A 139,237-nucleotide genomic window follows, 5' to 3' on the forward strand; every position below is an offset into this window, starting at 1 on the left:
ACAAGGTGGGAGGACCCCAGTGAGGTCCCTGGGCTGGGCTCTGAAGGTTCTGTGGCAAAGAAAATCCAAGGAACCCAACCAAGGGAGGGCTGGGGGTTATTTCCATTGCAAGATGTGTTTGGGTTCATTCTACAGAGCAGCACAGAGAGCCTGCTGAGAGCTGAGAGCATCGCCTGGATATGGGGACAAACCACAGCAGAAGGAGCAGTGTGGACATCACAGAGCAGGGGTTATTCCATAGGAATTCCACACAGGCATTTCTGCACAGGGGGGAAGGTGCCCAAGTGAAAAACTTCATGTCTGGGACACTTGGATGTCCAACACTGTCACCTTCCCACCCCTCCCTGGGCACTGCTCCTTGGGGCACAGGGACCCAGCACTGCCCTAGCAGGACATTCCACATGAAAACACAGCTGGAATCGTCTCTGGGCTCCAACCAGCTCCCTGGGAAATCAGGTCTTAGGGGCTACTTCTGTATCTCCCACCTCCTGCTGCCAGGAGAGGGGCACCACACTGTGATGTCACCGTGATGGAACACAGGCTGGAGAACTTCCCAGGCAGCTGGAACCACAGAACTTCATCAGGCTGGTTGGAGGCAGCCAAGCTGAGGAAAAAGAAGTTAAACTGGAGATGTCTTCACCAGAGACATCCTGTGCTCCCAGCCCAGAGGAGCCAGCCTGGTGGGTGGCTCGAGCTTCTCATCCAGGAGATGACACGGGACTGTCCTGGGATGCTCCCACAGGCAAAACTGCCCTTCAGGATTGGCAAGATGAACCCTGGGACCCCAAGGTGAAATTCTGTTCCTTGAAGATCTCTGTCAACACCAAACCTTCGGATGACTCCTTCCTGGAGAGGCTCTGGGAGATCCTCAGCAGCCAGAGCTTCGAGTCCATCTGGTGGGGCAACGACGGGAACTGCATCGTGATCGGAGAGAAGCTCTTCAGGAAGGAAGTGCTGGGGAGGAGGGGGCCAAGGAAGATCTTTGAGACAGAGTCCATGAGAGGCTTCCTTCTCCAACTCATGTTCCATGGATTCCGCAGGATGGAAGGGGACTCTCCCCTGCTGACCTCCATGGAGGAGCTGAGAGCAGTAGCAGCAGCTGGGTCTGAGCTGGGCAAGGTGGGTCAGCTCCTCCCCACACAAAGACATTTTGGGGGAGGTTCATGTTCAGATAAAATCAGCCTTGACAAGGCCAGAGGTGGGGACGGGAGCAAACAGTTCTGTCTCCACATCAGTGTTATTCCCAACATGTCCATTCCATGCTGCGGCGCCTGAAAACTTGTGGGGTTTGGGTTTCTCCAGGGTTTTTTTGGCCTTTGAAGACCCTACACTTCTCTGCTGCCAAATGCCCAAAACACAAGGGTGGGTGTGACCTAACAAAACTCTGTCCCAACACTTTACTCAGATGAAACGTGATGTTTAAAATGCCCCAGGGAATCCTTTAAACACCCTTTTGTCCTTGGGATCTCCCTCGGATCTCTTCCTCCCTCCTTGCAACGATGGCAACCAACTCCTCTCCTTTGCCTTTTGCAGCTCCTGTTCTACTCCAACCCCCATTTCACAAGGGATGACCCCTCCTGCCATCGGAGGGGCGTGGAGAGTGCTGGGGAAAGCCTGATCCCCCCAGCCGTGTCCCCGCCAGCCACCGGCAAGAAGGCAGAGCTCCCATGGAAAAGATGGTGGGATGCTCAGCTGGCAGCAGGGGCAGAGGAGGAAGAAGAGGATGATGACACTCAGACACCCACGAGCACCAGCCCTGAGCCAGGGGCAGACACCCCCACCCAGCTGGGCAGTGCCAGACCCTCCCCACCAAAACGGCCCCGCAGGCGCAGCCCCGCCGGCACCCAGGAGGCAGCTCCTGCTCCAGCCATGGCTTCACCGCCCAGGCTCACCCCTCCTGCCCCAAACAGGCCCCTGGCAGCACCCACACTCCTGTCTGGGCAGCCAAATCCGGGTGCCACGCGGGTGCCTGGGGCTGGGCTGGCTCCGCTCTGTGCTCCGGGGTTTGGGATGGACACTGTGGGGTCACCACCCAGCCACGCTCCAGCCCACAGCCACTGCCCCACCTGCTCCTGTGGGGGGAACAGTGGGGCCAGACCTCACCAGGGGCAGGACTGGGAAGAGCAGAGGCCATAGGGAGCTGTGGGGCCATAGGGGTAGAAATGCAGCAGGACAGGAGGAAGCAGGAACACGTTGTTGGTTGTTTTCGGTAATAAATCGTTTCATTTTGCTGTGGCCATCCTCTGCAGTGTCACAGTCACTGTCCCACACCCGGGCAGGGGGGCCTTCAGGGATGCCAAGGGTCTGGCTCCAGCTGGGATGGGCCAAAGGCTCCAGCACTCACAGTGCCCTTGACAAAATCCAGCAGATCTCAGGGCTCCTCCAGGAGCTGCAGCAGCACCGGGGTCACTCCAACCACAGCAACACCTCAGTGCTTTGGGGAGTCTGTGCCCCTTCCCCAGCTTGGGGGCAGGGGGGCTGAAAGGAGGTAACTTGGGCTTTTCCTGCCCATCCCACCTGGGATAACTACAGCAGTGCAGGAGGCAGCAGTGCAGCTCCCTCAGCTCCAAAAATATACATAAGGGGGAACTGCTGCTCTTTTGACACCCTGAGCTGATTGAGCCACTGTTTGGGCTCCCAAACTCACCCCAGCTAAGGTGAGATGCAGCCTCCCTCCAGCAGCACTTCCACACAAAGCTGCAGAGGCTTTGAGAGCTTTCAGTGGCCACCCACAAGTTAAAAAGCAAAGGAAAAAAGAAAATCCATGGATCTGGAGGTTTTTCCCCCCCCAAGTCTGTGGAGAAGAAGTGGGGCTGTGCTGGAGCACGACAGGGCTCCAGGAGCTGCGGGTCAGAGGAGGAGGATCTGCTTGGAGGACACAAAGGGCTTCATGGAGGCCTCCAGGGCTGCCCTGTAGTGCTGGAGCGGGACCTCGGTGCTGGCGGGCGCGGTGAGCTGTCCCCTCTGGATCAGCTGGCACAGGGTGTCCATCATCCCAGCCACGCTCTCCTGGTCTGCACGGGAAGGGAAGGAGGGAGCTGGTCACTGTGCTGTGCCAGCACCATCCTGGGAAACACCCCCTCAAAGCCATACAGGGGCCTGGGTGTGATGTGCCCCCAGCTCGGGCACGTGGGATGAGGGAAGAGGCCCTGGGGTGGTGACAGGGCACAGTCCCTGCCCGAGCCAGGTGTTTCAGTGCCCTGGGGATGAGCAGCACTCGTGACACGAGTGAGAGTGAGGAACACGGTGCCAGTGGGGTGGTTTGGGAGCCGCTCCCGTGCCCACCCTCAGCCCCCCACCCTGGCTCACCCTGCGCGTGGTCCTTCCGCCACTGGGTCATCCAGAACCCGCGGAGCCGCACGTCCCGGAAGATGAAGGCACTCTGTGGAGAGGGAACGTGCACCCAGTGACACCCCTGGGTCCTCTCACACACCCAGGGACACCCCTGGGTCCTCTCACACACCCAGGGACACCCCTGGGTCCTCTCACACACCCAGGGACACCCCTGGGTCCTCTCACACACCCAGGGACACCTGTGGGTCCCCACACACACCCAGTGACACCCCTGGGTCCTCTCACACACCCAGTGACAGCCCCGTGTCCCCTCACACACCCAGGGAGACCCCTGTGTTGCCTCCCATCCTGACAGCAGTGGGAGGTGGCAGTGAGGCCCCTCATCATTAGTGCTCCCATTTGTGACTCAGGGCACAGTGGGATGTGGAGATGGGACTCCAGTGTGGGGTCAGGGTGGGTTTGATCCTTGGCATCCGTGGGGCCGTTTCCCCACTGGGATTTCACAGCAGCCCAAACACACCCTGAATAAAGCCATGAGACCAGCAGTGGGATTCAAGGCAGTTTGGCCTTTCAGGAGCCCATCAGTTAAATAAAAAGAAGGCTGGAGGCTCTCAGTCTCGATCAGGGTGAGCTGAGCTCCCACAGCATCGAGTGGGAACCAAGGGAACAAGGGAACATCACAGTGGATGTGCCCCCAGGGAAATGAAGAGCATCTCCAGTACTCACCACAGGCACCATCACAGGCTGCTTTGCCATCCCCCCGTAGGTGACCATGGTCCCTTTGGGCCTGCAGCAGGAACAGACTGGGTTATGTGGCCCCCAAAGTGCAGCTCTGCCATCCCCACCTCCCCCTCTGCCATCCCCAACCCCACTGCTGCACCCCAGGGCTGTCCTCGCACCAAGGGCTCCCCCAGTTACCCCTCAGACCCCACTTTCCAGGCTCTCCTCTTGCTTCCACGCACCAACAGCTGAATTTGAAGCTCAGTGCACCAGTTGTACCCAGCCAGGACGTGGGGGACATTCATAACTGGACCTCAGCTGCTCCCAGCTACCGGCAGCGTGAGACACGCAGCGATGATGGGTTAACTTTACATCACTGTTGTCATGCAAAACCACTTTTCCACTCATCTTCCCTCTATGAAAGTTCTACAGACTCTGGAGCAGGACCCTCTGGTGCAGGTTTCTGTCCCCAGGCCAAACTTACTGCAGGTGCCGCAGCATCTCCGTGGTGCTTTTGCCTCCGACGCAGTTCAGGGCGAGCCGGGGCTTGGGGGTGCTCTGCAAGAGTTCAGGAAAAAAGATCCCAAATTTTAGGGCTCCTTTTTTAGGGTGGGACCGTGGTTCTTGAGGGAGCAACTGCCCTAACCTCAACAGTTACTTAGGGGCAGTTGAGAGTCGTGGAGTTAAAATCTATCACAGAATCAAGGAATGGTTTGGGTCTGAAGGGACTCTAAAGCCCCTCCAGTTCAATCCCCCTGCCGTGGGCAGGGACACCTTCCACTTGGTTGCTCCAAGCCCTGTCCAATCAGACCTAAAATCTATGAACCTGCCCTTGTGGAAGCAGCAAAATTCCTCAACTTCTGGGGCTAAATCCTGATCTAGAGGGAAATTTGTCCTTCCCACCATCCCTGCAGCTTTCCCTGCAGTGCTGAACACGGTGATGGCCCTGGACCATCTCTCTCCATTGGGATCAGCATTGAGGTACCTTAAATATCTCTTTCATCTCTGGCTTTCTCAGCATCTCCTCTGTGACAACGTGGTCTGCACCCAGGGCCATCAGCCTCTCCACCAGCTGTGGGAGATCAGGTCTGGGGGAGGGAAAAAGGAAGGGAAAAAAAGAGGACCTGATGAACCAGGAGGCAGAGTGTCACCTTCTCCTTCCTCCTGCTCATTCCTCTGTCACTTGGGGACAACAGGGCAGAGGTTGGAGGACACCTTGGAGGAGCAAAGAGGAGATGGGCAGAATGGGTGGAAGGGGCAGGATGACCAGCTCCAGCTTCGAAAACCTCCAGCCGAGGGTTAACTTTCTCCGCTCATCTTCCCTCTCCAGAAGTTCAAAGGACTCTGGAGCAGGACCCTCCAGCGCTGGTTTCTGTCCCCAAGCCTGTGCCCAAACCATCACCCAGCCCAACTTTTCCTGCCCAGGGGACCCACCTGTCCCTCACCACGTTGATGGTCTTGATGCCGGAGGCTCTGGCGATCTGGATGACAGCCTGGCCCACCCCGCTGTTGGCGGCGTTCTGGATGACAGAGTCACCTGGATGGGAACAAATCCCAATTTTCATCACAGAAGAGGCTGGAGAATCCCCCCAGAATTCCTTCTGCTTGGCAGAAGGCTTACCAGGTGCCAGGGTCTCAAAGTCAGTCAACATCCGTAGCGCTGTGCAGGGGTTGACACTCAGAGTGGCCGCGCAGAGCACGGGGATGTCACTGGGCACCTTCAGCAGCTTCTCCTCAGGGAACACCCCTCGTGTCCTCCACGTCCCTGGGTTCCAGCAGCAGAGCCACAGGAAGGTGGGAAAGGAAAGGAAAAGGAAAAGGAAAGGTCATGAGACCTTAATTCACACCGTTGGCTTAATGCCAGTCGTGGCAGCATCGCCACGCCGGGCACCTGCTAAACCCTGGAGAGGGAATTAGGGAATAATTTCCCACATGGGTACAGCCAAAACAGTGGATGGATCCCCAGATTTATCACCCAGCAAAGCCTATTCATTTCCCAGGGGGATAATGGGACTGGGGCTCCCCAGGCACAAGGAGTGTGCAGAGATAATGGAAATACTCTCCATCCTAGGGATGAGCCCATATATTCAAAGCCAATTTAGGCAGCTTTACTCCCTCTACACTTAAATCCAATTTAACCCTCTATCATCTATTTACAGGTTTTTTATGTTTAAAAATATCCCATTTGGCTCTTAACTTGATCTCTTTCCTTCTTCCATTAAGCAAAAAAAGCCTTTTAAGAAGAAACAGGCAAAGAACAAGCTGTTACACTAAACCAGAAACAACACATTTCAGGCCATTGGCATTTTGGAGGAGCATGGGAGGCATTTGTTGGGAAATGAATTCCCACACTTTCCCAGCAGAGCACTATTAAGGAGCAAACTGCAGTGAGGTGTCCCCACGACCTTGCCCAGGTGAGATGTTTTATCCCAGGCCTTTGGGGAAGCTCTCAGTGGATGGGACGAAAAGCGGCTGTTTCCAGGAAAACACAGGTTGCTGCAATGCTTTATAATGGCACAGAAGCCTCATAAAGGGTCTATGCTACAGAAGATTATTTCTAAATTTAAATTTAGTATAAGCAATGGCATTGCCACTGTTCCTATTCCAGGTGCTCCAGGTTTTTGCATTGTAAGGGGCTCCTGTGAATAGCAGCCCCTTCCCTGGAGCTGCCCTGGAGGATGAGCAGCATCACTTGCTGGGGCTGTGGAGCAGGAACTGAGCTTGTTTTATAAAAAAAAACCCTATTAAAATAAAATAGGTAGTGAAAATATAATTTAAATCAAGATATAAACAGGTAAGAGACAACTCCAGCAGTTATCTGACTGCCTGAAACAATCCAGCTCAATATAATTATGATTTAGCTCATACGGCACTAAATGGGTTCCAGCTGCTGCTCCCCTCACCCAAGAGTCCCCAAAAGGGCTTTTTTTCCCCTTTTTGAGTCCTGCCCCATTAGATGTGATGGCTGTAAGTGGAGGGACACGGGGCTCTCCTCACCCCCAGCATAGACAGTGCTTTGGAGGGCTGTGATTTTGCTGCAGGACCCCCAAAATCCCCCCACCAGCTCACACAGCAGCACGACCGTGGCTTGGCTCTCTGGGAAAGCTTGGGCAGCTCCCAGCAGGCTCCAGCATCCCAAAAATCCTTGGAGAAGATGCTTTGCAGGTGAGGGATGAGTGAGCAGTCGGGGGCACGCTCACCAAGGCCGGTGTCCGCCGGGATGACCCAGTCCCCGGGTTTCAGAGCCGACACCCGACTCCCAACCTCCAGCACCTCCCCGACTCCTTCGTTCCCTCCCACGGCCGGCAGAGGGGACAGGATGGCGTAGGTCCCTGTTGGGAAGCAGGAGGTGAGCTGGAGACCCCATCACACTCGATATTCCCATGCCATGAGCCACCTCCAAAACCTCTGAGACATCAGAGCTGGACTTTGGCACCCCAAACATTCCCATCCCAGGGGCCATTTCCAAACCCTCCAAGACATTGGAGTTGGATTTTGATATCCCAACATTCCCATCCCAAGGGCCATTTCCAAACCCTCCAAGACAGGAGCTGGACTTGGATACCCAAGACATCCCCATGCCAGGAGCCATTTCCAAACCCTCCAAGACATCCAGTGTTTGACACCCCAAACATTCCCATCCCAAGGGCCATCTCCAAACCTTCCAAGACACTGGAGTTGGACTTCGACACCCCAGACATTCCCATCCCAGGGGCCATTTCCAAACCCTCCAAGACACTGGAGTTGGACTTTGACACCCCAGACATTCCCATCCCAAGGGCCATCTCCAAACCTTCCAAGACAGGAGCTGCACTTTGCTGGTCTTTGTGGGTCCCTTCCAGCTCAGAATATTCTGTGATTCTGAGCACCCCACAAGACTCAATATGCAAAGTATTGATCCAACACATACCTTGGATCATGTTGATGTCGGCGGGATTGATGGGAGCCGCCAACATCTTGACGTGGACATCGGAGTCTCCCAGGTTGGGCACCTCCAGATCCTTCAGTCTGAACAGGGAGACACAAAGGAAAAGGGCATTAAGACCAGCCTGGTGATGTGTTTTGTGCTGTGGTTGAAGATGGAAGGTGATTATATCACCTCCACACATTTAAATTAGCAGCACTGCCTTCCCCATCCCATTAAAAAACTGGATTTATATCAGACAAACGGACAGATTTTTGGTGGAGGCTACTAAAAGCCAACCACCCAACACAACCCTGTGTCACCAGGCCAAGTGATGCTCACTAATTGTAACAAATTCAGCAGATTGTGTAAAAAACCACAGTTTCAACCAACGGGGGATTTTATGGCTTGTCCTGCCCAGTTTGAGCCTTACAGGAACTGGGATGTTTTCAGAAATCTGTGAGAAAAGGAGAAGTCAGGAAGCACGAGACTGGCCTTGCAGAAGAAATGGGGTGATGGCAGCAAATATCAGTGGTGAAAAGCACTGTTGCACAATTTTGGAAAAGCAAAAGTCCTTCCCCAAAAAATCAGGGGGTTCGGTATCTGGATGTACCCAGATAATGCACTGGCATTTCTGGGGGTGACCCGAGCTGGTGCAAGCAGGGCAGCAAGGCCTCAAGGTCTCCCCCTCTGAGAAAAAGGCCTAAAATCCACCAAAATGTGACTTTCTCCTTCCAAGGTTCTTTGGCTCATGATGACACCAAGCACCAGCTGCTGAACCCAAAAAACACTCATGACCAGCTTGGTCCCTAAACTGGGACCTCAAAGAGAATCCCCATGGATGGGATGCAACCCAGGATGAATTTGGGGTGCAGCACTACTGAGGGCTCGGACCTCTCCATCATACCCCAAATTAGGCAGGAATGGGGAAGGAGCGGCAGCAGGTCGGTGGGGGATGAGGGGACCCCCTCAGCATCTGCCTGTGAGACCATGGGGGCACCCCAGGGTCCCCCTGTGTGCTCAGGAGCCTCTGGGCACCCTTGGCACTGCCATGGGGGTTCCCCAGGGAGCTGCAACCCCTCCCCTGGGGTGAGTGACCCCCAACCCTGTGCACTGCACCCCCAAAGCAGCCCTCCAGCAACCCCAGACCTCACCTGCAACCCCACCCCACCCTGCACCCCTCTGCCAGCCCCCACCCCAGCCTTGGCCCTACACCCGCCCCCCCCTCAATACAATGGTCCCCAAATTCACCCCCACCCCACTCCTGCACTCACCCTGCAATGCACCCCAACAGGGCCCTTCCTTCACCTCCAGGGACGCCCCCATTCCTGTACCTCATCACGATCCACCCCAATACAGCTCCCCCTGCACCCTCACTGTCCCCCCGCTCCTGCACTGCACTACAATCCACCCCAATACATCCCCCCTGCACCCCCACCCCATTCCCGCACCCCATTACAGTGCACTCCAGTACAGCCCCCTCTGCACTTCAATACCCCCCACCCTATTCCTGCACCCCCCTGCAATGCACCCCAATACAGCCCCTACACCCCCGCTGTCCCCCCTATTCCTGCACCCCAATACAGCCCCCTACACCCCCAACGTGCCCCCTCTTACTGCACCACGCTCGGGGGCTCCCCGTGCCGCTCATAGACCAGCCCGCGGGGGGCGGACCCCGCCGAGGCCGATCGAGCCCGAACTGGGGGGGTCCGAACTGGGGGGGTCCGAACTGGGGGGCTCCGCGCCCCCCGCAGCACCCGCGCTGCCGCCCGCTGCATTCGGCTCGGCTCGGCTGGGCTCGGCTCCGTTCGGCCCCGCTCGGCTCCGCTCGGCTCCGTTCGGCCCCGCTCGGCTCTTCCCGGTGACACCGCCAGGGCAGTCCCGCCCCCCCGGGTCGGCCCCGCCCACTCCCGCCTTAAGGCGGCCCGGCCACCCCTGCGATGAGTGCGTGGGGGCTCAGCGGGGTCGTCCCGGCTGAGTGGTTGTTTCCCGGCTGGTTGGTTGTTTGTTTCCCGGCTGGTTGGTTGTTTGTTTCCCGGCTGGTTGGTTGTTTGTTTCCCGGCTGGTTGGTTGTTTCCCGGCTGGTTGGTTGTTTCCCGGCTTAGAACGCTTCCATCAGCGCTGCCTCCGAACAATCCTAAACATCCACTGGTCAGATGATGTGACCAACACATCTGTTCTAGAACAAGCAGCAGTCACAAGCATTGAGGCCATGTTGCTGAGAACACAGCTGTGCTGGGCAGGGCATGTCTCAAGGGTGAAGGACCAACCACCGCCTCCCTAAGATCTTGCTTTATGGGGAACTTGCCACCGGCTGCCACATGAGAGGAGCCCCAAAGAGAAGATACGAGGACTCCCTGAAACAACAGCTCAGCCTTGGCCATATTGATCACCATAACTGGTCTACTCTGGCCTCCAATCGGGAGGCCTGGAGACACCCCATCTATAACGCTGCTGATGCCTTTGAGAACGCAGCAGGATCACCCTGGAGGAGAAAGGACAACGCAGAAAGAATCGTGCCTTGCAGAATATACCACCTAAGGAGTCTTTCTGCTGTGCCTTTTGCAATCAGACATGTCTATCTCGTATTGGCCTCACAAGCCACCAGCGTGTTTGTAACAAATGTGGGTAGAGCCTTCCCAAATCTTCGTTCCCGAAGCCCGGCCATGATGATGATGATGTTTCCCAGCTGGTTGTCCCAACGCTCCTCCTAAAATCATTAACTGTGCCAATGTCAGCACAGCCAAGCTCCTTGTGCCAGCCCAGAAGCCTCGGTGGGTGGGCACAGGAGCATCCTGCTACATCTGTGTGATCGCAGGACCCTGGAATTATTTAGGTTGGAAAAGACCTCTGAGATCATCGTTTCGAGCTCTCTTGCCTGAGTGGCACCACAGTGACACTCGCTGTGATTTGCTGTGATTTTTATCCCTAAAAACCTGTTGATGGCAGAGATTTTTATCCCTTGGTTTAGGGGAGTTGTTGAGCCCAGCAGGTTAAGCCCGACCCCAGGAGTTAAGCCTGGAACCTCGTGTGGGCAGTGCTCAACTGCAGCTCTCCCAGCACTTCATCAACATCCCATCCCTGGAAGCTGGAGCAATCAAGGCCAGGTTGGAGCAACCTGGGCTAGTGGAAGGTGTCCCTGCCCGTGGCAGGGGGTGGAAGTGGATGAGCTTTCAGGCCTTTCCAAGCCAAACCATTCTGTGTTTTAGGGAGAAAAACCCCTTTTCTTCGATTTATTTCCAGCCACCCTATCTGGGACGAATGCACCCACCACAAGCAGGGAGAGCTCCAGGGAAATGTTCATCAGATGATTATTTAAAACAACAGATGCCTGACACAAGTGGAGAGGAAAAAAAAAAATCTCTGAGAGTAATTTAATTCAATGTTTTGTATAATTATCTTGAAGGAAAGGTCTCATTTATTCTTCCAATTAAAGCTGATGAGATTGGAGGGGGAAAAGGGAAGCGGAGCCTCCTGCCTTCCCCATCGACCTGTCACAGCAGAACAAACAGCAGGGCTTAAAAATGATTCCTCACGTGAGACTGGACTTCTCTGGGTGCTGGGAGCAGCCCGTATGTGAATCTGGGTTTGCTCAGCACAGTCTGTGGAATTAGCAGATTCCTTCCTTAACACCATCCCTCCCTATGCCAGCCCTGGAGCTCCACTAGTCCCCACGGCCCAGAGCATTCCAGGGGGTTGAGAACCCCTTGGTGGGACCAGGGGGGGTCCCTGGTGGGTTGGGAGCTTCAAAGGGAAGTGGTCACATCCTGCACCTCCCAGACTTTGGCACCTGCAGTTTGGGGGATCGATTCTGTCCCCACTCTGCAGCACTAAAAATAGACTTCTCCCACAGTTTAGTGGGATCCTGAGCACATCCATGTCCTCTCACCATCCGAGGACATGAGGCTGCCTGGGCAATTAAACTGCTGGACTGATTTGAGCTCTGATGGGCCAATGGTGATATGGGGATGATGGAAGACTTCCTGAGGTGCAGGTTGATAGAGAACTTCTGTCTTCTCTAAGCTGACTTCCAGCCCAAAGAGCTCAGCAGTGTGTGGCAAAGGGTTAATCACTAATTAAAGCAGCCAAATGAGAGGCCTCTCCATCCCCTTACAAACGTGTGCCCCCACAAACGGGGGCTGGCAGACAATTTATGATTATTTTGTTGATGTTTCTCCTGTAACAAGCACAATTTCCAGGTGATTAATGACTACTTCATATCCTGGAATTGCACTTTTTTGTAGGAGAGATGCATGAAAATCCCCTTTGCAGTTGAGGGTTTGGGAGTGGGTGGGGAGAGGGGGAAGAGGAGATGGTTCCTCAGCACTTGGATCTGGCCAGGGGAAGGAGTGATGCTCTGTGCTCCTCCTGCTATTGTTAATGAGCTATAATTTATCATATTATGATTTATGCAGCCACTGATTAATTGGAGTTGCTCATACTCAGTCATGGCCTGAAAGCAGAAGTGCTGCCAATAAGTTTGTGCAGAGCAGGGTGGGAACAAGCACCTGGGTGACACCAGGGTGACACTTGCTGTGATTTTATCCCTGAAACCTGTTGAGGGCAGAGATTTTAACCCCTGGTTTAGGGGGGATAACCCCAGCAGGTTGAGCCCCACCCCAGGAGCACAGTGCTCTCCCAGCACTCAATCAAGTTAATGTGGAATTATTAATTAACTGCTTATAAAATTGACACACTTTTTAATTAAAGGGAATAATAATCTATTGCCTTTTAGGTGGAGAAATTGAAAGTGTGCCTGCTTAGCTTAGGAATAATTAGGGAAGCTGAGTCTGGAGAGATCACTGGGAAGGGGTTTTTTGGGGGGGATTTTGGTGTTACATCTCAGTGGCTGTCCCACGACAGCCAGAGGTGGTCCAAGCCCTGCTGGATCTTCTGGACATTGGGTCAGGATACTGGGCTGGGATCCCAGGGCTGGGATGCACCAACAGGTAAAACAATCTGCAAAATAATTCCCTTTTCCCGGCAGAGAAAGGGGTGCTCAGGATCACCCTGTGGAGGGGCTGCACCCACCCCTTCTCCCTTTTCTTCCTGGTCACTGCAGCCACCATCCTCCTCCTTCTGTGAACAGTGGAGAGTCTTGGGGCCGGGTCCATCCCCACCTCCTGGTTTTTACAAGGCTTAGGGCTGTTATTTTCCCATTTGGAGCCCCGCTCTCCCCAGACCCAGCCCTGCTGGCAGAGCCCCCTGGCTCTGACGTAGATCCCCTTTTATTAGACATGCCTGAACCTTTGAGTGAAAAACACATTGTCCTTAAAGACCTGCTTTACATAATCCTTGGCTTATCCCTGAATCCCTCGTTTAACACCTCTGATGGGGGCTGGACAATCCCATAAACTCTTGAATCCTTCACCTTAAAGCTTGTGCTCGATGCTCCCTGCTCTGTGTGGTGGCGAAGGCAGTGGGATGGGATGTCCAAGGAGATTTTATTTCATTTTCTAAGCACACTGACAGCTGTTTCTGGCCTCTCTGTGTTGTTTTTGGTTGTTTTTTTTTTTTTTAATCCTCCTTTAAATTGTTTCATTGTCAGATAATTAAAAAAAAAAATGTATGGAAAGAAACAGGACGCTCGGCGGCGAATGGAGAATTGATGAGTTCTGATCCTCTGCCAAGGAGATGAACGAGGAGGATTCAGCTCCAGCCGTAAATAAGGAAGGAGAGGGAGATGCTGAGAGGATCCAGCTGTGCTGGGACATTGTCCTTGCTTGCTCCTTGCTTTTCCCATCGCTGCTTTTTCCTTTGCCTCCAGTGCTCGGGTTGTGCGGTGGAGTTTGTCCATCTCTGGATTCTCAGGGGATTTAATGCAAAAATCATCCTGTTCAGGCATCTTTCCAGCTTGGGACAGTGCAGGAGCTGGGCCTGGGGTCATTGTTTGGGGGTTGATGCAGAACTGAGGTGTGTATCCAAAGGGAATCATCCAAGTGTGTGTGGGGGGGAGCACAGGTGGAGGGGGGAGATGCTGCTTTTGGGGAGATGCTGCTTTTGAGCCCCATGTTGCCCTGATGACACCCAAAAGTGTCATCATCCCATCACCCCTGTGTGACTTTGCAGGGACATCTCTTGAAACAGCTTGAAAAGTTGCCCAGGTGAAGAAAAGCACCAACTCACTGTCTTTTCTCCTTTTTAAACCGTGTTTTAACTTTTCTTTTTTTTCCTCCTGTTGGCTGCAGACCCGAAATGCTCCTACTGGAAACTGTGTGAGCCTGAACCATCTTAATTTGGGAAGAGAACTGATGGATCAGAGGGTTCTGCTGGTTCCAAAGCCAGTTGGTTTTGTTTGTTCCCGTTAAATGCCCGATGAGCCCTTTTTGTCTCCAACTGCCGAGCGCATCCTTTCTCCAGAGGGGTTTGGAAAACCACCAAACCAGAGCTACTGATGCTCAGAGGAGGCCAAACAAGAGGGAGGAGAGCTGACACTTGGATGATTTTCCTCCCCCCTCAAAAAACAAAACCCCTTCTCTGAGGCAATACCAAAGGACGTGGCACAGAGAGTTTTGGTGGAAATTTGCTTGGGTTTAATGCCTTTATTCTGGGTTTTTGTTTTGGTTTTTTTGTTTGTTTGTTTGTGGTTTTTTGTTTTGGTTTGGTTTTTGGTTCGGTGGGTTTCTTTGTTTGTTTGTTTTTAAATTACATTAGTTTTATTTCAAAGTTTAGGGACAGGGGAAATCCACTCAGTTGGAATGGCTGCTGGGCTGAATAAGTGCTGAGTGGCTGGATGGACAGACATTCCATGGTACTCTGGAATATTTTTTGGGTGAAAAAGCTGTTTGTAAAAATTCCAGGAGCAAATATGGCTCTCCCAGACACTTCCAGATGTGGGGTAGGGACTAAAACAGAATCCTGTGTCCCCAGTAATGTGATTTTTAACTGTTTTATGTGAAAAAGCTGTCAGATGCCAGGTTAGGAACCACAAGGAAGTGCAGAACTACTCCTCTATTTCAACCCCACCATCATGGAGGTCTTTCCAGGAGTTAAAAAAGAGACAAAAATGACCCAAAGTGAGATAAATAGGCCCCAAAAAAGGGTGGCTGGAGGAAACATTTGGGCTAAACCTACCGGAGTGGCAGCAAAGCAGCTGGTGGGTGCAGTGGGTGCAACCCCAGGTGGGCCTGGAGGTGACACCAATGGTACCAGTGTCCCCACATCTGTCACACTCCATGGAGGACTGAAATGGGACATTTCAGTGGGGTGGCAGAGGGGGGGACAAGCAGAGCCCTGATAAGTGTTGGGATTTTAGATTTTGAAGTGGAGCTGCTGCCTCTGGAGGGAGGACCTGGGCATTTGCATCACTCTGAGGAAATCCCTGTAAAATCCCACTGGGGGAATTGGTGGCACTGGGGATCAGCTGGAGCCCTGCAGGGCCAGCCCAGGGGCTCCCGCTGCCTCGCTGGCTCCAGAGCATCTCCCACAGGGACTGGGATGCTGCCATGGCATGTGCTGGATGTTTCACCTGCAGTGCAGCTCATGGGAAATGCAGGGGCAGCTTGAGAAAGCTCCTTTGGCGATGAAAAGCAAACCCTTCTCCTCGGAATTAGTGCCTGGGGTGAAAAAAGAGCAGTTTGCTGGATGTGTGTGGACCCCAGACTCAGCCACACGTGGGGCATCCCTGAGGCTGTGCCACTGAGCCCTCAACAACACACTGTTGGAGCAGCACCCGGGGGAGGATTTAGCTCTGGGTGTTGGCACTGATCCTTGGGCTTCCCAATTCCCCGTGGAGAAACCCCAGTGCCCTTTGAGCCCAAACCAAGAGGTGGGTCGGGTCGGGTCTTAAATAACATCTTCTAACATTTTCCTGGCTATTTCCTCTGGAAGCTCTTGTTCATCCCTTGCACTGAACAGGAATAGGGAGTTTTCTTTGGATGAAGGCACAGGAGTTATTTCATCCCTTTCAGGCTGTGATAACTCATCTAATAGCCCCATTACATCCGGCCACGGCACCGCGCCGGGCGTCTGACCGCTCAGGGCTGGGCAGACGGGGAGGGGAACAGCAGGATGAGATAATCTATTTTGTCTGTTAAGAAAAGAAAAAGGGCTTTTGGCATTAGCGAAATGCAGGTGATTTGAGAAAATAGCAGAGGCTCGTTGGAGGGAAGGAACTGGATGGGGGTGTAATAGGTGGAAGCAGAGAAAAAGCAAAAGGGGGGTGTGAGGGGAAGAGGGAGAGAGGCTGGAGGAAAGGGAAAAGGAGGGAAAAAGGCAGAAGGGGAAAATTTGTGGGTGAAATGACTTAAAATTCAGTGCAGGGGGTTGTGTCCCCAGGCTGTTTGCTGCAGGGAAGGCACCGCCAGGAGCGAGCCAGGGAGGGGCTGAGGGCTCTGTGTCCTGTGGGTTTAATGGGGAAAAATGGGGAATTATTGTGCTGGCAGTAAAGGTGGTATTCTGAAAGAAATTAAAATTTAATGAGTTTTGGCATGGAAAGCCCTGCTCAGTGTGGACATGGTCCAGCTGCTTTGGGGGAGGCCGGTGGGTGCCGCAGCTCTATCCTGCAGCTACTGGGATAAGGGCTCAGGGCAGCCCCTCTCCCTCAATCAGAGGGGTTTACAGAGATATTTGAGAGAAAAAAAAAATCCTCCCCAAAGTACCATGGACTCCTAAGAGATTAAAAGCCCCAAATCCCAGCTTTTTACCCCCAGCCTGGGAGAAGCCACGAGATGTGACGGGGCCGGGCTGCGCTGGCGGCTGCTGTCACCGAGCACCCCGGGGCTGAAAACATTTCTCCCTCGAGTGGGAGGGACAGTTCCAGTGGAGACCATTTGCAATCACAGCAGGGCCTATATTTTTCCTGCAAATGACTATACTTGAAGAGCGATTACTTCATTTTAACTCGATTGCTCCTGCAAGACGCTCGGGGCTGATGGCAGCGGGGAGACAGGGCAGGGGAAGGGCTGGGACTCGGGTGGAACTCATCCTTCCAGTGCTCAGGGTGGAAGGAGATGCTTGGCAAGGGATCAGAGATAGGATTTGCACTCCAGGAATGGGGTAGAGCTTGGTCCTGAGGGGTTGTCAGAAGTGCTGTCTGTCCATCTGTACTTCCATCCTCCCTGCTCCCCTTTGTCCCCTCCATGCAGGATTAGTCCCAGGCCATGTGTGATGGGTGCTGTGCCATCCCTGTGCTCCTGTCTGTACCCCTGGCCCTGCCCTGGCCCCGCCTGGGGAGGTGGTGACGGGCCCTTGGCCAAACTTCCCTGCTTTTCAGACCTGTTGGGCAGATGGGATTTGAGCTGGATGTGCTGGAGGGGGAATTGTCCTCATCCAGAGCCCCAGGGACAATTCCTGCTTGTCCCCAAACCTGGTGGCACTATGAATGAATCCCTTCTATGCATGCACCACCCCCTCCATGCATCCCAGCCATGCATCCCCTCTGTGCATCCCTCCACACATCCAGCAGCTCCATCACCCCAGGAGGCTCCTCCAAGCCCCTTCCCCAGGGAAGGAACCCCCCGGGAGGTGACGGCTTCCCGTGCCCTGGGCCAGTGCCAGCCCTTCCCTGGAACAAGGAGCCTTTGTGGAGCCCAATCCTGCAAAATCCAGGCTGTGTCCTGGGTGCATTAATGATCCTGGTTGAGCAGCACGATGTGTCACCAAGAGAATCCCAGAGCTCACCTGAGGAGGTGGTGGTTGGGACTGGGGCTGTGAGGTAATGGAGCAGGATAGTGACTCACAGGGAATTGAGGGCAGTTCTGTTGTGACAGGCTGGCTGCAAAAAAAAACCCTTTTTATTTCAGTTTGCAAAGCAATTGGTTTGGAAACACAGTTTTGGAGTTTAAAAGGCAGTGGGAAGCACAGTGCAGGGCTCCAAGAGACTTGTGTGGCTTAAAAATTCCATGTTTCCAGGTTGGTTCCCCCAGAATCCTGGGAATATCCTGCTGCTGCTTGGCCTCAGATGCCTTTCCCTGCTGAAATGAGATGTTTCTGTTCAGCTGCTGGGACAACCCCCCCCATATTCCTCCCCAGTCTGGGCAGAGAGTGTGCCCAGCTCATCCACTGGGTGCTGCATGACCCAGGTCCTCTTCCCAGCAGGATTTTGGGGGTTTTTCCCTTCTTTGGGGTCTGGGGGACCCAGCAATGCCAGCACTGTGCCAGCCCTTCCCTGCCTTTGCTGCCACATATCTAAGCAGCTTAATTCCCTTATCAGGCATTATTTTAACAGGCTTTTAGCCCCACTGGGAGGGGATTTGTCAGGATCTCTCTGTGCTTGGCACGGGGCACATCCACACCTGGCTCGGGGCTGGTGTGCTCTGGAGAGGGGTGTCCATCACCCTCTGCCCTCACCCCAAATCGTGCTGGTCTGGCTGGGTGGGTGCTGGTCTGGTTTGTCCCTGGATTCCCCGTGGGAACAGAAGCATCACTGCAGGTGTCCCCCTGGAGCTTACCTGGCTGGAGGGCTGCTGGGAGCAACTGGGGAGACTGGGAATGGAGGGTAAATGTTGTGCAGTGACACAGGGAGGGGTGACACTGCCAGGGGGATGTTTGGGGTGGGGGTTTTGGGGTGACCCCAGATCTGCTGAGCCCCTGTCCCAGGGAGGAGGGGGCAGGGACGGGCTGTGCAGTGTCCCCAGGGCTGTGAAGTGTCCCTGGGTCAGTAGGTTAGTGCAGTGGGTCAGTGCAGTGTCCCCAGAGCTGTGAAGTGTCCCTGGGTCAGTAGGTTAGTGCAGTGGGTCAGTGCAGTGTCCCCAGGGCTGTGCAGTGTCCCCAGAGCTGTGCAGTGTCCCCAGGGCTGTGAAGTGTCCCTGGGTCAGTAGGTTAGTGCAGTGGGTCAGTGCAGTGTCCCCAGAGCTGTGCAGTGTCCCCAGGGCTGTGAAGTGTCCCTGGGTCAGTAGGTTAGTGCAGTGGGTCAGTGCAGTGTCCCCAGGGCTGTGCAGTGTCCACGGGTCAGTGCAGTGACCCCAAATAACAAAGCCATCCCAACACAGAGAAGTAGCACGACAGCATCCCTGGGGATGAGCTGAACTTGGATGAAGATTTTGGTGCTAGTGGGCGGTGTTGTCCCACTTCCAGGACTGGGAGCTTCCCGGTGGATTCACCAGGCTCAGAGACACCCAGGTACCATCCCCTGTCCCCGCCTCACCCTGCTGGGGGCTGGCACTGTGTGCTGCCTGGGCAACATCATGGCAGGGTGATGCCAACACCAGGGCTTCTCCCTGTGTGACTTGGGGTGAAAACTCCCAATATTTCCAGCGTTGTTTCCCTCTGCCTTCCAAGTTTCCCTCTGCCCAAGCAGTCTCCCACCCTGTAGCCACAGCCAGGGCTGGGTGACCCGAGCATGGATCACGCCGGAAAGCTGATGCAAAGCCCCCCTCCTCCTCACCCCAAACCTTTGGGAAAAACATTTTCCTCCAGAAACAGGGCTGGAGAGGATGTCGGTGAACAAGGGGCCTTTCATCCCCGCTGGCAGCGCCGACAGGGACACCGGGGGTGCCAGTGCTCCGTGCCCGTTCCTGCGCCTGCGCCCGGGAAAGGGACGGAGATTTTCCTTCCCTTTGAAAACCCTTTTGGGGTTTTCTCCTTCCTGCTTGCTCTGTGTCCTGCACCTCTCTCCCTCCACCCTGGGGCACAGTGGCTTTGCTGGGTGTCACTGGGGTCCCCTGTGGCACTGCCACTCCCCATCCAGCCTTGTCCCGGTTTCCATGTCACCGTCCTGCAGGGCAAAGTGTCATGTCCCTGTCCCTCGAGGACACTGTGGTGGAGGATCAGGGGGTTTCAGGGACTGAGGACCCCTGTGTGGGGGTGGAGAGGGCAGCAGGCTCTGCCCCCAAAGAGCAGCAGGGCCTCTGTCCCCAGTGCCCAGCCTGGGGGTCCTGGCTCTGCCCCACAGCCTTGGGCACAGCCCGTGGGTGATGGGGGGCACCTGAGGGACTGGCAGCACCCACCCCAGGGTGGGTGTCACCCCTTCCCCAGCCTCCTCCCTGCACCTGCCCTGCAGCTGGAAACCCCCCGGGATCCACTCCAGCTGTACCCATGAGGACACCCCTTGTGTTTGGGGGGATCCTGGGAATCCTTCTGCAGGCGGGACCCCCCCACCTGCGACTGTCCCTGCATCCCTGCACACCCCTAAAACCGGGGACCCCCGGTACCAGAGAAGCCCCCTCCTTTAGCCCTGCACCACCCCCTCCCCACAGGTCCCGGGATCCCCAGCTTCCCTCTGACCCGATCCCTCTCCCCTTCTCCCCCGGTACTGGAAACCCCCTGCCCTTCCATATTCACCACCCCCCACGTACCTCTCGGAACCTCCCTCCTCCTCTTTCCCCCCGGTACTTCCCCCCATCCCCTCGGTACGACGGCCCCATCCCATTCACCACCTCCCCCTCCTGTAACTCCCGGGACCCGCACCTTTCCTCTCCCCCGGTTCTCTTCCCCCTCTCCCTCCCGCATCCACCACACCCCCTCCCGTAACTCCCGGAACCCCCCTCCCTTCCCCTCTCCCCCCGGCACTTCTTCTCATCCCCTCCGTACCTCCGAACCCCCAACCCTCTCCCATCCACCGCCCCCTCCGTAACCCCCAGGACCTTCCCCTCCCCTCTCCTCCGCTACCACAGCTCCTTTCCCTTCCCTCCCAACAACTCTCGGGACCACCCCCTCCTCCCCTCTCCTCCTGGTACTTCCCCCTCCTTCCCTCCGTAACTCCGAACCCCCTCCCTCCTCTATCCCGTAACCTTCCCCTCCCCTCTCCCCCGCTACCGTAGCCCCCTTCCCTCCCCCCCCCCCAATAACTCCCGGGACCCCCCTCTTCCCGCTGTAATTACCCACATCCCCTCCGTACCTCCGAACTCCCCTCCCTCTCCCATCCACCGCCCCCCCGTAACTCCTGCGACCTTCCCCTCCCCTCTCCCGCGCTACCGTAGCCCCCTTCCCTTCCCCCCCTCCCCAAAATCACTCCCGGTGCCCCCCCCTTCCCCCTCCCCTCCCCTCCCCAAAATCACTCCCGGTACCCCCCCTTCCCTTCCCCCCCTCCCCAAAATCACTCCCGGTCCCCCCCCTTTCCCCTCCCCTCCCCCCCGTCACCACCTCCATCCACCACCAGGGGGCGCCGCCTCCCCGCCCGTTCCCGTTCCCATTCCCGGTTTTCCCCCCCCCCATCCCCATCCCAAATTCCCCCTCCCCTCCCGGCGCTGACGTCACGGCCGCCGCCGCCGGTATATTTGAGGCTCGGGGCGGGCGCGGGGGCCCCGCTGCGCCCCCGCCGCGCCGGATCCGCGGGCGCGCAGCGGCGGCGGCCACGGCCCCGCCGCCCCCCCCTTCCCCCCGCCCCGCGACCCCCCCCCCGGGGTCACCGGGCACCGGCCGCACCATGCGGAGCGCCCGGGCGCTGCTGCTCGCCCTCGCCCTGCGGGTCTACGCGCTGGACACCGAGACGCCCGCCGGTAGGAGCGGGGCAACGGCGGGGGGGTGTTGGGAAGAGGGGGGGGTGTCTTGTTCCGCCACACCCCCCCCCCGGAACCGGGATGGGGGTTCCGCCGCCGCCGCGACCGCCACTTGCAGCTGGAGATCCTTTTCTACCGGAGGGTCCCCGGGACTTTCCCCTTCGATGGAACCACCGGGATCCTGCCGCCCCCCCCCCCCCTCCCCGGGATCCGGGATGGGGGTTCCGCCGCCCCCCCCGTCCCGCCGCCTGCAACCGGAGATCCCCTGGAGACTCTGTGCTGCCGGAGGGACCCGCCCCCTCCCCGTGGAACTACCGGGATCCTGCCCCGGGAACCGGGGTCTCCTGTGGCGCTGCCACCCCTGGGAAGCGGGATGGGGGTTCCGCCACCCCCGTCCCGCCGCGGCGGCCGCCACCTGTTCTACCGGAGGGTCCCCGGGATCCCCCCCCGATGGAACCACCGGGATCCTGCCGCCCCCCTGCCCGGGCTCCGCGCTCCCATGTGGCACTGCCATCCCCGGGAAGCGGGATGGGGGTTCCTCTCTCCTCCCCGCTGCCGCCGCCGGGGGAACTTTTCCCTCCCGCTGCGGGGGGGGGGGATCTCGGCTGCGCCCCCCGCGCCGTGGATGCTCCGCCGAGCGCGACCCGCTCGGTCCCGGTACCGTCCGAGTCCCCTCCCGCCGCACCCCCGGCAGGGAAAACTTCCCCCGGTGGCAGCGCTGGGGGGGGTCAGGTGAAAGGAACCCCCATCCCGGTTGCCGGGGGGGCGGCGGGATCCCGGTGCTTTCATCGTGGGGTCCCTGCGGGGCTTTGGGGACCCTCCGGTAGGAACAGGTGGCGGCCGCGGCGGCTCCGCTCGCAGCCTCCCGGCTCTCGTTGTGCCGCGGGGATGCACAGTCGGAGTTGTACCGAGACGGCGGTCGATGGATTTGATTTTATTCATTTATATATTTTTAGCGTTTCCCTCCTTTCCCCTGAGCGCCCCAGCGGTCCCCGGGACCCCCCAAAGCGCGGGCTGGGGAAGGGCTGATGCGGGGACCGGGATGGGGGGCGATCAGCTCCCGATCCTTTCGGGAGGCAGGAGCGGGGCTCGATGCTGCGGAGTGCGGGATTTTTGGGGCTACAGGGGGCTTTGTGGGGGGAAACTAAGGCACGGGGAGCTGGTGCCTCATTCCAACGGGTCCCCGGCGCTGCCACCCCCAGCTTTTAGCTAATGCTCGGCATATCAAAGTGTATTTTTGCCTAGTTCTGTAGTTTTTCACCTTTAAATCCAAGCAGGCTCACCTGCCCGCAGTCCCCATGTTGGTGCATTGATTTTGGGGTTTTTTTGGGTAGTGGCTTTTCTCCAAAAATTATAAATAGTGACACCCGTCAGCAGAAAACAAGAGACGGCGGCTGACCCGTGTGGTGGGGGGATGGAGACAGGGATGGATGGGGGGATGGATACACGGGTGGATGGAGGGGATACGAAGCTGCTGTGGCTCTCCCGGCTTTGTGGGGTGGAGGGAACGGGTTTATATTTGAGGAGGGGGCAGTTGTGTGCTGGCTGGGGGGAGGATCAGCTGCTTTGTGCTTCAAGGCAGAGCAAGGAGGTGATGAGGACACTGAGGCAGCTGGTGAGGGGCTCTGTTCTGCCAGAGGAAGGGGCTTCTGCACCTCCCGGTGTCAGAGGGGGGTCTCGAGCTGTGCTGCCCCAGCCCTGGTGTGTGCGTTTCTCTGATGGCTCTCAGGGCTGAGCTGCCGCAGCCTGTGAGAGGTTGGAGGGGCTGTGGTGGGGACACCTCGGGGCTTGGGGGGGCTCTGTGGGGTGGTTTTCCCTCCCAAACAAACCCTTTTCCCTCTGTGGGCTCCCTTCCCTGCGAGATGGCATTAGCGAGGGGCAGGATCGAGCCGGCTCCTGGTGTAAATCAGGAGCGTGTTTATTCCAGCATTTCCCTGGAAGATGCAGAGCAAGCTCAGCTCCGCAGTGGAGCCAAAGGAGTGGATCCAGCTGGAGGTGAGGGGTCTGCTTGCAGCCCCCCGGCTCCATTGCAGGCTGCTTTTTAGCTGGATCTGATGTTTGCTCCTGCCGATGTGGTTTGGCCGCCTGCAGGGATATCACTCCCTGGGGCTGGGGCTGCACGGCGGGCAAGGCTGGGAAAAAAAATATTTAAGCCCTTTGCACCTGCTCTGGGATCACCGGAGACCCCGGAGCCGGTCACGGGAAGGACCAGCTGCTTGTCTCGGTGGGGATTTTCAGGAGGGGGAGAGGTTTTCTTGCTGCGCCTTTGCAAAGAAGGGGCACAGTGTGGTCCCTTCTGCAGGTGGGGAACTGAGGCACGGCGTGTCCGTGTCCAGCTGAGCTGGGAGGAATCGAGGTACCCCAGTCACAGTCCTTCCACTGCCTTGGGGTGCTCTCGTCTCCTTCCTGCAGCCTTCAAACTTTTGCAGCTCGTTAGGATTTCGCAACGACCGAGCTGTCGGTGCCGGCCCGTTGTGCTTGTCATGGAAGGGACCAGGGTGGTGTTGGGAGGCACTTGCTGACCCTCCAAACCGAGTGATCCGGAGGGTCTTGCGGTGCCAGCGGGCTGTGACAGGGACCTGTGATTGTCCCCGGTGGGATTTGCCAGCCCCATCTCGCCTCTCCGGGCTGTTTGCGGTAAAACACGGAGCCTTTCCCTGCTGGAAGCCTGTGGCCACGAGCAGGCTGGGCCCCGGGGCAGCGGGTTGTGCAGGCTCAGCTATTTCCCTCCTCCTCTTGCTTTCCCTGATAAGAAAGGTGGATGTGGCACTCGGGGACATGGTGGCCTTGGAAGCGCTGGGGAAGCAGCTGAACTCGATCTTTTCCAACCTAAATAATTCCACAAAGCGCAGCTCTGCTCCTCTGCACTGAACCCCAAAACTTCAGCAACGAGCTGCCCTCCGGGGGTCCCCAAGGCTGTGTCCCCCCAGCCTGTGTCCCCCTCCATTCCCAGGCTGTTTTCCAGCGGTGGGGACACGCGGCCGAGGTGCTGCCTGGCACTCCTGCCGGAATTATGCGGAAGCTGTTTGCACTCGGCTTCGACTTCGTTAGCGGCAATTAAAGCAAATAAAACATTTGGGTTTGCAGCTTCCATTCGGGAGGCTGGGATTGCCGGGGAGCGTTGGACTGCGGCTGGTGGCGGCTCTGGTGGCACCAGGACCAGTTTTGGGGGGGATTAGGGGGATGGTTGCCGGTCGTGGTGATGAACCCCTTGCTGGGGGTCAGCCTTGGGGCCCCCCAAGCGTCCTGTCCCCCCCGGACAGCGCTGGCAGGAGGTGGCAGGGCTGACCCTGACCCCGGCGCGGCGGTGCCGTCTCGGTTGAGTGAATGGGAACAGCCAAGCAGACGCCGTTTCCAGGGCTGGGATTGGGGTCGGGAGCAGAGCAGCCCCTCGGCGTCCCTCTGTCCCTCCCTGGCCGTTAACTGTCACGGGGGTCTCTCGGGGGTGCTGGGAGAGGGGGATGAGCGGGATGCTCTGCCTGTGCCTCGGGGTGGGGGTCAGGAGCGGGGCGGCCCCTCCTGCTGCTGGGGGACAGGGTCAGTGTTCTGAGCTCTCCGGTGCCTCATCCTGCTCTTCCAGCGCTTTTCCCGGTGGTTATTTCCCCTCCACCTGGCTGCCCAGGGCTCTCCCATGCCAAGGCATTTTTCCTTCCCAGCCCTTCTTCACCGAGCGCATAAAATGTGCGAGAACGAGAATGTTACATTTTCCTTGTCAGGCTTGTTTTGTTTTTTTTTTTTTTCTCCTTCCTGCCTGTTCTGCCGTGCCAGGGAAGAGGCTCTTTCTCTTGTTTGCTCCTTCGTGTGTGTTTTTAATGCCCTGGGAGCGCCATGCCCTTTCTCAGAGCACCCAGACAGTGCAAACACCCCTCGGGCTCCTGCGTCGCGATGCTCCGGAAAATCCTGTTGACGTGCCCAAGTGTGCCCAGGGCAGAGGTTTCTGGCTCCCAAGCCCTTGGCTTCCCAGTGTCCCCTCTCCACACACCGGACCGTGGTGGATTTTCACCATCTCTGAGGGTGAAGCTGAATTTAGGGATGTTCCAAGTGATGCTGATGCTCCTGGATGGACCTGTCCCTCTGGCTCCATATCTGCAGCTCCGTGGTGGAGCCTGGCAATGCCTGTTGTTTTTTTTTACCCCCATCAAGACTTACAGTTGTATTTGTTTCATTTTTACCCTTTTCTTCTTGTTCCAAAACTCCTGTTTCATGTTTTTTCCCCTGGGTGCCTGGACCTGCCCTGGCCTTGGGAGCAGGGATGCTGGTGAGTCACCTCCTGGCCCTCACTGCACATTTTTCCCTTTGTTATCCAAACTAAGACAAACCAGCTCTATTCCAGCTTCCCTGGGAGCTTTCCCAGAGCAGAGCCCAGCAGGATCAGCACCCTGGGGGAGCAGGGACACCTCCTGGAAGACCAAGGCAGGTGCTTTTTGGTGGCTTTAACCCCTGTCCTGGCTGTGACAACCTCCCTGTTGATGTTGGTTTTTCCCCTGATTGCACCCGGGATGGAGCTTTTCCATCATTTCATCACCCCATCCTTGCTCTGCAGAGGGGCTGAGAGCCCTGACCACCCCAAAACACCCCATAAAAATCCTCTCCTGGCTGCAGCCCCTCTCCAGGGATTTGCTGCTTTGCTTTTGGCAGCTGTGTGAGGGTTAAGCATGAGGGGCTGGAGGCAGAGGAAGGCAAATCCCTGCTGCATCCCTGGGAGCTGGGAGGTAGCACAGGCTCTGGAGAGCCTTATCAACGTGGCCCTGCCATCTGCCTGCCTAAACCTCCATAAATAAGCTTTTTAATAATCTATTATTAACATGCACTATAATTGTCTTATTAGACATGTCTGGGAACCTTTAGTTACTGCGTGATTAAATGTCAGGATTCCCAAACCTCCTCTCTCCCGTGGCAGCTTGGGATTTGCTTTGCAGTGTTCCATGGATCCTGCTCTCCCATTCCAGCCTGGAGACCCCCTCCCTTCCCCCAGCCTGCAGTTGGTGAAACTGAGGCTTTCCCCTCCGGACAAGGAGGATTCCCAACAATTAATCCCCTGGAGCTAATTGCCTCCTCGTTGGCAGCCTTAAAATAAATAAGTCCTGGAGATGGAGCTTTTCCTTTCCGCTGCAGGTGGCCTGGCAGAAGCTGCTGCTGCTGCTTTTCCCTGTGCTGGGATGGCTGTGGGTGGGTGATGGGGTGGCAGAGAAGGGGGTGCCAGCCTGGCTGGAGGGGACCTGGGGACACAGGACCTGCTTTTCCTTGCTGGGTGAAGGGCACCTCTGGGGAGGCAGGAGGAGGGATGTGGAGCTGGCAGGTGCTGGAGGGACTTTCCTGGGTGTTCCCTGAGCTGTTTGCTTTCCTGGCCCTGGAAGCAGGAGCTTCTACACCCTGTGCCCACATCAAAAGCCGAAGTGCAGCTGCTGGAAGGCAGAGGCAGAAGAGCCTGTGGGGCAGCCCCATGCCCCTCACCACTGCCAGCACTGGGGGTGGCTGTCACACACCAGCTGCCCTTTGGGCTGTTATTTTATTTGGTTTTCTTAACTCAGGAGTGTTTTTCCTGCTTGCTGGGTGGTTGTGGGCTGCAGTTTATTCCCTGGCTGCTCCAGGTCCTGCCTGGGTGTCAAAGCCCTGTTTTGCAGCACCTGCCTGGGCACTGGTGTGGGGGGGACACATGCCCATGGGTTTAACCAGAGGTTTAGGGGGCTCAGGCTCTGTACCCTCATTTTTCTCACCTGCAGAGTGAATCCAAGCATGGATTGTGGTGAGCCAGATGGGGCTGTCCCTGTTTCCTGCCCCTGGGTACCTTTGCCTGGGTGCTGGTGCTCTGCTCACTGCAGGAGCAGGATGGGAAAGCTCCCCCTTCCTCCTGCCCTCCTTGCTGTGGGGTGCAGAGGGGTGTGGGGGCTGTTCCTGTGGGATTCCCAGCCTTTGGAGTGCTTCTTGTTCCAAAGTGGAGCCTGGGCTGCAGTGGGAATGCAGGGAGAGTGATGCTGCTGCAGTTTTGGGGTTCAGTGGGGCTGTGGGGTCCTGCTGTGTGACCCCACACTGTGTGTGACAGAGTCACAGCTGGCAGGAGCCTCCTGACTGTGTTTGCCCATAAATTTGTCGTTTTCTGACCTTCCTGCCTCCCAAAGTGCTCCAGTTGAGGAGACAGGAGCTGGGGTGAGGGCTGGGGTTGCTGGGCACCCCTTTGGCCCCTGGCTTCCCCCCCCAGTGTCCTGCAGTGGGTCTGGTGGCCCCAACTCAGTGGGTGGGCTCTGGGCAGCCCCACTGCTGATGGGGGAGCAGGGACACGCCTGCCATGCAGCCCCTGCCCAGGGACCCCTCTGCCCACCCAGAGGAGACCCCTGGAAGCTGGGGAAAGCCCCCATCCTCACCAGGGGTGCAGTGGGGAAGCAGAGCATTGGGGTGGAAGGGGGATGGAAGTGTATTGCAGCTGGAGCAACTGCCTGAATATTTTTGTCATACACTATTTTTTGATGCCTTTTTTTTTTTTTTAATTTGGCTTGAAAAATACTGGCAAACTACCTGTGACAGGGTGGCAGTGCTGGAGCTCTCCCTGGCTCCACAGGGCTGCCAGAGGGTCCATCCTTCCCTGAGGGTCCATCCTTTCCTGCTCTGGGGCTGTGCTGGTGCTGGGCTCTGCCCCAGTGCCCACCCACCATGGGCTGGGGAATCCTAAATCCTGCATAAGCCACTGCTTTGGTTTCCTGGACTCCCATGTGGATCTGACCTTTCTTGGCATTGTGAAGTTAATCAGGGTGGTGGCTGGGATGTGGTGGCTGGAGGTGCTCTGAGCTCTCCCAGACAGGATGAGGGGACAGGGTCATCGATGACCTGATGAGTCTTAACGAGGCCACTGTCCCCAAGGCTTTGGTTGGTGCCTGTAGGTGAAGAGATGAGCCTGGTGTGCTGCTCCCTGCTGGAGATCCTCAGCCTAATTAGCCCAATTAGCCCATCTGAGGAGCAGAGGGGGGGCTCAGGTCCAATGTGCTTCACCCCACAACTGGACCATCAGCTGCTGGATGGGTCCCCCGGAGCAGGATGTCCCTCAGAGCAGGATGGCATCCAGAGGCCAACCTGGAAGAGCAGCTGAATCAGTTGCTGTGGCCCAGCTGCTCCCCCAGTGTGGGGGCTCATCCTCGGGGTGCTGCCTGAGGGCTCTTCCTGCTGTCTGCAGGATGTCTGATGGTGGGAATGGCCCTTTGTCCCAGGAGCTGAAGGGGCTGGAGCATCGCAGGGATGGATTGTGGCAGGCTGCATTTCCGTGCTCAGATGGGTTTGGAGGTGTCCATGGAGCTGCTGGAGTCTTGGGAATACTCTGCAGGGCTCTTGGGGGTGCAGCCCCCTCTCTGGGCTGTGCTGTGTGGCCCTGGTGCTTTAGTTCCCCCCAGATCCTGAGCCGTGCTGGTGGGGGGTTCAACAGCAGCAATTCCCAAGCCTGGTCAGGAATCCCAGGCAGATCCACCCAAGGATGGTGTCTGCTCCAACATCCCTGCTGCTGGAAGCAGTGTAGTTAACAGCATAAATACTCCTCACTTAATTACTGGGTGCTGCAGCTCGGTTAATTGAATTAGCTGAGGTGGGTGGTCGCCCCCCCAGCATGGTGAAGTCTCTGCTGGGACATCTGGTTTTGGTGGAGGTGGGTTCCAGAGCTTTCCAGGGTGGTTTTGGGGAAGGAGCATCTTGGGGGTGACTCTTGAAGCCCCCCCCAGTGCCATGGATGTGGTGCAGGTTCAGCCACTGCCCTTCTGGGTCCCCTCCCAAGGACTCTCCTATTTCTGTTATTATTTCTACTTATTTTTACTGTATTTCCATCTGTCTGCTGAGTGATAATATCCCATTGATTTTCTGCAGCCAGCAACCAGCTTGCTTTCCCTGGATTATGACAATATTAGGCTAAAGCAGCACATCCCCACATTGGGCTATTTCTCTTTATATTAACTGAACTTTTTATTTAGTCTCTGGCCCAGGCTCCTGCCTGGGGAGCTGCTGCTCACCGTGCCTGCCTCTCAATGCCATTTCTCCATGCAAGGGACCATCTCCTGCCTTCCTTCCCATGGGGTGGCTGGGTCTGCTGGCTGCAGGTGGTCAGGGAGGGGAGCTGGAATCTGTCCAGGGCAGGATGTGTGCAGGGAGGGGGGGTGAAAGGTGCTGTTCATTGGGGTTACAGGGTGTTGTGTGCACTTCTGGCACTGCAGGGCCTCTTCTCTTCAGTTATTCCTGCAGAATTAGTGTAATCCCAGAGTTTTTGCTGGAATGGGTTAAAGATACTGCAGGGGGTGGGCACCTGCCTGTGTCTCAGCTGGGTTTTTATAGGGCCTATGAAAATAAAGAGGGCAGGGATGGACTTTGAGCAGCTTTGCAGAGAAAAGAGAAATTTGATTTTTTTTTTTTTCTTAACCATTTGTGCAGCCAGTGCTGGAGGGGAGGTAATAAAGGCAATAAATGAAATAAATAAGAGCTGTTGAGGGAAAGGCACCATCCACAGGCTGCTGTGACTCTGGATGTACAACGTGCTGTCCCTGAGTGGGGTGGCTTTTATACCTGCTGTCTGTGTGGGTGCCTTCACCCAGGACCTGAGGACATGATCTTAAAGAGATTTTAACCTCTGGGAGCACTGGGTGGCACTGGGATGATGGTGGAGACCATGAGGTGAGTTTGCTGGAGCTGCTGGTTTTTGCCTCAGCCTCAGGGATGGATGGATGGATGGATAGGTGGATGGATGGATGGATGGATGGATGGATGGATGGATGGATGGATGGATGGATGGATAAGTGGATGCCCAAGCTGTCACTGGCTGGGGGTGGCTCAGCCAAATTCATGGACTGGTAAAAACAAACCTGGTTTGTTTTTTTTTTGGGCTCAAGTAGCCATATCCCCAAATTTGCCTGCCCTAAGGGTGCCTGGCATGGTCCAACACACAGACCCATTGAGCACAGGAATCATTTTGGATTCCCCCATGGAGGCTTCTGCTGGTGCCTTTAAGCTCCCAGCAGATCCAGGCCCCCCATTCCATAGCCAAGGGTCCAGCTGAGCCCCCAGCACTGGCACCCAGACACAGAAGGGATTGATGTGCCCACGTCAGCCCCGTTGTCACCTTCCCCCCTTGGTGCCCACAGTGCTTTTCCTGGCCCTTCTGGTGACACAGAAGGAGGAGGAGGACGTTGACCTGGATTTTGGATGTGCTCCTCTTCCTCCCCTCTGTATTCCTCCCCAGGGCTGGGAGCAGGGCTGGGCATGGTGGGGATCGGGTGGCTGGGTGGTTTTCCTGGGCAAGGGCTTTTTGACAGCACAAGTGGCCCCTTTCTCTGCCCTGAAAGGCCATAAATAACCCTCAGAGCTGCCTCCTGAGGCTCTCCCAGCACTGGCATGTGATCCATCAAGGGCAGGATTAGCCCACCAGTGCTGAGCTCCCACATCCATCACTGTGGACCCCGAGGGCAGGACCGAGGGTTCCCCCCATCTTTGTCCCTGGAAAAGTGGGGTTGGTTTGGAAAACTTGCTCTTTCCCGTGATTTCTGCAGCTGGAGCTGGTGTTGGAGCCCCTCAGGGGTTGTGGTGATGCCGTTGCTGCATCCTGGGGCAGCTGCTTTCCCTCGTGCCAAGGGAATATCTGTGTCTTCAGGCATTCCCTGGAGGCAGCTCAGGGCTGTGTCACTACTGGGGCTCACAGCCCTGGTCTCTCTGGGTCCATGGGAATGTGGGGTGGACAGTTCTCAGCAGGGATGTGGGGACCTGATGGTAATAAAGGACCCCGGGGGGAGCTTTTTTTCCCTTTTATTTTTCAGTTTATTTTAATTTCCCCCCCCAAGGTGCCCCCCAGCTCCACAGCCCGGGAGCTGGAATTGCACATGAGCCATCCATAGAGGCAGGACAGAGGTTTCCAAAGGCCTGCCTTGTTTTTTCTTCCCATGGAGTGGAAGAGGCTGATGTTAATTAAGTGATGGTTCATTATGAAAGCACCTGTGCTGTGGGTTTAGTGGCCTCCTGGCTGTGGAGCTCGAGGGTGTTTTTGTGCTGCAGGGGGGGCACAAGGGATGCTGGTCCTTTCTCAGATGGATCCAGATGCTTGTCTGGGTTTTCTCTCCAAGCTGGATTCCTCAGTGCCAAAGGGTTCCCAGCCCCTTGTAGCACCAATCCCCTGGGAAGGGCAGGAACAGCCCTTGGGTGGGGTGTTGAATTCACACATCCAGCTCTGGGGTTAAAACCTCCTGGCTTGTGCCCCCCAGCATTGCTCCAGAACAGCCAGGGAGGTGCATTCCGGGGAGGCATTCCTGGTGGAATCCCTGGTCCCAGTGATGCTCATCCCCCTGGAGCTGCTTTGGCTGTGGGATGGAAGAGGAGCTGCATTTGGCAGCTGGATGTGCCCCAAGGAAGGGCTCTGGCAAGATTAGTTCCTGCCCCTTTGCTTTTTAAATGCATCTTCACCATGAAGTGACAGAGTGTGGCCCACCTGGTCCTTGCCCAAGCACAAGCCATCCCTGTGGCATTCCAAACCCTTGGAGTTGTATTTTCCCAGCTGTATTTGCTTCGGGATGCCTGTAATGAATCCAGATTTCCCAAATCTCCCCCATCCCCGGGGTCCTTTGGAGGCTGCTGGGACTGGGAGCTTTGACACCTCCACGGGGACCTGCAGGTAAAAACCATGAAGAGTCTTCAGCAGCCAGAAAAAAAATTAAAAAAAGGAAAAAAAAAAAGGAGATTTATGTCTTCTGTAGTTGGTGGCAGATGGATATTGTTCTCCTAGTCCTGAGCTTTCCAAACACTGAGGTTATCAGGCATAAGTGACTTATTATGCAAATCCTTCTGTCTTAATATCTGGCTGCTCTCTCCCTGGAATTGCATTGGCCAAACCCCACGCGTTCCTGGAGCTGCTAATGTTTACACATTAGCTCCTTTGGCTAATAGACAAGGCTTCAAGTTGCAAATTGATGTTTCTTACAGCTGAGCAAATTATTTTTCTATTAAATACAATATTTAAAATGATTTGGAGCACCAAAACAAACTACTGGTGAGAATTTTAATGGTGCTGCTTTCCATGTTGTTCTAATCAGCTTTTATCGGGGCTGAGAAGCCAGTTAATTGTTTTATGGGTTTTTTTAAAACGTTTCTGTTTGGCAGAATTGGGGAACAAGTTGCAGAGGGAGGGGGTTTATTGTCCTTTCAGGGGTGTGTAATGCACAAAACAACTTTCAGACCCCTGTGAGTGAGCAAAGGGCAGCTAAGGAGGGATTCAGCTCCTCTTTGCCTGGACTAGAAGAGGTTTTCCCACTTGTGAGACAGAAATCCTGGGAGGTTTGGGCCTGGCCATGGAGCTGTTGGGGTCCCTGTGTGGCTCTCACTGGGAATGCTGCGGCACAGGACCCGCTCCCTGCCTGGGTTTTCTCTCCAAGCTGGATTCCTCAGTGCCAAAGGATTCCCAGATTTTGTGGCATCATCCCCCTGGGAAGTCTGAGCCCTTCCCAGATGTAAGTGGGGTTTGTGCTCCCGGATCCCCGAACCTCAGCCTGCGGAATGCTGTGTGTGGGATGTCTCATTTGAGGTGGATTGCAGGACGTGTTCCCTGCCAGCACCCAGGAAAAGCGGCTCCCAGCGTTTCCTTCCCAGGGCACGTTCCCGTGGGAGTGTGCCAAGGAAATCACCTTTAAATAGCAGCTGGGATGTGAGAGGTGGGAGGCTGGCTCTGCTCCACGGGGGTGCTGGGGAAGGGATGGCACCTCGCGGGGATCCACGGCAGCTGAGGTGCTGTATCCCAGAAAACCCCGGCTCCCCGGGCTCCCTGCCATCCCTGGGGAGTGGTGCCAAGGCTGCTGGTGTTATGGCACTTCACCAAATCACCCCCGTGCCTCAGTTTCCCCATTTGCAGCAGCACTTGAGCCATTTTTGCCTGTGTAAAGGGCTTCGTCCTTTGGTGCAGGAAAAGCATCTTCCTCACGTGCATTTAAGAGGAGAGGTCATGGGTGGGATATTCTGGGGCTGTGTGCCTCCAGCTCCATCCCTGCTCCTGGGAAGCAGGGAAAGCTGTGGAGCTGTGAGCTCTGCTCACCCCCTGCCACGTTGGTGAGATTGGATGATGGTGGGTCAGTGGTCACAGCCCTTGAATGTTTGCATGGAACCACTTGGCTGCTGGGGAGATGTGTGGTGGGTCCTGTGGAAATCCCACTGATTTCCTGCTGATAATTACCTGGGATGGGGGGGCAGGAGCTGCTGGAAAAGGCCAGGGCTAAAAAATTTACCTTGACTCCGAAAGGTGTTTGCTCCCCTGGCTGGCACCTGTGCCATGGGGTGGAGTCTTGTGCCACTCAGGCTTATGCCCCAGGATGCTGCACCCCAGAGGGGACCGTGGGGCTAATCCAATCCTGGCTGAGCCAAGATGGGAGCAAAATGGGCTTTTTTCCATCAGTAAATCTTGGGCACCCAAGGAGGGCAACACCACCCCCCAGACCCCTCAGGGCATCATCTGATGGGGATGTTACACTGATAACGCACCAGAAAGGGGACAGGCTTTATAAAAAATGGGTTTATACTCAGAATTTTAGCAAGTGCAGCATCCCCAGAGCTATGAAAGAGGGGCAGGTGCCCAAGATCCCATCGTGGATGGTGCTGGGCTGGGATCCCGTCATGGGTGGTGCTGGGCTGTGATCCCATCGTGGATGGTGGTGGGTTGGATCCCATCACAGATGGTGCTGGGCTGTGATCCCATCGTGGATGGTGCTGGGCTGATCCCATCATGGATGGTGCTGGGCTGATCCCATCATGGATGGTGCTGGGTTGGATCCCATCCTGGATGGTGCTGGGCTGTGATCCCATCATGGATGGTGCTGGGCTGGGATCCCATCGTGGATGGTGCTGGGCTGTGATCCCATCCTGGATGGTGCTGGGCTGTGATCCCATCGTGGATGGTGCTGGGCTGTGACCCCATCATGAATGGTGCTGGGCTGGGATCCCATCGTGGATGGTGCTGGGTTGGATCCCATTTTGGATGGTGCTGGGCTGTGACCCCATCGTGGATGGTGGATGGTGCTGGGCTGTGATCCCATCGTGGATGGTGCTGGGTTGGATCCCATCGTGGATGGTGCTGGGCTGTGACCCCATCGTGGATGGTGCTGGGCTGCCCTTTGGCACAGGAGCCTTTTCAAGGCTGCTCCGTGGAAGAAAAGAGAAGCCCGTGGAGCAAGTCCCAGGGTGCAGGAGGTTAAACAGAAAAGGTTTAAGTGTGTAATTAACTCTGAAGCGAGAGGAGCGGGGCCCCGGCGGATGAAAGAGCTCGGGCTGGGCTGTGGGCAGGCGGCCACGTTCCTCGGTGGCCACGGAGAATTAATTAGATGCTGTCCTTTGTACTTGGCTCTTTGGTCTTTCTTTTCCTCCCTCTCCTTTGTGAATCCCTGTGCTTTCCTCCCTGCCTTTCCTCCTCTCCATCCCTGTGGAGGGGGATGATGGGTGGCAGCGGTTCCCAAGGGGTGCTGAGTGGCAGCAGGGCCCTTCTCCCTGCTAAATCCAGTAAGCTGCCTCTTTTTCTCCCTTTTTAAGAAAATTTAGCTCATCTGGCGTTTAACCTTCGTGTTCTGCTCCCCTCTGCCCACTGTGGTGGTAGCCAGGGGGATGCTGAGCAGCACTGGTACCAGGCTCCCTGGCAAACCCCTCAAGCCATCTTTTTTTGATTGTCTCTTTAAATAATTTTGCTTCATCTGGTGTTTAACCCCTGTGTTAGTGCTTGTCCCTCTGCTGCCTTCTGCTTGGGCACGTGATGGTGCCGTGGAGGTGGCAGTGGTGCCTGGAGTGGGGTGGCAGCAGTACCAGGGGAGGAGGCTGAGCAGCACTGGTGCCCATCTCCATGGCAAATCCCTCAAACCACCTCCTTTTTCCTTTCCTTTTTAAAAATTTTGGTCTGTCTGGTGTTTAACCCCCACGTTGGAACTCATCCCTCTTCTCCCCACTGCCTGGACACACCACAGGGGTTTTGTTTATTTAGGGTGTTTAATGGGTACATCTCATCCTTGGCATGGGATGCCTGTCATGCATGGGGCAGGCTCTGGATTTGGGGTGATTTAGAGGTGTTCAGGCTTTGTCTTGGACACACAACACACCCCCAGGAGCAGACCAGCAGCTCCCTGCAGTATTTTTAGCTGCTCTGGTGTTCAGCTCACACCTCCCTCACTCCTTCACCTCCCCGCCCCGAGCTGCTGTCACCCTGGCCTTGAGCCAGCACAGGGAACTGGGGGCTCCTTGTTTCCTCCTGGTGATTTTTAGGGCATATCCACACCCAGAGTAGTCTCATCCTGCTCTCACAGCCCCTGCCCTCAGCCCTTAGGATGGATAAAACCCTTCTGTTGCTGCAGACGGGTATCTCAGATTCCAGTCTCCCTGCCCTCCTTGCAAACATGTCAGTGAAACCTTAATTCTTTACACTCTGCTCTGGGTTTCTCCCCTTTGCCTTCACCCCCAGCCACCCTTGGAGCTGGGCTGTCGGCATTTAATTGCTCAGGTGTTAATTTTTATGCCCTTAATCTTATTGATGGGGAAGGAGAACCTGCTTCTGCCCAGCCCTGTCCTTGGATGGGGAGAGAGACAGCGCCAGGAGCATCCCATAGCTCATGGAAACCAAGGCTCTGCCAAACCCTTTGGATTTTTTCCCCATGTATACAAATCAAAGACAAATTAGTCAGGGAGATGGAGTGGCCAGTGGAGCTGCCCTGGTTTTGTGCCGTGGATGGGAGGGAAGGCTCGTGCTGGGAAAAGCAGGAGCAATAAACCTGTCCGGGGAGGGAGACGGATGGGCTTGGCCAGCTGTGCCTTTGCCAGCAAAATATCTACTCCATAATTGCATTTTAAACTTCTGGAGTCTTGTGGGTGGCCCAGGGTCCTGCTGGGGGGGGGAAGGAGCAGTGGGGAAACTGAGGCACGGGGTGGGTTGGTGGCAGCGGGATTCGGGTGGGGAGATGTCCCTTCCTCCTCCTCCTCCTGGGCTGCATCTCCCTGGATGTTTTCAGCAGCTGAGGATAGTTTATTGGGGGTGAAGGAACCACTTTTCCCTGTGTCTCTGCCAGCCTGGAGTGCTGTTTGTCTCCTCTCTGCCTCCAAGAATATCCCGCTCCAGCAGATCTTGGAAAGAAACACTCAGGCTTTTTTTTTTTCTTTTTCTTTTCTCTTTTAAATCACTTGGCACTTAAGTCTCTGACACTGTTTTATTTTGAAATTTATTTTATTTTCTTCCCTTCCCGGGAAAGTTTGACAGATTTGTGCTTTTTTTTTTATTATTTTTTCCTCCTCCCGTTGGAAAGTGCAGCCAAGTTTCAGACTCTCTCTCGGATCCGACGCGTCTCGTGGCGAGAGCTGAGGACCCGGGGGCTGCAGTGCGGGGGCACATCCCGCACGTGGGATGGGCAGACGCTCCATTTCGGGAAGGGTTGGAAGAAAGCTGTGATGTCTCGGTGCCTCCAGGCGTACGAACAGGAGAGGATTCGCTTTCGGTTTTCTTAAAAGAGAGGTTTCTTACGGTTCCGAGAGGAAAAAAAGCAGCTGGTGTGTGACAGAGCTGGAGCGTGCCCTCGGTGCTTTAAAAACTTAGCGCAAAGAGGAGGGAGAGCTCCGAAGATATGTAAAAGAGTTGGGAATTGTCACTTTCTGGGCATTTTACGGGCTTTTTTCCCTCGGTGTTTGGACTCTGTTTGTCTAAGTGATGCATCCAAGCATCCCCCGAGCACAGGGAAGCACAACCCTTGTCGGCAGCAGCGAGGCCATTAACTGGCAAATCCCCGGGTGGTGCTGGGGGAATTACTGATGTAATTTGGGATAAAACGGGGAAAAAAACCCAGCAGAAATAATCCCCTGGCCCGGCTCCGCTTTCCTGCCCTCCCATCAGGGGATGTTTGCCCTTTGTTCGTTCCGCTTGCTCAGGGCTTTCTGAACACGCCTGCCCTGGTCAGCCCGGGGGCCCCTCGTCAGCCCCAGCCCCCCAGTCAGCCCAGGGGCCCCCCTGTCAGCCCCAGCCCCCCAGTCAGCCCAGGGGCCCCCCTGTCAGCCCCAGCCCCCCAGTCAGCCCAGGGGCCCCCCTGTCAGCCCCAGGATCCCCCCCAGTCAGCCCCAGGATCCCCCCTGTCAGCCCAGGACCCCCCTGTCAGCCCAGGACCCCCCCCTGTCACCCCAGGATCCCCCCTGTCAGCCCCAGGATCCCCCCAGTCAGCCCCAGGATCCCCCCAGTCAGCCCCAGGATCCCCCCAGTCAGCCCCAGCCCCCCAGTCAGCCCCAGGACCCCCTGTCAGCCCAGGACCCCCCCTGTCAGCCCAGGACCCCCCCAGTCAGCCCCAGCCCCCCTGTCAGCCCAGGACCCCCCCAGTCAGCCCCAGCCCCCCTGTCAGCCCCAGGATCCCCCCTGTCAGCCCAGGGCCCCCCCAGTCAGCCCCAGGACCCCCCCAGTCAGCCCCAGCCCCCCTGTCAGCCCAGGACCCCCCCTGTCAGCCCAGGGCCCCCCCAGTCAGCCCCAGGACCCCCCCAGTCAGCCCCAGGACCCCCCCAGTCAGCCCCAGGACCCCCCCAGTCAGCCCCAGCCCCCCAGTCAGCCCCAGCCCCCCAGTCAGCCCCAGGACCCCCCTTGTCAGCCCAGGGCCCCCCCAGTCAGCCCCAGGACCCCCCCTGTCAGCCCCAGGGGCCCCGTTAATTAGCGCTGGTTCCCTGGTCCGGTGTAATGGTGGGTTTAATAGGACAAAGGGTCTGTGTTAATGACCCAGTGGGTTTAATGGGACAAAGGGTCTGTGTTAATGACCCAGCCCCATAATCGTGGGTTTAATGGGACAAAGGGTCTGTGTTAATGACCCAGCCCCCTGCGGCCCCATGGACAAAAGCTGGAGCTCCAGGGCTGGATGGATGTGGGATGATGGGCAAGGCTGGATGTGGGATGGAGAGGCCGGTTGTGGGATGTGGGGGGGGATGGATGAGGGATGATGGGGGTATCTGGGTGCAGGATGAGGGGGGTGGTTGGATGTGGGAAGATGGGGGAGCTGGAATGTGGGATGATGGATGTGTCTGGATGCAGGATGGGGGACTGGAATGTGGGATGCTGCACCTTGCTGGATGTGGGATGATGAGGGCAGCTGGATGCAGGAAGATGGAGGGCTGGATTTGGATGTTGCAGGTGGCTGGATGTGAGATGATGAGGGCAGCTGGATGAAGGACAGAGGCTGGATGCAGGATGAGGGGGCTGGAACGTGGGATGATGGGAGGGCTGGATGTGGGAAGGTGGGGGGGCTGGAATATGGGATGATGGGAGTGTCTGGATGCAGGCTGGAGGGCTGGATTCACAGTGACAGGGGGGTCTGGATGCAGGATGGGGGTTCTGGAATGTGGGATGTTGCAGGTGGCTGGATAAAGGATGGAGAGGCTGGAATGTGGGATGATGGGGGGGACTGGATGTGGGATGATGAGGGGCATGGATGCAGGAATATGGGAAGGCTGGATGCAGCATGGGGAGCTCTCTCCATGTCACCTATCGTGGGGACAAGTGACCTTTTAGATTTACTCCCAGTGCTCCATGCTCAGCCAAGCACCTTGTGGGCCGGGGAGGTGGTGCCTGGCTTTTGCCTTTGCAAAGGGTAAAAAACAACCCCAACCCCCAGCAGATAAATATCTAATAAAATATAACTTATAAAAGGACTCAGCAGCACTGTCCCACAGCTGGGGGGGCTCAGTGGGGCATTTGTAGGGTGTTGGAGGTCCCTGCTCACACCTGCCACCCTCGTGTCGGGCCATGGACAGACCCCAAGAGTCCAAGGTCAGTCCACAGGCAGAGGGCTGGGGCCAAAGCAGGAATTCAGTGTGGCCACCACAGCTGAGTGCCTTTTTTTGGGGGGAGAAACCCCTGGTACAGTGACCACCCCCTGGGAAGCAAAGCTGGGAGCTGCATCCTGCTCCCAGGGCTGAGGCCTCCCTGGGAGCTGAGACCTGCCAGCTCATTGCACTGGTGGGACACTGACTGGGAGCAGTGGGGCAGTGGCAGCACTCAGCACCATCCCCTGCTCACGGGGGGGATGTCTGAGTCCTCCTGCATTCTGGGGGGCAGGACATCGCCCTGGGGGAGCTTTTGGGGAGGGAGCAGTGGCTCAGTGGGGTCTCAGCAGGCACTGACAGGACTCTCCCCACAGCTGGCTGCACCTTTGAGGAGGACAGTGACCCGAACCAGTGTGAGTACAGCCAGGGCGAGGAGGATGACTTCGAGTGGGAGCTGATCCGGAGCTATTTGATGCCTCACCTGACGCCTGACCTGCCTCATGGTGAGTCCCTGGGGACCTCTGCCCCCAACCCACCTCTCTGTCCTGCACACCAGGGCTGGGCTGTGTCCTCTCCTGCTTTAATTCCTGCTTGGAATTTAAATTTCGGCTTGGCTTGTGTGGGCAGGGTGGGCGTGGTGTGATGAGCTGTGTCGGTCCTCAGCACAGCAAGGCAGGATGTGTGTGGCCCTGGGGGAGGGTGACACTTGGGGACAGGGAAGGTGGGACCCTGTTGCTGCTGGGGGAGGAGGGATCTAACAGCCCAGCAGGGACAGGGACATTGTGTGGCTCCAGGTGCCTCCATGTCCCTGCTGTACCACCCCCAATCTGGGCCTGTCATCTGTCTGGATGTGTTTTTGGGGTGGAAAGCAAAGATTCCCAGCTTTTCTCCCTCTCCATGTGACCTCTGCCATGGCTGGGTTGGCTGCCCTGGTCCCTGGGCTGGCTGAGGGCTGTGTGGGGGATGTTCCCTCTGCCTGAGATGTCCCCTGTCTCCCAGCCTGCAGCAGCTCAAGTGGCTTTCCACGCTTCCCATGGGTCTTGGCAGCATCTCCAGTGATGCCAAATTCCTCCTCTGCAGCTGCTGGCAGCCAGGATGCACCCAGATCCCCTCCTAAAGGGGCACCCTTGGAGCTGCTCTCCGTGCCTGCTCTTCCCTCACTGTTGTCTCCTGCAGGCTCATGAGAAGTTCCCACCTCTGGGAGATGTGGAAAAGGGGAATACAACATGTTTCTTGCTCTTTCAAGTGCAAGGAAGGGCTTGGAGTTGGAGGCATCTCCGAAGTCTTGGGAACTGTAAAGGAAGAAAATGCAAATGGACTTTTTTTTTTATAAATCTCATTGCTTTTAAGCTGGTTTTTTGTTATTTTCCGAGTCCTTCTCCTCTCTAATGGCCAGGCTGGGGGAGCAGAGCCAGCCAGGCAGCCATGGGGAGCTCCCCTCTCCCATGAGGATGATGTGGTCACTATGCCTGGGTGGCATCTGGGGGCTTTACTTGCTCCCTGCTCCCAGCTCTGTCCCACCGTGACCCCCTTGAGTTGTCCCTGAACCCATTTGCTCTGTGAGATGCACTGGGCTTGGGATGCTCCTTGTTTTTGGGACTGCTGGCTCCTGCCTGGTCCTGAGGCTCCATCTCCTGCCCAGCCTGGAGGGCTGGTCCTGTGCTGAGGATGGGCAGAAAGAGGAGAGCTGGTTTAGGGCTCGACACTAAAACCAACCTTTTTTTATTTATTAAAATATTACCTGCTTTATAGAAAACTCTTTTCTGCTCCACTAATCTGCCTCCAGCTGTTTATCCTGTGCCTTGTTCATGCCAGGGCTTAATTTGGCTTTTCCCCTCCGCTAACTCTCCTCTTCCTTTACCTTTTCCCATCACCTTTTCCTTCCATCCCGTCCCCACTGGCATGTCCTGGGTGCTGGGTGAGGGCAAACGACCCTCAGCCTGCCTGTGGGACTGCTTTGATGATTTTCTAAATAATTGCTTTAAACTGCACTGTCCTAATTGGTGTGTGTCCAGGGGGGGTTTGTCCCTGGGCAGAGAGGGGGGAAGCAGAGTCTGAAATGTGTCATTAGTTGAGTTTTCTGCTCGATTTTCAGCTGTCATTTAAATCTGCAGTGAACTGTTTAAAGCCTGGGGGCCTGCAGGGCGTTGAGAGTGGAAGGGGGCTGCTCTCCTTGCTTGAGGAAATAACTGAGGGTCAGCAAGAGATGGGGGATCAGAGGAATGCAGAGGATTTAGGAAATGAACTCCAGGCTCGAGGGGGAAGCCGATGTGACTGTCCCAGGTTGGATGGTGCCCTGGGAAGAGCACCCAAACCTCCTGGTGAGGGACAGTGACACCCAAAGGGATGCTCATCCCCTAATACCAGGTAGATCCTGTTTTCCCATGGTCCTGGGGCACCCAGTGGGTGCAGGGCCCCTGGTTTTGTGTGGTTTTACCCACGAGGCTCCTGCAGCCCGATGGCCCCTCTCGGTCCTGCAGTGGCTGAGGGGGATTTCGCAGCACTGGGGCCTCTCCAGGGAGCACTTTCGAAAGGAGCCTCGTGGTCTTAGATTAAAATGAGTTTTTATTGGAGATCAGCCAGTTTCAAGGAGCAGAGGATTTATTGGAGCGGGTGCTGGCTGCTGGCCACCTGCCTCTACCTTTCCAACCTGCTTTCCTTTTGCTTTCTTGTTTGGTTTGGGGTTTTTTTTTCCTCCCCCATCTCTCAACTTGTCTCTCTTTCACCTAAAGATGATGGATGGGTCTCTCCCACGTTGCAATAGTGATTTTTATTTTTTTTATCTCTTTATTGTTGTTTGTTTGTTGTTTTTTTTTTTAAAGGAGCAGTGGGGAGCCAGGGAGGGCAGGTGTGAGGCTGCAACCCCAGAATGGTTTGGGTTGGATGAAAGGGACCTTAAAGATCATCTCATTCCACCCCCTGCCACGGGCAGAGACACCTTCCACTAGCCCAGGTTGCTCCAAGCCCCCTCCAACCTGGCCTTGGACACTTCCAGGGATCCAGGGGCAGCCACAGCTTCTCTGGGCAACCTGGGCCAGGGCCTCCCCACCCTCATAGGGAACAATTCCTTCCCAATATCCCATCTAGCCCTGCCCTCTGGCAGTGGGAAGCCATTCCCTGTGTCCTGTCCCTCCATCCCTTGTCCCCAGTCCCTCTCCAGCTCTCCTGGAGCCCCTTCAGGCACTGGAAGGGCTAAAATAACATCTTGATGGGTGAGTTTTTTCCCCTCAAATGGCAGTTTTTCCTAGATTTTCCTTCCAAACTCAGTGGCATTAGGAAACCCTCTGTGACTCAGAGTTTCTGTGCCCTGCTTGGCTTTTCACTCCCTGCACAGAGCTGTCATGTCCCTGTCCAGCCCTGTCACTGAGCTGGGGGGTGACCGAGCTGTTGTCCCCACCCTGGTGAGCTCTGCTGTCCCTCCATCCCCTCCAAGGAGTCACTCCTTCAGCTGGCAGCTCCAGCTCTGCTTCCCAACCAGCTCCTGCTCCGCATCCATAAAACCCTTGCAAAATGAAGCCTGATTTCTTTGGCTCCTGGGGGAATTGCTGCGGGTTGTCCAAGGCCATGGGAGATCAGCTCTTGGTGCTGGAGCTTCCCTGGGAGACGCTCAGGGCAGAAGCAGGGATTGAATCCCTGATTCCTGTGCCTGCCCTGAGATGGAGAAGGCTCTGACACACGTGGAGGCACTGACAGCTTCATTTTCCAGCGGGATTTCCTGGAGACAGATGCTGCAGTGCTCAGACCTGGTCCCTTGGCACCTCTTGTCTGCCGGAGCCGCCCTCTCCCTGTCATCCTGCCTTGCTTTCCACTGCCTTCCAAGAGCTCTTGGAATTATTTTTTTTTTAATTTATTTTTATCTCTCAGTGGTTTTGTAGGAGGAAAAACTCATTGAGACAGGGAAGCAGGGGGGAGTGGGTTCTTCTCTCCTCTTCTTGCAGGGCTGTTTGGGTTTCTCCTGGAAGGATCAGTGGCAGGCAGGACCCTTGGGATGGGCAGTGTGATGGGGAGAGCTGCCCCTTTCCTGCAGGTGAGCAGGACTTCACCTGGAGCTGGGGGAAAATCCTGTGGGAGATCTTTGCTCCCCAGCTCTTGGCTGAGGTTATTGGAGGGTTTGATTTATCCTCGAAGACCTGCTTTGAATTCCAAGGAAGATCTGATCCCACAAGTGGGAAAATTTACCTGGAGACCCCCTATGAGGATTTGCTGGGAGGGTCCAAGGCTCTCTGTGCTGGTTTTGCAGCTCAACCCTCATCATTGACTTCTGCAGAGCAAGTTGCTGGGTCTTCCTTAGGGAACAATGCTGGAACCTTGTTTCTCTCTTCATTTATTTGATTGAATTATTATTATTTAGTGCTTTTTGAGTCTTTTCTTTTTTTCCACAGAGCACCTGGGCTCTTTTCTAAAAGCAAACCTGAAAATGAAAATACAATACATTGCTGCAGCTGAGGTGGGGGGGGCACAGAGGGGCTGATGTGTTATTTGTGGTGACAAAAGGGGGGTGACAGCTCACCTGGACCTTTCTGGTGTCAAACCAACCTTAGGCTGAGGATCAGAGGAAGGATTTAAGGAGCGATGCACGATATTGATGTGCACCCAAATCCTGTTTTGGATTGAAGTCTCAACCAGGAGATGCCTCGGGGCTGCTTCTGCAGCTCACATTTCACGGGAGGTTTGGAAATGGTTTTTCTCATCATGATTTTTGGAGCAGATTTTGGCTGTGTGATGCCAACATCTGGATACAGCTCCAAAATAACCCTTGGCTGGGATAGTGCATCAACCCTCTGGCTGCTGGGAATGGTCCTGCCTGTCCCCCCCTGCCTTTGGACACCCCTCCTCTCCATCCCTGCCTCCAGCTTTGCTGGCAGGAGTTAAGCTAAGCTTTAAAAGCTGGAATTTGGCAGTTTGCACAGGTTTTGCTGCAGCTCTGCTTTTGCCCTGGCTGGGAAAGCTGCTGGACCCTGGTGTGTGCTGAGCACCCAGTGGGGTGGGGGCTTGGAGGGGATCCCTGGAAGTGCTGGTGGATTAACAGGGAACAAGTGGAAGGTGTTTGGGGAATGCCCAAGTCCTTGCTGCATCTCTCTCTGAGGGGCTGTGCAGCCCCCCTTGTCCTTGGGTACCTGGGAGCATCCCCTGGAGCTGCCTGGCAGCATCCCAGATGGATCAAGAGCCCAGGGAGGAGCAGGTTGGTGACCTGCTGTGGGACTGTGTCTGCAGGCTGTCACCCCTTGTCACCCTTTTGTCCCCTTGTCTGTCCTCCTGCCTTTAGAGCTCCCTGTGCACTGGTGCTGCTGGGGGAGCACCCACGTGGGGCTGTGCTGCTGTTTTATTGGGGTGCATTAAAAAAGCAGCCCAAAAATCTCACTGACAACCACAAACATCCTCTTTTAAAAAAAAAGAGAGGGGCTACTGAGGGTGTTCGTAACCCCCAGCCACCTCTGCTTGGAGCTCCCTGCTCCAGGATATTCCCAGTGCCGGGAGATGCCCCTCGTGGGATGCAGGGACAAGTGTAATCATAGAATCATGGAATGGTTTAGGTTGGAAAGGACCTTAAAGCCCATCTTGTCATCTTGTTCCACCCCCTCTATAGGCAGGGACACCTTCCACCATCCCAGGTCGCTCCAAGCCCTGTCCAGCCTGGCTTTGAACACTTCCAGGGATTCAGGGGCAGCCACAGCTTCTCTGGGCAACCTGTGCCAGGGCCTCCCCACCCTCCCAGGGAAAGATTCCTTCCCACTATCCCATCTATCCCTGCCCTCTGGCTGTTTCAAGTACCTCTGCTTCTCCTGTGTTTAAAAAAACAAACCCAACCCACACCCTGGGCTTGAAGCAAAGTCCAGATATTTACAGCAGAGGAGGATATAATTAGCACAAAAGCAAGCAGTTGGAACCTGCTTTTTCCGATGCCGCAACACCGGGAAGAAAATTAATGGGGGAAAATTGTGTGTGTGGGAAGCCCTGTCTGATGAGGGAGGCTCAGGTGGATCCCTGCTCCCAGATGGCCTTAATGGGCATTCTGTGTCTTTTAAAATAACCCCTCAGTGGTTTAATTTTAGTCTTGGCCTCTTTATTTTGGTCCTGTGGCTCTTTGTTTGTGAAGGGAGGGCGGGAGGAAGGGCCTGCGTTTGTTAACGAGGGCCAGTTCGTTAATGAGGTGGCCTTTGGGACATGTCCCCTGGCACGAGGGGGGGTCAGCAGTCACCCCCCACATGCCACAGCCTGGACCAAATGGAGCTGATCTCGTTAGAGCAGAAGTAATTTTGCTGGGGGGAAAGGAGAGGAGAAAAAAGGGAAGTCTGGCCACGGTGCCTTCCCCTCTGTCGGTGAAATGAGCTGTGCTGGGCTCCAAGGACGTGAATTGTCATCCTTTTAGTTCACCCTGAGTGGCCACCCCAAGGGGCCAGGTGGCCACGTGGGTCAGGGACACGGGGAAAATTGGCCTTTTTGGTGGTTTCTTTGCCTTGGCCCAGCTCCCATCCCTGAGGGAGGCACTGGGAGATGTGTGTGGTACCTGGCACTGTGTCACCCCAGCTGAGGCTGGGACCCCCTGGGTGTGTTGGGGTCCCCTCAGGTGCAGGTCCCAAATGCTGTGGGAGATGGATGGGTGTCCTCTGCAATCCCAAATACTGTGTGGGATGAATGGGTGCCTTCTGTGATCCCAGATGATGGGGAGGGGATGGATGAGTGCCTCCTACAATCCCAAATGCTATGGGGATGGATGAGTGGCCCCTGTGATCCCAAATGCTGCAGGGAATGGATGGGTACCCTCTGCAATCCCAAAGGCTGGGGGGGATGAATTAATGCCCCCTGCAATCCCAAATGCTGTGGGGGATGAATGAGTGCCCCCTGCAATCCCAAATGCTGTGGGGGATGGATGGGTTCCCCCTCCAACTCCCCTTTGCCTTTATTAGGCTTTTCTTGGAGCTCCTCAATGGGAGCTGATGGGAGGAAGTGCCTGGATTTGGAATTAGCCAGTGGTGAGAGCCATTAATAATGGAGCACAGTCTGTCAAGAAAACAATGGTGGGCTTGGATAAACGGCCCAGCTTTGCTACTTACAGCTCCTGCTGTTATTAAAATGGAGATTAATAATCCCCTCGCCTTTGGTGAGGGGGAGGATTTGGTGGGGCAGCTTCTTATCTTCCCTGTGTCCCACCCACCTTGTATCCCAGCCCCTGGACAGCTGGGACTCCTGCATCCCCCTCCTGCCTCCAGACTGCCTGACTGGAGCGTGCAGGGCAGGGAATGATGCCGCCTTTGGGATCCCCTTTGGGATTTTCAACCTGCCTGCCCCAATAATTAAGGCTTCAGGGTTGCACTGGGGGCTCCTGGCTTTGCTGCTGGGGATGTGGGGGGACGGGAGGTGGGGTACCAGTGGCTGCCAGTGGTGGGGCAGGCCTGGGAATGACATTCCTGGCATCCCGGAGAGCAGCGCTGGTTGCACTCGTTAAGCAAACGAGCTTTCTCCCCCTGCTGTGCACAGTTCAAACTCGGCAACAACTGCGTGGTAAATGATGGGAGGAGCTGGGAATGGGAACGACACAGCTGGGGCCCGGCTGGGGAGGGGGACTGATGCAGCTGAAGCTGTGAGAATTAAAGGGCAGCAGGTGGAGGGTCTCTGGTGCCATCGAAGCCATTCCTGACCCCCGTGCCCTGGGAAGAGGGGGCAGGTTATCCTGGAGGCAGCTGGTCCAATCCTTTCCTCCTCGTCCAGTAGCCAGGTTCCATCTCAGTGTCCTGCTGCTGCCCACATCCAACAGACTCCATCCTGTCCTGCACATCCCCCAGGGCATGGGCCACTGTCCTGGGGAACATGAGCATCTTTGTGATCCCACATCCTCCACCTCCTCCATCCCTGCTGGCAAAGCTCAGGAGATGTGGAACAGGGGGATTAAAATCATAGAATCCTCTGACCTGGACAGGACCCCCAAGGATCATCCAGTCCAACCCCCGGCCCTGCACAGACACCCCAACAATCCCACCCTGGCCTTCAGAGCGTTGTCCAAACCCTCCTGGAGCTCTGGCAGCCTTGGGGCTGTGCCCACTGCCCTTGGGGAGCCTGGGCAGTGCCCAACCAGCCTCTGGGGGAAGAACCTTTGCCTGAGATCCAACCTGAGCCTGCCCTGACACAGCTCCAGCCGTTCCCTGGCTGCTGTCCCTGCTCCCCCAGAGCAGAGATCGGAGCTGCCCCTTGGGAGGAGCTGCAGCTTTTCCTGAGCTCTGTCCTCAGCCTGCTCTGCTCCAGCTGGACACACCAAGTGCCCTCAGCTGCTCCTCCTATGGCTTCATCTCCAGGCCCTTCACCATTTCCTAGTTACTCCACTCTCTCCCTCTTCTCCCTCCCTCCGCAGGCTCCTACCTGATGGTGAACTCCTCCCAGCACGCCCCAGGCCAGAAAGCTCACCTGCTTTTCCAGGCCCTGAGCGAGAACGACACCCACTGCCTGCAGTTCAGCTACTTCATGTACAGCCGGGACGGGCACAGCCCTGGCACCCTCAGTGCCTACGTGCGGGTCACGGGGGGCCCGGTGGGCAGCGCCGTCTGGAACGCCTCGGGCTCCCACGGCCGCCAGTGGCACCAGGCAGAGCTGGCTGTCAGCTTGTTCTGGCCCAGTGAGTACCAGGTGAGCCCCAGCAGACCTCCAGCCCCCCCCTCAGCCCCCCGGGCACAGGTGACCGCAGTGTTTGGTGCCGCAGGTCCTGTTCGAGGCGGTGGTGTCCGGTGAGCGCAGGGGGTACCTCGGCTTGGATGACATTCTGCTCCTGAATTACCCGTGCTGTGAGTGCCAGGGGGTGGGGCTCGAGGCGGGTGGCACTGGGGAGGTGGGTGCTGGTGTCCTGGTGCCTGTTGGGATGATCCTGAAGAGAGCGGGTGGACTAACGCCGGGTGCAGCCTGGGTGTCCTGCTGTCACCTGGGCTGGTGGAGCTCCATCCCCTGGGCACCCCTGAGGCTCCTTTCTCCATCTCCATCCCCATCCCTGCCAGCTCCAACGTTGCTTTGGTTTTTATAAAACCTTGGAAGAGCACAGACTGAACATGGGGCTTGAGTGTTCCCGTCAAGAGGGTCCACCCAGACCGGCTGGAACCCAAAATCCCAGGCTGTCCCAACACATTGGCTCTTGGGGTTCACCACCTACTTCTTCCAGAGACCTGCCCCTCTCTATCAACCCCAGAGCCTGCCTCTGGCAGGGATGCCAGAGGGTGCATCTCTCCCTGGGACACTGGCTGTATGGAGACAGGAACAAATTCTTGACTCTGAGCTGGAGTTGGTGTTTGCTGGGTGCTTTAGTGTAATGCTTCTCCTTGGTTGGTTGGTACTCCTGTAAAACCTTTTGCCAAAATGCTTGTTTTTTTTCACTAAATTAAAAGAAGTCTCCTGGGAAAAAGTCTGTGGCTTTTTCTCTTTACCTGAATTCAAGGTATCAAAGAGCTAAAGGCTCTGGAAAAGTTCACATGGATGAACTCTTGGAGTCTAAATATCTGTAAAACCCCCGGTAAAGCTCGAGGCTTCGGGACTGGGGTTTTGGAGCTCTGCCCCAGCCATGACATCCTGGGTGGGTTTTTTGGGCATGGTGGGATTTTTTTTGAAGATCCCCTCGGAGCTCGGCCACTTTGTCACCTCTCCCTTGTGCCCTCTGGCAGCCAAAGCCCCTCATTTCTCCCGCCTGGGCGACGTGGAGGTGAACGCGGGGCAAAACGCCACCTTCCAGTGCGTGGCCGCCGGGAAGGCGTCCGAGGCCGAGCGCTTCCTCATGCAGGTGAGGGGTGGCCGTGGTAAAACCCCCCGTGCACTGACCTGGGGACACGTCTGGTGGCCCTGGGTGTGCCTGCAGTGACGCCTGGTCTCTCCCGTGGCGCAGAGGCAGAGTGGCCAGGCGGTCCCCGCCGCCTCGGTGAAGCACATCAGCCACCGGCGCTTCCTGGCCACCTTCCAGCTGGACGAGGTGTCCAAGGCTCAGCAGGATCTGTACCGCTGTGTCACCCAGTCCAGCCGAGGCTCGGGGGTCTCCAACTTTGCCGAGCTCATCGTCAAAGGTGGGTATGTGCCCTTGGGTCTCTGGGTCACGGATGGGCCGTCTCTGCTCTGCTGTTGGCAGAGGAGGAGGAAGGTGGGACGCCCGGGGCAGTGGGATCGCAGTTTCTTCTTGCTACACACAGACTTTGCATCATAAAACCAGGAAACTGCCTTTGCTGGTGGCCTGAGATGATTTATTTTTGATTGCAGGAGGTGGGAATTAATTAATTATGGTGAAACTGTGCGGCATCACGCTGGGCTGTGTATCTCATAAAGATAATTAAGGTTTGATCAGATGAAACCCTATTGCAGCTGTTAAAGCCTCACTGAGGGCACATGCACAGGCTGAAGTCTGAGGACTAGCTGGTGCCCTCCTGTACTTTGGTGTCGATCCCCACATCCTCTGGGTGGGGAATCCGAGTTTGTCCCGTGCTTTTCAGCATGAATCATGGAACGGTTTGGGTTGGAAGGGACCTTAAAGCTCTAATTGTTCCACCTCCCTGCCGTGGCAGGGACACCTTCCACTAGACCAGGTTGCTCACAGCTCCATCCAGGGCCTTGAACACTTCCAGGGATGGGGCATCCACAGCTTCTCTGGGCAACCTGTGCCAGGGCCTCACCACTCCCAGAGTAAAGAATTTTTTCCTAATATCCAATCTAAACCTACTCTCTGTCAGTGTGAAGCCATTCTCCCTTGTCCTGTCACTCCAGGCTCTTGTAAAAGGTCCCTCTCCATCTTTTTTGTAGGCCCTTCAGGTACTGGAGGACCACAATTAGGTCATGCCTAAGCCTTCTTTTTTGCAGACTGAATGTGGTCGGTTGGTGTGGGAAGAGATGTTTGGGATGTGTCAGCTGTAACGAGTCAACAATAAAATTGTGGCGGCCGTGGTTGTGCCAGCGTTGGCCTGGCTCTGGGAGCTGCTTCTGGAGGGGGATGCTCCACCTGCCCCTTCTCTGTTCTCTTCCAGAGCCCCCCACACCCATTGCACCCCCCCAGCTGCTCCGGGCCGGCTCCACCTACCTCATCATCCAGCTCAACACCAACTCCATCATCGGCGACGGCCCCATCGTGCGCAAGGAGATCGAGTACCGCATGACCTCGGGGCCCTGGTCGGAGGTGCACGCTGTCAACATGCAGACCTACAAGCTCTGGCACCTGGACCCGGACACAGAGTATGAGATCAGCGTCCTGCTCACCCGGCCCGGCGAGGGGGGCACCGGCAAACCGGGGCCGCCCCTCATCAGCCGCACCAAGTGCGCAGGTGGGTCCCACGGGGCCACCCAGGGCGGCTTTGGGAGAGGTCCCCTGCCACCCCAGCCCTTCCCACCACCCGTGGGCGTGGAAGGATGTTCACTGCCATTAATCCAAACCACCCACGTGCATGTGTTGGCAGAGGAACTTGTCTCCTCGTTAGCACTGACTTCTCCCTTCACGCCAATTAGAGCTAATTAAGCTTCCCAGGGATGGCACTCTCCTCCTTTCAAGAGCCTGAAACAGGCTTGGTGACAACACGAGGGCTCCCATGGCCTCTCTGTCTGGTTATCTGGGGCTGCTCATAGGGTGGGTGCTCCCGGTGCCCACCGGAATAGTGGAACTGGTGCCCGACTTCACCTCCTCAGGGAAAGGATGAGCCCATGGGGGCTGCTGTCCCTGCAGTGTTGGTGGCTGTGAGACCCAGTGATGTCCCCAGCCCTGTCTGCAGGGCAGCAGCATCCTGTGCTGGGGCTGCTCCCAGTTTTGGGGCCAGGGTTGCTCTCTGCACTCACCCCTGTAAAAGGGTTTTCCCTGACAATACACATAAATCCATGAGATGTTTTTCTTCCTCGCTCGTCTCTCCCCGTCTCTTCCCACACAGAGCCCATGAGGGCCCCCAAAGGCCTGGCTTTCTCCGAGATCCAGTCCAGGCAGCTGACACTGCAGTGGGAGCCACTGGGCTACAACCTGACCCGCTGCCACACCTACACCGTCTCGCTCTGCTACCGCTACTTCGTGGGCAGCGGCCACAACCAGACCTTCCAGGAGTGTGTGAAGATGGAGCGGAACGCCAACCGCTACACCATCAAAAACCTGCTGCCCTACAAGAACATCCACGTCAAGCTCATCCTCTCCAACCCCGAGGGGCGCAAGGAGGGCAAGGAGGTGGTTTTTCAGACCGATGAGGATGGTGAGTCCGCCCGGGGAGGTACACCACCCCCAAAAATGGGACTCTGCGGCTGTTGAACTGTCGGTGTGTTTCTTGTGGTGGGCTCTCAGCCCAGGGTGGGAATATCTCCTGTGGCATCGCTCTTACAGGGAAGTGAAAAGGGTGTTGCAGCCTCAGGGCTGCGCAGGGGGAGGTGAGAGAAAGGGGCAGTGATGGTGGTTGGGGAAGGGAAGTGCTTGGGGGCTGGCTGGGGGTGTCACTGCAGACACACTGCCCTCGTCCTCAGAGTGGAGTTTGACCCATGCCCGGTCTGGTGGAGGGTGTGAGAGTTGGCTGATGCCCAGCTCCTCCCAGCACAAGCCTCCTCACTCATCCCTTATTGGGAACCAAAGCCTGGTAGTGATAATAACAGCAATTAAAACAATTAATGCTTTGTACTTAGGTAACGTCTTTTATCTGCTTGGTCTCCGATGGATCCAGCACTGCTGAATTCCTGGGAGAGAGCTGTTAACCAGGGCAGGAGCGGCTTTGCTTAGCTCCTCCAGTGCTCTTCCCCAGTTCAGTTTGCCCTGGAGCAAGTTCAGGTTGTGCAGATGAGCTCTGTGGTGATCAAGGCCCTTGTTTTTTGGCACAGCATTGCTCCTGAAAGGCTGAGCTGTTGTTTTCCCCCTGTTCTGGCTGTGCCCCGGGGTTGGGTCCCTGCTGCCAGCACCTGAGTAGGGTGATGTCCTCGCTGGAGGCTCCATTGCTCCATGGTTTTGGAATCTTCTCCAAGGCTGTCCTGGAGCTGGGGCCACTGTACAGGTCTCCCAGGTCTGGCCTTACCTGCACTGCGTCTCTCCATCAGCAGTGTTTGGGTCACTTGGGCTCTGGAGAGCAGTGGACATGGCAGGAGGTACAGGACAGGGCTGGCTCCGTGTGTCTGGTGCCACCCATCAGTGACAGGCCACATCCAGGGCTGGCCTCTCCCACTGGTGACTCCTGCTTGTCACATCCTCTTTGCTGCCCCACAGGGATCTCCCCCGTGTGCTGTGATGCCTCTTCAAGGGCAGCCTCCACAGGGTCAGAGCTGCCCCTCTCATGGCTGGTGGGGCCAGGGGGCCTCATCCTGCTCCGTGGGGGCTTGTGTGGGTGCAAGGAGCTGCTGCAGCCCTGGGTGGATGCTGGGTGCTGAGCACCAGGAGCATCCCTGGCTCTCCCAGAGTCACATGTTAAACAAAATCAGAATTAATCTCCAAAGCACTTTTTTAGCATGAAGAATCAGCAGTTAAGGTGGAAGAACTGATAACTGCAAAAGACTGGCTCCAGACCCCCTGAGGAGAAGCCTGCTGTGGAATTCCCCTGCATGGGACTCTCCGTGATTTGGGACCCACCGATGTGTGTGTGATGCTCGTCCCTCCTGTTTCCCAGGCTGGAAAGCAAAACCTCCAGAGCTGGAGCGGGACTGAAGTGTCTGAAGAAACCTGAAGTGTCTCCAAGTCCCGTTTTCATCTCCAAATCCTAAATCCAGCACCCTCCTCTGCACAGCAGCACTTTCCATATCCCCAGCTACCAGCCTGCCCCTCGACGGTTCCTTTTCCAGCTCTGATTGCTCCAGCTGTTCTCTCTGGGCTGTGACTGCTCCAGCTGTTTTCTGATGGAATATTAATACAGGAGCTCCAGATGTCTTTTTGCTGTACTGTAATCACTCCAGCTGCTTTTCCCTGTGCCTCGATTAACTGGGGCTGGTGGCTTCCCCCTTGGATTGAACTTGGGGCCGTGGGCACGTGTGGCCTCCTTGAGATGGATCCATGGATATCCACCTATGGATATATGGCCCTTATTCCACATGGGCTTGGCACAGCATCTCCTCTGCCTGCCTGGGAGGAGGATAAGGAGTTTTGCTCCTAGAAGTGAGTGATGAGCAGCCACCCGTGCAATTAAGCCAAGGTGCTGAAGGCTCATTAATCACAGGACCCTTAATTGTGGTTTATTTTGGCACGAGGCCAGTTTTGGTGGCAGCATCTGCTGGTGCAGAGCTGGGGCTGGTCTTGGTGGGCTGCAAGGATGCACATCCCAGGTGGTAACCCCTGATTTTGGGCTGGAACCCCCATCTCTGGGGCGTTAACAGCTGAGCCAAACCAAGGGGGTTGTTCGCAGCATCCTCTTGGACCCGGGGCAAAGTCGTGCTGGTGTGTGGGCAGGACACAGGGAGGGATCTGCTGGATCCATAGGTTTTCCAGCTGGTGTTTCAGTGCTCCATATGGATGCAGGTGACCCACAGCTGGAGATTTTGTTCTGTGTACACGAAATGATGAAACTCAACCCCGGGTGCCTGTGGAAATGCCATTGCAGTGTGTTGGTGCTGTGAGGAGCCAGTTGTCTCCCTTGCAGTGCATGCAAGCCCAAATAAATAGATATAAATCCATAAATAAATATATATATGTGTATATATGGATGGCAGAGGGGTATATGCACATCTGGAAGCTGTTGTGTGCATCCTCTGCTGGTCTCAACCTGGTGTATCATGCCTATACCTACCTATAAATATATAAGCTATATATGTTATAATATTAAGATAATATATAAATTGTACTCTAGACAATAATTTAATGATGATACAATATATAATAATAATATAAAATAAGATGTAACTGTCTATATACTACAGGTCATATATAATACATAATGATAGAAAATAATACATAATTATATATATAGCATAGGTTATAAGATATAAAAAAAAATATATAGGTACACACATTCCTGCCCTGAAGGTTTCCTTAATTTTCCCAGGGTTTAATAAGAGCCTGTGTACACGTGTAGGACACAGTGCCTCTCATTAAATTAAGTTGTAAATCAAGTGGAAATGCCGTGTTTGCACGGTGGGGGAGGAGATCCCTCCCTTCCCTCTCTCCTGGCCCCTAATTAGATCCGAACAAAAGCTGTGGGGGGAAAAAAATAAAAAGCAAAGCAGAGGGGCAGAGCTGCTGTCCCTCTGCAAGGAGATGGGGGGGGTGTTTTGGGAGCAGGACTTTCCCAAGCCGTTGCCTCTCCGTGGAGAAATCCACGATAAAGGAGCGGATATCGATCCCGGTGCTGCTGATCGCCACTGGTGATTACAGTTATTACTGTGCTGGTGCTAATTAGAGGGGAGGGCTGGGACATGTCTGTCTGCAGGTGAGGATGTTGCTGCTTGCTGGCAGTGTCTCCCCAGGGTGCTGGTGGCTCCTGGGGGGATTTAAGTTGTGGGGGAAAAGGGGATTGATTTATTTTGAGCTGGGGCAGGTTGTGCCGGTGCCGGTGGGTGGGAATTGCTGCTGGAAATGGTACCTGTGGGATTTGTGCCGTGGGAGGGGGGACATCCTCCTCCAGTGGCAGTCACCAGTGGGCCCAGGAGCATCACTGCCTTGGGGAGCATCTCCCTGGGGAGCCACCAGCCCTGTCTGGTGGCACATGTTGGAGCTGGGTGACATGGCAAAGGGGATGTGGTGGCTCGGTCACGGGGTTTCCTGGAGGATTTCTCCTTCCAAACTGGTTTTGTGCTGCATCCAAGCATGTCCCCTTTCCTTCCCCAGTGCCTGGGGGCATCGCCTCGGAGTCCCTCACCTTCACCCCGCTGGAGGACATGATATTCCTGAAGTGGGAGGAACCGGTGGAGCCCAACGGCCTCATCACACAGTACGAGGTACGTCCCGGAGGGCTGCACTCCCAGGGTGGGGACACAGGGACACGGGAGAGTCCTGCTGGGGGGACACAGTGGAGGGAATGTGGGACAACTGCTGCTGTTGCTCATGGGGATTAAGGCAACTGCAGCACTGCTGCTGCCCCCAAGCCCTTCGTTTGGCTTTTCCAGTGAACCTCTGCTTTTGATTTACCCCAAAAAACATCTGCCTCCAGGCTGCCCCCATGGCCCTCCTTGGAATTCATCCCTTTCCCCCGAATCCGGGCTCTCCCCCCTCTCCCACGGCCGCGGGTGACGCTCTGCCCTGTCCCTGCAGATCAGCTACCAGAGCATCGAGTCGTCCGACCCGGCCGTCAACGTGCCCGGCCCGCGCCGCACCGTGTCCAAGCTGCGCAACGAGACCTACCACGTCTTCTCCAACCTCCACCCCGGCACCACCTACCTCTTCTCGGTCCGGGCCCGCACCGGGAAGGGCTTTGGCCAGACGGCACTCACCGAGATCACCACCAACATCTCCGGTAGGTTCCTGTGGCTCCACGGCTTCGCCTCCGCTCAGATATCCCGGGGTGGTGTCGACCCTCTGCATCGCTCCCGTGAGTTTGGTGGCTGGGAGGTTTGTGGGGACCGGAGGCTGCTATGGAAGGATGCTCTTGGGGGTGGCAGCTGTGCCGTGAGCCCCCCAGGCAGCCCCCCAACTTGATGGGTCCCTGGCTGGGGAGTCCAGCCAGCCCAGTGCTGGTGACTGGTGCTGTGTGAGCTCTCAGTGTAATTGGGCTTCATTAACGAGCCACGCAGTACTCGAGGCTCTTTGCTGTGGTGTCACCATTAACTGCAGCAAACAGGCTGAGATGAGCCCAGATGGGGGCACTGAAACTGCAAAGCAGCTCAAGCTGGACCACAGCGGCTGCCAGTGATGGTTTGGGGGCCACAGGGCTGTGCCAGGCATGAGGGGGGTCCCTCATCTTGGTCTAGGGGTGTTGCTGGGCTGGCTTGGGTGTGTTTCTGCCCCGGGGGTAAAGGTCACACTTTGATTCTAGTGATTCCAAGTGCCAGTGATTCTGACTGGTGCCATCCCTGGGCACATCTTTAAGCCCTGGAGCATTTGGGTCCTGCCAAGGTTGGATCCCGCTCCTGTCTCCTCCCCTCTGCCAGACCAGCATTGTTAACCCCCCTCAGTGCACACCCAGGGGTCCTCTCCCAACCCTGACACTTGTTCAAGACCTGGAGGGTCACACCGTTGGGTCACACTGCTCATGGCTCAGTGTCCCCCCTGAGCTGGGGGCAGCTCTGAGCACATCCCTGGGGGCCAGGACTCATCCCTGAGGGCCAGAACTCATCCCTGCTCCCTTTGCAGCTCCCACCTTCGACTATGGGGACATGCCATCGCCGCTGAGCGAGTCAGAGAGCACCATCACGGTGCTGCTGCGGCCGGCGCAGGGCAGGGGGGCTCCCATCAGGTAGGTCGGGGCTGTAGGAGGGTGAGACCCCACAAATGGGGTGGGACAGCACGGTGGAGCTCCAAAGGAAGGGCAGGACCGTGATTTTCCCAAAGCTATTTATTTTTGGGTATCGGTCTCTTCTCCCAGCAGTGAGGGCACAGGCTTAAGCTGTGCCAAGGGAGGTTGGAAATTGGGAAGTTCTTCACAGAGAGAGGGATCAAGCATTGTCAGGGGCTGCCCAGGGAGGGGGTGGAGTCACTGTCCCTGGAGGTGTTTAAGAAGAGACTGGATGTGTCACTCAGTACCACACGGGGTGACAAGGTGGGGTTGGGTCACAGGTTGGACACAAAGATCTCTGAGGTCTTTTCCAACCTGGCTGATTGTGTGACTGTGTGACTCTAACCCGTGCGTGGCCCTTGCCAGCACTTACCAGGTGATAGTGGAGGAGGACCGCCCCAAGAAGCTCAAGCGGGAGCTGGGGGGGCCGGAATGCTTCCCGGTGCCCCTCACCTTCGACGACGCCGTGTCCCGGGGCTCCGTGCACTACTTTGGGGCAGAGCTGCCCGCCAGCAGCCTCACCGAGGCCAAACCCTTCACTGTGGGGGACAACCAGACCTACAGCGGCTACTGGAACCCCCCCCTGGAGCCCAAGAAGGCCTATCTCATCTACTTCCAAGCCATGAGCAACCTCAAAGGGGTGAGTGCCCATGGGACCCCCAGGCAGAAGGCAGGCTGGGGTTTGGGGGGGTCACAGGAAAAACGGGGCTTCATTGAGGTCCCCCTTGGGCTACCCTCTGGGCTCACCCCCAGTGTCCTGCTCAGGGGGAGCTGGTGCTCTGGGCTGCCCTTATGGCACACTGGGACCATGGAGGGGTGTCCCATTCCTCCCAGCACCCCTGGGCTGTGCCTGTCCCCATCCCAGTGCTGACACTGGAGAGGGAGGAGTCCAACCTCCCCCACCCACCAGCCATGACTCCAACCAGCAGCAGTGCATGGGACACCCCATTCCTGGGCTCATCCTGGCGTGGAGAAGGACCATTTGGACAGCAGGAGCTGTGTGTGCATTGCTGGGACCCACTGCTGACAGGACAGCAAGTCCCAGCTCCAGAGAACTCCTGGGAGCTCCTAGGCTGCCTTTCCCTGCCTTCTGCTGCCTGTTCCCTCTGTGAAGGTGCAACAGCCCTGCTCTGACAGCACCCCCACATCCCTGGGCTGATTCCTCCAAGTCACTGATGGGACCACCGGGACCCTTCTCGGCATCACCTGCTCCAGCACGTCCCATCCCACCCAGGGGAGGGTGAAGGCAAAGCAGCAGGACCACGGCTCCATCCTCATCCTGCACAGCTCCATCTTGCTGGAAAGGTGCTGGTTATTGAATCCTTTCCTGGGCTCCAGGGTCGTTCACACCTCGCTGGGTTGTAATTAGAGCCGAGATGGACAGGGAGGATCTCGGCTCTGGCTCGCTTGGGCACTGCTGGATAATAACTGGTAGCTGATGCTGGTTTATAGCCTTCCTGCTGGGAGGCAATGGATTTGTCCTGGCTGCTGTCAGACATTGCAAAAAGGCTGGATCCTGGCTGGAGTTGTTCAAGGGTTTTGTGCCAGATGAAGCAAGAAACAGGAGAAGGAAAAGCTGGTAACCCCAGGGAGAGCAGGGCTGGAGCCGCCCCTGCCCTGGGCCTGTGGCATGGGCAGGTCTCAGTCCAAGGGTGGATGGAGCAGCAGTGCCAGCAACGGTGTCCTGAGGATGCTTGGAGAAGAAGGCAATCCTGCCAAGATGGTGCTTTTTTGTTTTGCAGCAGAAGTTGGATGCATGGAAAGATGGAATATTTTAGCTGAACCCGTCCCTACATGGCAAATGTTAAAACTGTTGGCTGGCAAACTTGTCAGCACATACAGGGCACTGGGACTGGGGCTGAAAACTTTAGCTGATGGAAAGAAAACCCCCATGAAGCTCTGGATGACGACCTGGGAATGTTTTAGCTGTAGCTGGTGACCCGCAGCTTACCTGGATCTGCTGGGTCCCTCTGATGGTCTTGAGCTTTGCCGTCCCCTCTGTGCCAGGAGCAGTGGACTTGGCTAACCCTGGGAATGCTGGGGGCAGCTCATTCAGCAGCATCTCTTGGGATGTGGGTCCCCAGGAGCTCTTTGGGTGCTGCAGCACAAATCACCAGCGAACTCCCTCGATTTTGGGGGGTCAAAGCACCAACGGACCGACCGTGCGTCCACCCAGCCTCGCTCGGAGCGGGAGCGGGGAGCGGAGCTCTGGGATCATCCAGCACTGATCCTCCTTTTTTACCTCCGTAGGAAACCCGGCTGAACTGTGTCCGGATCGCCCGCAAAGGTGAGCCCACCCTTCCCCAGCCAGGGGGGTCCCACCGAGGCTGTGGCTCCAACCCTGCGGCTCCTCCGGTGGTTGGGGCCGTGCCGGTGGGTGTGGGGACTGGTGCTGCTGGTTGGGCTGGGTGTGATGGTTTTATTCTTTCCCACTTCCTCTGGTGCCTGGGGTTTTCCCCTTGGCTGAGTTTTCCCTCTCGGTGCCGTTGTCGTGGTGGGGGTGGCAGGCTGGGGTCAGTAGTGCTGGATGCTGAATCCAGGGATGGCTGATCTGACGTGGGGCGTGACAAAAGGTGGCACAAAGGGACTTGTCTCACCCCACTGGAACTGAGAGAGGGCCTTGCCCGTGGTCATAGTGTGGCACTGCAGAGCCCTGTAATGTCTTGGTGGAATAATGTGTTCATGGAGCAATGAGCACCCCATGGGACAAATCCCGGTGTTTCCATATATGATGTTGCCAACGCCCCTGGAGCTGAGTGATGACCCCTCCTGCCTGTCCTTGTCCCCTGGCAGCTGCCTGCAAAGAGAGCAAGCGTCCCCTGGAGGTGTCACAGCACTCGGAGGAGATGGGCTTGATCCTGGGGATCTGTGCTGGGGGGCTCATCGTCCTGATTATCCTGCTGGGAGCCATCATCGTGGCCATCCGGAAAGGGTAAGGACACCTGGTGTCATGGCTGATCCTTCATCTGTCCCCTCCCCTGGGCTCAGCCCTTCTCCACTAACTGGGAGCTACTGGTGGTGATTGTGCTGCGCTGGGCAGACCCCAGACCTTCCCTCGAGCTGAGTGTCCGTGTGCTTGTGCATCCCACCAGGCACTGTGGGATCTCAGGTGGCACTGGGGACCAAGGGGCAAAGTCCTGGGGATGTCCCTTCCCCCTCAGGGCTCTGGAGCTTTGTCCCTCTCCCGTGTATTTTTCAGTCTTTTGCCTCTTTTTGCTGCTGCTTCTTGGCTTTGTGCTGCCCTGGTGATTCTGCAGAGATGGAAATGCTTCTGGCCCGTGTCCAGGCCCTGGGACAGTGCTGAGCCAGGCTGTCCCCATCCCACCAGCTCTCCCCCTGCTAACAGCAGCCAGGGCACCCCAGGGTGTGCAGCCCTGCACCCCCCAGCCCAAAATGACAAAAATCAGCTTCATCTGCACTGAGATGTCTCTGGGCTTCCCTGTTGCCTTGGCCAGCCCAGGGCTGGATCCATCCATGGGAGTGCTGTTGGCTGAGGTCTGGAGGGTCTGGCTGTGCAGGTCTCCCCCTCAGGGGTTGGGCTGGGGCCAATCCAATGCTGGACCCCTCTGGGGTCGGGCAGGGGGCTGCCCACCCTGGTCACCCCTGGGTGTGGGTGCTCAGAGCAGTCCAGCGCCTCCTTGGCTTGTTTTAATGGGGAAGCACTGAGCTTCCAGTGGAATGTGGACAATCCCTTACTGAGATCTCCAGCTGGCTCTAAACGAGTCATTAAAATTCGGGCGTGCACCGGAGGGGAGGTTTTCCCCGGGCTGATGATCCTTGGGGACCCCCAAACTGCTCTGCCACCCCCAGGGGAATCCCCACACTCCCCGGCTCTCTGGAAAGCTGAGCACATCCAGCGTGGGTGGGGGAACCTCAGTGGGGTGGGAGGGAGGAGGGCGAGGGCTTTCCAGGACACTCATCCCTGGGAGCGCTGGGGACGCGGCCGCTGCTTTTTGCTTGGGTGCAACGCCCTGGAAAGTGGCCCTGGAAAGCGGCTCCTTCTGTGCGGGGCCGGAGCCGGGGGGGCTCTCAAAGCCAGGGAGAAAGGACAGCAATTAAACACAGGGCTGGGGATGATGGAGCAAAGTACGTGAACAGCCAGGGGGGAGAGAAAACCAGCGGGGCACAACCTCGGCCCGTGGAAACGTGCAAAGCTCTTTGTGTCTCCGTGCGCCCCGGAGGGATCCTTGCGGATTTAGAGCGGGGATGTGGCACCTGGGCATGGTTGGCTTGTGACTCCGTTAGGTCTGTCTCTGATGGAGCAAATGCCAGTGGTGCTGATGGTGTTTTGGGGAGTGCTGTTGTGGGTGGGAAGCCACGAGTGTGGCTGCATTCCCAGGGAGGAGGAGGAGGAGGAGCAGCTCTGCTTCAGCATCCCGGGGTGAACCTGTTGAAGGACAAACCAGAGCCACAAATCAGACCTGATGCCAACAGCCCTGAGTTTGGGGCTGTGGGCAAGCTGGGATGAGCTCATAAATCTCCTCCAGAGTGTTTTGCCGTTGGAAAAACACTGATGTGGTGGAATGGGAAGGCAGCTCTGGAACAGACTCATTCCTAGGAAAAAGTGCACTGGAAATGTGATGTCCTAACCCCATCTATCCCACTGGGCCCCTGACCAGCTCCCTGAGGGAAATCCCTACATTTTGGACATTTGCTGTTCATTCTTAAAAATTATGGAACAGCCCCTTGGACAAGGGCACTGTGGGCACACCCCACCTCTAGTGTGGTCACCCTGAGAGCCGGTGCTTGTGCTCTGCTGCGGGATGTTGGCTCCTGCCTGGAATAAATAACCTGTGGATGCCAAAGGGGACCTTTATGGTGCATTAAATTTTCTGGCAGCACTGTAACCCTCCCTTCTCTGTGCTGGAGAAAAGCTGCTTATGCAATTTCTGCTGCTCTCTTTGTTTGCACGCTTGCCAGGAGGAACTACTATTCTTATTCCTATTACCCGTGAGTAATTGTTGTTCTCTTTCTCCTTTCTCCTCCTTGGGGCCACCCCGCTCACCCTACTGCTCCAACAAGTCCTTAGCTCTGCCCAGTACATTTTAAGGGTCTCTTTGGCTTGGGAAGATAATGCTGCTGAGCTTGTTAGAGGGAGAAAGCAACATGAAGGGGAAGGGTCAGTGACTCCGGGTTGAATTTTGGATTTTGGCAGCGTCTTGCAGTGTCCCAGCCCCACTGAGACATGGGCTCAGATCTCCTGTTCATCCCTCCCCTGGTTTAAGCCCTGCTCTGGCTTCTTCAGAGCTTGATGCTGCCTCTCAAAAATATTCATTCAGGGTCTTGAATTTGGGGTGTGAGGTTCTGTTCCTCAGCTTTCCCAGAATCTTTGTTAGATGCCTAACGGGACCTTGCCCTGGGGGAAAAGCCTCTCTGGTGGGTGCTGAGCACTTGTGTAGTCAGGGGGTCCAGCCTGTCCCTTGGGGTGGATTTGGCCCCCAGCATGGTTTTAGGATCACAGAATGGTTTGAGTTGGAAGGGAACTTAAAGATCATCTAATTCTACCCCCGCTGCCATGGGCAGGGACACCTTCCACCAGCCCAGGCTGCTCCAAGCCCCATCCAACCTGCCCTTGGACACTTCCAGGGATGGAGCAACCACAGCTTCTCTGGGCAACCTGTGCCAGGGCCTCCCCACCCTCACAGGGAAGAATTTACCCCTAACCACTGATCTAAATCTCTCCTCTTTTACTTTAAAACTGTTCCCCTTGTCCTGTCACTATTTGATCGTGTAAAAAGTCGCTCTCCCCCTGTTTTTTCTAAGCCCCCTTTAGGAGCTGGAAGGGGCTCTCAGGTCTCCCTGGAGCCTTCTCTTCTCCAGGCCAAACACCCCCAGCTCTCCCAGCCTGGCTCCAGAGCAGAAGGGCTCCAGCCCTTGGAGCATTTTTGGGATCCGTGTCCTCCTTGCGCTTGCCCTGTGCAGCAGTGATGCCCGTGGTGTGCTGGATGGGCTGTGTTGCAGCTTGGGGGGCAATGGGTGGGGCAAGCCTGGAGAAACTGGGCTGGGGAGAGCTGGGGCAGACCCATGTGATGCCAGATGGCTGGAGAGAGCCTTTGCTTACACATGGAGCACTCCTGGCTATCCCAGGGGAGGGGACAGGATGGGACATCAAGCGTGAGCAGCCGGCAAGGGATGATCCAGCTGGAGACAGCACAAAACCAAAGCATGGTGACCCTGGGATCTTACAGCACCTTTGGGTGAGCCCTGCTGATTTCTGCTTCCTCCCTACTGCAGGAAACCTGTGAACATGACCAAGGCAACCATTAACTACCGGCACGAGAAGACCCACATGATGAGTGCCATCGACAGGAGCTTCACCGACCAGAGCACCCTGCAGGAGGACGAGCGCCTGGGGCTGTCCTTCATGGACACCCACAACTACGGAAACAGAGGTAAGGATGGGAGTCCTGGCATCCCACTGCTCCCATCCCACAGCTACAGCAACCACAGTAAGGATGGGAACCCCGGTATTCCCCTGCTCCCACCCTACAACTGTGGCAACCAAGGCAACCCCTGGCATCCCACTGCTCCCATCCAGCCACAGCAAGGGTGCCCAATAATCCCTGAATATCCCAGAAACAACCTGCCAGAGCTCAAGGAGTGTTTGGACAATGCTCTCAGGCACGTGGTGGGATTGTTGGGGTGTCCTGTGTGGGGGCAGGAGTTGGACTCGATGATCCTCGTGGGTCCCATCCAGCTCAGGAGATTCTGTGGTTCTCTGAATATTTATCCAAGGCTCAGTAAGAAGGTGTTACATCTACTTTAGCCTGATGTGTGTGGCATGTTGCAGGCTTTTCCCTGCCCTGTGTAACTCTCCAAGGGCATTGATCTCATCGGTGCCTGTGGTAACTTTTATCATCATTCAGGCTGTGCTGAAGGGAAAATGCTCGTGGGCTGCTCGAGCTGGGTCTCTGCATCTTCTTCACGTGGAGATCTGAGCTTGTGGCTGGGCAGCTTGAGGCCGTCTGTGGGCTCAGAACCTGTCTGCACCCCCCCTGGAGCTGTGAACCCCAGCTCAGGGCTTGGAAGCTTTACACCAGCCTTCCCCAGCACACCCAGCCCTGGCCTTCCAAGGGTTACCGAGCCCCCGTGTTCACATCTGAGGGAGACTGATTCCTTCCCACCCACTGGAGGATGCGTCTCCACGCTGATTTAGTTGTAAAATAACTCCTTGGATGCCCCAGTTCCAACCATATGCTAATAACATCTGTTACAGTAACTTCAAGATGCCGCTTCCACGCGGCTCTTCCGCACCGGCTGTGGGATTAATGTGATTCCCGGCATTGTCTCACGGATAACAGAAGCCCAGAGGGCAAACTTTTCTTCTTAGTACATAGAACTAGGTGTATTTATGTTGGTTTTTTTTTTGGTTGCTGTCCTTGAAATGCTCAGAGGCTGGTGGGGCTCTGTGTGGGCTGAGCTGGGGAGGTTGGGCTGGCTGCCATGGCTGGGGACAGCCCCCAGTGGCTGTGAACGTCCTTAATTAACGAGGGTAAATGAATGGGCTGCTCTCTTGGTGGCTGTTCCCCACCAGGCCTCAGTTTCCGTGCATTTAAAAGGAAATCACTAATCCTCAGGGAAACCTGGGTGGTTCCTCAGTGTGTGGCTGCCTGGAGCCGTCAGCACCTTGCAAGTGCCAGCAATTAATTTCTCATTAATCCCAGGCCGGGTCATGGGGCACTCCTGGGTTGTCCTGTTGGTTCAGCCTGGGAGTGAGATCAAATCTCTGGTGCATCCAGCTCCGGGGGTGCTCAGCACAGGAAGGATGTGGAGCTGCTGGAGCAAGTCCAGAGGAGGCCACAGAGATATTCCAAGGGCTGGAGCCCCTCTGCTCTGGAGCCAGGCTGGGAGAGCTGGGGGGGTTCACCTGGAGAAGAGAAGGCTCCAGGGAGACCTGAGAGCCCCTTGCAGGGCCTAAAGGGGGCTTAGAAAAAACAGGAAGAGTGATTTTTTATATGGGCAGATAGTGATAGGACAAGGAGAAATGGTTTTAAACTAAAAGAGGAGAGATTTAGATTTAGGAAGGAATTGTTCCCTGTGAGGGTGGGGAGGCCCTGGCACAGGCTGCTCAGAGAAGCTGTGGCTGCCCCATCCCTGGAAGTGTCCAAGGCCAGGTTGGACGGGGCTTGGAGCAACCTGGGCTAGTGGGAGGTGTCCCTGCCCATGGCAGGGGGTGGGACTGGATGAGTTTTAAGGTCCTTTCCAACCCAAACCTTTCCATGAGTCCCTGCTTGCCCAACCCCTGACAGCAACGCAGAGCATCAGGTTTTGTGCAAACCCTGATTTTAGGATCTGGTGTGGGACCTTCCCTTAACAAATGCAGGTGAGATCTTAGTCTGGCTCTGCGGGTAATTACACAGAAAAGGCACAAACCAGGTAAATACTGCATAAACTCCCCCATTAAACAGCAGCCAGCTCCATTTGTGGCAGCGGGAGGAACACGGTGCCGCTCTCTAGCAGCGAGGAAAATTAACTGTTAAGCTGAGCTGGCGACTTTGGCAAGGTGATATTTCAACTCAGGACTTTGTGTGAATATTTGGGCACAGAGCTCTTGCCTGTCTGCATTGGAGTTAATTGGAAATAAGGTTATTAACCCCCCCTAATCTTGCCTACTGATTTCTAATAGATCTGCTGGGGTCCTAAAAAGGCCGTGATGGGTATTTTTAGCTTTGTGGGGTAGGAAGAGCTGTAGAGAGCACGAGGAATTAATTCTTTGGTTTACTTTGCTTTTCCCATTAAACTCCCTTTATCTCAACCCACGGGTTTTGTCACTTTTACCCTTCCAATTCTCTCCCCCATCCCAGGAATGGAGAGGGAGGGAGTGGCTGGCAGGGCTTGGCTGCCCCTTGGGGTTAAGCCCCAACAGTTTGGTTCACTCCAGCCTGGAAGTCAGTACTTTTACATAATTCAAACCAACTAAACTTCAGAGGCTGCTTGCAAGTCACATTGAGCAAAACTGTTCCGAAGAGAGGCTTTTACGTGACATGTAAATCCATTTTCCATGTACAGCACAGAGCCAGATAAGGTGTGATATGGTTTGAAGCTGGCTCCCTGCCAAGTCTCCAAACCTTACCACAAGAAGTCGTGTGTCCCCCCCCCAAAACCTCAGGGAGAAGAGGGGAAAAAAAACAACCAAGAAAACCGAAACTAGAGAGAGACAACTAAAGTGATACATATAAATATATTTACACATATTACAGTTATATGCAATTGAAATATATATACAATTTCACAAGGGAAAGGGAAGGGGGAAGGAAAAAGGAACAAAACCAAAATAAAATATATATATATCCCGATTAGTAGCCCAATATCTGGCAACTAAAAGAGTTAGCAAAGAAATCTCTCACTACTCTCCTTGGGACAACCGAGAGTTGCTCTGGAACAATCGCCGGCAACCTCCGCCTCCCAAGGTCGACAAGGCCCAACCAGGCCTCGCTCCCCAACACGGCAGACTCAACAGCAGGGAACCTGCACCTCCAAGCTGCCAGAAGGAAGGAGAGTGAAGGCCTCTCCTCCTTTCTTCTTATAGCCTGGCTTATGTAAAAATCGTAGGGAATACTGGGTGAATCTGGGCCCTTCCTTGGTTACAAACTGGTCACCGAGGAAGGCCTAGGCCAAACTACCACAGGTGCTATCCACGGAGACCAAAACGCTCCCGGGGGTGTTTCCCTCCTCCCTCTGCGAGCGCCAGGAGGTGACGGGGACGCTGCCCCAGGTTTTGCCCCCCTGATGGGCTGTGGTTGCCCCTCTCTTTTTGCAGGTGACCAGCGCAGCAGCGTGGTCAACGAGTCCAGCAGCCTCCTGGGGGGCTCCCCGCGGCGCCAGTGCGGCCGTAAGGGCTCCCCGTACCACACGGGGCAGCTGCACCCGGCCGTGCGCGTGGCCGACCTCCTGCAGCACATCAACCAGATGAAAACGGCCGAGGGCTACGGCTTCAAGCAGGAGTACGAGGTGAGAACACCTCCTGCAGCCCTCCCAGCTGTCCCTGCCCGCCCAGCCCCTGGCAGCAGGGCGGGGGATCAGGTTTTGTGGGATCCGCTGTGGGACCTTCCCCTGACAGAGGTGAGGTCTCGGTGGGGCTCTGCTGGGGGTTCCACAGCAAGGGCATAAAGCAGGTCAGTGCTGCATAAACTCCCCTGTTACACAGCAGCAGGGGGATGGACAAGGGGGCACAGGCAGGATCCACGTGCAGGGAGAAGATGCTCCAGAGCTGGAGCTCACAGCTCTCTGGGCTGGCACTGTCAGCATGGGGGGTGTCCCTGGGTCTGGATCAAACCTCTGGTCCTGGCAGCTCTGGATTTCATTGTCAGCTTGAACAGGTCCCTGAGAGGAGCCAAACCAGCCCTGCCAGCATTGTCTGCAGTGCGTCATCCCACCTCTCCTGCAAGGGCTGGGGATGCTTCCTTCCTCCTCCTCCTTCCTCCTCTCTTTTCTCCTCCTTCCTCTTCTCTTTTCTCTTCCTTCCTTCCTTCCTCCTTCCTTCCTCCCCCTCCTTCCTTCCCCCTCCCTTCTTCCCCCTCCCTTCCTCCTCTTTCTCCTCTTTCCTCCTCCTCTTTTCTCCTTCCTCTTTTCTTCTTTCTCTTCCTTTCTTCTTCTTCTTCTTCCTCCCTCTGGGCACCACAATGTCATGTTCTTCTGCTCCCAGACACACCTGTGATAAGTGAAGCTGTAGCCCAAGGACAAGCAATCTGGCAGCTCCCAAGACCACGAAAACCCTGGGGGGAGGATGCTGGAAAAGGGGATCCCTGGAAGAGGAGGGATTTCCCTCTCAAGGGTCGTTGGCTGCATCATGCCCATCCCACCTGTTCAGGCCAGAGCACTTGTAACAGAGCACATTATTTCACGTGCCTCTGCCTCAGCACACCCTGCAGGGGTGATTTCCTGACTCCTCGGTGTCCCACAGGTCTTGGGGATCAAAATTCCCAGTGAAATTGCTGTTTAATGCTCAGCTGTGCCAGGAACAGGAGCTTCCCCCCCCCTTTCATGTATTGGACAAACCAGGGCTTGTGATAATCATTAGTGCTCCTTGAAAAGCTGCTGTATGTTCTTGGAACTAGTCATTTGAAAGCACTCAGATATTATGGAAGGGGAGAAAACATGTAATTTCCTTCCACTTTCCTCCTCTTACACCAATCTATGAATGTTACTGTTATTACACACAAACCTGTTCTGTGCTGGGGAGAGAAAGGGGGCTGGGGAGGTTTAGGGAAAAAAAGAAACCCACAACCAACCCTGGGAAAAAAACCAGGCAGTCTGTAATTTGCTGGAAAATGGAGCATTTTGTGGATGCAACAGATGTGTGGAGCTGGGAGAGCGTGCTATGGAGATGGAGCCAAGTGTTGGGGTAAAGGGACCACCCTGTCTGTCCTGCTCCCCAGGAAATTTGTGGGGCTGGAGGGGACCCCACAGTCCTGCCCCTGGCTCAGGATATTCATCCTTTCCTTCCAGAGTTTCTTTGAAGGCTGGGATGCTTCAAAGAAGAAAGACAAGACCAAAGGGAGACAGGATCATGTGTCGACATGTGAGTGCCTTTAGACACCCCAAACGGCTTCAGAAACCTTCTAAAGGGCTTTGGGAGCTTTTCTGGGGGAAGGTTGGACTCGAGTCCATGGCAAGGAATAAACTGGTGGGGTTTGGTTGGTCAAGGGCAGCAGGAAGGTCCTTGCTCAGTGCAGGGTCCCAGCCTGAGAGCTCCTGTTGGGCATCAGGCTGGAGCAGAGGAGGGCCTGGCTGGAGCTGGATAACTCCTGAAGATGGGATATCTTGGGGTGATGACACCATCACCAGGATATTCTGGGTGGTGCTGGAAGGCGCCACGTAGCCTGAAGTATGTTTTCCTGTATGGACTTGTGAGAAGCTGCAGCCCTGCCCTAGGGAGCTTCTGGTGCGGATGTGCAGGATGCTGTGGACAAAAAGGGGTTAACTGATGAGATTTTAGGACAGAAGATTAGGGAAGGGCTTGACCCCACCTGAGAGAGGATGCTCTTCACCACCTCCCTTCAGTCCTTGTGGCACAGCCACCCCTTGCTCCCTGCCACATCTCTAGAGACATTCCTGCAGGGATGGAGACACCAAGCCTGCTGCTCCAGGAGCTCTGGTGCTCTCCACCTGCTTTGTCCTCAGCTTCCTGCCTTCCATCCAGCATTGTTCAGGACCCCAGAGGACACCAGAGGCTGGGCAGAGCTTTCTGGGCTCTGGCCATCCTGGTGCCTGGCTAGGCTGGAGGATGAGTGCCCTCTTTTTGGCAGGACTGGGCAGAATTCAGGGAGATATGACTCTGGTCTAAATCACCATCTTGTGTTTATCGCTCCTGAATATGCACCAGCCACCTGAGTTTTGCAGGTTCCTGGTGCAGAATGATTGCACAGGGTGCCTGGGGGGACCTGGGGGGTGACCAGCCCCAGGCACTGATGGTCCCTTCTCCCCTTGTCCCCAGACGACCGTCACCGTGTGAAGCTGCACCCGCTGCTGGGTGACCCCAACTCTGACTACATCAACGCCAACTACATCGATGTGAGTGGGGACAGGGCCTGTCTCGGGGGGGCTGGGCTGCAACAGGAGCTTCCTGGGGCCTGTCAGGGTCTGTCCAGCAGCATTTTGAGGAGTTTGGACAGCCCAGGGTGGGCTGGTCTGTGCATCCCTGAGACACACCATGAAGGACCTGCCTGATTTGTTTCTGTTCATCACCAGTTTCTGCTTGTTGCTCTGTCCCTCCTTTCTCATTTCCTCTCTCCTCCCTTTTTCTATCCTTTCTTTCCCTCCTTTTGTGACTGTGGATCTCTGTCCTCCCTGGGTGAGGGATGCAGAGGTTGAGGGGGCCAAGGGACTACCTGAGGCTCACACTGGGGTACCCCTGATCCTGCTGGTGCCTGTGAGTCTGGGCAGAGCTCAGCCCCAGTGAGAGTGATGTCCCCAAGAACAATGTCCCCCGTCACCTCCATGCTGAGACCAGGGGAGGTGCAGGAAAGCTCCATCAGGCTCCAGCATCTCCTAGAAGCAGCAGCAAATCCAACTCTTCCCTCCTGTCCAGAGGATGTTGTCCGTCAGTGGTGGCCTGATGCTGAGATCCCAGTGCCTGAGCAGCCTCCCTGTGTCCCTTCTCCCCTGTGTCTCTCTGTGACCTGCTCTGGGTCGTGTGCTCTAACCTCTCTCTCTGATCTGTGCCTCACTAATGTCTCTGTCTCTGATCTTTTTCTCTCAAACCTGTGTCCCAACGGGATCGTTAAGATTCGGATTAACCGAGAAGTAAGTAGATGGTTCCTCCTCTCCTCTGCTCCCATCTCCTGCCAGGCCTTGCCCTGGGCAGTGTGCTGTTGAATAACATCAGGGAAAGGCAGGCTGGGAAAATGTGTGGATAAACCTGGATATGGTGCAGGGAAGGGGAAAGCGAGGTCTGTGTGGCACAGGGAAAGCAGGGCCCGTGTGCTCAGAGGAGGGGTTGAATTCATCCCACAAAATCCCCTGTGAAAGGAGCCATGGGAGATGGAGAAGCCACTGTCACCTCCCTATGTGTGCTGTGGTTTAACTCTGCTGGGCCCATGGCCAAGGAGTGGGACACTGGGTCCGTGGTCCCTTTGGCAGCAGCCTGGCTGGAATGTGCTCCTTGGGCTGGCATGTCCCTGTTAAGAGTTGGGAATGGTGCCTGTAAGCAGCTGGGATGAAGAAGGGGAGCAGGGATGTCACTCAGCACCACGTGGCTGCTGTGGGATGGGGTGTCATTAGTGGGGCTCTTGTGGCAGCAGTGCCAGTGGCAGCAGGAGCTGGTGGATCCTGGGATGCCCTCTGGGTGCTGCTAAAGATTTTAGTGCAGACCAGGGATGAGTTAGGAGTCTTCCATGGAATGCAGGAGGTGCACCCTCCCAGGACAGGGTGTTCCAGGTGCTGGGTGACTGCTCCACCTCCTCCTCCCGTGGTGGTGGGCAGCACTGTGCTGGTGGGCAGGACCAGTTGGGTGACTGGGAAATGTCTTACGGGGCTGTGCCCCGACTCTTGGGTGTCCCAGTGTCCCCCCCAGCTCAGGACTGATGTCTCTGCTTCCCTTGCAGGGCTACCACAGGTCCAACCACTTCATAGCCACCCAAGGTGAGTGTGGCATCCCCCTCCCTGCTCCCCCAACCCTCTCAGCCAGGGGTTCTGCAGCCCCTCATTTAGCAGCTGGCTTTTGTCCCTGGTGGGATCTGACCTTGCTGGGGCAGGAAAGGGTGACAGGGGGCCACTGTGGAGCAGCTCCCACCCCTTGGCACCACAACCCCCCCCACGACCCTGCAGGACAAGGGCTCTAAAATGCCGTGGGGGTGTTTGTGCCACAGAGGCAGGAGGGAGGGCGTGGTGGCATCGTGGTGCTGCCGGGGCTGGGTTCTGCTGGTGGTGCCCATCCATCCCTGGGGTCCTTTCCTCTCTCCCCCAGGGCCCAAGCAGGAGATGGTGTACGATTTCTGGCGCATGGTGTGGCAGGAGCACTGTTCCAGCATTGTGATGATCACCAAGCTGGTGGAGGTGGGCCGGGTAAGCACCTCACCCCATCCCTTCCCTTCAGGCTCCAGCTCTGCAAGAAGCCACCTCCACAGAGCCAAACCCCCATCCCATCCTCTCCTTGCAGGTGAAGTGCTCCAAATACTGGCCAGATGACTCGGAGATGTACGGGGACATCAAGATCACCCTGGTGGAGTCAGAGACTTTGGCTGAGTACGCTGTGCGCACCTTCGCCCTCGAGAGGGTACGGCCCCGCTGCTGCCCACCCTGCCCTCAGGGACAGCTCCCACCACCAGCCACGGCCTGGCATTGACCAATACCCTAGTTATTAACCCAAAATGGGGCTTTCACCCCTGGTTGAGGTGCAGCTTCCAAACCCCAGGGACACCGGGTGTAGCTCCTTCCTTTGCCTTTCCCCTGGCTCTGCACCCTGTGCTGGGCGAGCGGCTCAGCCCCACGTAGGGTTGGGCAGGGAGTGAGTGGTTGGTTGGTTTGGGCAGGGAGGGAGTGTTTGGTTGGTTTGGGCTGTGAGTGAGTGTTTGGTTGTTCTGGGCACTGAGTGAGTGGTTGTTCTGGGCAGTGAGTGAGTGTCTGCCTTATTCAGGCAGTGAGTGAGTGTTTAGTTGTTCTGGGCAGTGAGTGTCTGGTTGGTCTGGGCAGTGAGTGAGTGTTTAATTTCCTGTCAGCACTGTGTGAGTGCTGTGGGGGAGAAGGATGCTTTCCTCTCCCCTGGGCTGGAGGTGATGTAGGTAACTGGAGATGGAGCCGGTGCAATTTACCCCTCAATCTACAGGAATATCAAATTGCTGCCTGGTTATAGGGCAGGGAGCAAAGATGTTCGTGGAATGAGACCTGAGGCTGCTGCTGCCTCCTCCTCTTTCTCCTTGGTTGCTTTTTAACCCTCTTGCAGTCAAGGAGAAGGGAGCTGTTGTATGGTCCACCTGAGCGGATGCTGAGCCGGCAAAATCATGGATTCCTGAGAAAACTGGAGTGACTTTGCCCTCTCACCCTTCCCTTACAGAGGGGTTACTCAGCCCGGCACGAGGTGAAGCAGTTCCACTTCATGTCGTGGCCCGAGCACGGTGTCCCCTACCACGCCACGGGGCTGCTGGCCTTCATCCGCAGGGTGAAGGCGTCCACCCCGCCTGATGCCGGCCCCATTGTCATCCACTGCAGGTACAGACATGGCCATGGGGCAGAACCAGCTCTGGGGGGAACCATCCACCTCCAGGATGGGGTCTGGGGGGTGTGGGTGGGGGGTAGGAAGCACGCTGTGTCCTGGGTGCTCGGCACCGGGCTCTGAACAACGCTGGAATCTCAGAGTGATGCTGAAATATTCAACAGGGAGGTATGAAAGGCGTAAATTGGGTTTCTAGTGAGGAGAGGCTGGGGCAGGGAGGGTGCTAGGGCTGATGGTTTGGGCGAAGGGACCTTAAAGATCATCTAGTCCAACCCCTGCCATGGGCAGGGACACCTTTCACTAGCCCAGGTTGCTCCAAGCCCTGTCCAGCCTGGCCTTGATGTCCTTCTATGATGTCACCCCTGCAAAATGTCACCCCTGGGCTGGTGGCAGCAAGGATGGGAGGCTGGGGCTGGTCCAGGGGGAACAGCCCTGTTTTGGGGCTGCCACAGCACCTGCCACTGGTGACACAACTCTGTCCTTATGGGAGGGGTGGCACAGGGGAACGGGCAGCTTGATCCCTGCTGATGGTCAGATATTGGGTCTGGCTGAAGGGAGAGGGAAGGGGGACAGAGGACAGCCCCTTTCCCAGGGTTACCCACAGGGACAGGCTCAGCCACTGGGACACTGGAGCTGGGAGGACACCAGTGGCACGTCTGAGCAGCAGTGTTGGCTTTCTGGCATTCCCATGGGATGGGTTAATGGCTCTCCCTCCTGGGCAAACGAGCAGCTGATGAGTGGGAGGGATTTTTTTATTTGATTTGATTTCTCCCTGTCAACTGCCTCATCAGCCTTCATTGAACAGCCAGGGTGATTAGTGCCCGCAGCCTGTAATCACTGCTAATCACCACGAGTGATTCACCAGCCCCAGAAATTAGTATTTCACTGGAAAAGACTGTAGGAAAGGAGCAGGGGGGTGGTTCTGTTGCTGACATGTCATGGGGGGGGGGTCACAGCAACAGTAGGACTGTGAGTCCAGGGTTTGGGATATCAGCACTGCTGGGCTGGCTCTGGGCATCCTGCTGGCTCTCCCTTGGGGGAATTCAGACCTGCTCATGCCAGGGGAACCTCCCTGCTCTCCCAGGGCTCGGTGCTGAGCCCTCCTTGGCCCTTTTGGGATGGGATCCTGGAGGACTGTTAGCACTCAGGTGGTTTAGCTCTCAGTTTTGTTGCAAAAAGCATGTGTTGTGTTGTCTTACAGTAAAAATGAACCTTAAACACGGGTGCCCCCCACAGCCTGACCATCACACACCCCTGGGGCTGCTGCAGTGGTGTTTGGGGGGGGTGTAAGGCAAAGCCAGGCTGTGGTTATGGAGGTGTGTAAGGTCCTGGCAGCCCTGCCTGGACCCCATCTGCCCCCACATTCATGGGCAGGGTCCATACACCGACCTTGCTCGGTGCCCAGCAGCACTTTGGGCTGTGTGTGGGTGCCAGCAGAGACTGGGAATGTGTTTGCTGTGTTTCCCACTCCCTCCCCAGTGCTGGCACGGGGAGAACCGGCTGCTACATCGTGCTGGACGTTATGCTGGACATGGCTGAGTGTGAGGGTGTGGTGGACATCTACAACTGCGTGAAGACCCTCTGCTCACGGAGGATCAACATGATCCAGACAGAGGTGAGCTGGCACTGGGCACAGCCGGGGCCGGGCGGGGCTGCTGTCACCACGGAGGAGGGGGAGGCTCAGCCCTGTCCCCTCTCCCCACAAAAGGAGCAGTACATCTTCATCCACGATGCCATCCTGGAGGCCTGTCTGTGTGGGGAGACCAGCATCCCCGCCAGCGAGTTCAAGCCCACCTACAAGGAGATGGTGAGGATTGAGCCGCAGAGCAACTCCTCGCAGCTGCGGGAGGAGTTCCAGGTGAGCGGCCCCAAAACCTCTGCCACCCCCTCTTCCCCTCGCCCTCCCGGTGCCCACCACCAGTGGGGCTGGCAGGAAAGGGGGTTTGGGCCCTGTGCTGAGAGGGGGGAGGTGTGTCCCCACAGACCCTGAACTCGGTGACCCCCCACCTGGACGTGGAGGAGTGCAGCATCGCGCTCCTGCCCCGCAACCGCGAGCGCAACCGCAGCATGGACGTGCTGCCGCCGGACCGGTGCCTCCCCTTCCTCATCTCCGTGGATGGAGACAGCAACAACTACATCAACGCGGCCTTAACCGACGTGAGTGGCCTCCTTCCTTCCCAGGGGATGCTGTGGGTTGTGTCTCAGGCAGCTTTTCACAGCTTGGTTTGGATTTCCAGCCTCGTTTTGCACTGAGAGGGCTCGTGGCAGCTGTGGGGGGAGGAAGGGCTGGGACTGCTGGAACCTGCACCCCTTCTTCTGTGTAACAGCATCCTGAAAGGACTTATCACCTCCTCCCACGAGCCCGCACTGAGGGACTTCAGTATTTTGCAGGGAAAGTGGAGCAGAGGAGGGAGAGGAAGCTCATGGAGGGGTTGGTGGCATTGAGCCCCCCGTGTGCTGCCAGCACCCTGCTGTGCATCCTCCTGTCCATCCTCCTGCTGCAGTTCAGGGGCTCTGAACTGCTCCCAAAGCCACCATTCATTCCCTTGGGCCAGTCAGAAGGGACCCCCGTGGTGGCAAAGCTATTTCCTGGCTGCTGATGGTCACGAAGCAGAGCAGAGAGGATGCTGCAGGCTCTGAGTGACAGGCCATTTGTCACCAAACCCACCTTGCTCTCCCTGAAAGGAGCTGGGGTGCTTTGCACGGGCAGCACTGAGCTCCTCACACCCTGGACACCTTCCCCAGACCCTCCTGGTCACAGCTGAGCACTGGCACCAGGCCAAGCCTTGCATTTTCCATCCCACAAGTGATTTATCCCACTGGATCTCTGTGCAGATCCCATCTCCCTGATCCCTGCTCCCACAGCAAAAGCAGTTTGGAAAGTGGAGTGGGCTGCTGGTGGTGGGGAGTGGCTCCTCTTGGGCTGCAGTGGGATGGAGCTTTGTTTTCAGCTTGCTTGCTGTTTGCATATCCATTTTATTTTTATGCATCACTGAGCCTCCCTTAATCTCTGCTAAAGGGTCAGCGAATAAAATATTTTTTTATAGACAGAAAAAGCCCCGAGGATGAAATTCTCGCTGAAGGGATAAAACCCATTTCCCTCTTTGGGTAAAAAAAAAAAAAAAAAGAAAGAAAAAAAGAAAAGTCTAATTTTCTTTAAGTGCCAAAGTGGTTTGCTCAAGGCAGTCTGTCCATCTGTCAGATGGTCTGGCTGCCTGTCACTGGTGCCACATTGTGTGGTGCCAGTGGAGCCGTGCCCTGCTCTGCACCAGCTGCTGTCACTTACACCTGTGCCAAAGATGCAGGTGCCAAGGCAAGCCCTGGGCAGCCCCTGGTGAAATCTGCTGCTCTCACCCCCCTCCTCGAGGGCAGAAAGCTCTCACCAGGCACCAGGGTCTCACTGCTGCCCGTGGGCAGGGCTGGGACAGCTCAATAAAGGCATTTCTGGGGGTGGAATGAGGAGGTTCTGCAGCAGCCAGAGGACCCCCAGTCAGCAAAGAGCTGTGCTGGATTTGTGTTTGGGGGGCTGGAGCCCAACTGTTGAGTCTGCTCGAAGCAGTGTTGAGCTTGGTGAGCTGGTGGCAGGATGACCAAGGGAAGGTTTCTCATCTGAAGTACAAAGGAGAAAGAATCACAGGTCAGAAAAGACCTCCAGATCATCCTGTGCCTGATCCCCACCTTGTCCCCCAGCCCAGAGCACTGAGTGCCATGGCCAGTCCTTCCTGGGGCACCTTCAGGGGTGGGGACTCCACCACCTCCCTGGGCAGCCCCTGCCAATGTTTAACAACCCTTTCTGTGAGAAATTCCTCCTGATGTCCAACCTGACCCTCCCCTGGCACAGCCTGAGGCTGTTCCCTCTCCTCCTGTCCCTTGTTCCCTGGGAGCAGAGCCCGACCCCCCCCGGCTCCCCCCTCCTGTCAGGGGGTTGCAGAGCCAGAAGGTCCCCCTGAGCCTCCTTTTCTCCAGGCTGAGCCCCCCCCAGCTCCCTCAGCTGCTCCTGCTGCTCCAGCCCCTTCCCCTGCTCCACTCTGCTTGCTGGACACGCTCCAGCCCCTCCATGTCCTTCTTGTCATGAGAGGCCCAGAACTGGACACAGCACTCGAGGTCTGGCATCACCAGTAATTTCCAACACCCCTGCTCCCCCACTTACTTGCAGTTTTTAGGGATCTTTTGCTCGGGGATTTTCTTTCTTCCCCCAAAATCCACTGAACCCCAGGGCAGTGGTTGCTCCTGCTGCTCCCAGTGCCCTCTCAGTGGTGGGACACTGTGGGTGGGGGTGATGCTGGGGGTGATGCTTTCATTTGGGGCCAGGGTGCAGAGCTGGGGGCTGGGGCCATCTGGCAGCCACAGCTTCTGCTTGTTCTTGGCTCAAAGGTGACACCTTTTCCTTAGTTATTTACGCAAAATACCCTTTCCTGCGAGAGCAGAGGGTGGGTGCTTTCATCCTGCCCCAGGGCAGGGATCACTTGGACCTCCCCATCACCAGGAGTGACAAAGGTTGTCCCAGGGAGACCAGGAGAAGGTGGCTTTGGTGCCACTCATCTTCTGGTTGCACTGATTTTTTTTGGGGGGGAGGGTGACAGCAGTGGCTCCAGTGCCACCACCACGCCCTTGATGGTGCTTGTCTTTCCTTCTCCCCAGAGCTACACCAGGAGCGCTGCCTTCATCGTCACCCTGCACCCCCTGCAGAACACCACCACCGACTTCTGGCGCCTGGTGTACGACTACGGCTGCACCTCCATCGTCATGCTCAACCAGCTCAACCAGTCCAACTCGGCCTGGGTGAGTCCTGCTGCCCCCGGGCACCCTGCTGGCACTTGGATCCAGCCATCCCAGGGGCTGCTTCGAAGCCCGGTTTATCTCGAGGCTTGGTTTTAACGACTGTCACTGCTGGAAGGGATTCCTGGCACCAATGTGTGCTGCAGATGGAAGAAGGGCATCATCTTTGCCCTGGTCTTTGAGTCCATCACATCCTTACCTTTCCATCCACTGCTTCAGCAAAGGGTTTTCCTGGCTGGTGACTGCCCGTGTTCTGTGCTGTCAGCCTGTTGTTCTTACAAGCTGACTGGAAGGTGTTGCATTTCTAGCCAACACTCTCTCCACAGCACAAGCTCCTTTCACGAGCACAAGCTCCTTCTCACTCATAATTCGAACAGCACCTTCACCTCGAAGGGGGGCTTTAAGTGTGTTTATTTTTTGGAGAGTGTCTGCTCAGTAGCTCACTGCTGACGGCGAGTCAGCAGCAGGTTTGCAGTGCTTGTCTTTTTGTAAAATAAAACTCCTTTAAGGTCGACAGCTCTTTTAAGCTCTTTGCAGTGAGATAAGCAGCAAATTCCATGTGGTTTGAGAGATTTTCATGGTTTCTCCCTGTCTCATTACCACAGACTGTAAAGAAGTTATTTGCTGTTGAGAATATATCTCTCTGTGTGAAAAATATAGGTAAAATGAAATGGCACAAGAAGAATTTCTTTCCTGGGCAGTGACTGAGCAGTGGAACAAAGACCAGAGGGGATGTGGAGTCTCCCTCACTGGAGATATTCCAGAACCATCTGGATGCAATCCTGTGCCATGCACTTGTCTCCCCTCAGGCTCTGTAAGGCCACAATGAGGTCACCCAAAGCTTCTCTTCTCCAGGCTGAACAATCCCAACTCTCCCAGCAGAGCTCCTTCATCCCTCTGACCATCTTGGTGCCTCCACTGGACTCTCTCCAGCAGCTCCATGTCCTTCCTGTGCTGGAGCAGCTCTGCAGGAGGGTCTCATCTGAGGGGCAGAATCACTTCCCTCGACCTGCTGCCCGTGCTGCTTTGGAAGGAGGCAGCAAACCTGATTTTATTTCTCTCAGCCTATTCTTTCATTCTGTGGTCCAGCAATGAAAGCCTTCCCTTGAGCTTCAGCTCCTGTGAGGCTCCTCTGCCACCCTCCCCCAGATCCCTGTCCCCTGCAGCCACCACTGTCCCCTGGCACCACCCTCTGCCATTTTTCTTCTTTACCCAGCCCTGCCTCTCTCTCTGGCCGTCCCTTCCTCAGGGATGTCTGTTACAATATTTAGCTGAATCCTAAATGTTTACCAGTTTAAGACCAACAGGTAATAAATCACCCTTTCCAGCAGGCAGCTCCAAAAGGTGACTTAGAGGGTACAGCCCTCACTTGAACTACGTCTCTTGCTGAAGGAAGTTTTAATATCCAAATTATAGTTCTGAGTCTGGAAGGCTTCAAGATGTGGGAGATTTATGGCCCCCATTAATAACCAATTATTTCTCAGACAGGTTTGCTGTGTGGTTGGGCCCAGGCTGTGGATGGCCTGGGTTGGTAAATGCCCTGTTAAAGTGTGGTGACAAACATCATCTGTTTTGTGTCCATGCTGGTTTCCAGCTGTCACAGTGTGAAAACAATCTCCTCCGTGCCCCTTGGACCGAGCCATCCGTCAGGGCCGGGACGGACACGTGGAGCTGCTCCCCGGGGGTGCAGGCTGGGATTGCTTTCACTTGGTGGGATGTCCTGGCCATGGGATGAGGGGAACTGTCATTCCGTGTTGCTGGGGCTGCCAATGCCAGAGTGGCTTCTAATGCCAACAAAGCTTGTTGGCTTTGTTGAGTGGGAGCACAGAATCACAAAATCAGCTGAGCTGGAAGGGACCCCCAAGGATCATGGAGTCCAACCCTCAGCCCTGCACAAGCCCAGCCCCAAGAGTCACCCCCTGTGGCCCAGAGGATCAGCCAAACCCTCCTGCAGCTCTGGCAGCCTTGGGGCTGTGCCCACTGCCCTGGGGAGCCTGGGCAGTGCCCAACCAGCCTCTGGGGGAAGAACCTTTGCCTGAGATCCAACCTGAGCCTGCCCTGACACATCTCCAGCTGTTCCCTGGGGCCCTGTTGGTCAGCCAAGCCTTGCTCCATCATTGTGCAGATCCAGTCTGTGCTTGCTGGAACTGGGGCACAGCCCATCCTGCACCCTCGTGGACCAGCTGTTGTGTCCGTGCAGTGGGAGGGGGCTGTGTGGATGCTGGGGGTGGGTCTGACCTTTCAGCTTTGGTCCCTGAACAAGCTGAGAGAGAGAGATCTTCCATCCCTCCCTATCCATGTGCTGTGGTCGCTGTGTGAGTAACAGCATCGTGGTCCAGCATCCCACCCTGGTGCCACCCCTGTGCCGGGAGCCCCCCTTGGTGTCCAGCACCAACCACCCGGTTGCCTGTCATGTGTGACGCCCTTCCCAATGTCCCAACACACATTCCCAGTCCTGGTGAGCTGTTGTTCCTCTCCCCACAGCCCTGCCTGCAGTACTGGCCCGAGCCAGGGCTCCAGCAGTACGGCCCCATGGAGGTGGAGTACGTGTCCGGAACGGCGGATGAGGACATCGTGTCCCGGCTCTTCCGAGTCCAGAACATCACACGGGTGAGGGTCTCTGCTCTGGCTCCATGCCAGCAAAGAGAGGGGGTCTTCATGTGTGTCTGTGTCTGTGTGTGTGCCCAGATGTCCCCAGGCATCTCCCAGGGCTGGATGAGCTCATGTGCGGGTGGGTTGGTTGCTTTTTTGGGGAAGGGCTGGGGCATCCCCAAGAGCTGCCATGTGTGAGTCCTGGAATCCCAGAATGGTCTGGGTTGGAAGGGACCTTAAAAATCATCTTGTTCCACCTCCCTGCCATGGGCAGGGACACCTTCCACTAGACCAGGTTGCTCCAAGACATGTCCAACCTGGCTTTGAACACCTCCAGGGATGGGGAGTCCACAACCTCTCTGGGCCTTCTTGGAAGACCTTCTTTGGAGAGCAGAATGATGATGCACCCAGTGAGGCCACACAGTCCTGGAGCTGGTCATTGCCTGTGTAGGTAACTGAATGGTGCTGTAGATCATGGAATCATGGAATCTTTGAGGTGGGAAAAGACCCCTGAGATATCGAGTGCAACTGTTCACCCAGCACTGCCAAGGCCACCACTAACCCATGTCCTCAAATGCCACATCTGTGTACTTTTGAACACTCCCAGGGATGAGGACCCCACCACTGCCCTGGGCAGCCTGTGCCAGGGCTGGACAACCCTTGGTGGAGAAATGTTTCCTAATATCAAACCTAAACCACCTATGGTGCAACTTGAGGCCATTTTCCTCTTGTCCTTGCCCTTGTTCCCTGGGAGCAGAGCCTGACCCTCCCCTGGCTCCACCCTCCTGTCAGGGAGTTGGAAAGAGCCAGAAGGTGCCTCCTGAATGCTGATGTCTTCAGCCTAGTCCAGCCCCCCCAAAGGATGCAGCCCCAACTCTCCTCCTGGCAGAGAAGACCCTGTAGAATTGCCATTGTTCATCCAAACCTTTCTGGAGTTCCCAGCTCCTTGCAAGATGTTAGAAAACTGTGGGAAGACCTTTCTCCTCGTGCCTGGAGGTCCTGCCACACGTGTGTCACAGGATGGAGACTCCCCACATGGGCATGGCACCAGCAGAGCCCTTTTCCTGCAGGGTGAGAAGATCCACCAAGTTTTTTTACCTTGTTGCTTGGACATGTGGCTGGTTCATCTTGCTTTGAAATGAAGAGAAATGCAGGGAAACAGGGAAGGGACACAGACTGTGATGAAGAGCCCGTGTGGGTGCAGAGCTGCACGTGGAAAAACAAAAGCTGCTTTACCTACCAAAGCCATCCAGGGAGAGGTGACATCCCTGAAGGCCTTAAACTCCTGAGGGTTGCCAAGAGGCTGAGGCCAATGCCCCAGTGAAGGTCAGCAGGCAGATGGGAATTAGGGAGCTTGGAAAGGAGCGTGTGGCCTGGCTGATGGCCCGGCTGGGAAGGTGCTTCCGAGGGGTGACTGGGGCCAGAGGAGATAAATCCTGATTATCTGGACTCAACACAAAGAGGGTTTTGGTTCACACTCCCTGTGGGAGCATCTGGCATTTCCTGGGTGTCAGCACAAAATCCTACACCAAACATGCTCTGCTCTCAGGTGGTAGGATATACTCTGTGCTGAATTCAAATTCAGTGTGATGGAAATCTCTGGATCTAAGGGGAGATTCCCCCAGGGAGCAGATTGCTTGCAGCCACTTTGTGCCAAGCCTTTGCCTGCTGGGATGAAGCATTGGGGATGTCACAAGTCCTCCAGAGCTTTCACCTCAGCTTCAAAACACATCCCAAAACTGTCCTTCCCGAGCTGGCAGAGGGATTTTCTCCTGTTTTAACTCCACTTGTCTCATCTTCCCCCTCTGCCTTCCTGGCTTCCAGCTGGAAGCAAAAACTGGAGCCCAAGGTGATCAGCCCATCACACCACATCACCAACCCAAACTGAGTCTCCTGGAAAGATTAGGAAAAGCCCCCAGAAAGGTTCAGAAAAGCCCCTCTCAAGGGGGTGCAGGTTGGAATGGGCACTGCATGCCCCCAGTTGCCAGCCCCCAGACTGGGGCTCCCTGCAGAGCCACGGGAATACCGTGGTCCTGCTGCTTGGAGAGGGTCTGGTGCTCATCAGGCATCTGAAATGGGGTGGACAGAGCCCTCCAGAGCTGAGCACCCCCCCTCTGTGCCTGACCCCCCCTTTCTCCTCCAGTGTGTGCTCCCCATGTGTGCTGCCAAGCCCTGAGTTGCATCTGGAATGTGTGACCATGGTCCCACCCCATCCAACACTCCGGATGCTCCGAGTATTCCCGAGCAGGAGCCCCACATCTGCTGGGCTAAAGCTTGGCCTCGTTCAGCTCCGGGGATGTTTTTAATCCTCCTCCTGGATCCAGCTAACCAGATTAGCTTTCCAAACTAACCAGATTACCAGGCATTAAGCTCCTGCCTCTGTGGGTGGCAGCTCCTCGGCAGCCTCCTGGTTTACAGTGAGCGGGACAGAAACACGTCCCCGTGGATCTTCGTCGTGCAGGAGGAGGATGTGATGGAGAAGCCCTGGGGAGGCTCAGGGGGTCTGGTAACAAGTTTGAGGAGACACAGAGACAGCCTGAGGTGGGATAAACCACGTCTGTGGAGCTTTCCCCAGGTGCAATGGGGTGGTGGAAGCAGAGCGAGCTCAAGGAACCACCCAACTTAGAGCACCAGGAGAAGGTTTTCCTCTCTTTCTCCACTGTCCATGCCTGGCAAACGCCTCTTGCCCTCCCTCAAACCTTCCAGTAAATGAGGGCAGCCCAGGGGTTCCAGGTGATGAGTTTTGCTTTTCTAGTTGCAGGAGGGGCACCTGATGGTCCGGCACTTCCAGTACCTGCGGTGGTCGGCGTATCGAGACACTCCCGACTCCAAGAAGTCCTTCCTGCACCTCCTGGCCCAAGTGGAGAGGTGGCAGAAGGAAAGTGGGGATGGCAGGACCGTGGTGCACTGCCTGTGAGTGTCCCCTGGGGAGGAGCAGGTTCTGCTGGTGGGGGGGAGATGCCTCCAGTTTCCATGCCCACAGTTCTGCCTGGAAACCCCCTAAAAAAAGCCCTCCCTGGGGTGACTTTGTCCCCAGATGGTGCCACAGCGTGAGTTTGGAGGCACCTTGTGGTCACCAAGTCAAACGTTCTCCATGCTCAGTGGGAATGACACCCTGGCACCATCCCTGCCCTTCGTGCCTGTCCCCTGTCCTGCAGCAGGGCCTGGCAGAGGTCCCAACCCTGTCACCATGCCCTGTGTGTGTGGCAGGCTCCAAAGGGATGGGGCAGGAACTGTGGCAACTCCCATCCTTTGCTTTTCATTGAGGGGGACATAGAACCATGGAATGGTTTGGGTGGGAAGGGATCTTAAAAATCATCATGTTCCACTAGGCCAGGTTGCTCCAAGCCTGGAGATGTTCTCCATCCCCCTCCTCCCGGCGGGTTTGGCTCACAAACACCGTGTGCTCCCCTCAGATGGGGCCTGGCACGTTTGCAGATGGGCAGAGACAGCAGGAGAGCCTTTAATCAAAAATTAATTACAGCCTTGTCCGTCTTCATTAGCCCGGGGATAATTTGAGAACATGCTCTGTACAACACCGGCATCGTGTTCTCTCTTCCTCTCCCCTGTTCCCTTCACTGCCAGGGGTGAGACACGGTGGGAGAACAGCTTTTGGGGAGGTCCCCAGTGCTCTGGGGGAAACATGGGATGGTTCCTCCAGGCAGCACCACCCCCATGTCACCAGCTCCCTGTGGATGGGAGGAGGGACACAGCAGCTTCCCCAAATTCACACGAGGAGCTGATCCATGGCAGGGCTGGACGCTGAGCCCAAATCCAGCCTTGATGGTCCAAAAAGGTGTTTTCATGCTCTTATGAAGACTGGGAGGGCAGGATCACAACTCCTACCACCCCGTGGGGCATTCAGGTCCCCTGGTTTGGGCACATCTCCTGGGATGCAGAGTCAGGCAGGGAAGGGGGCGCTTGGAGGGAGCAGGAGGGTGCTCTAATGCCATTTTCTCACCACTGACACGTGTGTTTCTCCCACCAGGAACGGAGGTGGCCGGAGTGGCACCTTCTGTGCCTCCACCATGATCCTGGAGATGATCAAGTGTCACAACATGGCAGATGTGTTCTATGCTGCAAAGACCCTCCGCAACTACAAGCCAAATATGGTGGAGACCTTGGTAAGCACCAGAGCCCACCAACATCCACCCTGGCTGCTGGTGCCAGCAGAGGGGAGAGGTGCTGGGGCTCCCTAATTCCCAAAACACTTCCTTTGCCTCCCCAAATCCTGATGAGCATCACGGGCATGGGATGGGCAGGGAGGTGAGGCAGCTTCTCAAAGCAGCCTTGTCTTCATCCTGCCGTGCCAACGTGGTGTCAGCACTGGGGTTGTTGGAAATCCTTCCCAGGAATCAGAAGGAGGGTTCACATCAACTCATGGGGATGTCAGAAGGTTTGTGGCGTTGGGAGCAGCTCTGAGGGGGAGTCAGATAAATTCCTGTTAGAAATATAAAAGGAATGAGGATTTGGAATGAAATTATTGGGTGGAGGAGCTGCTGGGAGCAGCAGGGGAGCCACGTGCCCTGAGGAGGAGGCTGGAGGTGGCAGCAGGTCAGGGTGAAAAGTCCCTGCCCTAATTCAGGCCCTCAATAATGGAAGAGGGGATGGAGCAGCCGCGTGTCCGTGCCCGTGGTGGAGGAATCCAGGTGCCTCCTGATGTTTTAAAAGCAAGTCAGCTGGAAATGTTTACCCTGTTCGGATTATAAAATCCCTAAGTTGCAGAATGAAATGGTTTTTTGAGGAGGGGATGTGATTTGCATTAGGAATTAAAAGCGGAGGAGAAGGTGAGGGAGGGGAGAGGGGAGCAGGGGGAGGGATGCAGATAATGGAAAGATGATGTGACAAGCATGAAGCCACCAGGCCCATCGGGCTAAATTGCAAAGGTATTAAAAAAAAAAGGCAACATTTCCCATCAGGACACGAGCGTCCTCCCGCCTCGAATGAACCTGAGCCAGCTATTCTGGGAATCTCAATCTCCCTGAGTCCCCAGGAGGCCGGATCCATGCCTGGTGTAAGGAGGCACAGCCCGGCACGAGGAGCTTCCCGCTGCCCGCGCGTCTTCCCCTCCGTTTGCCCCTGGGGTCTATTTTTACGTGATGATAAATGATGAAACAATCCCTTTTCTTAATCCCAAAAGCATTATGTGCTTTTAATCTGAGCTGTGGCAGCCTCCTCTCTTTGAAGTCCTCCTCTCCCTCCCTGCCCGCTCCCACCTGGGATCCCTGAGCGGCCGCCCACCCGTGCGGGATAACGGGATTTTCCTGCTGCAATCCCTGTCCTGCAGCTGGGATTTGGGGAGATGAGCTCTCCCCTTTCCTTCCCTGCGCCCACCTGATGTCCCAGCACTTGTAGCAGCACCAAAATCCTGATTTATTTGGGGTGTTTTTTCCCCCCCCCATTCAGGCTGGTTTTGTTTGTTGGAGCAGCAGCTCCTGGGGTTGGGCACTGCCAAGGTCACAGCGTTCCCCTGAGCTTTCTGTGCATGGGAACAGGTCATGGAAGGGATGTGGATGGATGACACTGCCTTTGCAAGCCCAATTTCAGTGACTTCTGCTATAAAACCCATGCTAGGCTTTCCCTGGGGGGAAGCAGAAGGTGGGAGGATGTTGACATCATCCGTTGGTGTCTTGGGAAAAGAGGGAAGAGCGAGCCCGGTCCTGTTGAGAGTTTGGAGAGGAGCTTCCCCACTTACAGTCCTTGGCTCTGTCACAGGCAGCTCAGGCTTTGACCTGAGCACCAAAATGCTCATTGGTTTGGCACTTCCCTTGGAAAATTTGGATTTTTTGGAAGTGAAACTCTCAGGAGTTCCCTTTGTGCCTCTCCCCCCACAGCAAACACCCAAAACAAATCCCTGCAAGGGATGGAAAATAACTCTTCTTCATCAGCAGGAAGAGAATTTGTGATGAAGAATGTCCTGGCAGCCAGGGCAGGGCATCTCCATCCACCCAGACCATGGGTGCTCACCTTGGCACTCTCCCCAGTTTCAGCCTCTGCTGAACTCAGAAACAAAAACTCTCCTCGATTTCCTGCCTGAGGTTTTGTTTTGGACACCTCTGGCCCCAAAATCCATCATTCCCTTGGCTCTGCCACCACTGATTGACACATGTCAGTCACTGTGGTGGTGAGGGGGTCAGACAGGGGGGGATGTGGTCACTGAGCCCCCCCAGTGCTGCTCCTGCTTGTACCCTGGGGTGGTGAATAAACTGTATTTTCATAGCAGGGGGATGTCACAGTCCTTGTCCATCCCTTGGGGGAGGTGAAGGTGCCATCTGTCCCTAGAAAAGGGAAATTTGTTGCATGTGCTGCCTTTGGATCTGGAGGACAATGGGGACAACACCAACAATGGGTGTTGTTTGCCAGGAGTGGAGTTTCTCCTGGCTGTGGCATCAGCAGGACCATCATGGAGCCTGGAGAGGGACCCAGCCCCCAGCCAGGGCTGACATCCCATAGGGGATGTCAGCCCTCAGGCGTTTCCTTAGGGCTGTGGACATTTATTTTGCCTCAAACAGGGATAGATTTGGGAAATAATTCACTTGGGATCACAACAACAACAACAAGTGAATTATCCTCTCTCCGAACAGGAGCAGTACCATTTCTGCTACGACATAGCACTGGAATATCTGGAGTCCCTGGAGACCAGATAGCACCTGGCCAGGAGAGGGGCGGCAAGGGCTGGCACAGGGGTCGTGCCAACTGTGCATCTCCCACCTGGACGTTGCGTTCCTGCTGAGGGCGGGCCCGGAACCAGCAAAGGACCCAACGGGAAAACCCACGGGATGGAGGAAACGAGAGGCCGTGGGGATGTGCTGGACGTGTTGGGTGTGTTGGCCGCTCGCCATCTTCATCCTCCTCCGCTCTCCATCTCCCCTCCCTGCTGAGCGGCCACAGGTTGGATGGCACGACTCATCCCATTCCTTGGAGTTGGGGTGCGCTGCTGGGGGCCCCTAAAGCAGCTGGAGAGGAGCCCAGGGAGGGGAGGAAGAGGAGGACAGAAGGAGCCGAGGCCGTTTCCCAGCGGGGAAGGATGGATACCGGGAGGAGGGACGTTGGCTTTCAGTTCTGTGTGGAACTGAAGCCGCTGCCTGGGACAAAGACCCTCTCAGGAGCTCTTGAGTTTGTGCCCCTTCGCACCACGAGTTTGGTCTTGGCTTGTTTTAGTTCTGTGAGTTGCCCCCCTTTGTGTGCCCAGCCCTGGGCAGAGCAGGGAGGAGGGATGAGAGAGCACGGGTGGCACCGACCGTGTCCTGCTTCAGCCCCGGGCCTTCCTGGCACCTCTGCCAAGCTTGGGAAGCGCTGCTTCCCCTGCACCTCCACACCATCCTCCCCATCTGTTGCACTTAATTCCTCCTGATGACCCAAAGCCTCCGGCCCACAGGGCTGTTTTTAACCCTTCCCTTGTGAATCGCTGCATTTGAAGCAAAACCCTCAAAATTCGGGTCCATCCCACGTTCCCCCTGGATGCTGCCCCCAGGCAGTTGTCCACTGATGCTCTTGGCTTTTGCTGGGGCTGGTGGAGCAGTTTTGGGGTGGTGTTGAGCTGTGCTGAAGCCCCTGAGCTGGGCTGTATGTTGGGGCTGGGCACGGGGAGGTCCCCAAGCCCCTGGTGCCACCCAGGGCTGGTGATTCAAGGCACTTGATACTTTTTTGGCTCCATCCTGCTGCAGGTGGGTGTGAGATGGCACTTTTTCCATCTGATGCTGTGATAATTACAGGAATCTCTGCTCACAGCCTGGTGGTAATAAAATGAACAGCCTCAGGAAGGTGCAGGCAGAGGGATGAAGGTCTGGGGTCTGCCCTGGGGACTCAGACTGAGGGGAGGTTGGGTCTGTCTTGAGGGCCAGGCAGAACTTCACCATCATTTTTTGTGGGGATGGAGCAGAACAGATGAGAAAACTGTCCTCCAGATGCTGGAGGGTGGATGTGGGCAACCCCATCCTTCATCCCTCTTTCATCCTTCATCTCTCCCTCATCCTCCTCTTATCCTTCATCCCCCATGTGTGCTCCCCCACCCTCCAACCCCATCTCCCCAGGGCAGGGGCAGCTTCCCTGCCTTGCCCTGCCTGGAGCTGGGGATCCCTCTCCCCAGGGAATTCTCCCCAGGGAATGTTGAAGGCTGGGGGAGCAAACCCAGGGGATGTTTCCATCCCCCTTCCAAGGGTGAAGGAGAGCAGGGAGATCCAGCCCTGCCCTCTCTCCCCTTGGAGGTTTCCCACCTGCTGTGGGGATGGGGGTCTCAGCAGCATCCAGGGCTTCTGCCCAGAGCCTTGGCTCTCTCACCTGCTCACTGAGTGATTCCCAGCCTGAAAACAACTTATTCCAAGGGCTATACAACATTATTCCCGTTTTTTCCATCCCTGCTGTCTAACCCTGTCCTGTGCCCATTCAGTCTCGTGACCAAATAGCCTTTTTTTTACCCTAAAATGGCCCAGTTACACCCCAGTGTGGTGACACCAGTACCTGGTAACACCAGGTCTCACATCACAAGCCTTGACTTGGAATAAATCCGTGTCCTTTTCCCAATCCCCATCTCTCCATGGGCACGTCCTGCTGTCCTAGGGAAGGCTCTGCATGGTGGGTGCAGAAACGTGCAGGAATTGTTTGGTTTGGGATGGAAATGGCTGAGCTGAGCCTCTGAAATCCCTGGGAATGGGATGATCTGGGGGCTGTTCAGTGCTGGGAGCCAGAGGGATGTTTTGCTGCTTCATCCCAGATCTTCCCCCACCTCCTCCCTGCAGTCCAGGGGGAGGGACCATCCCACAGGGATGTAGGTGAAGTGTTGCCAGAAAGAAGAAAAGGTGGAAAATTGCAACCCCACTTAGTCCTGGAGACAACAGAAGCTGGAGGAGTTGTATATATGTTTTAAAATCCAGATTTTTTCCTTTTTATTTTATTTTGATATCTCCTTGCTAGGTGTCTCTGGGTTTTTAGGGCATCTCTGGTGAAGGGCAGACTTTGAAATCCAAGTGCTATAAAACCCAACCCACCTCCAGCTCCTACTGAGATGCTCCTCTGACACGAGGCAAGGACATCCTGTACATAGAAATATATATATATAGAAATCTATATATAAAAATATAAATACTGTTCTTAAGATGGATAATGTTTATTGGTATTACAGATTGGAGTGGTGCTTTTTTTGTTTGTTTGTTTTTTTTAATAAAACCAAACCAAACAAAAACAGAACAGAACAAAACAAAACAAAACAAAAAAAAAGGAAAAAAATTAAAACCCAAGAAAAACACCAAATTGGAACCATTCTGTCCATATGCAGGAAAAGTGATCCCAAAAAGGAGGCAGCTCCACCCCGGAGAAGGAGGGAGAGACAGGTCTGATGTGGATTGTACCACGCACATCCAGCTGTTGTTTTAACTGGTTGGTTTTTTTTAAATAGTTTTATTATTATATTATTATTTTTTGGCTTTCTTTCCTTTTCAGAAGATCAGTTGCATAAATAAATGTTCCAAATTTGTGATGGCCTCTGGATTTCTTTCGCTGGCTCTGACCTGGGAGCTGTGATTTGGGGAGAAGAAAAACCCTCTCCATCAGCCATATCTTGCTTTTTAAGGATATTTTGAGGAGTGGATTTGCAGGGCCAAATTCCAGGACTCCAAAACCTTCATGGCACAGAGGAGATGGGGTTGCCTTGTGCTTGCAGAGCTTTGCTGTTGGTGCCCTCCTGGAGATCTTGGGCTGGGCAGGACCCACCCTGGGTGCTTCTGAGGGAAGTTTTCCATGGCTGGAAAAGGTGTTGTGGAGGAAGGAGAAACTCAGGGCATTTTGCAGCTGGAAAATGAGATCCTGTTGGTAGAGAAGAGCCTTCAGGAGAAGTTCCTGCATTGTCTCTGGTGATTTATTTATTACAAAGCAGCCATCAGTTAAATGTGCTCTGATATTAAACACTTCCAGTAACACTTGAGTCTTAATTTAATGGAGACCAAGGAAAAAAAAAATCTAATTGACTTGTCAGGATTGTTTTTCATCTTTAATTAAGGCTCTTGAAGGAGGCAGTAATTACACTTTACCAATAAATAATGAAAAGGGGGATAATGCAAATTCCAATCAAGTCCTGCCCTTGGGAAGGGCTCTGGGTGTGTGGGGTCAGGCCTGGCAGGGGGTGACCTCTGTGTCCCCAAGCCCCTGGTGCTGTCCTGGTGGCCTTGAGGTGGGTTGGCCCCTGTGACCTCCAGTGCCCTGTTGGCCATCCACAGTGTCCCTTTCCTTTCTCTTCCCACCAAACCAGACTGGAAAAATTGGCATCTATAAAAAATAACCCAGCGAGGTTGTTTTGTGCAGCCCCAGCCTGGTCCTGGACCCCACAGCCAGGCTGGCCACCAGCTTGGTGACCCAGCCAGAGCCATTCCAGAGTCCTGTGCTGCCTCCCCACCCTCCTCCCCCTGGTTCCCTCTGCAGCCTCACTCTTCCCAGGCTGTATTTCAGCCACAGCTCGTTGGGTACTCGCTGTCACAGGCAGCTAATGAGGAAAAAGCCTTTCCCTCTGGTTTATGACAGTCATCATTCCACTGCTGGTCTGTGATGGAGAGAGAGACAGCAGCTGCTGCCACCAGGGACCAGGAATTATGGCTCGTGAAGGTAAAAAGAGGAGCTGTTTTGCAGGGACAAGGGTTTGGTGGCTCTCTGGGGCCCTGGGAGCTCAGGGAGGTGAGTGGCATCACTGTCCTTCCTTACCTCATCCCTGCAACTTCTCCAAGAGGCATGGACAGCCCAGAAGAGCCAACAGGTCCCTGGAGGCAGGACAGACCAGCAGTTCAAGCCCTCATCCTGTGATGTCCCGTGGAGGTGTTGCCCCTTACGGTTCATCGGCGTGTCCTGGTGAGTGACCTGTTGTGGGGCAGCCCCGGGATGGGGGTGGGATGGAGTGGAACATTTCTTTCTTTCCCTGTTTTCCAGAGCCAAGAATGCCTTGGCAGGGGCAGGGCTTGAGGCACTGGGGTCCTGCTGCTGCTCTGCCAGGCCTGGCTGGATTAGAGCCGTTTAAAAGGAGCTCTTTGCATTTCAATAACTAATCCAAATGTGCCCAACTTCGGGCTCTTGGGAGTTGCTCACCAGCCCAACGCCTCCTTTGTGCTGTTATCAGCAGCACACACCCCAGTAGAGCTGGTCCTAATTTCCCTAAGCCAATGTCATGGTATTGTTGGAGGTGACCTGGATATTCTTGTTCCATCCAGGGCTCATTCCCTAATCCTGGCTGACAGACAGTGGTGGATGTGCCAGGAGTCCAGCTCCAGCCCCTGGCTGGTGCCTGGCATTGGGACCCCTGTCTCACCCCTCTCCACCTGCCCAGAGGGGCTGGAATTCCCAGGGGATGCTCAGCTTTGTCCTTGCCAACCCCACCTGCCCCTGGAGAGCCCACAACCCAAAACCACCTTCAGGACACTGTTGTCAGGAGGGTGCCCAGGTCTCACCCCCCCAGTTATGGAGGGACATGACCAAGGTACCCAAAGGAATTGTGGGCAGAGCAAGGGCCTCCTTTTCCCTCTTCTCCTTCAGTGCTTCAGGCAAAGCAGGGCCCTTCCCAGTGGGAGGGTCCCACCTGGGCCACCCCACCTCAGGTCATGGCACTTCAACCCTCTCAGGTTTTGGCTTTTTCCTTTTGATGTGGCATTTGAAAGGTTGCCCTGAGCCAAGGGTGAGGGCTGGGGGAGGGTGTGTTAAACCCCCCTGATTAACCTTGGCAGATTAATTCATTAAAGCAAAACCCCAATTCAATTAGTCCCAGTGGCCCCTTTATCACCTGTGATGGCTCTGGAGGCCAAGTGCTGCTGTGGGGCTGATCCTCTCCACCCCCTCTTTTATCCCTGTCCTCCAGAGACCCTGCCAAGACTTCCCACGCCTGTCTGATGAGGTTGGAATGGGGACAAACATGTCACACCCCTGTCCCCAGGTGCCTGGACCACCCATCCATCCTTACTTGGGTTATTTTTGGGGGCAGAAGTGGGTGAAGGGTCCCTGAGCAGGATGATCTCTGTGGGATGACCTTGGTCCCATGGACAGCCCAGCTCTGCAGGGATGCCCAGGACACTTTTCCCAGGATGGGCACAAGGAGTAGAGTCTCAAGAGCCCCACCCAAGGATGTGCCAAACTCCCCAAGCTATCACTGCCAGCACAGACACCACACTTTTCCAGAGATTTCCCATCTCTCCAGTGCTCTAAATGCTGTGGGATAATTTATTTAAGTAGCCTTAACGGGCCTGTAATCTCTGTGCTGCTCGTGTCACCTCTAAATGTTCCATCAAAAGGCTCAATGGGAAGAATTTGTATTTCGAAATAAATATTTCCTCATGGTGTGCAAAATATCTAATCATGTGTTTATCCTTAAGTACTTCCAAAAGTCAACATAATTATTCCAGTCCCATTAAGTTTAATTTGCAGTAAATTATGCATTTAGCTTTAAGTTGAGTTTGTTGGTTAGAGTCAGGATAAAGCTCTTGCTATTTATAAAGCAGTATTTCAGCACGGATATAAAACACAAATGCTTGGACAAGAAAATCCTGCTCGGGAAGTTTGGGGAGAATTTCAAATAGGGAGGTTAACAAAAATATCCGTGGAGTGAGTGTCTAATCACAGATGTGTGTGAGCACACTCAAATGAACTCCCAAACAGTTTAGAGGGGCTCAGGCTGCCAAAAGAATTTTCCTCTGGCTGGAAAATGTGATATTTTCCTCGGGATGAGGTTTTGAAAAACAAATTAATCATTTAACTTTCCTCTTAGTGTCGTGTCTTTGAGGTTTTTACAGGCCAGGGAAGGTGCTCCTGCTGGAGGAGGTGGGACAGCTTTTATCTGTGGTTTATCTGTGGTCTGGGATGTCTCTGTGGATTAACAGCTGTGGGTGATTGATCTTCCCCTTCCTGAGCAGCCTGAAGGCCTTGGAGTCAATGGAAAATCTCTGATGGCCAACAATGGTGCTCATGGCCCTTCCATGTTAATGGTTGCTGGAGTCACATCTTCATGTTCTGGACACAAATCTCCATGATCTGCACATACATCTCCATGTTCTGGACCCACATCCCCATGTGCTGGATCCACATCCCCATGTTCTGGACCCACATCTCCATGTGCTGAACCCCCATCTCCATTTTCTGGACCCACATCTCCATGTTCTGGACTCATATATCCATGTTCTAGACTCATATATCCATGTTCTGGACTCATATATCCATGTTCTGGACTCATATATCCATGTTCTGGACCCACATCTCCATGTGCTGGACTCACATATCCATGTTCTGGGCTCACATCTCCATGTTCTGGACTCACATATCCATGTTCTGGACCCAAATCTCCACGTTCTGCACACACATCTCCATGTTCTGGACTCGCATCTCCACGGGTTGGACCCACATCTCCACGTGCCAGACCCTCTGCATTTCGGGCTCTGTGGCCAAGTGACATTTTTCCCCTCCAGTCCCAGGATGTGAAGAAGGCCATGGGAGGACTCTCCACCCCACAGAAACGTGTTGGGGGTGTGAGTGCATTGACAAATTGCCCATTTGCTGGTGGGCTGGAGGATGGTCCTGCAGGGAAGGCAAGAGTGGAGTTTGTTGGGGTTTCTTTGAGGACTTCCAAGAGAAGATCTCTCAGTGCTTCACCTCTCCCTTCCTAAAACCAGAATGGACTTTTCTGAGCTGGAGTCTGTGGGTTCCTCCCCTCTGTGACATCCCTGGGAAGGAACTGTGTGGGGCAGAGCATCATCCATCACTCGCTGTCACCCTGGGGACAACAATCCCATACCCTTCTGCCCTCCCCTGCTCCCACAGAGCTCCTGCCAGGGACAGCCCAGCTCAGTGAGGCAGGACTCACCCAGGGCTCCTGGGATGCTGCTGCTGCCCATTAAAAGGGCTCAGCTGGCTGGTGGAGCTGCCAGAATTCCAAAGAGGAGGCACTGAGCTGTGGCTGAACTTTGGGCCTTCCTTGGGGCCGGGCAGAGATGAACGCACCCAAAATTACCAAGGGCTTGGGAACACCAGGGCCTGGAGCTTCCCCTCAGGGAGGCACCGGGGGCACAGCCGGGTCAGCAGCAGGATGGGACCCTCCCCTGGCCTCAGGAGAGTGTTGTGCCAGGAGCCTGGGGCTGTTCTGACAGATCTCTGCCCCCCAAAGGAGTGGTGCCCGTGGTGGTTGCAGAGCTGGGGGACTTCCAGGGGGCTGTGCTGCAGCAGTGGGATTCGGGCTGGGGGCAGGGGGGCTCAGGCATGTTTCTCCCCTGGGGTGGGGTGAGAAATGCAGAAAAACATCCCATCCATCCATCCATCCATTCATCCATCCATCCATCCATCCCCAACTCTGTGCCAGCCCCCCACCAATGTCCCCCTGCTAATGTTCCCCCACTGATGTCCCCCTGACAATGTCACCCCAAAAAATTCCCCCACCAATGTCCTCCCACCAACCTCCCCCACTAACAGGCCCCTCCAATGTCCCCCCTCCAACATCCCCCAATCTACATCCCTCCACCACCACACTCCCCACTGATGCTCCCCCCCAATATTCCCCCATTGGGGGGGGAATTCGCCCATTGCTGCCATTCCCAAGGATTTTTCCCTCCCTCACACCGAGCCCTGAAGCTCTTTTGCTGCCATTTGAGAAGTTCCCCGCAGCTCCCCCGGGGTGTTTTTTCTCTAATTTGGGACGTGAAAAGATGTGCTGTCCCCTCACACCTGATGATCCACGTGGAACCCAAACCTCCCCTGGCTGCAGACAGGTTTGGGGGCTGGCTCAGGACCTGGATGATCCCCCCCCCCAGTGTCTCCCTGGTGTCAGATGTTGGCACAACAACCCTCCTCTAATGAACCATCACACCAACACCTCGGGCAGCCACAGCCTATTGATCCAGCCCTCCCCATTCCGGAATGGATTGCTGTTTAAAGCAAAATAAAAAGGGAATAGGGAGCAGCTCGTCCCTCCCTGCTCTGTGGGACACTTAATGAGGTCTGAGGAGGGATTGGCTGACACGGCAGCTCCGGGATTTTCGTTTTGGTAAAATTAAAATCCATTAGAAATGTCTGGCTGGGAACTGGATCTCACAGCCTGGAGGTTTTTTTTCTGTTCCTCGGGATTAGCTTTATGGTGTCCAGCTCAAGGCAGGGAGGCTGCAGGAAGGGCTGGGAAGGGGGGGAAGCCCTGAGGAGGTGCCAGTGGCTCTGCAGAGCCCTGGGAATTCCCTGGGGTCCTGGGGTTGTTGGGTGAGATTCAGAAAGTTGTTGTTCCAAGGAAGGATTTAGGAAGTGCAAGGGATTTTTTTCGGTGTAAGCCTTTCCTGACACCCCACAGTGCATCAGCCCCTGCCTCCCCTGCAGCTCACCCCAGGGAGGTGCAGGAGCATCAGGGGGTCAGGCAGGAGCCTCGTCTGAAACTGGGTCTTCAGCTCTGAAATGTAGAAACTTTTCCAGGGTTGTAATAATTTCACAGCAAATTTCACGCTTAGATTTGGGTTGGTTTTGATTTGTTGTTGTTTTTTTTTTTTTTTTCTTCTTCTTTCTTTTTTTTTCTCTTTGAAGCAGAACATATTTCACTCTGTCAAACGTTTCTCCTGAACAGACAGAGAGACTGGACCCCCTTCTGGGCATTCCTCCAACCCCCCTTTCGGAGTTCACCCATCAGTCCTGTGTTCTAAAGCTGGCATGATCTCCTCCCCAAACCCCAGAGATGCTGCCAGGTGCCCAGTTATCCATGTGCTGCCCCTGCCAAAGCAAATGGGGACATGCTGCCTTCTGGGAACATGTGCTGATGCAGGAGAGCAGTTCCAGGTCCCCCCTTTCAGGGATGGAGTTTCGTGGTGGATTTGGCAGTGCCAGGTTCATGGCTGGACTCGACGATCTTGGAATCATCAAATCATGGAATGGTTTGGGTTGGAAGGACCTTAAAGCTCATCTTGTTCCACCCCTCTGGGCAGGGACACCTTCCACCAGCCCAGGTTGCTCCAAGCCCCATCCAACCTGGCCTTGGACACTTCCAGGGATCCAGGGGCAGCCACAGCTTCTCTGGGCAACCTCTTCCACCTGTTCTTAGAGACCTTTTCCAATATAAATGATTCTGTGATTCCCTGCTTTATGATTCCCAGCTCCCTGGGGCCCTGTCTGTGGGATGCAAACCATCCCCAGCCCCGGGAGGCTGCGGAGAACCAGGCACAGGTGGAGAGCTGGGGGAAGCAGAGGTGAAATGCTGCATCCAAGGTCATGGAACATCCAGGAATCACACACTGATCCCCTGTGGTTTAGGTGATCTCCAGGATGAGTCAAGCTCCTGTGCAATGCCAAGGTGGGAGCTTCCCATCAAATCACCTTCCCCATTTTGCTTTCTCTTTCCTGAGAGCTCTCGGAGACCATTAAGGGAAACAGGAGATATTTGCAAGGTTAAGAGACTCAGTGTCTAAACTCCCCAGAAGGTTTGCAGTAATTTACAGCTGAAGGCAGCGAGGGCTCTTCGTGGGGGGAAGGGAAATGCAATTTAAGAGAACACAAATAAATAAGAAGCTGCAGCAGCCAACACTGTCTGATTTAATCCCCGGCCCACGAGAAAGATTTATTCTGTTATCTGACGGTTTGATCACCCCAGGAATCCCATAGGTCAACCCATATCTCCTGTTATTATCTCTGGGCTCTTTCCATCAAGATGCACAGGGGAGATTGGGTGAAGAGATGAACCAAAGAGGGGTGTTGATAGGAGTGTAATGGATGGGACCCCCAGGGACCTTCGTCGTGGGGGGAACTCCAAAGATGCTCTGCATCAGATGTGGAACGGCTGGAGCTGTGTCAGGGCAGGCTCAGGGTGGATTTTAGGGAAAGGTTCTTCCCCCAGAGGCTGGTTGGGCACTGCCCAGGCTCCCCAGGGCAGTGGGCACAGCCCCAAGGCTGCCAGAGCTGCAGGAGGGTTTGGACAACACTCTGAGGGCCAGGGTGGGATTGTTGGGGTGTCTGTGCAGGGCCAGGGGTTGGACTGGATGGTCCTTGGGGGTCCCTTCCAGCTCAGGATGTTCTGTGAGTCTGTGACAGAGAGGATGATGAAGAGTTGCTGTTGGGGGGTTTGTTCCCACCTGCAGCCCATCCACTGTCACCCCGTGGTCACTGCATGGAACTTGGAAGGTGCAGATCAGGCCCCTGAAGGCATTCTGGGATCAGAAAGGCCAAATCTGCTCCCTGCTCTGGGGCTGAGCACCCACGTGGAGGGTGCTGGTGGCCTTTGGTGGGGGTGGGAGGGTATGATTTGCACACTCAGGTGCAAAGAAGCCCCCAGGGGAGGGAGATTTGGTCACAAGTGGCGGCCAAGCCTGAAATACAGCCTGGAAGGACCATATGGGACTGGCATTAGGCCCTCAAGGCAGCCAGAAATCCTCTTGCAAGGATTAGAGCAGGGAGAGGGAAGCTCCTAAAGAGGCTGAGGGATGGATGAATCATTAAGTTATTAACCTTCATTAGTGAGGGCAGGCACAGCTCAGGTGTCTCACAGGTGATGGCAGCAAAGGAGGGCAGGACCTGAGGGCCAGGGAATGTCCACTGGGAATCCTGGAGCTGTTGGGGTGATGGAGCCTGGAGGTTTTCCTGAGGTGCTTGAGCAACTTCCTAGTGATGTTCCTGCAGGTGTTGGGCTGCAGATGCTCCAGGATTTACCTCCTGGGCCACCACAGCTCAGGGTATGACGTGTCCTTGTCTTGTCTGAGTGTCAGAACTGCAAGGCTGACCATTCCAGCTGGTTATCCTGTGTCTGGAGTCAGTGTGGGAGGAACTGGAGGACTCTCCTGTTGGGAAAAGCCTCGTGCTGGGGTGTGGGACACCACGGGCAGGGCATTCCTGGGAGCCCTGCAGGGGCTGGCAGCTCCTTGGATTAGACTCCAGAGAAGTGGGAAACACCCCTCTAAACCCCTGGAGGAATAAAATGCACGTTGGAATCCATCCAGTGGGACACCTGCAGCGTGATTCCCTCCCTGGGGCTCTCCCTTCCCCCCGTTCGTGCCATTCCAGCGTCCCTTCCCAAACACCCTGTTTGCTCCCTTCCACATATCTGGGAAAAATCATCCAAAAGACCCTCTGGGACACTTTTCCCTCCCCCCCTGCCCCCATTTGGCTTCCTTCCTGCACATTTCTCAGTGCTCCCCCCTCTTCTTCCCATGCTGCCTAATAATTTCCCCTTGCAGAGCGTGCCTTTTGCTGCTGGAGCTGCCTGGGAATGGCACCAAAAAGCCACGGGAAAACTCTCCCACGCAGTCAGGCACGAAGCCCACAGAGCCATATGCAGAGGGAAATGCAGCCCCTACCAAAAACACAGCCAGGATGCAGAGACACAAACACACCCAAATAAACAGCCTCACCCCCCCAGTGCACCTGAAACACAGGCAGGTGTTTTGAGGGAGCCACTCAGAGACACAAAAATGCAGGTGGACGTGGAGATTTTATGGATTTATATAGATTTATACAGATTTATACAGATTTATACATCCCTCCCTTCTGCAGCAAGAGGAAATGCAAAGATGGGGCACATGAACTCCCTGCCTTTGCTGCCCTGCTGCAAGACCATTGGGCAAAGGACCCCTCTTGGTTTGAGTTTCTCTGGCTGGAATTAAATGTGTTGCCAAGCTCCAGGAGCTGAGGCTGTTTGCAAACCTGCCCTGGCCCAATTTCGTGCCTTTCACAGGCTTTTTAACTCAGAGAAAGGCTGGTTAAATACTGCACAAGGGTGGGCAGCAAACTGCTGGCCCAGGAGAGGGTGTGGGATGGGTAGGTGGAAGCCTAATTAGTGGCCTTGTCTTAATTGAGCACAGGAAGGGGTTGGGGATTGCATTTTTCTGTAGGAAAATGTTTTGTTTTGCTTTTCTTTCCTGATCCAAGGGTTTTTTCTCCAGCATTAACTAAATAACTGCTGCTATCCTGGCTGGGCTCTGCAGGCCATGCCAAGAGGGGAAGGTGTTTGACTTGGCTCCAAGAGGAGAGATTTTGCATGGAAAAGCCAGCCAGGGTCTTCTCCCTGGGATGATATCAAGGAGTTTGGGCACTGCCCACCTGGGAGCTGGGCAGCTGCAAGTCCCCCATTTTGGGACCCCAAAACGTGGGGGGCAAAAGAGAAAAAAGAGAAAAAATGCTGACTTTTCCTGGGAAGGCAAAGCTTGGAAAAAAAAAAAGGCCACTGCTTTTAATTTTTTTTTTTTTTTCACGCTGTAATTTTAAACCTTTCCCTCTGAGGAGCTCCCAGAGCTCCGTGTTGACATTGGCTCTCGGGGCAGGAGGGAGGTTTGTGGCAGACCACGAAGCCTTTTGCAATCAAAATAAAAAGCAGCATCAAAAGGGGAACGACACAAGGGTGGGAGTGTTGAAACCTGATGTTTTCTCGTGCTGTTTTTTCCCTGGCCTTCCCTCCACCTCGAAAAGCCCAGCAGGTTTTGCAGGGCTTGGAGTGTGTTCCCAAGGGAGTTCTGGGGGGTTGGTGCCACCTGCCCAGCAGCTTCCAGGTCAGGGAAGTGATGGAATCACCACCCTGGAGGGACTGAACAGTCAGGGAGCTCTGGCAACTGGGGACAAGGTGAGTGGGGGGCTTGGCAGTGCTGGGTTAATGGCTGGACTTGACCTTACAGATCTTTTCCAACCTGAATCCTTCAGTGCCCTGCAGGCACTGAGCACACCTGGCTCTGCCCCATCTCCTGCTTGTTGTCACCCAAACCCAAGCTGGGATCTCCTGCAGCTGCTCTGACTTTTGGGGGCTATGTGTGCTCATGGGAGTTAAACTATCTCCGAGTGGGAGGTCACAAATGGGCCAGAACTGAATTGTAGCTCTTTTTCTCCTACTTTTTATCACTTTCTAATTGCAGGGGATGGAGGTGGGCACTGCAGAGCAGCTACAAAGTCCAGTGGGGGGTGATGCTTTCAGGGGTGTCCCACAGGGCAGGAAAGTGCTTGTGTGGGTCCAGCCAAAACCAGGCAGTGCTTTGAGAGGGGGAGGATCCGAGTTCTCCTGCCCGGGGCAGCAGGGGTATGGTTTGCCTGGAGGCTGAGCTTCTCCATCTCATTTCCCCCTCCCAGTGTTTGCCTCCTCGCCTCTCAGGCTCTCTGTGGGACACCTTGCTGCCTGTAAACTGCACTTAACACATCCCTGAGCACTGCAGAAGGAGAAGGACTAATTGTTCAAAGTGCTGAGTAAATCCTGGCAGAGTGTTCCCGCTGTCCCAGCCCCCAGGGCTCCTCTGGGCTGGGCTCCTCTGCAGAGCCACAGCCACGTGCCATGGCCTGGCTGGACTTGCCAAGGGCATGTGATCCCCTTGGCACAAAGTTTGGGGGCCCCAAACCCTGTTCAGGTGCACCCAGGTCTTTGGGATGAAGGGCAGGCACCAGCTCGTGAGGAAAAGCTGTTCCAGTGGGGGGGTTTGTGGTTTGGCACCTTCCTTGGGGCTGTGACACAGCACCTGAGGCACCACTTGGTTGGTGAAAGGACAGTTTGGGGCTGTGCCAGCAGCAGGGAAGCAGCCCAGGCACTCGCCCAGAGGTAGGACTTGGTGCCCAGCATTTAATTAGTGTCCAAAGAATTAACTTATTTCCAAAAATTGTGTTCAAGGCTTGGGCCGTTCCCATTTGAGAGCCTTCTGCTGACACCAAGGCACAGCTTGGCAGGGATTTGCATGTCCTGCCTCCATCCCTGCCCACTTCCCTGCCTGTTTTGCCTGGGGGGTGTGCAGGGCCAGGTCAGCTCTGGTCAGCTCTGTCCTGCTGTGCTTGATGTGCTGCTCTGCCCAGGAAATGTCTCTGGTGTACAGGAGCTGTGGGTCCCCCATCCCAGGTCCCCAAAGACAGCAGAAAAGCAGGTCAAGAGGAGACAGTGAAGCCACAGAGAGCACAAAATGTTCTTCATGGGGATGAGGGATGTGTTGAGCCCACTGCATTCCAGGTAGGGAACCATCCCCTCCCCCTGGATCCCCCTGCATCCATCCCCAGGGACCACCCTCCCTATGGAGACCCTTCCTTTGTGTCCCCTCTCTCTGGTGCATCATGGTGAGGTGTCTGATCTGTCCATCATCTGTCTCAGTTTCTCTCCCTGTTGCTCTCTCTGCCAGCCCCTCTTTAGGGTCGGTGTGGGGTTGGAATGAGATGATCTTTAAAGGTCCCTTCCAACACAAACCATTGTGGGAGTCCCACTCAGGACTGAGTTTCCCAGCTGGGCCCTTCCCCAGGCTCAAGCAGAAGTGCCTCCCCTGTACCTGTGCCAGTCTGAGAGGTGTTGCACCTTGGAGATACCAGATTCTCTGCACAAATTTTGGAGCCTTGGCTGGCCAGGCTGGGTTTAAACCTGGGTTCATACACTCCAGGAAAAGCTGCCTGGGACTCCCAAAGCACTTCCAAACGCTGCCCTGGGGCTTTGTGCAGAGGCTGTGTCCAGAGGATGACCCGGGAAAAGTCCAATCCCTCAGGTTTCCTTGGCTCTTCCATGGCACCTGTGCCAGATGTGCCCACATCCCCATCCCCACCCCCAGCAGGAGCAGGGCTGGAGCAGTGGCTGCACGTCCTGGCATCACACCCGTGGCACGGGGGGGGGGACGACAGAAGGGCTTAACGAGGGTTTGAAAGCAACATCTTGTAAACTTTGCAGCAAAGAAGCTGCAGTTTGATTGGAACATGTTTGCTTGGCAGGGGCTGCCCGGGCCCCTGCTGCTGCTGCTGCTTTTACTGGTGCTAATTAGGCAGATTTCCATCCTGCCAGGCGCTGGCAAGTGGCTCCTCCAGCGAGTCCCAGCGGGCCCAGCATCCCACTGGGAGCGGTGGAGGGGACCAGCGAGTCCCCCCTGGCAGTGCAGGCTGGAGGTGGCTCGTGCCCTGGGGCAGCTCAGTGGCACTGGAGCCTCCTGGGGTGGTGGCACAGGGAGGGGCAGTCCTGGCTGGGTGGGGAGTGCAGAGCTCTGGATGATCCCAAACCCCTGGGGTCCCTCACTGAGGTCCCTGCTCTGCCCAGAGCACCCAGGTTGGGGTTTCAGCAGAGGTGTGGTGGCACCCTGGGCTTTTGACAATGATGTGATGGCCCAGAACAGGGAACACTTAAACACCTTTACAAGCTCAGGACTAATCCCCCTCCCACTGGAGTCATCCCACGGGCACTTTCCCTTCCATTGCAACCATCTGCTTCTTTTGAAGCTTGATAAATATTTCCTTCTCCCTCCTCCCCCCCCCCAGTCTCTGCCTTTCACTCCTCCTCCTCTAAGGCAAAAACCCTGCAACAACCCAAACATCTGCAGTATCACCTCCTCCCACCCCTAAAAGCACTTCCCATTTTCTTTTTTCCTGGCACAGCTTCACTTCCACTGCTGGGGGACGAGCAGGGACAGAAGGGGAAGTGGCACCGACCTGCCCGTGCCACATCTGTGCCAAGGCTGCTGTGGCTCTTTGCCAGGCTCTTTTCCCAGTGTCTCCACACACAGGAGATCCCTGGCTGGGGTCGTCAGGGTAATCCAATCCCTTGCTTTAATGTTTGTCGGGAGTCAGGTCCCTCTTAATCTATTACCGGTGTCATTAAAAGGGAAAATGTTTGCTTGCAGGGCCTCGGTGGCCTTTTAAAACTACTTACAAATGTAATTAGCAGCTACCTTAGGAATTTAACCCTTTCTTGACGTGGCCAGCTCTGTTTCCATGGAAGCAGCAAAGGGCCTGATTGGGAAGTTTGGTAGGAATAGCCCAGATTTGGTGTCTCTGTGACTGTGAGGGATGTGCAGCTGCTGTGCTGGAGCAGGGCAGTGTTTTAAAAGCTGCTTTGGGATCTGCAGGTGAGACTGTTGGTATTTAAGACAACATTCTTAGAGACATCACAGCTTCCAGTTGCATTCCACCCCCTTTGAGGCACTGGAGTTTTCCAGGCTTCATCCAAGCTGGAAGTAGCCCAGTGACACTGGCAGATGGGATTTGGAGCCAGACTCCATCCAAGCAGCCCTTATAGCCCTGGGGTGCCAGCAGCCATATGGGGCCTCCCAGAGCTCCACAGGGACAGGCCTGAGGATTCACCCATCTTCTCCAGCTCCAGCATTCCTGGGGCTCTGCTGTCACAGCCCCTGTGCCTCCATTTGTCACCCTGGGCAACAGCAGGGCCAGCTCAGGGGGTGTTTATTCCCATGGGGATGTCAAATATGCTCCAGAAACAGGGACAGCAGAAGGATGTCATCCCAGTAATGCTGTATTTTCCCACTGCCTGATGCTCCTGGAGGCAGATCATGCTGCTGTGGTGGTTTTATCTTTTATTTAGACCAGGAACTCTGCAGAACTTCTTAGTGTGCATCCAGCTGGTGGGAAGAGCACACATATCCATGGGGTCCTGCTGCAGGAAGCTTTCAAAGGAACTGGAATGTTCCTTTTTAATGAGTTTTTCACCCTTTGTTAAGGTAACAGAGCTCTCACCTTAAGTGCTGCCTTAGAAACCCTTCAAAGAGAGGAGTTGTGAAGGTCCTGGTGGTGCAAACCTGGGACAGTGGAGAGGTTGTGTTGCTTGGTTATAGGTGAAGCATCTTGTTGATGCCACAGCCCTGATGTGGTGCTTAAATGTTTGTGTAATTTTAAATTTCATGAAATTCCTTCATGAAATTCCCGTGGGGGAATTTACCCAGAGTCAAAACTGGCCCCTGGATCCAAATCTTTAATAGTGGGTGCAGAAACCTCCATCCTGCCCTGTGACTTTGGGCACCTCAGAGGAGTCTGGTGTGAGCAGAGAAAGCCTGAACTGCTGTCTCAGTTGAGATCTTGGAAAATGTCCCCAGCCCAAGAAAGGGGGACCTGGAATGGAGGTGTGCTTGTTCTGGCTGAAGGAAACCCTGGTCCCTCTGAAGTGATCACCTGCTGCTCTGCTTTTGAAGCACAGGAGAAACCAATTTTACCACCAGCAGCTCCTGCAAGGAGCTCTTGCCATAAAGAAGGGAGTTCTGTGTCCTAACAGCTCCAAAAACAGTCGTTTTAATCAAAGCAGTTGGTTTGCAGCTCATTTTTCTTTTCTGTGCAATTAAGAATTATCTGCATGGCAACGGCCCAGGCCTGGCTGAGCTCAAGCTGGGCTGGTTCAGACCCTGCCCAAAGTCCAGTCAACAAGCTGCAGGGTCCAGTGTTGGCTGATTTTGTAGCATGGAAGGGGAAAGGCTCAAAGGAGCAGCTCGTGTGCAGAAGCCAAAAGCACTTGGGGAGCAGGGATGGGGGTTCTAAGGATGAGCAAAGAATCCCAGAATTGTTTGGGTTGGAAGGGATGTTAAAAATCACCCAGTGCCACCCCCTGCCATGGGCAGGGACACCTTCCACTAGCCCAGGTTGCTCCAAGCCCCATCCAACCTGTCCAGCCAGGTATAAATGACTGATTTGGGTTGGAAAGAACCTCAAAAATCATCTGCTTCCACCCCTGCCACCGACAGGGACACCTTCCACCAGCCCCAACCTGGCCTTGGACACTTCCAGAGATCCAGGGGCAGCCACAGCTTCTCTGGGCAACCTGTGCCAGGGCCTCCCAACTCTCACAGGGAAGTTTCTTCCTAATATTTAATCTAAACCTACTCCCTTCTCCTACCTCACTCCAACCATACAATGCCTTTAGGTTTCAGAATTAACATGTGCAGTAATCCACAGCTCTTGTTTTGATCTCAGGCTTCTCCCAAGGATTTCTGTGTTGCATTTGCATCCAGAAACTAAAGCAGTTTAATGGTGGGTTGGTCTCTGCTCCCACCATTGCCTGCAGGAGTGTGGGAGGCTCAGGCAGAGCCCTCAGTTCAGCTGTGCCTTCCTCTGCTTCTGCTTCACAGCCAAACCAGCAACAACCACCCAAGGAAAGCAAACCCTTCTCTGCTTTGCCCCCAGCCCCCCAAGATGGTCCATGGTGATACTGGGGGGGCAACTGGTCCTCCTTCCCCCTGTGGAGGAGCAGCACCACTTAGGAGAGGAGGAGGAAGGTCCACTCCTGCCCTTGCCATGTCTTGGGCTGCTTCTCCTGGGCCATTCCCTTGATCCATTCCTGACAGGGTGTCTGAGGGTCTATCTGACTGAAGCATCCCCTGTTTGCATCTATCCAGGCAGAGTAACCCACCCCAAAGTGCCTTGGTGCAGGTTGTGCACCTCTAGTGTGATTTAAACTGGAATCACAGAGCTGGAGGTGTGGCTTGGCTGGAATAACTGGGCAAGGTCCACATTTGGAGCCCTGGTCTGACAGTGCTGGCTGTGTGGCACAAAATCTGCAGTGAGAACCATGACTTCACAGATTCAAAGCATCATTCAGGTTGGAAAAGCCCTTTAAGACCATCGAATCCAACCACTCCCACCAGGTCCCTAAGTGCCACATCCACACGGCTTTTTAAATCCCTCCAGGCTTCATTAATGCAAAAGTTCTCCCCAAAGCAAAAGCCATTCCCGTGCAAACCATTCCAGCGGTCAGGCTGTGTCCCTCAGGAGCTCAGGGGATGGGGACAGCCAGGATGGGGCACGTCCCAGCCCGGGGTGACTCTGGCTGTGGGTCTCCCCTCAGCACCTGGTTCGCTCTCCTCCCTGGGAGCTGACAGTACTTCGAGCTCCACCTATTGTCGCACACTTGGATGCAGCTGAAATTCCAACCGCAAGCGGATATCTCTGGAGCTCCTCGCTCGTGTAAATCCGTGGTTATTAGGATTTCCCGATAAGCCAGGGGAGGTGGACGCTGCTGGAGAGGGAGCGCTGGCTTTTTGGGAAAGATTTTGCTCTTCAGGCTGAACTCTCATTTGCAGGCAGTGATTTTCCAGTCCCACCAGCTGCTTCCTTCCCTTCCTGGATCGTGTCTGCGTCCCTTCAGCTGTCACAGGCGGTGTGGTCTCACCCCATCACATTTGGGGACACTCTTAGTCAAGCTCCAAGCCCCTCCTTGCAGCGCAGCTCCCCTCCTGCTTCAGCCCAGCTCTTCCCGAGCTCTTTCGCAAACAGCTTTTACAGCGGAAAAGACGTCCCAGATGGGAAAACCGAAAAGCTGGAGCCTGCCTGGCCTCGAGGGTTGGTTCCTGTGTGGTTTGGGGGAGCCCCGAGCCCTGGCACAGAGCTGGGATCCCATCCCGGGAACTCTCCTCACCTTCCCCGGGGGCAGAAGCGCCGCACAGGCGACTCCTGTCAGCTCTGCAGCATCCCCCGAGCGTCTCACTCCCCGCTGAGAGCACTTAATTACCATTAATTACCCCTGACTTGTTTTTAATTGTTCCCCAATAACACCTCCTGATGAGGGGAAGAGGAGCATATTCTGCTACAGCTGCAACACCCGCAGCTTTCCTCCCCTGGAAAGTTCCGAAGAGATTCATTTTTCATGCAGAATTTCGTGGTTTCTGTCTGTCCTGCCCGTGGTGGGAGCATCCCTTCGGTGCAGGCACAGCGTGTCGGGGTTGATATTCCAGGTTTTGGGCAAAATAGAGACTGGGGAGGAGATGGAGATGGACTGTCCAACATGGGACAGCACTGGGACTGTGACAGGATCTGTCACTTCTCAGCTTCACCTGCCCAGATACCTTTAGGTCTTTCTGCCCTCCCTGTCACTCTTCCCTACAGTGGTTTTTCTCATTTCTCTCCATACCTTGATGTAACAGGATGAAATTGAACTGCATCAAATTTCAGCTGTCAGGAAGGAAATAATAAAAATAATAATAATAACAATAATAATTATTATTATTATTATTATGGCAAAATCTCTTAGACCATGGAATAATCCTCCAGGGGAAATGGTGAGAGCTTTATTACTTCAGTCATTTACACCTGGGCTGGACAGAAACCCTGGGACAAAAAATACTGGGAGAAATGCAGTAGATACAAGAGCACCTGAGGATAAAAGAAGGGTTTTGTGCTGGGAGGTGACCTTGACTTGCTCCTTGTACATCCGGAGATGTAAAGGCACGTTCAGAGGTGGGAAATCCACTTTTAACAAGGGGCTGCTCTGTAATGAGCAGGTGAGATTTCTCAGCCCCCCCGGGTCCCAGAGTGTTTAAAGGCAGCCAGGCTGCTGGGCTCTGTCAGGGAGTTAACCAGCCTGCTCGTATCCAGCCTTTATTGTTATTGAAAATCGACAGTTAGGAATTGAAGCCTGATTTTAGCCGCTGACATTTATTGCTGATATAACATATAGGCTCTCTCTCCTCTTGCAGCTGTGCAAACACGGCTCCTGCACTGCTCCCTGAGGAGCCTGGCCTTTGGATGGGGGATTTAGCAGGGGCTGGAGGAACACTGGGACATCCCAGCCCTTCCTGAGTGTTCCTCTGGGTGTCCCTGCCCGTGGTGTGACCACTGAGACCAACCCAAGGACGTGGGCTGAAGGCTGAGTGTTGTGTCAGCCTCCTTCTCTTCACAGTGGTGTGTGGATAAATAACCTCTTGCCCAGCTCCCAGTAGCACCCAAAATCCAGATTAACCCCCCTGGCTGTTAATGACACCCAAAATAGAAGCACCAACAGGTCTGTTTCTAACCAGGTGCCCAGAGAAGGTGATGCAACACCCAGAGATGGATAGAGCCATCCTGGCTGGATAAAGGTAAGTGTGGTCTTCAGAGAGGTGAGAGTGGAAGTTGTGTTCCTAAAAGGGCTGGTCCAAGGACAATTTGGGCAGGGGAGAGAGCTCCCAGCTGAAAAAATGTGGGGAAGCAGAGGGTAACAAACCTGCCAGAGACACCCAGGCTTAGGTTTGGAAAAACCCATCAATATTCTTAGGGAAGAGCTTGTGAGCTCTTGAGCTGTGAGGAATAACTACAATTTTTAGCAATTTAAAGGGGATGGGAATTATGAGAGTACCTCCCCCACCAGAGGGGAGTGATGTGGCTTTGTCCAGGCAGAGCAAGGCGTGGAGCAGGTGGATGCTGAGGTGTTTGCTGGTGCCTGTCCTTCAAGAACATCTCAGTTCTGAGGTGGTGTCCCCATGGCAGGCAGCCTCATCCCTGGATTTTAGGGTGCTCTGGAGACACATCATTGCACCCAAACTCCTTTCCTCAGCCTGAAGGACCTCACTGTGTAGAAGATGATGGAGATGAGGGCAGAACATGGAGACCAAAGCCAGGGGGCACAAGCCAGTGTTGGTTGGTGTGGTTTCAGGACAGCAAGGAAATTCTACAGCTCTGAGCCCTTGGGGACCCTCAGTTATCTCCATGGTTTTCCTGTGTTGATGTCATCAGGCTTTTAGGTCACAGACCTGATTTAAGAGGCAGCTCATCTCTCAGCCTCCTCTTGGCAGGCTCGGAACAAATCAGGAGCTCAAATCAGGTTTCTCTGGCAGTGTGGGCACAGAAAATGTTCTCCATCACAGGAGACTTCATTTGATATTTTAGCCTTTCATTTTCCAATTTCTTTCCCTTTCTTATTACTGATTATCTAACTTTACTTGGGGCTGATATTCCACATGTCACTTCCCCCCACCAAGGGAGAGTCAATTTGCCTTCCAACTCCATTAAAAAGCTCGTAATAAAACCTGAAAAGGATGGACAATGGGGCTAGTTAGGACCATTAAAATTAATTAGATATGGGAAGTTGAGTCTAGAGGGTTTCTTAACGCAGCTGAGTTTTATGGATTGTCATGGCTGGGCTCTCCCCACTGATCAGATGTCCTTCAACGTGGGCTCAGTGGGACTGACACTGCACTGCAATGGGGATGCTCATGATTTGAGGTGGTTTGAGTGGGCCCTGCCTCATAAAATACACAAAGAAGCAGAGTTGGTGGATCTGTGAGTGATAAACAATTGATTGCATCTTGTCATAGAATCATTTAGGTTGGAAAAGACCTCTAAGATCATCAGGTTCAACCTGGCACTGCCAAAGCTGCCACTAAGTGTGTCCCCAAGTGCCACATGGACACCTGCTGTTGGGGGTGAAGATGGTGAGGGATTGAAATGAAAATTGTGGTGCTGGAAACCAAAACCAGAGACATCTGTACATGTGACACCACCAGGCTTGGAAGAGAGCAAAAGAAAGGAAGTAACAAAGCCCAGCAGATATCTCTGATGGACCCTAAACCCGTGAGTAAGGTGAGGATACATCCTGGAAAGCCACCTGGAATGAGGTAGGAAAGGCCAGCACAGAAGACATGGCTTCAAGAGAGCTTTGCCAGATGTTTCTTTGGCTGAGAGTGGGATCCTGCCAGCTCTGCAGGCCTTTTCATGGGCCATGGATGGACCTGACACCCTGAGAGCTGTGGCATGGGCTGGTGGCTCCAGAGGCTGTTTGACCAACAGCCTGACTGGGAAAAGGTCAAGCTGCTGCTTTGCACGTGATCAGAAATCTGGGGATGTGGATAATGATGGCAAAAGTACTTCTGGGCAGGTTCTGCTGCTCTGACTCCCCCAGCAGGTCCATGGGCTGCTGCTCACTCATGCACTGAGGGAATGTGACCCCCTGCCAGGACCCTCCTGCCACCTTCCCTTGAGTTACAGAGTCCCAGGATATGCTGAGCTGGAGGGACCCCCAAGGATCATGGGGTCCAACCCTGAGCCCTGCACAAGCCCAGCCCCAAGAGTCACCCCCTGGGCCCCAGAGGATCAGCCAAACCCTCCTGCAGCTCTGGCAGCCTTGGGGCTGTGCCCACTGCCCTGGGGAGCCTGGGCAGTGCCCAACCACCCTCTGGGGGAAGAACCTTTGCCTGAGATCCACCCTGAGCCTGCCCTGACACAGCTCCAGCCGTTCCCTGGCTGCTGTCCCTGCTCCCCCAGAGCAGAGCTCAGTCCCTGCCCCTCCTCTGCCCTTCCTGAGGAACTGGAACTGCACTGAGGTCTCTGCTCCCAGCACTGTGTTTGCCAGGGCAGGTACCAGGAGCTGGGACCCCCCTCCCTCTCCTGAACAGAGACAAACCCTTTTGTTCTGTGCTGTCCTCACAGGAGATCAGAGAGACCCTGAGAAAAGCTCTTGTGCTGCTTCCTGCTCTCAGAACAACTCCAGTGCTTCCATCTCCCAGCAATCCATCTGGTTAAGGGCTCCTTCCATCCCCCTGTGCAAGCACAGGGCTGCTCCCACATGGAAATGCTTTGGAATTATTCAAGGGCTGTATGCCCAGGCAGGAACAGGCTCCTGCAAACAAAACCTCCAGCAGCCCCCACACGAAACCTTTCCTTGTTTTGTTGACTCAAGGCAGGCAGAGGAGGGATTCTGGAGGAGTCTTGTGCTGGACCCCGGTGGAAATGTTATTATATTGTAAAAAACTGTTTGCTCTGAAGTCTTTCTCAGTAGCCTTAAGGTAATGGCCAAGGAAGGACAAACATCTCCTTCAGCCTCTCGAATGGTCCCTCCAGCTCAGGGCAGAAAATTCTGAATTCAGAGCTCTCCTCATCCCTCTGCCTGCCTGGCTGCTCTGTTAGTGAGGTTTCAGGCTTTCCTGTTCAGCAGCTTTAACCAAATTTGCTCAGAAAATGAGAAAATTGCTCTGTATGTAACCGACCCACTTCCCCTGTCAATTCTTCCTTCGTGTCAGAGATCAGGGAGGGACTCAGGGAATTATCCTCTGACACATCTGGGTCCCAAGGGCAGCCTTTGAAGGGACTGGGGTTTGCTGTGGGGAAGGGGAGCTGGCAGAGAATGGACATTTGGGAAGGGAACAGCAGAGGGAGGAGCAGGGACACTTTGGTGTCACCTGCCCCTTTCCTCCAGGGAGGATCTAACACCAGTGAGAGCTTGTTTGAAGTGTGAAGATTCTGAAAAAAACTCCCTCTTCTGATAGTCAACAGCTCCAGGATGTTTTGGGTATTGCCTGATGTCTTTTTGGGGTCTACCACACACCTGAACCCCAAAACTGGGGACTGAAGTCTCCCTGTCGCATCCCCTTGTGCCATGGGAGCCTCACCTGCTCCTGCCCAAACTTCTTTGGGGTCATGGAATCACAGAGTCACAGAATCTCCTGAGTTGGAAGGGACCCACGAGGCTCCTCTCATCCAGCTCCTGGCCCTGGGTGACCTGGCAGGGAAGGGAGGAACAAAGGAATCTCATCAGCTGTGTTATTTTATAATTCTTTATAATTTTCTATTCTGCTCACAGGAATAAACACAGCCACAGGTGTGTTTGCCCAGGGAAAGAAAAACTTGTTAAAACTCTTCTTTTTTACCTTTTTTGGGGGTAATTCTGTACAGGGCAGTCCCAAAAAACCCCATTATCCCCCAGATACCCCGTGCAGGGACTGGGACTGACTCCTCTCTGCTCCTCCCAGAGCATTTGGAAAGGCAATTGCTGCTCTTCAGTGGAGGAAACCAGAGAAAATAATTTGAAATATCCTCGTGCCACAAATGCTTTATTTTGAGGAGCAGGCAATAAGCTGGCAGCCCCAAATGAAATATTGAATTTTAAGAGAGATGCAAACACATACAAATGAAAAATGTCTCTGATCATAAAGCAAGCATTTGGTAAAATTAAAATGGAATGCATTACTGTCCAAGCTGGAGACAGAAATGTCAGCAGAGCTGTGGAAGGGGAGGCTGACTACTTAAATGACCAAATGCAGCTATTGTTTTCTTTCCATTAATGCCAGTGGCAGGATTAGAAGGGAAAAAAAAGTAATCAAATAGCCTGACAACAGTTTAGAAGTGAATTAAGTCCAGTCCTTGCAGAGGTCTCCTTAGTTTCCACCTGAGCAGGAGTGGAGACTTGAACTCACTCACATCCCGAGGGACAGGGCTGGGGAAGGAGGAATTAATTTTGCTGAGCAGAAATAATATAGATAATGTCATAATAATCATTAAAAGGACAAGTGAAATTGGTCTGGCCCTCGCAGCGATCAATAGGGCCCATTATCCAGTTGAATTGGCATTTGATGGCAATGGCTTGTTATCGTATTGGATGGGTCTGTGTTTCACATCACCAACTAATTCAGAGCCAGGGGGGGGGTTGACATCAGACCAGGGGGTTTGTGGCAGGTTTGTGTTTTGGGAAGTGTTTGTGTGGCTGCCCTGAGCTGGAATGTCCTGTAGGATCCTGTAGGATCCGTCCCAAAGCCTCTGCACGGGTGGGGAACGACCAAACCAACCCCTTCCAGAGCCTGCTGAGTTAGTGACAATTATCTCATGGCTCCAGTGGGCTCTGGGCCAGGGCTGATGTGGGGAAGAACACGTTGGTTGGTGGTTTCAGCACCACCTGAAGGTGTGCAGATGCTCCAAGGGCTGCTGCTGCCTGGGGCTGCTGCTCTTGGGAAAGCTCAGGCTTGGCCAGAGCACAGAAAACTTGTCCTGAGGGAATTGCCAGCCTTGTTTGAAACACCCGTGGGCATCAGCTGGGGGGAGAGTGGGGAGAAAGCTCTGGAAATGTGGTGTTTCCTACATGGATCATGAGGGCTCTGTGAGGTTGGGAAAAGTGACACCAAGGTGCAGTGGCTTTGGAAAAACTCCAGGAATGATATCCAGGCTGCAGCCCCCAGGAGAGGGGCTGTGAACCCGGACACCCCCCCGGGGTTCACCTGAGGAAGGACTTGCATCCTTTGGCCTCTCTCTTCCCATGGGATCCCCCAGCCAGAGCTGCAGGAGGGCTCAGGGATGACAAAATAAATGCTGAAATAAAGAATCATAGACTGGTTTGGGTTGGAAGGGGTGTTAAAGATCACCCAGTCCCACTCCTGGCATGGGCAGGGACACCTTCCACTAGCCCAGGTTGCTCCAACCTTGCTGGGAACTGCTGATCCCTGCTGGAATTGCTGCAATCCCCCTTGAATTGCATTCCCAGATGCAGGAACTCTGCTGTCCTGCCTCCCCACGGTGGAGAACTGTGATTTTCTGAGCCCTGAAGAGGCTCAGCCCCAGCAGGGCTGACAGTGGAGATGGTTGTTCTGCCTCGACTCACCAACCTTCCCCAAATTCCAGCTCCGGGTCCCAAGTGCCACCTTTTGGAGACAGGCTGTGGATTGCACTTTGCCAGGATCAGATGTGCCCTTCCAGATGGGATTCCAGGGAACTGTCACCTCCCTCTGCCCTTCCCGGGCTCAGGGTTTGGATGCTGAGCTGGAGGAGCTCACTGGGTTGGGTGAAGCATCAAAGCTCTCAAGCATCTCCTCTGCCAGAGAGGCAGGAATGAGCAGCTCAGGAAGGACTTTCCAAGCTTCCCAAGGATCTGGGTTTGGAATAGTGCCCTGATCAGGCACAAGACAGTTAATTTCCATTCTTCTCCAAGCAGGAAAAAGCACAGAGGCTAAAAAAAAAAAAAAATAAAAATAAAAACAAAATCTCAGTGATTTCAGTCAATTAAACCAAAGCCTACTGGCTCTGTTGCTTTTGGATTTTTCCTTTATTTATTTATTTATTTGATTTTATTTTAGATTTCTGCAAATGAGCCTTCCAGGGTCTTCGAGTGCTTCCCATGGGGAGTGACAATCACAAACCGCTGCCTCGCCTCTCCCCACGCTGCCTCTCCACGGGAGCTCAAGGAATCTTAACATCCCATCAAAAGCTAATTACATTCTGACACACCAATTGGAGACACTGGGAGGTTGGGGGGGGGGGGGCAGAGCAGCTTATATAATGGGTTTTAAATTACATGGAATGGGCTGAATATTTGGTGCTCTGAAGTGCCAATAGTTCACAGCAGCAGAGGGGGGGAAGGGGAATGGGAAGAGTTAGAATGGGATTTGTGCTGGAAACCAACTCCAGGTTGTAGGTCCAGGACCTGATCCATCCCACACACCACGTGGGTCACTGTGCTGCACAGGGCAGGGGCAAGAAGTAGATGGACATGGACCAAAAAATGAGGGCTGGAGCCCCTCTGCTCTGGAGCCAGGCTGGGAGAGCTGGGGGGGTTCCCCTGGAGAAGAGAAGGCTCCAGGGAGAGCTGAGAGCCCCTGGCAGGGCCTAAAGGGGCTCCAGGAGAGCTGGAGAGAGACTGGGGACAAGGGATGGAGGGACAGGACACAGGGAATGGCTTCCCACTGCCAGAGGGCAGGGATAGATGGGATACTGGGGAGAAATTCTTCCCTGTGAGGGTGGGGAGGCCCTGGCACAGGTTGCCCAGAGAAGCTGTGGCTGCCCCTGGATCCCTGGAAGTGTCCAAGGCCAGGTGGGAGTGACCTGGGCTGGTGGAAAGTGTCCCTGCCCATGGCAGAGGTGGAATTGCATCATCTTTAAGGTCCCTTCCAAGCCAAACCATTCCAGGATTCTATGATTAGTGGAAAATCCTCATTTTGGCTCTCAAGGCCTTGCCTGCCAGGCCATGGGACACTGGTGGTGTGGGGCCCAGCAGAGTGGATGTGGAGCTGCAGCATCCACCCCCCACCCCATCCTGGAGCAGCTGCTGTTTTCCCAATCCAGCTGCCCCTCATTCCCACGTAATTCTGTCTCGATACAACTGGCTGGGCTCAGGAGCATGGCAGGGTTGGGGCTGAGCAGGCAGCAAATTAACTGGAATTTCATTATCCAATAATTTATATGGTGCTTATGTATTTTAGCAAGACACTTTCTTTAATGGAAGTTGCCCTCTGTCCTTGACTATTTACACTGCTGGTTTCCCAGGGACCTCACGTGATGCTTCCCTTTTTAGTGACCTTCAGAAAAGAGAGGAAAATGCTCTTCATCCCCCCTGATTTTTATCATGAATTTCATTCCCTTCTGCTTTGCAAGGATATATCCCATATATTCCTCTGGTTTAAAGCACCACAAGCTTGATTTTTCTTTGTGTGTATTGGTATAAATCAGGATTCACCCCCCAGGTGGGACCTGTGTTCTGGGCAGCCCCACAAAGGTGCCAGTGTGGCTCTGCCTCTTGGCTTTGGTGGCCCCAAACTGCAGGACAGGTCAGCACATGTGTATTCCATGTGAATTCCAGCCGGGAATGGATGTCCCACAGCTCAGCTCCTTGTGCAGAGCCTTCAGAGGTGCTGTCCCCACCTCAGCCGTGGTGGCACTGCCACTTTGGCACCTCTGCCTCATCCCTGTGGGATCAGGGCACAGCAGGGTGTCACCTGCCATGTCCTGCGAGGGGGGTGGCCCGAGGCAGGTTCTAGTGAGGACAGAGGTGTTCTGGTGTCACTTGGGGGTTGTCCCTGCTGTCCCCCTTCTGCAGCCCTCTGTGTCCTGCTGTGGGGACAGAGGCAGTGGCAGAGTGACCTGCTGGCTCCTCGGGGGGCTGCTTTGAGGTTTCTCCGGGCTGAGGAAAACAAAGGCTCGTTAAAGCCCTCCCGGAGCCGCGGCGGTGACGCGGGGAGGTGACATCAGGGCTGTGACTCACACAACTCCAGCAGGGCAGGTTGGGGGCTTTGTGCTGCCGGGGAGGGAGGGCAGAGGAGGGAGGGGTCACCTGCAGCCCCCCGTGGGTGCCAGGAGGGCAGACACACCCACCCCCCTGCCCCTCGGTGCCCTTCTCCCACCCCAGCAGTGCGGGAGGTGCAGGAGCTGGGGGTGCCCACCTGGAACCCCCCACCACGGGGCTGGGAGCCTGTCTTGGCACTGTGGTGTTGGCACGGAGAGCACAGCAAGCTTGGGTCCATCTCCAGGTGCCAAAACTCCCCAGAGCTGCTGCCTCCCCTCCTCCTGAGCACAGCAGGGATGGCACTGCCAGCTCTGGGCGTTGGCAGTGGCTCCTTCCTTCAGCCAAGGGAAACGGGGGAGGAAATTCCTCAGGATTCACCCCCCAGGTGTGACTTGTGTTGCCAGAGCTGTTGGGCAGCCCCACAAAGGTGCCAGTGTGGCCCTGTCTCTTGGCTTTGGTGGCCCCAAACTGCAGGACAGGTATGTGGTGGCAGGGGGTAAGTGCCAGCACGTGTGTATTCCACGTGAATTCCAGCCAGGAATGGATGTCCCACAGCTCAGCTCCCTTGTGTAGAAGCCTTCAGAGGTGCTGTCCCATGCCACCACAGCATGGTGGCACTGCCACTTTGCCCAGGCTGAGGAGAGCTTCTGGCAACAAAAGCCTGTGGATTTAAAACCCTCACAGGAGGATTTACAACCCTTTTTGGGCACAGCCCAAAGCTCAGGCACCCGTGGGCAGGGTGAGCCAAGCTCTCTGTGCCCCCCCCTGCTGCCTGCTGGGTGGTTGTTGCCCCCACAGCAGGTCATTTATAGGCAGGGGATAAACTTCTTGGTGGTTTCCCTGTTGTGCATCAGGCAGGGGCACCAGTTTTTCCCAAGCTTTGTTGGGAATTAATCAATCCCTAACCCAGGGCAAAGCCTCCATGGAGTGACAGGCAGGGTCGAGCTGTTCCCCTTCCCCTCCTCCCTCTCTGATGGATTTGCAGAGCAGCATCAAGTGGAGTATCTCCCATTTCCTGGTGCTCAAGAGCTGCAGTGAAAGCTCTCCTGGAGAGATGAGGGTGCTCCAGAGCACCACAACATCAGCCAGTGCCAACTGGAGCAGGATGTGGGAATGAGGGCTGGAGAGCCAGGAGCTGCTGCAGCTGGAGCAGTGCTGGCTGCCCCTCACTGCTGAGGCTCTCCTTGTCCCAGAAGGACCCTCCTTGTCCCAGAAGGACCCTCCTGGTCCCAGAAGGACCCTCCTGGTCCCAGGAGCACCATGCCCTCGAGGGATGATTCATCTCAGCCCCGTTTCACCACAGGATTCATCTCCCTGCTTCCAGCACTGCCTTTGAATTAGAGCTGAGAGGGGGTTGTGAGGAGGTGGGGGAAGAGCAAAGTTTGACTCATGGTCTCTGTTCCAGAGGATGGTGTGGGAAGGTTTTTGTCCAGGTTTTGTCTGATCTCCTTTGCTGTTTTAGCCCCTTTGAAGGCCACGGTGTCCTATAGAGCTTCACTCAAAAGCTGCTGTGATGAGGAATTGTGTTACCTGGGCACTGCCTGTGCCAGGATTGCTGCCCCAGCCCAGGGCCTGGGGGGATGCCCAGACTGAGCCCTGTGCCCCAGGAGTGCCCAGCACTGGTATTTGTGGGCAAATAAAATATAAATGATGCCTCAGACTGGCCTTTTGGAGTAGTAAGAACTGCACCCAGTAAAAGGAGGATAGGGACTGGGTCTTGGGTCATTAATAATTAGGATCTTTATTTATTAGTTTCACAAGCTTGGTGGGTCACTGGCTCTGTTCTGCTGCACTCTCTGCTCTCCTGCAGCACCAGTCACTTTTAATTAACACCAGCAAAAGGAGAGGATTAAACTAAAGCTGAAATCCAGCAATGCATCAACTTATGGTTCCCTTGGGCAGCAGGAGAACCCTCTGATGTCCCTGAAAGGGCCCTTATGGGTTTTTGGCTGCCCCAATTCCCAGCCTGGGTCCCACCAATAAATCCTTTCTGTCCCCACCATTCCCTGCCACACAGTGGGAGCTGGTGGGTGGGATGGTTTGGGTTGGAAGAGACCTTTAAAGGTCATTTAGTTCAACCCCCCCTGGGATGAGAAGGGACACCTTCCACAGACTGCTGCTGGTCAATGGGAACTTAAACTTGAGCTGGGGTTTTCCAGGACACCAGGATGGGAGGGTGATGGGCAGGAAAAGCTGCCTTGGCACAGAAATGAGTCATTCTGGAGCACAGGGCTCTGCTAAAGAGAGCGAGATTGAAGCTCAAACCCCATGGATGTGCCCTGATCCTTCGCTAAACTACGGGATGAGCAGGTTTTTGTGTCGGCTGCGGGCTCTGCCCACCCCCACAGCATCACAGCCGGGGCTCCGCGTTCCTTGGGGGATGAATCCTGCTGGGGTGGAAGTGTGGGAGCCTCCGAGGAGCTCCTGCCTTGAAGGAGGCTCCTAATTGCCAGTAAGGTTCACCCAGCCCCGCTGCAAGGCTGGAGTGGGTGGAAGCCACGCTCCAAAGGAGGGGTTTGAAGAGGAAAAGAGGAAATGTCTGAGGATTTCAGCTGCACAGGAAGCTCCTTGCTGCTCACTCACAATGATCTGAGGCACCACGGAAGCAGAGCTTGCTGCTCTGCAGTTGTGTTTCCTCAGTGTGAAATCCTCCCCTCTCTGGATGGGGGGTAGAAGTTTTGACAGGAGTTTTTTGATTTTTGCAGAAATCAAGGTTTATGAAACGTTGTTGCTCGTTGGGAAATTCTTTTAAACAAGGTGGTGACAGGAATTGACCTAAATCCAAAATGCAGGGAGGTGATGCAGGGAAAGCAGAGAAATGACCTAAGAAATCAATATCCTCACCAATATAGGACTGAAAGCAGGGATATGGCGTTTGCATTTTGCCTAAAACACTTCAAAGGAGAGAGTCAGACCCCCAGATTTGTAGGGTTTTTATGGTCACAACAGCCTGGTTGGCCTGCTCAGCATGGGCTGATTTCCAAGGGAACTGAAAACAGGGAGATGACTTTTACATTTTGCCACTGACATAAAACACTTAAAAGGAGAGAGTCAGACCCCCAGATTTGTAGGGTTTTTTTTTATGGTCACAACAGTCTGGTTGGCTCGCTCAGCACGGGCTGATTTCCACGAGGAGATGAAGAGGAGAAGTGCAAGCAATTCCCTCCCTCCAGCTTACATGTTGCAAATTACTGACAATCAGCCCCGGAAAGTTTTGCAGCAGAATTGATGATGTTGCGAGGCTCGAGACTGGAACCCTCCCGGTGATTTGGAGAGAGCTGGAAATTGCTCATGATCTCATGGTGTCAGGTGTCTCATTTATAATAAATAAATACAGAAAATACACCCCAGACAATTGCTGTCAGATACCAGGAGTCATCAGCCGGAGAGCTCCCTCAGAATTTGGTATTTTAGGTCAGCTGGGTTTAACTTATTGGAAACCGCAGGCAGATAAATATCAAGGACTTTCTGAGTCAGAGCTGTGGTATTCTGAAGACATTCAGTTGTTCATGTGGGGTTTGGGTCAGTCTGTAAATGAATAAATGAAGTGCAGAACGGAGCAAAAAAAAAAAAACCACTTGCGAAATTTCCCATGAAATTAAAAAGCAAACCTTGGGTTGTTTTCTTTTCACATCCCATGAATATCAAAGGCAGAGCTGCACTGGTGAGCCTGGCAGTGGGTTCAGAGAGAGGAGCATTCCTGGGAAGGGCAGGGCTCATTTGCAGCGGTTGAAATGGAAATGCAGAAATCCCACTTTGTCCTGCAGGGGCCGGAGATGAAACGCGGTGGCAAAAGTGCTGCTGGAGGTGCCAACGTGACGTCTCATCCCATGGCAGCGATTTCAACCCCTGGTAATTTGTAAACACGAGGGGGTCACGGTGGAAAACCTGATTTGCAGAACTCTGCAAAGGGAAAATGGGACTGTCCAGCCTGTCTGGGCTGCCTCTAATCGTCACGGCTCAAAATCCAGAGCCCAAATCCTGGTGATGAAAGGCTTGTGGATGGACCATCTCCTCTGAACCGACCCTCCCGCTGGCACTAATTCCACTGACGTCAGCCCGGCAGAGAATCTGCTCCCCAGAATTATTCCAAGCAATTGTTTAGCGAATAATTCCCAATAATGAAAATGCAGGAGGGGAGGAATGGGGAAGTTGTTTGCTGTCGATTCACAAAAGAGGGAGAAATGGAGGAATTTATCATGTCAATGGCTCGCCTATGAATTATTCATTCACTTCACGCAACAAAAATAAAAATTCCTTCCCCCCACCCACCCCCTCCCTCCACGAGCCCCCACCCAGAGACAAGACGAGGTTTGTTGTAACGTGTTTAATGTGGTTTTGATGCGCTGCTGCTGGTCGCGCCCCCCGCCAGCTCCCCGACTGTCGCATCCCACACGCCACACGTGAGTCCCGCTGGAGGGGAGCGGCGAGGGGATGGAAAACAGCGGGGCCCAACCCAGGAATGGTGCCAGAGAAGCCATAAACAAGTGGAGAGGCCATTAACAGCCCATAACCTGATGCTGCTCCCCCAATAACGGGAGGAGGCTGCAGCAGCGAGGGACATTAGGGCGATGTTTTAGTGCCTCCGCGCTCCCGAGCATCCATTTGGCAGCGGGGAGGGGAATGCCACTGGAAAAAAAAGGGCTGGCGAAGGGAGGCAGGAGAAATACGCTCTGGTGGGTGAAGGAGGATGGGATGGGAAAGGACAAATGGCCGGTTTTTTGGCCGCCGGCTCCGTGGGGTGAATGTTCAAAGAGCGAAACCTTCAGCAGGGGCCGGGGAGAGGTTGAACCTTCTCCGGGTTGAACCTTCTCCGGGTTGAACCTTCTCCGGGTTGAACCTCTGGTCTCTTGGAAAACCCCAGCCCTGACCCCCATCAGTGCTCAACCTGCAGGTGACCACATGCGTCTGATCTGGCTTGGAGATGGGTGAGTTGAGAGCCTGGAGCACCCCAAACTGGGCAGGGGAAGGAAATTAGGGAGTGGATATAAGGTCTGGAGGAGCATCTATCTATTTTTCTTGCACCGCTATTTAAACTTGCACCGATTTAGCTAAAAATGCCATTTAATACCCCCCTTAAGTTACCACTGTAAGAAATGTCTGTACAAGGGCTTTCACTGAATTGGTTTGAAGCCTCAAGTAGAAAATGGTGTAATTTACTGGAAGAGGCAAGAACTTCCTCTCATTTTCATACAATAAGAGTGCTCAAATGGAGCCAATCTCTCAAGGAGCTAAGTTTACAATGCTAAGCTGAGTTTTCACTAAGGACACACATTTTTAGACTGAGAAATGAGACTAGAAAAAAGCCCCCAAAAGAATCAGATTATCATCTATCACCTTCATTAAATCTCTACTCTCTTGCCTCTCTAAGACCTTCTCAGATTGTCTGGGATATCACAATAATTCCTGGTTTCTCTTTTGATGTTGCCCTGCACACCCATGGTCCAGTGGAAGGATCCTGTGAGTGTGAGGAATAAATATTGGGAAATCAGGTTTCCTTAAGGTCCTTTTCCTTGGGGAGACAGTTGAGGAAGCTCAGTTTGGCAGAGTTCATCCTTTCTAGTTAAACCAAAGGTGAAAGGATTTATTCCAGGTGAGTGTGTGGAGCAGGGACTCGGGGCAAGGGATGGAGGGACAGGACACAGGGAATGGCTTCCCAGTGCCAGAGGGCAGGGATAGATGGGATATTGGGAAGGAATTGTTCCCTGGGAGGGTGGGGAGGCCCTGGCACAGGTTGCCCAGAGAATACTGTGGCTGCCCCTGGATCTCTGGAAGTGTCCAAGGGCAGGTTGGGCTAGTGGAAGGTGTCCCTGCCCATGGCAGGGAGTGGGACTGGGTGGTCTTTAAGATCCTTTCCCACCCAAACCATTCCATGATTTGGGGTGAATGTGTTCTGTGGATGTTTGGATCCCTCAGGAGCCTGTGCTGTGCCCCAGGGCTGCACTCAGGGTTAAATGCTGAGATGAAGGTCTGAGGGATGAGCTGATTTCTCTGGGAGCCCCCATCCTTTCCCACCCTTTCTCCTGCTCACTCTTTTTCTTGGCCCCATTAAAGCCACTCGTCTGTGCAGGGATTGATTTTGGAGGAGCACAGAGTTAATTCATCCCCAAAATGAAAGACTCTGGAAGCATAAACCAGTCTCTGCCTCTCCACCCCTCTGGATGGCTGAGCCTGAGGATTTCAGCCCCGTTTCTCCCAGATCTGGGAGCCCTCCCCGAGCTTCCAGCCAGGAGGGAGAGGCAATACTTCTCCTGCATGTAGATTCAAGGATAAAACGACAGATGTCTTTCATTAAACATCTCCAGAACGAGCTGTTCAGGAGGCAATATGTATTCAGCCACCATCAATATTTCATAAAGCCGTAATAGATGTTATCATAGATCCTCCATCCAATATTTATTGCACCATAATCACCCCTCCGTGGCACCAGGGCTCTCCATCCCCCCTCCCCTGCCCGGCCCCCATCAGACATGCACCAGGTACATGGGGCTTAAATGAAGTGCAGACTTAGTGGCACAATAAATTGGAAGGAGTTTGAAGTTGTTTGTGTCTTCAGGCACTTCCAGGCCCGACGATAAGGAAACAAATCTGCTTGGCAGGAGGCGTTTTTATGGGAGGGTTTGGAAGGGAGTTGGCTCCGTGTAAATCTCGGGGTTGAGGCCATTAGGAAGTGTTTGAGCTGCAGTGAGGCTGTGGCTCCGAGTCTGGGGGTGTTGGAAAGCAAAGGGCAGCGTGGAAAATACGAATCCTTTTGGGAATCTGCTGCTGGGTCAACATGGGAAGGAGAGACCTGAGCATGGCTGGAGCCAGACCCTTCCCTCCCTGCCCCCACCAGCATCCTAATGAGCTTCCTGAGCAATTGTGCTGCTTCCAGGGGGGCTCTGTAGGGAAAAGGATTGAGCCTGGAAGATTTATAGCTGGGATTTTCCAAGGAGCCTAATGGATGGAATTTTAGAGCCAGCGTGGCTCAGGAGTCAGACCCCTGGTTGTGATAATCCTTTGTGCCCTCCAAGGCCATCAGTCTCAGGGAAGGCAGCTGTCACCCCCACACTGCTCCTTAACTTGGTCAAACTTCTCCAAAGCATTTGGCTCCGTGTCCCAGGACAATCCCAATGGCCAGAGTGGAGCCCTCCAAAATCATCAGGGGCACATCAAATAAGTGGGGGTTGGAATCGGTGTCCAAATGGAGTCTTCAAAGGAGGTTCTGATCAAAGAGCTGTCTTTTCTCATGGAGACCCTTAAAGGCTGGTCCTGACCCTGTCCCATTTAATGTCCCCAGGAATGAGCCAGGGAACAAAAAGAGAAGAATCTGTTCAGTCTTCACTGAGAAATGTTGGAAGCGACACAAAGGCTGGGGAAGAAAAGGGGCCCTTGCAGAGCCCCAGTGAATGATCCCCAGCCTGGGGTGGGCTTGGCAGCCCCAGGTCGAGTAAAATCACATTTTGATATGGCCAAATGTCAGACCATTCATCCCCTTTAACTGAGACCTTCTAAATGTCAGGTCCTCTGCTGGTCCTAGGAAGGGTGGAGGCACTTCCAGGGCAGGAGTTGTTCATTGTACCTCAGATAACACTTAAGAGTGGGATGAATTGCCTCTGGAAAATGCCTTTTTCTCTTTCCTGCCCGTGGACACAGCTTGGGTGAGGAGCTTACTTCAAACACATCACTCCCACATGGCTAAAGGTGGGGAAGGATGCCCAGGGAATGCAGGATTGGGTGACTGATGACTCAGGAAAAGCCCTGGGAGGTCGTGGATGAGCAACTTGTGATGCACCAGTTTTGCACAGGAAGGTTTTATTCCCCCCCTGTGCTTGGCACAGCATCCAAAAGGGTGGGGAGGTGTTGGAGGAGATTCAAAGAAGAGCAGAAGAACAATAATGAATAGGAAATGACGCCTTTCCAAGGGAAAATCAAGGAGTGGGATCTGCTTAATTCAGCAAAGAGGGGGCAAAGGCACCATCACACCTGCAGGGAGGAGAAAGTGTCCTTTCCCAGAGCTTCCCAACCTGGCAGGGAGAAGCTGCAGGAGCATCAGTGCCTGGAGGGCTTTGCCAGCCCAGCCCAGCCCAGGAGCAGGGTGGTGTTTTTAACAGCAAAGGAAATGATTTGCTTGTGTTCCTGGATTTCTCCTCACAGGGTGTTTTGGAAGCGATTAACTCGAAAACATCCTTTTTCAGGGGTATGTGATGCACGGTCCTGTTTCTCACAGGGGTTTAAACAGGGTCATGGCCTGCAGAAAAGGCCTGAGAAACACCTGCTTTACTGGAATTTTATCATCTCTTCAGGCCTGTGGGGTGCTGAGGGGAATCAAACCGTGGGGAACGTGCACATGGGTGTGCAGGGAGAGGGATGGTTTTTTAGGAGGTGCGAAAAACATCAGCCTAAATGCTCACAGCATCTCCAAACGTGGGGCCTGAGAGAGGGAGAGAAGCGTTTTCCCCTCCAAATAAGGTGCCCATGGAGCCATTGGGTGGTCAGGGGAGGTGTGGGTGGGACAGCCCAGGCGAGGTGGGACCGAGGAACACTTTCCGTGCCTCACTCCATCGCATCCCTTTAAAACAACCCCCCGGAGCCAAGCACCAGGCCTGTAAACAAATGGGATTTCAGCTTTGATTCCCCATAAATCACCGGAGCCATTGGTGTGGAGAGCAGAGCGTAATGAGCTGCTGCACGGGGCAGGCAGGGGACGTTTTTATTTGGCTCTTTCGGGCCCCGGGAGCCCCCCAGGTTTGAGTTTGTGTGAAACAGAAAACGTTTGCTGATGGGAAGGAGCCTGAAATAACTCGGAAAAGCTCAGGGGCTGCTGACACGTGAATAAATCCAAATGTCCTGGTATTTGGTTAAACTTGAATCTGAATATTTGTGTATGTTTTTTACAACGTTTACTTGCCTCGGGGAGCAATTTGTGGAGCTGAAACAATCCAAGACTTTTTGTTTTGTTTTGTTTTGTTTTGTTTTGTTTTTTTTCTCTCTCTCTCTCCCCCCACCTGGTATTTTCCACCCTCCAGGAAGTGAAAAAGCCTCGAGAAGATTGGCTCCTCGCATTATTTTTTTTTGCCCTTGCAAATAGTTCCCAGATGCACGGAGCTCAAGCTGTGAAAAATTCCCGGCTCTGGAAATGCCAACCAGGGAGCTGAGACTGGACCATTCATCTCATGGATAAATCCCCAGTGGGGCCTCAGCTGGGACCACGTTGCCTCGAGGTATTTTGGCAGAAACCCCCGTTTTTCCCAACCAAGTGGGAAGAAGCTCCTTGGCTCCTTGAATTTCAGATTTCTGAGGGAACTTGGCTCCCTGACAACTTGGCTCCAACTGCTTATTATATGTAACACATAACCTCTTTAATATTACACATGGTATGTTTAACTGCTTAATTTACCCGGGGAAGTATTGCCAAGCACAGCCATTCTGTTGACATATCATTTGCATGATAAACTTGTATATTTTAAGCCACAAATAGGATGCGTCTGTGAACTATCTGTCTGCACTTTTACAAGCTCCCAGCACTGTAGGAACTCCTTGAATTAAAGAATGGAGCTCCACATTGTGCCTGGGGAGGGAGTGAATGATCCTTTCTTCCAAGGGGAAAGTAGAGACCCGTGGCTTGTCTACATCAGGCAGTGACATCGTGTAGGTCTGATTAAATCCTTGGGTGGACATTTTCTTTGGACAAAAAAATGACTTTTTTCCCTTCAGAACATCTCTTCTGGTTTGGGTAAGGTTGGGAATGATTTTTTTTTTCCCTAGACAAAGGTGTTTTCCCTGCTGTGTGTCCAAGGGCACGTTGCAAGGAAAGCAGAGACTTGTCTACATCGTGTAGGTGTCCTGACTAAATCCTTAGATGGATGTTTGCTTTGGACAAAAAAATGACTTTTTTCCCTCCAGAATAACTGTTCTGGTTTGGGTAGGAGTGGAAATGATGGTTTTTTTCTCTAGACAAATGTGTTTTCCCTGCTGTGTGTCCGAGGAACACGCAGCAGGTTGTGAACTGGGCAGACCTTTGCAGGCCTTTGAGATCCAGCCTCTCCTGGAGCCCAGCTCATGGAATCACAGAATGGTTGGGCTGAAAAGGACCTTAAAGCCCATCTTATTCCACCCCTCCATGGGCAGGGACACCTTCCACAGACTAAGTTGTTCCAAGTCTTGTTCAACCCAGCCTTGAACACTTCCCAGGATGGGGCAGCTGCAGCTTCTCTGGGCAACCTGTGCCACGTTCCAATTTATCCCTCCCCATACCCTTTCTTCTCTCACCATGCATTTGTGAGTCTCTCTGCACCCTCTCCCACCTTTTGGAGGTGGCAGACTCTGCTCTGGTGTTTTCCAGCAGGGAATCACTCCCTCTGTGCCACCTCCCAGCCCTTTGCCACATCAGTCTGGCAGTCCCACAGTTCCCCAGAAAGCTCCCTTTGAAAGCTCAGGGTTGACATCTTGAAGTTTTAATTTGACACTTTTCCAACAAGGGGAAGCATTTATTGCATTAGACAAGTTGATGCAGCTCTCAGGTCGGGAATTGCACTTCTTTGCCACAATAATGGTGTAAAGTCCTCGTCCTTTTGTTGTGTTATCTCTCTTTAATCATGCAGAGACGCTCCCCAGTAATTTTAATCAAAGGCTCAAGAATCACTTATCTGAGGACTAAATGACTCAATGAGAGGAGAAACTTTGAAGAGCTTCAGTTGAGCTGGGAGGAGCAAAAAAAAAAGAAAAAAAAAGAAAAAAGAGGAGAGTTTATTTGAAACTTTTTTCTCCTTTTTTTACACGTGTCGTTATTTCCCACAATTTTAGCTGGAGAACCTTTTCCTGTCTGGAGAGGGGTGACAAGCTCTGTCTTGTCTGTCTTGTTGCTTTTCCTGAACGTGGCTCAGACAATGAGCCATATTTTCACAAGAAACATATTCCCATTGGGAAAAGGATGGTGTGGTCAAAATTGAGAAAAGTAGAGCAAAATGCCAGATTTGCTGAATATTTTTTCCCTGTTCAATGAGAATATTTGAGACGGATTTGTCATGGAAAGAACCCTTTTACCTTGAAATGACATTTCTAACAAGAAAACAAAAAGGTCTATTTTTGGCTGGAACCAGAAAGTCTTGGGGAAGCCCCAAAAACTTGTAAAACTCCCTCAAAGAAGAGCGTATAAAAGGAATTCAGGGGAGGTTTGTAAATAGAAGCTTTCTGGTGTGGATTTCTGCTGTTTTCACAGCTCATTGTGTTGGAATTGGACTGTTCTGCCTTGGGTTTCTTCAGGGGCAAATCCCACGGAGCTCCTGGCACAGAGACCTTCTCCTTCCACCTGGCACAAAGGCTCTGCAGGGGATTTGCTGGGGTGTAGCTCTCTGGAGGTCAGGATTATCCCAAGTGGGTGCCCAGCTTGCCATGAAGTGTGTCTCCAGCAATTCCAGGGGCTGGAAGTGTTCCAGCACTCCAGCCTTTTTTAGGTTGCCTTGGCTACAGCAAGTAAAAGAGAAGCTTCCAAAATTGCCAGTGCTGTTTGAATGCCTTACCTGGGTAGAGCAGAGAGTCTCCTCATGGCAGGGGAACAGCACCATCCCTGCCTTCCAGCCGGGGAAATCACTGCCTGGAGTCGCTGGGTTGTCTGAGGATCAAAGTGTTGGGAGGGAATTGGAGGTTTCCAAGGCTTTGTGGAAGACATGAGTCTCCTGGGGGCTGGTTTTGCTGCCACATTGTCTGTCCTTGCAGGACCTCCTGCCTGAGGAGCACAAATCTGCCCATGGGTTTGTTTCTGGAAGTCATTTCACGCAGCTCTGCACAGCCATGGCAGGAACAGAAGTGCTGAACTCTCCTCCTGAGGCGTTCAGGGCTTGATGAGAAGCAGGAGTGAACATTAATCTTTTGACATACTGTTCCTAAGAGCTTTATTTTTCAGACTTTCTCTGTTGGGAGACCTCCTGAGTAAGACCTGGATTGAAATCCTGCTCACGACATGGTGGTTGAGGCCAAATCTCCCTGGCCAGGATGTTCCTGCTGCAGCTTCAGTGGCTTGTCCCAACAGATTCTTGCTGTGGGTTTCTTTTGATGGGAGAACGTGGACTGACTGTCCTTCCTTTCACCTTCGAGCTCTTGCTTGGGTCACAGGGGTGAAGGAAAAGGGAGACCCTGAACAAGAACCTGGTTTTGGGGGGTTTTAGCCATTTCCACCAGGCACTTGTCACACTCATGTGACAGACCCACGGACAGACACACTTGGGGCTGGTTCACAGGATGGGTCAGGCTGGAAGGGACCACAGGGACCTTTGCATCTGCCAGGGCATTGCTGCACAGCAGCAGACCCAACCAGCCCCTCCTGGATCCCAAATCATGGAATCACAGCATGGTTTGGAAGGGACTTTAGAGCCCATCCCATTCCACCCCCTGCCACGGGCAGGGACACCTTCCACTAGCCCAGGTTGCTCCAAGCCCTGTCCAGCCTGGCCTTGGACACTTCCAGGGATGGAAGTGATGGGGATTCCTGCCCAGGTGGCATGTTGGCATTATGGGATGTTTTCCAGGCCCTGAATGCACCCAGTGTTTGCCCTGCAAGGGCCTCATAGACACAAACAGCCCCCGGCCCAGGGGAAAGAGAATTCCTTTCAAAGCCAAACCCTTGCAAGGGTTACTTTTAAAAGTGATTTAAACTAAAACCAGAACTGCTCTGAGTGACTGTGCCTTTGCAGGGATGGTCCCTCCTTATTTCACTGTGGTTTTGCAGATTCCCCTCAGAGCCTCTTTGCACTCTGCAGTAAGAATGTCTCTCTTTCCATCTTGGTGCTCCCAACTTTTGCCTGTGGGTTCCCATCTCCCTCTCCAGGAGCAGTCTGCAGTTTAAGGAGGTGATTTATGGCTGCTGGCAAGTCAGAACCAGCGAGAGCTGCTGGGATGGAGACTGGCTGCCTGATTTGCCACGCTGATAAGCAGGAGCCAAAGGCACCCAGATGGTTGTGGCGTTATCAGTCACTGTGGAGCTCTGAGCAGATGGGTGCTATATAAACAGTTCACAACTGTGCTCTTATTATTGATGCAATTGCTATTAATACTATTTATAAGTATTACAGGAACCCAAACACAGCCCTGTGGTGAGGAACACAAAGCACACTCAGCGTGATTGCTGGCCTGCTAATTAATGAGGGCTGTCAGTCACACTGTCTGACGTTACAGCTGATGATGCAATGGCAGCACAGCTTGATTTTCCAAAGGTTTGGGAAAGGGTTGGTGTGGTGAGTCAGAGCCCAGGGAAAGCTGTGGGGGTTGGAGAGGGTGCCCAGCTTCAGATAAAACTGTCAGGGGAGACTGAAGATCAGGGTCATGAATGACTTGTGGATCTCGGGAGAAGCAGTTTGGGGCTGGGGCTGTTTTCAGGCGTTTCACAGAGTCACAGAATATGCTGAGTTGGAAGGGATCCACAAGGATCATCGAGTCCAACCCTTAGCCCTGCACAGGACACCCCAAGAGTCACACCATGTGTGCCTGAGAGCACATTTTGGCTCAGCACTGGCTGTCTGAGGCTTTGCAGCTTTCTGGGCTCTGAAATCAAGGTGGTTGGAGCATCTGGACCGGGGCATTTTGAAGGGTATGATTTGTGCCTCGGTGCCAAAGAAAGAGAGTTAATTGAGGGATCTCAGACCTGCTACTTCCCTCTCATTTCAACTCTGCTCCTGACCTGCTGTGTGTCTTCCCATAAATCTGAGCCTCCATCTGTCTTGTCTATTTTTATTGCAGGGTTTTTTTGGGCCAGGACTTGGCTCTGTGTCTGTCTGCAGCTCAGAGCACAACAGGGTGCTGGGTCTAATCAGGACCTCTAGATCCCAGAACAATGCTGGGAATGAGCTGACTGGAGGTGGTGGTTGGAGCTTGACAGTGGTCCAGGGGCAGGATTTGGCTGGCCTGACCTGAGATCTGACCCATGTGAAAGCCTGAGCTGTTTTCCACAGCCTGGTGTTTCCCCCAGAGCTGAGGGTTCTTTTTCTCCACAAGGATTATAATGGAGAGAGCTGAAGGTGTATAAATGGAAGTGTTTGACTTCCCTGTGCCTGTGTCAGGGTGAATGACACCCTCCCAGAGGCTGGCTCTGAGGGAAGGGCCCCTTTTCCCCTCAAGGTGTAAAACTAATCCAGTGACTTGGGAAGTGGCTCCTTTTACTGCCATACAGAGAAAAGTGAGCAAAGTCTTTGAAGTCCCTTCTTGCCCAGCATGTGATGTCCTCTCTGTGTTGAACCCCAGGAGATGAGGAGCACTAAGCACAACCTCTTGGTGGGGCAGTGGCATCTTTGAATGCCATTGAATGTCACAGAATCATTTAGGTTGGTAAAGCCCTCCAAGACCATCGAGTCCAAACATTAAACCAGCACTGCCAAGGCCACCACTGTCCCATGTCCCCAAGTGCCACATCCACTGGGCTTTTAACTCCCTCCAGGGATGGGGATTCTACCACTGCCCTGGGCAGCTGTGCCAGAGCTGGACAACCATTTCCATGGAGAAATTTCCCCCAATATCCAACCTGGCAGGACTTGAGGCCGTTTCCTCTCCTCTTCAGAGGAGAAGGACCAGTGACCTCCTTCAGCTCCAAATTCCCTGACGTTTGTAAAAACCCTTTTTTTACAAGCACCTCAATCTTAAGGCACTTACACATCTTAAAAAAAAAATAAAAAAATGAGGCCTAGATGCTCCAAAAAACCTCTTTGAAAAGCCTGGGTCAGTCTAGGAATGGCTTTGGACAATATTTCCCAGCTGTGTGTGTCGAACACAATAAAGGAGTCGGAGGCTCCTGCCTGATACAACAGCACAGGAAAGATTCATGGTGTGTGTTTTACCCCCCAAAGAATTTCTTGGCTTCCCAGTGCTTTGTTAATGTTCATTGATTATGTTTACTGCACCGTTAGAAAGCCATTCAGGGATTTATTGGGCTGGCTTTAAACACTGAAAGTGAGTCATTGCCCTGCCCCACTTGTGAAGTTCAGCAGGGTGAGATCACGGTCCAGGGATGAAAACCCTCCCGGGAAACTTGGTTTTGAAGGCAACAAATGGGTTAAAACGGGCTTGCTAGGACACATAATTACACAGGAATAGCTTAATTTCCTCTTCCTCCTCGTTTAATCAGAGCTAATAACAGGATAGCAAGAGGAATTCAGCCCCGGTGGGGCTGAGTGCCCTGGAACAAAACCGGCTGTGCAGGCAGAGCCCAGCTCTCCACTCCAGCACAGGGAATGAGGGATTTCTCACTGAAGGATGTTCATTGAAGAGCAATGGGACTTGGCTCTCTGCCTCCCATCATAAATTTGAATGTCTCTCCTCAGATTCAGACGATTACGGGTGAGACATGTTGGCAGTTTCCCTTCAAACAGAAGGGGGATGATGGAGTTTTTCTTAGAATTTAGGATTTGGCTCAACCTGAATCATGGGATGGGCCATTAGCCAAGGAAAATGTAAACCCATTCTGGAAGGGCCATTCATATTTTTGTGGGTTTTTATTTATTTATTTATTATTTATTTATTTATTTTTTTTTTATCGCTTCGAGATTTTTTCTTTTCTTTTTTATTTTTTTTTTTAATTGCATTGCTTCAAGGCCATACTGGGGGTTTCTAGCTGCTGCTGCTGCTAATAATAATAATAACAATAATAATAATAATGATGGTAACCCACTGAGATGTGCACTGGCACTTTGGGTCCTCCCAGCCCAAACTGTGAAGTTTGAGTCTCCACAGCTCCCCGTGATCCAGGGAGCCGAGCTCTGGGGGTGTGCTCTGAGCACAAGCCAAGCTTAACATTTCTACTTGCTTTTGCTTTCAGACTTGCTGGTTTTGGAGCATGTGGAGTCCCCATTTTTCGCTGGTGGACCTCTCCACCAAGGTGTGGCATGAGGTCATGCAAACTGAGTCCAACGCTCTTGGGGATCGTTTGCTGGCTCCTCATCCCCGTGCCAGCACTGTTGGGGTGGCAGGTCTGCTGTAACCAGGCCAGCTTAGGGGCTGCTCTGATTTACAGCACTTGGCTACAGCCCCCTGGATCCACACAGGGAGCTTGGAAGTGCTCCTGCTTTGCCAGTCCAAAAATGCACATTTGTGCCAAGTGAAACCATCTCCCCACATGTCCCACAGCACCAGTGTGCTGCAGGGATCTCCTTTAGTGCAGATCCCAGCTCACAGCTGGGAGTCCCCCTTCCCTCCACCCCACAGAGACCTGGGCAGCCTCCAGGAACGAGATGAACCCAAACAGACTGTGCAGGGAAAGCACGAGGCGAGTCCAGCCGAGATCTTTTCAGTCTAAAGGAGAAAAAATTTCGCAGCAGGAAAAGGGCAGAAATAATCTAAACCTCAGTCAGGAGTTTAAATAAGCCCAAGTCAAGCCAGCAATGTGAGAGGAAGCCCTGAACCCCCCCAAGTTTAAGAGCTCTGGGCCCCTCAGGTCAGATTACCCTGAGGTTCTGCAGGAGAGCAGCACATCCCACCCCAGCTCAGGGTGGATTTTGGGGACCGCTGGAGCAGGTCTGACCTGCTGAGGCTGGAGGGCGACAGCCAGCCTTGTCATCTGGGAAGAATCCAAGGAGAAAAAAGAGTTTATTGCTCTGGAGGGATGAATTCAGGTTGGCTCTGCTGGAAGGGAGGGGTTGGTGGTGATAAATCAGTTGGTGGTGCTGGGAGATGGCCCTTCCTGACGCCAAAGCCGTGGCTGTGCACAGATGCTTCCACCTCTCCTTCCATCCCATCTGAGCAAATAACCCCTCCTGGAGCCAGGGAGGGACAGCTGGAGGGGACAACACAAGATTTCCCCGGGGCCAGGAGCAGGGGGAGGGCCGGGGGCCGGGCGCTCTCAGCTGCTGGGAATTCCAGCACCAGGAAGCACATGTTGGGTTTTGCCAACCCTCTGGCTCGCAGCTCCTGAGGCCCTGCTCGGGTGCCTCTGGATTCCTGGAGGTTTTGTGCACTCCCCCCAGTGCCTGGGTTTTTGGAAATGCTGGTCTGACACTTTAAAGCAGATGCTGCAGCCCGGGGAGGGCAAACTCGGGATGAGGTCATGGGATATGTTGCATTTGTCCGAGATTTTTCCGTGTAAACATCCTTGTTCTGTTGGGTTTCTGTAAAACTCGAGATTTCTGCAAAATATCTCTCCCCCTGCAAGTGTCAGCTTTTGTTGGAAGTGTTCATTTCTTCAGGAAAATAAGAATGAAATATTTCCCTCTGGGCTGATGTTAAACTATTCTCTCTGAGTTGCCACAAGTGGAGCTTTCTGGGTAAAAATTGTCACCTGGAATGTTTCTGACAGAAAAATCACGGTGGATTTAGTCAAAGTATTTTGCAAATTCCTCTTGAATTGTGACAATGAACAAAGAAAACCCTGCACAACACCTGGAGTTCTGCCTTTCAGCAGTCTTAAATTGAAATGAGCCTTAATTCAGAAGCACTTCTTTTTTTAGACACTTAATTCCTTTTCACTCAACACACGCACACACACATATTAAAAAAAAGAAAAAAAAAGAATATTTGCAGCCTAAAGAATAGATTTTATTCCTATGAAAATGTTTTTTTTTTCCTCATTGTTAATATTGTTTGCAGCCAAATGACAACTCGGGTGTTTGAGTGTCCCAAGAAAGATGTTCAAGACCGTGATTTTATCAGGGGAGGAGGGATTATTTTTCCTCTGTGGGTCCCCCCCTGCCTTGGGTTCTGTCCCCCAGCTCTCCAGGGCTGACTGACAGTGTGGGCAGAGGCAGGTTCACATCTTGCTGTGCCAGAAGGAGCTGTTTTGACAGATCCAAATGGGAATTTCCCGGGATTCCAGTCCTGCCGTTATTCCTTCCTGCGTGTTCCGAATTCCCTGCTCTCCTTTGGGACAAGCAAATGTCAAAACAGCACTTGTGGGGGTTTTATCTCCTCTTGTCTCCGAGCCACTCTTGGTTTGCTCCCTTGTATCTCCCACGCTCTCGGCAGATCGGGAGCACTTTGGGTTTCCGAGAGGCAGAGCAGCACTTCCCGCTGCTCCTGGAGGGCTTTTCTCACCCCACAGCCTGGAATTCACCTGCTCTTCCCTCACCCATCGAAGGCAGGTTCTCCTGGTGGCACAGCCCCCCCGGGACCTGCTCCAACCTCAGCTGCCACACCTGGAAGTGGTGGGGGAAAAGCCCCAAGGAGCCCAAATCCATCGGGAGAATGGGAGGAAGAGCTGGGCAGGTCTTCCTCCTGTGGCTCTGGGGATTGGTTCATCCCCCCGGGCACAAAAACAGGCTGAGGGAGTTGGAGCTGTTCAGCCTGGAGACCTCACAGCACCTTCCAGGATCTGAAGGGCTCCAGGGGCTGGAGAGGGACTGTTCAACGGGAACAGGAGTGATGGGTTCAAACTGAAAGAGAGGAAATTTGGGTTAGATATTGGGAAGGAATTGTTCCCTGGGAGGGTGGGGGGGCCCTGGCACAGGTTTCCCAGAGAAGCTGTGGCTGCCCCATCCCTGGAAGTGTCCAAGGCCGGGTTGGACAAGGCTTGGAGCAATCTGGGCTGGTGGAAGGTGTCCCTGCCCATGGCAGGGGGTGGCACTGGATGAGCTTTAAGGCTCTTCCATCCCAAACCATTCCAGGATTCTGTGATTCCACAAAAGCCCTCAGCTCATCACCGGGGGCAGACAACCCATTCCTTCCAAAAAGTTTCCCTCTATCCCCCACTTAAACAGGGGTTTGAAAAGTCCATTCCATGGCATCACATTCCCCAGATCCGTGTCTTTTCCAGCCGGGAGCAGGTAGCTGTGGGCAGAGAGCTGCCTGACCTGGATTTCCACTCTCCCTTGACTGGGGGAGTCTTGCTCTGCTGATGCCTAATTACATCCAGGCAAATGTTATTCCTGGAGCTCGGGCTCCAATCTCAGCTTCTAAATGAAGCCGTTTGTGGGATGTGGGGGAAGGGGGATGAGCGGCCACGGCCCCATTAACGACGGAGGGGGAGTTAATGAGTCCTGAAGAAATCCTGCATCTCACTGGCTGCCTGGCAGAGTGGACCTGCTTGTAACGGTGGTTTATTGAACTGCATTTTTTCCCTCTTCTTTTTAAAGTTCCTAAATATTTTATGAACACCTGTAGGGCAAGGCATCAGCTTCTCTCTCCTCGCCAGGCCTTGATAACTTACTCGGCGCTTTTATTGCGTGTTAAATTCTTTATGGGTGTAATTGTGAAACCTTCAGAGGTGCTTCCAGGGCAGTCTTTGTCGTTGTCCCCTCGACGTGGGGACAGCCAGCAGTGGGGGGTGTTCTCAGTGTTGTGCCTCTCCCTTTGTGTTGCAGGTGGTACCTAAAAGTCTCCAGTGGGCACCACGTCCGGCTCTCCCCGTGAAAACGCAGCCAAACCCCTGCTCGGGGGTATTTCCCTGGGCTGGATCCTGCCCAGCCTGCGTGGAGGTTGGGAAGGCTGTGGTGGCTGCTGACTGTGAGCTCGTGTTTGCTCAGGAAAGGTTTGCCATCGGAGGGGCAGCATTAACGGGAGTGATGGATGTGCACAGCGACCATTCCTGGCACATCTGAAACTGGGAGAGCCAGGGGAGGGCTGTGCTGGGCTTCCTGGCCTGCCTCTGCTTCCTCTGAAATGAATCCTAAGTTGGCAGTGATGTAAAGGGGAGGGAGACAGGGATTTCTGGTTGTGACCCCGTGTCTGTGGGGTTATTTTGACCTCCCCCCCAGGGAGCCCCGGTTTTGCTGCTTCATCTTTGAGGTGTTTGTGAGCCACTGGGCTCTGCTCTGGAATTACAGGTGGGGGAATAGGGTTGTGATGGAGAAATGGACCAGGACAAATGCAAATGCCAACATCTGCCTTTGATTCTGGCAGATAACTTGTTCGGTTGCTCATGTCTCTCTGATTTCACTTTCCAGCTTCAGGGATGCACGGCAGGAGGGGGCAGACAGGGAAAGAGAAGCTCCAAGGGAATGCTGAGAGAACATGGAAGAGAGGAGAATAATTTTAAAAATATATAAACAGAGGTATTCACACTGGAAATGTCATCCTAAGAGTTCCTGCCTTTCTGTTCAGAACTGAGAGTGACAGGCAGGAAAAAAACCCTCACGTCCCGTTGCTTCCACAGCAGGTCCTGGCTGGGAAAGGGGAGGCACAAAAGCACCTGAGCCTGCAAGGAAGGCTCCCAGTCCCCAAATTATGGGCTAAACTTTCTTGTGGAAGCTGTCCCCCGACCGTGGCCCTGGGAATTCAGCCCTGACGGGTGTGTGAGCAGAGCTGGGAAAGCCAATTTGCTGAGAGGGACCCCGGCTGCTTCTCGGCTCTGGCAGAACCTCGCGCAGCACCTCGGGGGAGACACAGCCTTGAAATCTTAATTAAAAAGCAGAAAGCAGGGCTTCATGCTAGGCTGATATTGTGACTCTCTTCCCTTTATGGACAATTCTTATGCAAGCTCCCACTGTGTCTGTGGAATTGCTAATTTAAGGGAAGCTGCAGATTTGTGCAGTGCAGGGCCTGTGTCAGCAGTGTTTAACATCAGGAGATCGAGGTGTGTGCTGAGCCCTGGCGTCGTTAGAAACTTTCTCTTTGTTTCTTGCAGTCCTTCCTTTCTTGTCATCTACTTCAGAAGGCACCAGAAGGAGCACTGTCACCACCTGGGGTGTGTGGAGAGAGCACCAATAAACCAAAGTGTCACCATCCAGCATTAAAACCCCGCTCACGGCCCGATAGTAGCAAGGTCTGTGTCAGCAGAAGATACCACATGTGGGCTCCCCACTCCTCAGGTTCCATCTGCAATTTTCAGGGGGAACAGCACAGAGTTCTTGGACAAATGCACAAACATCTCTGACCAGGAAGGCTGAGGAGAGAATTTGAGGGACCTGTGATTTATTTTTTGCATGGATCCAAGCCTGGTGGAAACTTTGGAAAGCCAGGCTGGCATTGCTAAATCTGGGCCAGGCTACAACCAGTGGATGTGACAGAGCTGTCCCATCTCCAGCTGAACATGAATCCCTCTAGAGAGGGTTGGCTTTCTTTTCATGCCTGATTAGGGCAGTACAAGCTCCTCTTTTGATGCATGACTTTGAAAAATTTAACTTAATCCCTTTAGTTTCTACATCTTTTTGAGCAAATAAAATCTTCTGTCCCATTTTATCGGGAACCTGGTAGTGATGGGAAGGCTTAGGAGGTCTGAAAATACAGATTTTTGGGATGGTCCTAACAGAAGCACTACCAGAATTAGGGAGATTTTAGGAACAGGCTACACCTTATGGAGATGGGTGACCCCAGGGGGATCCATGGCTCCTTTGTGGGTCCTTTGGGCACCTGGACCTTGCCAGACAGCAGATTTTGGCCAGGCATGACTTGCACTTCCCTGCAGAGATTTAAGAGAGATTTCAGTTCAGATTAGTGCCAGCAACAGATGAAATCCAAGATAACTTTCTCTCTCCCCTTATGGAGGAAGGACATTTCCAGACAGTGCCTAATCCAATTGTGAAACTCTCTGCCAGGGCCAGGGGGGACCAAACCCAGGAATGGGTTTGCAAAGTCATTAGACAAATATGGCCAGAAAAGGGCCATCAAGGGCTTTTAAATCCGAGTTCCTTACAGATCTGTCTGGCTCAGGAAGGCCCCGAGCTGCAGATGGCCAGAGTCAGGAAGGGTTTATGGCCTCCTGCCTGTCCTGCTCCTGTCCCAGCCTACAGGAGACTGGCCTCGATGGACTTTTGGTCTGATCCAGGAAGCTCTTCTTCCACCCTTATCACAAATGGCCTCTGAGAAACGATAAGAGATTGATCAAAATGGGAGGTGGAAGAAAACTCAGATTGGATCTCTGTTGTCAGCTCCTCGCAGGAAGGCAAGATTGGGACGCAGTCTGGGTCTTTCCCCTTGTCCAGGGGTGTCCAAACTCTATCCCTGTGGTCCAGCTGTGGGGATACAGCCCAGATGTTTGCAGAAGCTGGGAAGAGAAACATCCTCCCTTCAGCTCGTGGGTACAGGGCTGGGGGGGGATGATTTCTCTGGGGACTGTTGATCACAGGGGTCCAGGAGAGCTCGAGCATCTCCAGGCTGCCAAGAGAGTGAGAAGCCTGGCACAGCAAAGCCATTTGCAGACAGAACAGGCCAGGCAGAGGCAGCTGATGGATTAGTCTCTCATCTTAGGGAAGCGAGGTTTGCGTCTGCCTACGGGCACGGCTGTAAATGAGCCCCTAATGGATTCTGCTCCTAAAACTTCCCTGTAATACAGAAATAGCTGCATCCCTCACAAGCAGGAAAGGGGGGGGGGGCTGAGAAAGGCTTTGAGTTACGCGGGAGGGAAGGGATGCTGAAGCCCCTGGAGTGGTTCAGACGGCAAAGAAACCTCTCCTGGAGCAGGCTGGGTGGTGTGAGACTGGGAAGAGACTGGAAAACGGGGGATGTGGCCACCTCCCTCCCTCCCTCCCGAATTCTATGATGCTATAATAACAAACATCCCAAAGATATTAGTCCCTGTTAAGCCTCGCCCCAAACAAACACCACACTCGGGATCAGCAACGCACCTTTCACCTCCCCCCGCTTCATCCCCGCACATCGGGCCCCCCAGTTTGGCTCAGAGACGGGACGGGAGCCTTGGAATGTGGGGCATCACTCTCCCCCCCCCGCATCCCCTCCCTGCCGAGGCAGCTCCCGCTCTCCCGCTGAGTTTAACGGAGGGAATCGCGGCTTCCCAGCGCTCGGCAGGGCCGGGGACTCGGGATGCTGAACAGCACTAACCAGCAAACAAACCCATAAACGAACAAACGGCGTCTGCTCCGCGGGGACTTCGCTGTCTCTGAGCGGGTTTGGAGCTCCTGGATGCACAGAGTTGATCCTGGACACCCCCCCAGTGGGGGATGACGGCTCAGGGACTGCAGGAGCAGGGATGAGGTGCTGGGGTACACCTGGTCTAGTGGAAGGTGTCCCTGCTCATAGCACGGGGTGGAGCAAGATGGGATTTAAGGTCTCTCCCGGCCCAAATTGTTCCACGGTTCTGATGCTGGGAAATGAGATGGGGTCAGAGGGGAAACGTGGGCTCTGCCCCAGCAGCTCCAGAGCTCAGGTTGAGCTGAGCAAAGCCAGAGGCGGGGAGAGGTGGAGGGGGTCCTTGACGAACCGATGGAGGCAGGGTCAGTTGTGGGCCTGAAAAGCCCCAAAATACACGTGAAGTGTATTTTGTACACGTGAAAGGCTTCGCAGGCAACACCTCTTGCCTTGCTGAGGGGTTAAACAGCAGCGGGGAGATGCAGGGCCCCGTGCAGAGCCATCGCAGCAATGCCCTCTCCTGGAGACTTCTTCCTCTGAATCTTGGAAGAATCTGGAGATTTAGGATGCTCCAACTGGGGAAAACTCCAGTTGGGCAGGGCTGTTTTCTTTCAGTTTTATTTCCCCCCCCCCCCATCAATCAGGGCTGTGATTTTTCTTTCTCCCCAAAGTTCTTTCAGTTTACCAGTGCCAGCGATCTTTTCCAGGGCCAGAATAAAATCCCCAGATATATGGGATTCTCCAGCCCTGCTGGGACTTGAATACAGGTCACCCAAGTCCCCAGTGCCCATCCCACGGGCAGCTCTGTGCTCTCCCCACGCAGAAGGACAGCAGCCAGAGCCCCCCCCGAGCAGTGACAGCAGAGATGAGCAGAGCCAGTTCTCATCTCTTCATCTTTCAGGTGAAGTCCCATTGACCTGATAAATATAAGAAAATCAGTCTGTGGCTTGAGGCAAGGGGTAACTCACAGGATATTTGCCTGGAGCTGAGCAGTGCAGAAAACAAGAGTGGCTGCAGGAGCAGGAGTGGAGCTTCCACTTGCTGGAGGCTGGAGCCCCTCTGCTCTGGAGCCAGGCTGGGAGAGCTGGGGGGGTTCACCTGGAGAGGAGAAGGCTCCAAAGAGACCTTAGAGCCCCTTCCAGGGCCTAAAGGGGCTCCAGGAGAGCTGGAGAGGGGCTTGGGACAAGGGATGGAGAGACAGGACACAGGGAATGGTTTCCCACTGCCAGAGGGCAGGGAGAGATGGGATATTGGGGAGAAATTTTTCCCTGTGAGGGTGGTGAGGACCTGGCACAGGTTGCCCAGAGAAGCTGTGGCTGCCCCTGGATCCCTGGAAGTGTCCAAGGCCAGGCTGGACAGGGCTTGGAGCAACCTGGGCTAGTGGAAGGTGTCCCTGCCCATGGCAGGGGGTGGGACTGGATGGGCTTTAAGGTCTCTTCCAAGCCAAACCATTCCATGGTTCTCCCTTATCCCAGTAATGCTGTAGGGAAAAGAAGCCCAATCCAGTTCAAGTCAAGCTGGAGAGAAGTCCTGGAGTTGCCAACCTGGTCTGGTCAAGAGGATTGAGCCCTGCAGTGCAGCAGCCCTGGAGCTGCTTCCCAGCCCCGCTCCCCTGTTTTGCAGCCCTGCACATTTGCTGCTCCTGAAATTTGCCTTTCAAACGGGCGACCCCTGCAAGGTGCAGAAAGTGCCCTTTGGCTCCTCTGCTGTGCCAAGCTCAGCCCTGGCACTCCCTGTGCCCACACCACCCTCCCCTGAGCCGAACCCAGAGTTCAAGGGGGGGAAAATCCTTCTGTTTGGAGGTCACAGGGACGATGTTGGGCGTTGGACGGAGGCTGGCAGACGCCACCTTGCAAGGAATCTTTTTAATCTGCCGGCTGATTTCCTTCCCCTTCCCTTCCATCATTTTTATGGGCCCGCAGGTCTCGCTGTGCCTCGGTGGGAGGTGGGATCCAGCCCGAGCTCCTGATTCATCTCTGCTAATTCCTTTTGCCATTTGCCATAATAACAATAATCAAAATG

At 54.5% G+C, this 139,237-nt stretch overlaps 3 protein-coding genes across 6 annotated transcripts; 2 read left to right on the forward strand and 1 right to left on the reverse strand.

The window, feature by feature from the left end:
* Positions 1-630: 630 nt before the first annotated feature.
* LOC135402215 (heat shock transcription factor, X-linked-like) lies at positions 631-2,235 on the forward strand. Its single transcript, XM_064635153.1, has 2 exons — positions 631-1,119; positions 1,534-2,235. The coding sequence occupies exons 1-2, from the start codon at positions 631-633 to the stop codon at positions 2,134-2,136; spliced, it is 1,092 nt and encodes a 363-aa protein (XP_064491223.1). The 3' UTR covers positions 2,137-2,235.
* On the reverse strand, positions 2,184-9,796 carry MECR (mitochondrial trans-2-enoyl-CoA reductase). The gene is made up of 10 exons (XM_064635152.1): positions 9,536-9,796; positions 7,925-8,022; positions 7,215-7,346; positions 5,636-5,779; positions 5,449-5,551; positions 5,000-5,102; positions 4,499-4,572; positions 4,021-4,081; positions 3,310-3,382; positions 2,184-3,014 (listed from the first exon to the last, which is right to left on the reverse strand). Exons 1-10 carry the CDS (start codon positions 9,694-9,696, stop codon positions 2,851-2,853), a joined length of 1,113 nt encoding a protein of 370 aa, XP_064491222.1. The 5' UTR covers positions 9,697-9,796; the 3' UTR covers positions 2,184-2,850.
* Positions 9,797-21,145: 11,349 nt separating this feature from the next.
* PTPRU (protein tyrosine phosphatase receptor type U) lies at positions 21,146-88,858 on the forward strand. Of its 4 annotated transcripts, XM_064635253.1 has the most exons (32): positions 21,146-21,297; positions 39,423-39,551; positions 47,396-47,667; positions 47,741-47,822; positions 48,687-48,802; positions 48,905-49,079; positions 50,028-50,321; positions 50,916-51,224; positions 54,761-54,870; positions 55,184-55,385; positions 56,222-56,324; positions 56,730-57,003; positions 58,614-58,650; positions 59,157-59,295; positions 61,284-61,313; positions 62,598-62,755; positions 66,124-66,314; positions 67,812-67,884; positions 68,800-68,876; positions 69,591-69,608; positions 70,409-70,445; positions 70,771-70,868; positions 70,963-71,079; positions 71,857-72,011; positions 73,495-73,630; positions 73,724-73,873; positions 73,999-74,172; positions 76,657-76,797; positions 79,279-79,404; positions 82,142-82,299; positions 83,375-83,510; positions 85,971-86,471. In XM_064635253.1, exons 1-32 carry the CDS (start codon positions 21,225-21,227, stop codon positions 86,031-86,033), a joined length of 4,353 nt encoding a protein of 1,450 aa, XP_064491323.1. In that variant the 5' UTR covers positions 21,146-21,224; the 3' UTR covers positions 86,034-86,471. The 4 variants fall into 4 exon arrangements, with proteins under 4 accessions (XP_064491323.1, XP_064491324.1, XP_064491325.1 ...); XM_064635254.1 differs by lacking the exon at positions 69,591-69,608; XM_064635255.1 differs by lacking the exon at positions 61,284-61,313.
* The last annotated feature ends 50,379 nt before the right edge of the window (positions 88,859-139,237 follow it).

The sequence above is a fragment of the Pseudopipra pipra genome, chromosome 24 (assembly GCF_036250125.1).
Source record: "Pseudopipra pipra isolate bDixPip1 chromosome 24, bDixPip1.hap1, whole genome shotgun sequence".
NCBI lineage: Eukaryota > Metazoa > Chordata > Aves > Passeriformes > Pipridae > Pseudopipra > Pseudopipra pipra.

Bases quoted from the DNA above. Each gene is read 5' to 3' on its own strand.
- LOC135402215 (XM_064635153.1), top strand. From the start codon at position 631: ATGTCTTCACCAGAGACATCCTGTGCTCCCAGCCCAGAGGAGCCAGCC. The intron at 1,120-1,533 runs GTGGGTCAGCTC...TGCCTTTTGCAG, and splicing joins CTGGGTCTGAGCTGGGCAAG to CTCCTGTTCTACTCCAACCC.
- MECR (XM_064635152.1), bottom strand. From the start codon at position 9,696: ATGCAGCGGGCGGCAGCGCGGGTGCTGCGGGGGGCGCGGAGCCCCCCA. The intron at 3,383-4,020 runs GTGAGTACTGGA...CCCTCTCCACAG, and splicing joins AGCCTGTGATGGTGCCTGTG to AGTGCCTTCATCTTCCGGGA. The intron at 3,015-3,309 runs GTGAGCCAGGGT...CTTCCCGTGCAG, and splicing joins GCGGAAGGACCACGCGCAGG to ACCAGGAGAGCGTGGCTGGG.
- PTPRU (XM_064635253.1), top strand. From the start codon at position 21,225: ATGCGGAGCGCCCGGGCGCTGCTGCTCGCCCTCGCCCTGCGGGTCTAC. The intron at 59,296-61,283 runs GTAAGGACACCT...CACGCTTGCCAG, and splicing joins ATCGTGGCCATCCGGAAAGG to GAGGAACTACTATTCTTATT. The intron at 70,869-70,962 runs GTAAGCACCTCA...CTCTCCTTGCAG, and splicing joins AGCTGGTGGAGGTGGGCCGG to GTGAAGTGCTCCAAATACTG.